General features: G+C 39.7%; 2 protein-coding genes across 3 annotated transcripts; both read left to right on the top strand.

Annotated features, from left to right (window-relative positions):
* The first annotated feature begins 18,237 nt into the window (after positions 1-18,237).
* On the top strand, positions 18,238-23,948 carry LOC133653472 (fez family zinc finger protein 2-like). Its single transcript, XM_062052816.1, has 4 exons — positions 18,238-19,194; positions 20,657-20,791; positions 20,877-21,009; positions 23,543-23,948. Exons 1-4 carry the CDS (start codon positions 18,472-18,474, stop codon positions 23,782-23,784), a joined length of 1,233 nt encoding a protein of 410 aa, XP_061908800.1. The 5' UTR covers positions 18,238-18,471; the 3' UTR covers positions 23,785-23,948.
* A 39,408-nt stretch (positions 23,949-63,356) lies between these two features.
* On the top strand, positions 63,357-121,802 carry LOC133653370 (low-density lipoprotein receptor class A domain-containing protein 2-like). 2 transcript variants are annotated; one of them, XM_062052688.1, is made up of 5 exons: positions 63,357-63,562; positions 90,155-90,643; positions 93,259-93,408; positions 93,507-93,644; positions 121,354-121,802. In XM_062052688.1, exons 1-5 carry the CDS (start codon positions 63,415-63,417, stop codon positions 121,644-121,646), a joined length of 1,218 nt encoding a protein of 405 aa, XP_061908672.1. In that variant the 5' UTR covers positions 63,357-63,414; the 3' UTR covers positions 121,647-121,802. The 2 variants fall into 2 exon arrangements, with proteins under 2 accessions (XP_061908672.1, XP_061908588.1); XM_062052604.1 differs by having other exon boundaries at positions 93,504-93,644.
* The last annotated feature ends 22,377 nt before the right edge of the window (positions 121,803-144,179 follow it).

The raw sequence follows: 144,179 nt of genomic DNA, 5'->3' as shown, positions 1-144,179 counted from the left end.
ATTCAGAGATTAATGCGGATTAAAGCATCCGTCGTCTTGAGAGTTGATATTACCGTCCAGAAGGAGATCAAATCAACAATAAGCAAAATCAAATCAAGGCTCAAGATGGAAGCTGAAAGCAGAGTAAGGGGGATTAGTCATAACATAGTCCCAAATTAAAAGAAGAAAGGATTTTTTTTTTTTTATGATTTTACTCCTGATGGGGGTTGGGTGAGTGTCCTATTTCTTCAATAGATGAGAGAAATAAGAAATGTTGTATAAATGATTACAATAAATGTGAATGTACTTTATTTGGGGCGGCATGGCGTAGTGGGTAGAGCGCCCGTGTCAGAAACCTGAGGGTTGCAGGTTCGCTCCCCGCCTCTTACCATGCCGTTGTGTCCTTGGGCAGGACACTTCACCCTTGCCCCCGGTGCCACTCACACCGGTGAATGAATATTGAATGAATGATAGGTGGTGGTCGGAGGGGCCGTAGGCGTAAATTGGCAGCCACGCTTCCGTCAGTCTACCCCAGGGCAGCTGTGGCTACGAAAGTAGCTTACCACCACCAGGTGTGAATGAATGATGGGTTTTTAACATGTAAAGCGACTTTGGGTACTTAGAAAAGCGCCCAGGTATTATTATTATTATTATAAAGGCTCATTTATGTCCTGGTCAGCACAGCATCCAGGAGACATTTCTAAACAAATATTTATCATGTGACGGCTATTAGTTTATTATCATTTTTTATTTTATTGTCTATAAAAAAGTTAAAGTTAAAGTACCAATGATTGTCACGCACACACTAGGTGTGGCGAAATTATTCTCTGCATTTGACCCATCACCCTTGATCACCCCCTGGGAGGTGAAGGGAGCAGTGGGCGGCAGCGGTGGCCGCGCCCGGGAATCATTTTTGGTGATTTAACCCCCAATTCCAACCCTTGATGCTGAGTGCCAAGCAGGGAGGTAATGGGTCCCATTTTTATAAAGGTCATTAGTTTTGATTTATTATAATGTATTATTTTTATGTATCATCTGAAGTCATTTTTTCTTTTATCATATATTTTTTCTTTTTATTAATAATTGTATTGTATTGATTATAAAATTCCATTAAATATTATTATTACTATTATTATTATTAGTGTGTGAATGTTGTCTGTCTATTTGTGTTGGCCCTGTGATGAGGCGGCGACTTGTCCAGGGTGCACACCGCCTGCCGCCCGGATGCAGCTGGGATAGGCTCCAGCACCCCCGAGAGGGACAAGCGGTAGACAAATGGATGGATGGATTAATATTGTTAATTTTACTTAATAATATTATTTTTTATTTATTTTTCATTGTTTTATTTGTATTCTATTTATATTAAAATTGTATTAATTGTATTTATTATTACTATTACTTATTATTTTTATTTATTTTATCACAGTTTTTATTATATATTTTTTGTTGTTTTTTTGATTTTGTAATATATACTGCATATTATTGTTTAAATTAGTTTTATCATTTCTTTTCTTCATTTATCATGTGACAGCTATCATTTATCTATCATTTCTTATTATGTATTTTTTAAATCATATTTATACTAAAAATGCATGATTTTTTATTCATTATTAGAGTTGTTATTTTCATTGTGACAGTTGAGAATAATATTCCAAAACTTCTTCTCTTTGTAAAGTCCAAATTCAGTAAATATGTTTGTTTTCCTGGGAAATAAAGGACGTTACCACTCGTGTGTGAAGTAGAAAAAAGACAGGAAGTGATCCTTTTCATTTTCAATATACTTTGAGGATTACGAAGTGCGAGCGTCTCACAAACGTTCCCGTGGGATCAGCAGCGAGCACGAGTCAGAATACAATTGCTTTAATATCCGTGCATATCCAGACATGATTGGGCAATTGTGTGCGAGCGACGACACCCGGGAGGATTAATGGGCTCACAGATTTATTCCAGCGCGGGCTGAGCTGCTTTCCTCTTGAATGTCCAATCATGTGGGGGAATGAGAAATGATAACTTTATGAAAATAAAAGGATCTCCAACTGACCAAAGCCAGACAGCCTCGTGGTCTAACGCTAATATTTCACTTCAATGTGCAAACAAGCCGTTAGCACAAATTGACTCCATCTCCTTGCAGATGAGAAGCGTCATGACAACACAAATGGAGTGTGCACACAATCCCAGCGCCAAATAAATTGGTCTTGGTCTTTCGTTCTAGTCTTCACATTTTTCATTTCTTTTGGAACGCAGAAGTGTGAAAATTGGCGGGGGCATTGGAGGGCAGGTAGATGTCAGGCTCTGAAATGAAGCCAAAGCCTCTTAAATTGCAGCAAAACCTTTTTATGAGCGCCGACAACAAGCCCGCTGATTAAATTCAGATCTTTTCTCATGACAAGCGCAGCTTACAGTTTCAATATTCGAGCGCTGTTTAGAGGTCCTTTACAGTAAAAGCCATATGATCATACTTTGTTAATAATGGAGGTCAAAGGTTAATCCCCTTTTCCACATTTCTATAGGAACACATTTATTGTCTTAGTCAAGGATGATGAAAATTGTTCTCTAAAAACAAATGAAATGACATTTTAAAAACTTTTCGTCCTACCTTTTTTTTTATAACCTGCTCAGTGGCCTTGTGGTTAGAGTAGATCGGTAGGTCGTGAGTTCAAACCCCGGCCGAGTCATACCAAAGACTATAAAAACGGGACCCATTACCTCCCTGCTTGACACTCAGCATCAAATGTTGGAATTGGAAGTTACATCACCAAAAATGATTCCCGAGCACAGCCACAGCCACCGCTGCTGCTCACTGCTCCCCTCACCTCCCAGGGGGTGGAACAAGGGGATGGGTCTAATGCAGAGGGTAATTTCACCACACCTAGTGTGTGTGTGACTATCGTTGGGACTTTAACTTTTAACTTTAAATACCAACTAACACGTGGAAACTTTTATACATTTTGTGTATTAAAGACTCTAAAACTTAAAATTGTTTGAAATACACTCATTTACTAAATCAGTACTACCCGTGGGCACTGGAGGAGGTGCGACAGGCAGCAATGCCAAGCAGGAAATACTACCTACCTGTTCATTAACTGAAGTGTACCTCAGTAATAATCAATATATTTATACTTTTACACTATACTGAAAACATGACAGAGAGAGGAAGAAGAGAAGGACAAGAAAAAGAGAAATAAGAAAAAAGTAAGGAGAACAAGACGAGGAGGAAGAAGATGAAGGAGAAAGAAGAAGAAGCAGAAAGGAGAAGAAGAACAAGAAGAAGAGGAAGAAAAAGAATGAGGAGGAGGAGGAGAAGAAGAAGTGGGGTGGGGGGCTCTTTTGCAACATCATTCACACACTAGGGCCAATTTAGTGTTGCCAATCAACCTATCCCCAGGTGCATGTCTTTGGAGGTGGGAGGAAGCCGGGGTACCCGGATGGAACCCACGCAGTCACAAGGAGAACATCAAACCCTGTGCCACCGTCACGAGCGCTAACCCCTTCTCCACCGTGCTGCCCTCCATATGGCTTCTCTGCCCCCAAATACTGCTCAAAGCCTCTTGTCTACCTCACTGACACACACACACACACACACACACACACACACACACACACACACACACACACACACACACACACACACACACACACACACACACCCACACACACACACACACACACACACTCTTGTATTCGTTACCTTCTTGAGACCTCCAAAAAATGCCTACCTCCTTAAGACCACCCTTTCTAGATATATAAAGATTTGTATTTACAACAATACAACAATATATACATACTACGCAAATATAAAAAAGGTAAGCTTTTGGTTATTTTTTTTTATTTAAAATTTTTTGTTTGTAATTGTTTTTTAATCTTCATTATTTACTTCAAGTTATTACAGTATGTCTCTATATACATATTTATTTTTTTAAATTAATTTTGGCTAAAGGGGGCACAACTTAATTTTCTTACACACTCTTGTTATTACATATGTTGGCCAGAGTGGGAGCACTTCACATTTTTACACGTACTTGTTATTTCATATGTTGACCAGAGGGGAAGCACTTTTAAAACAGCCACAGTCAATTTTAAAAATCACTCTAATTTTGATAGATTTCACCACAAATGAGATCTGTATTTTTTGTTTTTGTAATGTGCTTAAGGCCGATGACAAACGAGTCACGGAGCACAGATGGCCCCTGTGCCGCACTTTGGGAAACCCATCTGTAAAAGCTAACTGTTAATGGCCACTATAGTCTTATACCGTAGTGTATTTGTTCATCCTATGTCACATATAGGACGCAGGTTGTCTTACGTCAGCACCAGATGTTGTTAAAATCAGCTGTTTACCTGGCGGGTTTTTTCGGGGATGAATAGGGAAGTCCTTCTTTAGCTGCTGTCTTATTTTTTCATATATTGCTGACTTTGCACCTGACTTTGGAGCAATGTTCACGGACTCTAGTATTTGGCTCTCTATTAGGTGCAATGGTTTTCCGTATTGGGACCATGATTTATGTCATAACATGTTCACGGTGTTGTGTACTAGGCAAAGGGAAGGAGGCGACACCAAATCAGAACTGCAGTTTAGAAGGTTTATTCAAACCTTTGATGAATGTGTGGGGTGTGTATGCTACCACTAGTGAGTGAATGCGGAGGATGTGTAGAATTAACAATGTGGGATTTACCAGAGGATGTTGTCGGTGCGTGTTGAATGTATCTTTTGTCGAACCCAAGGGGGAAGGCAAAGAGGCAGTCAGTAGGGAGGCAAGCAGTCGGGGGCTAGAGAGGGGACGATGTCCGGGTCCAAGCAGTGGTCGAGGATCGGGGAAGGCAAGCAAAGATCCGGGAGGAGGTCGTGAGGCAAGACACGACCACAGGAGACACTGTGGAAGACACAAAGGACATCAAGACGGGAACGAGGAAAAGCACAAAGAAGGCGAGCAAGGAACGAGGGAGGGGTGCCAGACGTGATGCTTACTCAGGGGAGATCGGCTACATTCTGGCGAAGGTCTCATGGCTTTGCTGGCCTTTTATGCCGCTCCCTCTCGTCAGGTTCAGGTGTGCTGATGCGTGATTGCCTGCAGCCTTGTTGCTGCGTGGCCGTGCTGCGCCCAGCGCGAGCAGGGGCGTGTCCGGGCGAGCAAGCAGGGGAGGAATAGTGACACTCAGTTGCAGGAGAAACAAGGGTTCGAGTCCGCGCCGTGACACACCGGTCCTCATATGGAAGGTACTTTTCCTTGTTTATGTCTCAAGAAGGGTAGAAATACAAGAACACACACACACACACACACACACACACACACACACGCCACTGTTATAGTTGATTACCATTGCAACTGACAAATATGAGTTGTTTCTGTCATGTGATGCATGAATAAAAAGTGTGTCATATCCATAAACATGACACAAAATAGCTCTTGGCAGCCATATTCCAAACGGCCACAAAGAAGCAAACACTGAGAATTTGTATTTATTTCATGCCACGCTAGCATTTTCTTGACAGCTGCTGCTCGTTTTACAACGTTTTGTGGTTACAAACATTCATGAAAAACCTAACTTTGGTCCATATTCACGAAAATATTTAAAGAATATGCGACGTCTCTCTTGTTGGGTTTTTCTTAGTAAATGTGATAACGGCTGATGATGATGATGAATGTGATAAGTTACTGATGTACAAAAAACTACAAGCCACTCATGCACACGCACGCACACACGCACACACACACACACACACACACACACACACACACACACACACACACACACACACACACACACACACACACACACACACACACACACCAGTGACGTGCGATGAGGTTCATGGCTGGTGAGGCACTGACTTCATCACAGTCAGATTTACAAACATATGAACCCTAAAGAGTATCTTATTCACCATTTGATTGGCAGCAGTTAACGGGTTATGTTTAAAAGCTCATACCAGCATTCTTCCGTGCTTGGCACTCAGCATCAAGGGTTGAAATTGGGGGTTAAATCACCAAAAATTATTCCCGGGCGCGGCTCCGCTGCTGCCCACTGCTGCCCACTGCTGCCCACTGCTCCCCTCACCTCCCAGGGGGTGATCAAGGGGATGGGTCAAATGCAGAGGACAAATTTCATTACACCTAGTGTGTGTGTGACAATCATTGGTACTTTAACTTAACTTTAACTTTACACATACAAACTGTAGCCCACAAAAAAGCATATTTGATAAAAAAAAAAACGTTATTATGGTCTTACCTTTACTTATAAATGAAGTCCATGTGCTGCTGTTGTGCTGGATTAATGCACCCCGCCGTAGAATGCACCCCCTGACGGGAGTGTTATATCAACTAAAGCCCACACTTAAACTTTCCACGTGCAAGATTGAATCTATTTAAAAAAGTTATTTAATAGTTAAAGTACCAATGATTGTCACACACGCACTAGGTGTGGTGAAATGTGTCCTCTGCATTTGACCCATCCCCTTGATCACCCCGTGGGAGGTGAGGGGAGCAGTGGGCAGCAGGGGTGCTGCGCCCGGGAATAATTTTTGGTGATTTAACCCCCAATTCCAACCCTTGATGCTGAGTGCCAAGCAGGGAGGTAATGGGTCCCATTTTTATAGTCTTTGGTATGACTCGGCCGGGGTTTGAACTCACAACTTACCGATCTCAGGGCGGACACTCTAACCACTAGGCCACTGAGTAGGTAATAAGAAGCCAAAAAGTGCAAAAACAATAATGTTTGTGTTGGAAGAGTTGTGAATGAATGAAATATGATATCTGTGCTGCAGTCTGCAGGTGTACCTAATGTTGTGGCCCTGCAGTCATTCACAACTCCTCCAACACGAACATTATTGTTATTGCACTTTTTGGCTTCTTATTAAATAACTTTTTTAAATAGATTCAATCTTGCAAGTGTGGGCTTTAGTTGATATAACACTCTCGTCAGGGGGTGCATTCTACGGCGGGGGTGCATTCTCTACCACCAGGAGGCGGGATTACTGCGAGCCTCAGTCAGTGTGTCTTTTGTAGCCGTTTTATGATTGCTCAGCACAAGAAATACTTACACACATACAGTTGTTGACAAAATACACTGTACATTATATACCTCAGCTAACTAAACTATGGAAATGTATAATATAGTTCATATAGCAATACGGTCTCACTGCACAGCAGGCCAGCATTTAGCCGAGTCCGCAATCCATGTTGAGGCACAACGCAGTGACGTGCCTCAACTGGCTGCTGATCACCGCACCGTCTCTTCTCAGTATTTGAACGGCAAATGTGAAAATTCAGCGATTTTTAATAAAAAATAATCTAAAACTGGTGAAGTTAAATGGAAAATAACTTTATAGTATAATCACTGGATACATATAACAATTTAATTAATTGTTTTTCTTTTTAAAAAATGTTTCTTTCCATGATGGCACGTGAGGCCCCGCCTCACCTGCCTCCACTGACTGCACGTCACTGAATATTACTTACTTCACTAATTATTGTTTATTTATTCATTTATCTTTATTATTACTAATGGAGTATATTGTGAATAAATTGAGAACAGGAAGTGAAGAAAAGTTTTAGCAACTGTTATGTAAAGGAAAAGGGTTAGGATTAAATAAGTTATGCTTCTTCCTACTCCTTTTTGAACATGTTGAATAGAGAAACTGGAAATTGTGAAGTATCATGTTGTATGCATGCATGTTCCAAATAAACACAAAAACAAACAAACTCACATTGGTGTGACCTGTAAGTGAGTGGTGTTCAAAAACAATGCGTAGCAGGAGCAGTAATTTTTTGCACCTATTTTTTTACATGTGTCACATTCTTTCACACAACTTTCATTCAATGAAACATTGTTAATGGATTATGACAAATATACCTTGTTCATAAAAATCATGTATAGGAAAAAAAGATGCATTGATCATCTCGATAATCGTTTATTAATCGAATCGTGGCATCCCAACTTTTAATCAAGTTAATTCGGGATGATGCAACTCCAACTTGCACTGTACAACAAAACAATATATTTAGGGTAGATTTTTTTTCACGGTAAGACATTTACTGTAAAATTGATGGTGTTTTTTATGCCAAATTACTGAAAATTCAAAATTGCTTAATTTTTATTTTACAGTAAATTTTTGGCAACCGAGCTGCCACCTTTTTCAATGGAAAATCTACAGATTTTGTATTAATTCTTCTTTTTTTTTTTTTACAGTGAATTACTGGAAATGGAAAAACGGTACTAGATTAAGTTTCACAATAAAGTTGTGGCAACTGAGCTGCCAGTTTGTTCCCGTAAAGTCTACAGTTTTTTTTTTACATTACAACAATGTAAATGGAAAACAACGGTACCATTGTTATATTTGCGGTAAAATTCTGGCGACTGAGCTGCCAGGTAGTTTTTGTTTAGTTTTTTTTACCATAAAATCTATGGTCATTATCACAGTGCATTACTATAAATGGAAAAACAATAAAATTCTGGCGACTGACCTGCTAGTGTTTTTTTACCGTAACATCGACTGACTTTTTTCCAATGAGGAATAACATTTGAAACAGCAATACAAATGTGCATGGTCCAGTCGACAGAATTGTTGAGATAAAAAGACAATATTATTCATGAATATCCAATCATTGTCAAATGGTTGGATGTTCAAATAAATATGTGCGTCTTCTGTCATATTCTATCTGCATGTTCCTTCATATCTGCTTTACAATTTGAGCAAAATCAAAAGGTAGAGGAAATGAACGCTCATTGCAAGAAAATTATCTTCTCACTAGCACTTTCTCATTTTCTCTGTTTTCCTTTTTCCTCGGTTTAACGTGAGTGAAAGTTGTCACCAAGGCTCCAAAGTGTGAGCACAGCTGTCTGTCAATTCCTGTGACGAAATTCCTTAGCACCTTGATATCTAACCAGCATGCTTAGACATTTAGTGGACATCCCATATAGATGTAATGTAAGTTATATTTCATAACATGTTATTAATTAATTAGCATGTATAAAGTAACAAGGTGAGTAAATTATTTACCACAGCTACACAAAGTCTACTTACTCTTTGCTGGTGACTTCACAAAACACACTGTGATATGCAGCAATCCCAGTCTCGACAAGTGTAACACTTTTTAGCATACAAATACATGTTTACATTATTTGGTTTACAAATAAATGTTTAACTTCTTTGGTTTACAAATACATGTTTAACTTCATGGTTTACAAATACATGTTGAATTTATTTGGTTTACAAATACATGTTTAACTTCATGGTTTACAAATACATGTTTACATTATTTGGTTTACAAATAAATGTTTAACTTCTTTGGTTTACAAATACATGTTTAACTTCATGGTTTACAAATACATGTTGAATTTATTTGGTTTACAAATACATGTTTAACTTATTTAGTTAACAAATACATGTTTAAGTTTTTTGGTTTACAAATACATATTGCAGTATTTGTTTTACAAACACGTGTTTACATTATTTGCTTTACAAAGACATGTTTAACTTCCTTGGTTTACAAACACATGTTAATAATATTTAGTTTATAAATATAATATTTGGTTTACAAATACATGTTTACATTGTTTGGTTATCAAATACAGGCTTACAGTATTTGTTTTACAAACAGGTGTTTACATTATTTAGTTTACAAATACACATTTACAATATTTGATTTACAAATACATGTTTAAATTATTTAGTTTACAAATACAAGTTTACAGTAGTTGGCTTACAAATATATGTTTATCTTATTTGGTTAACAAATACATGTTTTTATTTTTTGGTTTAGAAATACATTTTTACAATATTTGGTTTACAAATATATGTTTAACTTCCTTGGTTTACAAATACATGTTTACAATATTTGGTTTACAAATACATATTTGAATTATTTGGTTTTCAAATGCATGTTTAGCTTACTTGGTTTTCAAATGCATGTTTAGCTTACTTGTTTTACAAATACACGTTTACATCATTTTGTTTACAAATACATGTTTATAATATTTGGTATACAAATACATGTTTACATTATTTGGTTAACAAATACATGTTTAAGTTATTTGGTTTATAAGTACATGTTTAGAGATACTCCTGCTCCGGTCTGGCTGTGCCAAATAATAATATAAATCCATTTAATAAAGTCAAATACAAATAAGGCAACAAGAGAAGTATCCCATACTTCTCTTTTGTAAAGTAAATCTAATATTGTAAACATGTATTTGTAAACCAAATATGGGCATATACATCAACAATATGATTAGCTGAGTAGCTGGACAGGACAACAACAAAAAAAAACAACAACAACAAAAAAACAGAAAAAAAACTAAGAACAAATGGGTCTATTTAAAGGCCAGGGTGTATAAATGAGTATTAAGATGGGACTTAAATGCTTCTACTGAGGTAGCATCTCTAACTGTTACCGGGAGGTTCTTTAGTTTACAAATACATATTTGTATTTGTAAATGATTAATTTTAAAGATACATATATATATATATATATATATATATATATATATATATATATATATATATATATATATATATATATATATATATATATATATATATATATATATATATATATAGGTTCTTTAGTTTACAAATACATATTTGTATTTGTAAATGATTAATTTTAAAGATACATATATATATATATATATATATATATATATATATATATATATATATATATATATATATATATATATATATATATATATATATATATATATATATAAGATATAAGATACATATATATATATATATATATATATGTATCTTTAAAATTAATCATTTACAAATACAAATATGTATTTGTAAACTAAAGAACCTATATATATATACATATATATATATATATATATATATATATATATATATATATATATATATATATATATATATATATATATATATATATATATATATATATATATACTATTTGCTTTACAAATACAAGTTTACAATATTTTTTTTATATTATTTGGTTAACAAACACATGTTTACAGTATTTGGTTTACAAATACATGTTTACAATATTTGTTTTACAAATACATGTTTAACTTCCTTGGTTTACAAATACATGTTTACAATACTTGGTTTACAAATACCTGTTTACAATATTTGGTTTAAAAATACATGTTTACATTATCCATCCATCCTTCCATTGTCTACCGCTTGTCCCTTTTGGAGTCGCGGGGGATTGTTTACATTATTTGGCTCACAAATACATGTTTATACTATTTGGTTTGCAAATACGCGTTTGTGTTATTTGGTATAAAATTGAATCTTTACATTAATTGATTTACAAACACATGTATACAATATTTGGTTAACAAATACATGTTTATATTATTTGGTGTACAAATACATGTTTACAATATTTGCTTTACAAATATATGTTTAACATCTTTACTTTACAAATACTGTTCCACAAAGCAGGATTTTTGCTTATCCAGGATACGTTTGCAGTTTAAGTCCAGATACGCAGTGCTACGAAGCTGGTTAACATTTAAGCATGATAAATTGCCACGTCCACTTAAACGCTTGCGCTTACGCTGGAGATAACCTGCTTGCTTTTGTGGGTACAAATTTCGAGCAAATAATAGACCAATAAGAGATCAGAGCATAACAAATCATCTGCCCACTGACTTAGTAGTTGTTCCTGAAAACTATGTTGCCTTTCATTGACCGATCTATGTGCAATGTAATAATAAAAAGCAAACATTTTCCAGGATCAGGCAAAAACTTGGTTAAAAGTAAGATAGGAGTTAAACCAAGAAAAGGCTAAGTTTGACATACCAATACGTGTTTTGATACGTTCTAATAGAATGTTATGATTGATGGTATCGAAAGCAGCGCTAAGATCAAGTAGCAGCAACATGGATGACGCATCAGCATCCATAGTTAGCAATAGATCCTTAGTCACTTTTGCGAGGGCTGTCTCCGTGGAGTGATTTGCCCTGAAACCGGACTGAAAGGGTTCACAGAGATTGTTAGACCCTAAGTGTTCATTTAGCTGCTGTGCAACAATTTCTTCTAGGCTTTTCCAGATAAAGGGGAGTTCAGACACTGGCCGGTAGTTTACCATGAGCTCAGGATAGAGGATAGGTCTTTTAAGCAGAGGATGAATAACCGCTGTTTTGAATGCAATGGGAACAGTACCAGAGGAAAGTGATAAGTTAATAATATTTAGCACTGATGGTCCTAATATTACAAACAGCTCTTTGATACGTTTTCCAGGAAGTGAGTCAAGCAAACAAAATGTTTGTTTTGTCCCATTTATGAGTCGCAGGAGTTCCTCTAATGTTATTTTTTCAAAAAGAGAGAGATTATTTTGGAGTGAATTATTTGTCATACATTCATTCGTATCTGCGTTAGTAGAACCCAATTGGAGCTGGGACGCACTATCTTTATTCTCCTTTCTAATGAGTAAAATTTTCCTAGTAAATAATTTCATAAAGTCTTCAGCCGAGTGGGTGGAGCTACTGGGAGAAGTCTCTTGTTGGGTTAGTGCTGCTACTTTATTAAACATATATTTAGGATCGTTTTTATTGAGGCGGATGAGATTGGAGTAAAAAATAGTTTAACTAAGGTAAGAGTGTATTTAAAAACACTAAACTTATTAAACATTTGAACATATATACGCATGTAATTTGTGTTTAATAAGACAATACATGATTCTTGCATGCCTGCAGGCAAGAATCGGGGCTCCCCTCCAATCAATGCAGAGCTAATTGCTGTTGGCGCTGAATAGAGGGTTTGGGTTAAGCAAGAGGATCAATGTTTATTGTGTGGATGAGCTGCCAGTTGTGCCTGAATAAACCTACATTTGAGTATTTTCCCTCATTTCCATAAGAGCAGCCCAGAGACAACAGGCCTTCATTCTTCATGCTGAGCTCAGCTTAAACAGACCACAGTCAGGACGTATTTGAAGGTTATTAGGAGAAAAAACAGTGTTCATGCTGTGTTGCCATTAAGTCCATACGTCCCAACTAAATCTTCACCGTCACTCAGCGCTTTGCTCATTGGCACACAAAATACATGAAGTGTTTCTCAGAACGTGAGTGCAATTTTGAGAGTAAATGAAGCTGAAACACAGTTTGGAAGAAATGAGAATATCTGATATATTTGATGTATTTATTCATACTGCAGTCATCTCATGATGTTTGCAGATAAATATGACAAAAATATTTCATAAACATAAACAGTGTGTAGCTGTCATCAACACCGCCTGAGAGACTTCAACATCTCTCACATGTAAATGCTGCCTCTTTGCAAGGTCAGCATTGCAAATGAAAATATGTTCTTAATTGTCTTACCTTGGATAAATAAAGTTTAAACGAATAAACACATACATGCAAACTAGGTAGTACATGCTTATATACTTCATTAACCAGAAGGCTAGAAAATATTGCAAAGTTTAGTCTTAAAATTGCCAGAAAAGTCTGACCATATTTGACAGTTGCCAATATGCTAACATTATACTAAATACATGTCAAGGATTTTATGTAGTACATGTCAAATATTCAGATATTGTACTGACATAATGGTTTACATATTTTCATTTAAGACCAATTGAGATTTTACAGTTTATTTTTCAATTATATTCTACAATAAGGGTGCCCAAACTTTTTGTCCCCAGGGGCCAAAGTAAAAATGTGCCAATGAGCTGGGGGCGAAAGAAACATATTTTAAGTAAGCCCGTTTTGATACACCTTTTTCACTTCCAATTAGACTGTACTGGTCCGATACTTGTTTTTTCTGCTGATATCACACAGATATCCCATATCAACATAGGATCGGGACACTTTTGCTTTTAAATATAAAACACAAATAACCTAAATGTTAATAAGAAAGTTCTCCCCCTTTGGCAGGCCAAACAAAACTACTCAGTGTGCCAGATGTGGCCCACGGGCCCCACTTTGGGCACCACTGATATATTTTACTCAGGTTGTCATAAGGAGAAAGCTTGATTCATCCAAATAAGAAATAAATAAGTAAATGTTTTAAATATTTCACGGAATTTGACTTTTTAAACTGAATTACCAAAATAAATCAACCTTTCCAAAATATTCAAATTTATTGACTGTACATGTTTGTTCATTGCTTCAATTCAGTGTACATCAAAACATGAATAAAAAATGCATTTAACATGAATATCACATGTTTCATGTATGTCACATTTTTGATGTCAACTCTGACACAAAAAAAAACATCTTCACGTGATGTATACAGGATGTAGGATTATTCCTTATTCCTTATCAAATACTAACCAAATGTTAAATATTGTTAAATTGTGCACATGAATGATAGTGACTTTTTGTCTTGACTTAGTGATTTTTTTTTTACTTATCAAGCACATATAGCTGACAATAGTACTATTTAAATATATAATATATACTTTACATAAAATAAATAATGTTAAACAGTTATTTTCATTTGATATATAATGTGAAAATGACTCACTTTAAAAAAAAAAATGCTGGATTTATAGTAAAAAAAAAAAAAAGGCAACTCAGTCGCCAGAATTTTACTATAAAATGTATGGTGTTTTTAAAGTTTAATATTGTCAATGAAAAAACGTCCCAGTTGTTATTTTTACTGTAAAATTCTACAGACGGAACTATCTTACAGCGCGGTATTTAAAAATAAAACATTTCAAAAGTTGTTTGTTTTCACTTTTGTTGCTTTTATTACAGAGAATGTAAAAATGGTACCACTTTTTTTATCACCATAAAAGTTTGTCAACTGAGCTGGCATTTTGTTTTCCTGAAAAATATAAGGTCTTTGTTTCCACAGTGCGTGACTGTAAAATAAAAAACGGCACCACTTTTAATCTAATTTGACAATTAAATCTACAGTCGTTGTTTTTACAGTGCATTAATGGAAAAACTGTATCACTGTTATTTTTGCGGTAAAATTTTTTGTTGTTGCTGATATCGCTGATAGATTGTTTTAACTGTTAAATCTAGGGCAAAAATAAAATGCAGTAGCGTAGTAGGCCTAAGTATTCATTAAAAACAAGGCAGGGGTTTTATTTAACAAGTAGATTTTATATTTTTGGCCACTAACATTACACACCCTTTATACAGCAGGATTGTGTTTGAATATAAATGGTAAAAAAGTACCACAGTTATTTTAAAGGTAACATTCAGAAGACTCAGCTGGCAGTTTTTTTTTTACCTTAACATCATCAGTTGTTGTTACTGTAAATGGAAAAACAGTAACACTTTATTTATTTATTTTTACCGTGAGCAGACTTTAGATTTGTTTACATACAGTAAGTGTAATATCATTTGAATAAAGTGTATACTTATTTAATAGCAGTATTTGACACTTATTTTACTTTAAAAGGACTGTAATATGTGAGGCATAGGCGCCGATCCCATGGGTGGTTCGGGGTGAGCACCCACGTGGGTTTGATAGCAACTTTCAATCTTTATAATAATTTTTGAAAAATCAATCTTGTTGTTGTTAATTTTGTGGCGAGTTGGGGCCGTTCTACATAAAAACACAGTCACAAATCATATAGTCTATTATTAACAAAGCCTAACAAAATTTAATTGTGCCCTGATACAAACTAATTACATAATTATCTTGACCTTGAAGGCGCTGCACACTCAACAGCCATACATGTCACACTAGGGGTGGCAGTATGAACAATGCCAACACTGTCATAAACATGTGCCATATAGTGAAACCACACTAAACAACAACAACAAACACATTTTGGAAGAATATTTCCACCGCAACACAACATTAACACTACAGAACAAATTCCCAGAATTCCCTGCAGCACCAACTCTTCCGGGACGCTACAATATACACAAACGCCATTGGTGGATCTACACCTAACATCCACTGTAATATCAGCGTATCTAGACGATACTATAATTACGACATAAAAAGTAAGTTTCTTACAAGTATCATCCCTGCAGGACGAGGAATAGCTAAACATGATTCACTACACACCGTAGCTCACCAGCGTCAAAATGTAAACAAACGCCATGGGTGGACCTTTTCCTGACATCCACTGTAATTATATCAAGTACAGGCACGTATCTAGTCGATAGTACTATGATTACGTCGATATTTTTTGGCGTCACAACATCCATCCATCCATTTTCTACCGCTTGTCCCTTTTGAGGTCGCGGGGGGTGCTGGAACCTATCTCAGCTGCATTCGGGCGGAAGGCAGGGTACACCCTGGACAAGTCGCCCCCTCATCGCAGGGCCAACACAGATAGACAGACAACATTCACACTCACATTCACACATCTTTTTTAGTTTTTAAAAATGTATATCATGTTTATAAACTCAGGAAATATGTCCCTGGACACATGAGGACTTTGAATATGACCAATGTATGATCCTGTAACTACTTGGTATGGGATTGATACCCAAATTTGTGGTATCATCCAAAACTAATGTAAAGTATCAAACAACAGAAGAACAAGTGATTATTACATTTTAACAGAAGTGTAGATAGAACATGTTAAAACATAAAATAAGCAGATATTAACAGTAAATGAACAAGTAGATTAATAAGTCATTTTGTACCACTTGTCCTTAATAACGTTGACAAAATAATAGAATGAGAAATGACACAATATGTTACTTCATATGTCAGCAGACTAAATTAGGAGTCTTTGTTTGCTTACTACAGGGGTGTCCAAAGTGCGGCCCGGGGGCCATTTGCGGCCCGCAGCTAATATTTTAGCGGCCTGCCACACATTCTGGAAATGCCATTGCAAAAATAAAAAAAACATTAAAAAAGTGGAATGAGGTGAAATCTAACTAGAAAACGTTGCAATGTTGACACAAAGCTGCCATGCAGGCTGTTTTTTTTAATTTTGTCTATCTTTATTTTCCTTTTTTTGCCATTGCTCAAAAAAAAAAAAAAAAGACAAAAAATCAATAATAATGAATTATTGACATCTTCAAGGCTCAAATTACTTCAAATATTTCACATTAAAATGTTTTATGTGGAAAAATATTGCATACATTGTGTGGTTGCCATATAAAAACATCCAAGTTTTCTTTGACAAAAGAGCATAAAACAAACAAAATAATAGTGTAAAATCGACAGATATACTGTATCTGAAGTTGATCTCGTAACTTAAGTGTTGAAAGTAAAACAAATAATAATAAAAATGTATCACTTTATGAGTGGGGTACCTTTTGGATCCCAAAGATATTTAGTGGGATTGTATTTATCTTTTCACTGTGATTAATCAAAAATAATAATGAAAATAAAATCTATGGTGTCATGCATTATTGATCTTTTCAGGGCTCCAATTACTTCACATCAAACATTGCTTTCTGAAGGTTTTGGGCGGTGGGGGAAATACTGCATATTTCAGTTTTACTATAAAAAACAAAGTTGTCTTTGACAGAAAAGGCATATATAATGATAGGCAATAATAATTTGACTTGTTTTTAACATGTTAATGACTGAGACCCTTTACGGGCCCCAGGAGCCCTAATTGTTAAAAAAAAAAAAAAAATCTATATATTTTGTTTGAAAATGAAAAATATCAAAATGGCCCCCGCATGCTTTAATATTTCCGTGTGCGGCCCTCAGTGGAAAAAGTTTGGACACCCCTGGCTTTCTAGAAGACAAGTTGTCTTGTATGTTCACTATTTTATTTAAGGGCAACATTGCTATAAGAAACATATGTTTAATGTACCCTAAGATTTTTTTGTTCATTTAAAGCCAATAATGACATTTTTTGGTGGTCCCGGGTTATTTAGAAAAGTACCAAAATATTTTTGGTACCGGGACAACACACACCGAGCACCCACTGGCAGAAATGTAGATCGGCCCCTATGATGTGAGGTGTACTCGCAGTACAAAGTTGTCTGCTCAACTTCAAGTGCTCAAATGGCCTTCAAAGAGTGAAAGGCGCTCCTGATTGTCGCACAATTCTTTTCATGTTCCTTCTGCTCCTTTTTCTTTGCTTCAATGCTTCCTCTATGTGTGCGGGGAGAGCAGCTTCAAGCAGCGCTTCAGTGAACCAAAGTGAAAGAAGGTGGGGGGGGGGGGAGCAGGTGGACTTTCTGGAATGTTTATAAAAGTGCGGAATGACGTCACACGGTTATAATAATACATCATATGCATCATTATGTTGGTTCGGAGCAGGTTGATGTGCTCCAGTGTGAGCAGGGGCGGTGCTAATGTCAAGATGACAAGCGGAGCTTTTTTTTTGTTGTGTGTGTGTGTGTGTCACACCCATGAAGCATTAAAGTCCTTCAACTTAAAAAGCGTTTTCTCCACCAGACCTTTGCAGCGTTTAGTCTTCTGCAGGTCCCGGTCCAACTTAGTCCTAGTCCTGGTCCTGCTCCGTGGCCATTAATGAAGCATTAATCCTCCCCCGTGGATGCCATTGTTGTCTTTTTCAATGCAAACGCCTGCGAGGAGTTCCTATTAAACTGATGTGTCCTCCCGTCTGTCCTGCGGGGACTTGGAGACTCTGAAAGAAGTTGGAAGGAGCGAGTCTGGCATCTTTGGGCTGCAAAATGTCCCGTTCCGGACCCGTGGACGCGGTCATGTCCTGCGCTCGCAGCGGCCCCTCCGCGGCCCCCAAGACCCTCGCCTTCTCCATAGACCGGATCATGTCCAAGGGCTCGGAAGGCGCGGAGGAGAAGAAACTGCTCGGGTTCTGCTCTCCGATTCCCTGCATGATCCCGCTGCAGCCTTTCGGCTACGACTTCCAGGCCAAGGCCCTGATGAACTATTCGGAACTGTGGCGGTCCAGTTTCAGGGGCGGCGCGGCGTGCAAGAGCAGCTGCTGCGTGTGCGCAAAAGCGCACGACTCCGGAGCCAAGCAGCCGCTTTTGGCGCCTGGAAGCCGGCTGGTCAAACCGCAGGTCATCCATCAGAGCCTGGCGGTACCGAGCGGCTCTTTCTACTATCTCAACTACCTGGACCCGGCCTACGCCCAGTCGGACCTGCTGGGGGGACACTGGTTGTCCAGCCCGCACGCCCAGGCCTCCATCTCGGCCCAGCACAGACTTTTAGTCCTGGACGGGACCAAGGTGCCCGCGGGTGGCCTGCACGGGGCGGACAAGGCGCCCACAGCCCAGTACCCCCACAAGGAGCATCTCCCCGGGAAACTGGACCACATCGTCAAGGAGAACCAGGCCGACAAGAACTGTTTCAAGAACCCCAACAAAGTTTGCAACAACGGCGGTGCCGGAGACGCAAAACCCAAAAACTTCACTTGCGAAGTCTGCGGAAAGGTAATTCATGATTTGAACATATTACATTTCTGCATGCAAGATGATGCACTTTTTTGTAATAGATGCATAAAATATGTCATACTATTAAAACACCTGCACGCACACCACCATATAAAACACACATGCGACACACATGCATATTACTTAAAAAAATATATAAAATACACATTCATTTAAAACACACATGCATCATTACAACTATACACCCAATTAAAAACATGCATGCAATACAAAATATATACATGAATATTAAAACACACATATAATAAACAGCCTGAACATTAATTAAAAACACAAATGCATGCATGTAAAAAATACATCTATAAACATAAATATTATCAAAAACGCTACGTGTATATCATTTTTTAAAAAGCATTACATAGATATAAAGCAGTACAATATACATTCCAATATCATTAAAAATACATATAATACCCTTGTATATTAATTAAAAAAACAAAAACATGTAGTGCAACAAACATAAGACACGTAATAAAAACAAACATTAATACACATGGGAATTAATCAAAACATACATTGCAATACACGCAAATATATTAAAAACACATGTGGTACACATGTTTGTAATAAAATATATATTATATATTATATATCTTATATATTATATATATTATTAAAACACAGACATGACTGTCATCAGAACACACTTTAGACGTGGCTATTAAACAAACATGAATATTATAAAAGCACATATATAACATGCACAATTTTACAAATGCACATACAATATGATACAAAACGAACATGTGATACACATGGATTGAAACACACACACACACACACGCACACACACACACACACACACATATATATATATATATATATATATATATATATATATATATATATATATATACACACACACACAATACACACTACTATACAATTAAATATACACACATAATAGATGTCAATATAATATAAAACAAACATGTGATGCATATGACTATAATAAATAGCTTATACATATATACTAAAAAATACAACTGTGATGAACATGAATTATATATATATATATATATATATATATATATATATATATATATATATATATATATATATATATATATATATATATATATATATATATATATATATATATATATATATATATAGACACATATATATATATATATACATATATATATATATATATATATATATATATATATATATATATATATATATATATATATATATATATATATATATATATATATATATATATATATATATATATATATATATATATATATATATATATATATATATATATATATATATATATATATATATATATAATTTAAATACAACGAACATCTGCTGCATATAATATAATAAATAACGTATGGAAATTGTTACAAATGTGCAGAAAACATGTACTAATGAAGTGTGATGAAATGTAAGTAAAAGTTGTGTGTGATTGTGTGTAATTGTTCAGGTTTTTAACGCTCACTACAATCTGACCAGACACATGCCGGTACACACCGGAGCGCGGCCGTTCGTGTGTAAAGTGTGCGGGAAAGGATTCCGACAGGCCAGCACTTTGTGTAGACACAAAATCATCCACACACAGGTGACCCACACTCTTTTCTCCACCTGGCGATTGTGTATTTATCATGTGCACATATTTACAGTCGATGTATTATTTTGCGTTGAAGGAGAAACCTCATAAATGCAACCAGTGTGGGAAAGCGTTCAACAGAAGTTCGACTCTCAACACGCACGTGCGAATCCACGCAGGATACAAACCTTTCGTCTGCGAGTTCTGTGGAAAAGGGTTTCATCAGAAAGGTGAATATGATTTTTATTTTTTATTTTTTTCTCCATATACTTTTGTCGCTTTTTGTGAAATCTGGCCTCCAAAAATAATGATATCAATGACAAGAAATAATAATGTAAACGAAATAATGACATAAGGTGAGATAAGGGATATAAGAATGAAATTACATGTTGAAAAAAGTATGTAAAATAATATAACAACGAAATAGCATGTTGTAAAATGATATAATGAAAATAACATGTTGGAAAACATAGGAATGAATAAATAATAATATAACAACGAAATAAGATGTTGTAAAAATATTATATAGGAATGAATTATTAACATGTTGGGAAAATATTATAAATACTGTAAAAAATAAAATAACATGTCTGAAAAAATTATACTATAGGAATAAAATAATATGTTGGAAAATGATATATAATAATATAAGAATGAAATAACATGCTGGAAAAATAATGTAAAATATTATAAGAATACAAATAACATGTTAGAAAATAATCTAAAATAATATACATGTAGCCTCACCTGTTGAAAAAATTATCCAAACGAATCAAAAAGTTAAATCAGCTGTTGAAAAAGATGATCCAAAAATAATATACAAATGAAATAACATGTTGTAAAATTATCCAAAATAATATTAAAATCAAATCAAATGTTTAAAATATTATCTAAAATATGATTTAAATGATTTAGAAATCTCAAAGTGAAATAACTTGTTGAAAGATTATCTGAAGTAATATACAAATAATATTACATGTTGGAGAATGATCTGATTCGAAAAATGAAATAACACAGTATTGGTTTGTTTTCGATGTTTTTTGTATTTTCTCTGCTTCAGAGTTGATTGTTTTTCAAGTATAACTTGAAAAAAGCGAAAAATGTTTTTCATATTTAAAGTTTAAAGCATATGTTCTGCTTCCAATGTGTGCTTACGTACATTGAATATGAATATGACTTTGAATTATGAATATGACAACTTTGAAATATAACTGAAATATAAATATGACGACATTAAAGTATGATTAGTGGCGTTAGTAATGTACTGCATATGCTGAGAGGAAGTATAAGTATTATAACAGGGCACATTAAAATGGTTCATTTCCTTCAACACAACGCTGTGGGTCATCAGTGAGACCAACAAAGTTTGATTTTGACAAAGTTTGACAACTTCTTGAATGCAACACAAAACTAACACCTCAATCAACACAACTCACTTTTACTTTCGCTTTGTCATATTAAACTATTAACACTAATACCACTATGAATATTACACTAATAATACTATAGATATTACACTGACACTGTTTAAATATTACACTAATATTTAAAATATTACACTAATACTATTATAAATATTACATTAATATTACAAATATTACACTAATACCACTATAAATATTACACCGATACAACTATAAATATTACACTTTATTAAAAATATTTAATCATCTCAATGCCTACAATTTTTTTTAATACACCGACACTATGGATAATACATTAATACTAAAAATAGTGCACTAATAATACTATAAATATTACAAATATAAATATATATAAATTACCCTAACATTAAAATGATGACACCAATAATACTTAAAATATTACACTAATATTACAAATATTACACTAATACCACTATAGTTATTACATTAGTACAAAAAAATTATTACACAAATCCTATAAATATTACACTAATACCATCAAAAATACACTAATACTAAAAATAGTACACTAATCCTCACTTTCAAATGTTTTTCTGCATTATGACTTAGAAGCTTTGCTTATTAACATAAATATGTTTTGATTAATGCATGGTTTTTAATGCAATTTTTTAAATCAAAATTGTGTAATAAAATATAGTTACATATTGAGTGACCGATAATGACATTTCTTATTAATATTAGTTTTCATTTCAAATTATTCCACTGTGTTATTATCATGTATGTAAACACACTTACTTTAAATCGAGTTTAAAGTTGACCAGACACACACACACACACACACACACACACACATATATATATATATATATATATATATATATATATATATATATATATATATATATATATATATATATATATATATATATATATATATATATATATATATATATATATATATATATATATATATATATATATATGCTCCAGCGACCCCAAAAGGGACAAGCGGTAGAAAATGGATGGATGGATGGATATGTATATATATTATCATCTTTAAAATAATTAATAAAGATTTCACATTTATGAATACATTAAATTAGTTATGAAAAAAGTTTTCTATGACTAATTTTAAAGTAAGAAGTAAAGTAATTAGTCAAATATAATGAATACTAAGTAAGTTACGATGTTACAGTCTATGATGCATATGATGGTAAAGTAAGGTGCTGCTGATGACGTCAGAGGAGTACAGTAAAAAGTGAAACATGATGATGACTTAATGATGATGAATACCTGGTGATGACATCAAGGGAGTACAACATGTCGACCACTTTGTGATGACGTAGTGTACAGTAAAGATGACGTGTGTGGTTGCTAGGTAACTACAAGAACCACAAGTTGACGCACAGCGGAGAGAAGCAGTACAAATGTTCTATCTGCAACAAAGCGTTCCACCAGATCTACAACCTGACGTTCCACATGCACACGCACAACGACAAGAAGCCCTTCACCTGTCTCACCTGTGGAAAAGGCTTCTGTCGCAACTTCGACCTAAAGAAGCACGTCCGTAAACTCCATGACAACATCTTGTCTTCTTCCAGCAGACAAGAAACATTATAAAAACATTATTATTATTATTATTATTATTATTATTAGTACAGTATCTCACACTCACCCTTTGCTGCCTGCTATTCGTGTACGTCAAATATTTAAGATGTCAATAACGTCTTCATAACTTATCACCATAACTATGAATGTTGGTTGATTCCGAAATAAAACTTGTTTATTACAACAAATGTTTCTGTTTTTTTTTTTTTACTCTCAAACTATCTTCTAATGACAAATCAATGAAATATAATATCAGTACTCTTTTATACTATATAGCTCATTACATGTATACAAATACTGTGTATTATAGTAAGTCGTATTTGTATATATCTTTTTTGTCATCGTGAAAAGTCAAAGTAAAGTGTTGTTGTACACAATATTACAGTGTAGTACTTTAACTGTGTGAAGTATTACACTGTAGTACTTGTTCTGGATGAAGTACTACAGTGTAGTAATTGTACTGTGTGAAGTACCACACTGTAGTACTTTAACTGTATGAAGACTTACACTGTTGTACTTTTACTGTGCGAAGTATCATACTGTAGCGCTTGCACTGTATGCAGTACTACTTACTAGTACTTTTACTGCAAGAAGTATTACACTGTAGTACTTGTTCTGGATGAAGTACTACAGTGTAGTAATTGTACTGTGTGAAAACTTACACTGTAGTTCTTGTACAGGGTGAATTATTAAACTGTAGTACATTTACTGTGCGAAGTATCACACTGTAGCGCTTGCACTGTATGAAGTACTACTTACTAGTACTTTTACTGCATGAAGACTTACACTGTAGTACTTTTACTGTGCAAAGTATCACACTGTAGCGCTTGCACTGTATGCAGTACTACTTACTATCACACTGTATTACTTTACTCTGTGAAGTACTGTATGAAATATTACACAGTAGTACTTGTAGTGTTTAATACAGTGTAGTACATCTGTAGATGTGTGAAGTATTACAGTGTAGTAATTGTACTGTGTGAAGTACCACACTGTAGTACTTTTACTGTATGAAGACTTACACTGTAGTACTTGTACAGTGTGAAGTATTACACTGTAGTACTTTTACTGTGCAAAGTATCACACTGTAGCGCTTGCACCGTATGAAGTACTACTTACTAGTACTTTTACTGGGTGAAGTATTACACTGTCTTACTTTAACTGTGTGAAGTATTACACTGTAGTACTTCACCCTGTAAGTACTGTGTGAAATATTACACTGTAGTACTTGTAGCGTTTAGTAGATGTTTGAAGTATTACATTGTTTTACTTCTGTAGATGTGTGACGTATTACACTGCAGAACTTGTTTTGGAAGAAGTACTACAGTGTACTGTGTGAAGTACACAGTTGTACTGTGTGAAGCACCACACTGTAGTACTTATACTGTATGAAGACTTACACTGTAGTACTTGTACAGTGTGAAGTATTACACTGTAGTACTTTTACTGTGCAAAGCATCACACTGCAGCGCTTGCATCGTATGAAGTACTACTTACTAGTACTTTTACTGTGTGAAGTATTACACTGTAGTACTTGTTCTGGATGAAGTACTACAGTGTAGTAATTGTACTGTATGAAGTACCACACTGTAGTACTTTTACTGTATGAAGACTTACACTGTAGTACTTGTACAGTGTGAAGTATCACAATGTAGTACTTTTACTGTGCGAAGTATCACACTGTAGCGCTTGCACTGTACGAAGTACTATTTAGTAGTACTTTTACTGTGTGAAGTATTAACCTGTAGTACTTTAACTGTGTGAAATATTACACAGGAATTACTAGTTCTGGATGAAGTACTACAGTTAGTAATTGTACTGTGTGAAGTACCACACTGTAGTACTTTTACTGTATGAAGACTTACACTGTAGTACTTGTACAGTGTGAAGTATTACACTGTAGTACTTTTACTGTGCAAAGTATCACACTGCAGCGCTTGCACCGTATGAATTACTACTTACTAGTACTTTTACTGTGTGTTTTATTATACTGTAGTACTTTAACTGTGTGAAATATTACACTGTAGTACTTTTACTGTGTGAAGTATTACACTGTCGTACTTGCACAGTGTGAAGTATTACACTGTATTACTTTACTCTGTCAAGTACTGTGTGAAATTTTACACGGTAGTACTTGTAGCGTTAGTACAGAGTAGTACTTCTGTAGATGTGTGAAGTATTACAGTGCAGTACTTGTAGTTGTGTGAAGTATTACACTGCAGTACATGTACTATATGAAGTATTATAGTGTAGTACCTTTGCTGTGTAAGGTATTACACTGTAGTACTTATGTAGACGTGAAGTATTACAGTGTAGTACTTGCACTGTGTGAAGTATTACAGTGTATTACTTCTGTAGATGCATCAAGTATTAGTACTGGAAGATGTTAATATGACGATTAATAACAGTCAGAGCCCTGTAAAGAAAAATGACCCCCAAAATAACATTTTTATTAAAATCAGATAAACGATCTCTGGAGAAGGCGAATCTCATCTTCATCATTACCTTCATCAACATCTTTATCCACTTCATCTTCATCATCATCCTCTTCATCATAATCGTCCTTCTGCTGCTTGGCTAATGAGCGCTAAGGCAGCAGATCCTCATGTGTACTCAAGTTAAATGAAGCTGAGTTATTCTGTGCACGCCTGCAGGAACAATATTACAATATTATTTCTGCACTCATTCTGCCCAACACTTCATGCGTGCTCCTCAATGGAGATGCTTGCATTAACATGATTATTAATAATCATATCTCAGCACTTACATCTTACACAACCTTCCAAGTTAAATACTTCAAACCTCAAACATGATCAAACTAAATTACATCCACACCGAAAAGAAATGTTACATATACTACAAAATATCCCACTATAGTACTATAAATATTACACTAATACTAAAGTACAAAATATCACACTAATACTATAAATATCACCCTAATACTATAAACATCACACTAATACTAAAGTACAAAATATCACACTAATATTATACTATTAAATATAGTACAAAATATTACACAACTCGTGTGAAAATTACTCTACCACTATAGTAAATAATACAACATATCACTCTAATACTTTGACTGTTACTTAACTACTTTTACGAAAAAGTACAGAATATCACACTAAAACTATATATATTACACTATAGCACAAAATATCCCACTAATACTATACATTTTACGCTAATACTAAAGTACAAAATATCACACTCGTACGATAGATATAACACTAATACTACTGAATACTAAATTGTACAAAATATTACACTAATACTATAAATATAACAGTAATTCTATACTATTGCATGTAGTACAAAATATTACATTAATGGTATACATTGTACACTAATACTATACTAATACATATAGTACAAAATATTACACTTTATAAATATTACACTATTACTATACTATTAATTATGGTTCAACATATTGCACTAATACTATAAGTATTACTCTACCACTATAGTAAATAATACAACATATCATTCTAATACTATAAATGTTACTTGACTACTTTTACGAAAAAGTACAAAATATCACACTAAAACTATATACATTACACTATAGCACAAAATATCCCACCAATACTATAAATATTACACTAATACTAAAGTATAAAATATCACACTCGTACGATAGATATAACACTAATACTACTGAATACTAAATTGTACAAAATATTACACTAATACTATAAATATAACAGTAATTCTATACTATTGCATGTAGTACAAAATATTACATTAATGGTATACATTTTACACTAATACTATACTATTACATATAGTACAAAATATTACACTTTATAAATATTACACTATTACTATACTGTTAATTATGGTTCAACATATTGCACTAATACTATAAATATTACTCTACCACTATAGTAAATAATACAACATATCACTCTGTTACTTTACTACTTTTACGAAAAAGTACAAAATATCACACTAAAACTATATATATTACACTATAGCACAAAATATCCCACCAATACTATAAATATTACGCTAATACTAAAGTACAAAATATCACACTCGTACGATAGATATAACACTAATACTACTGAATACTAAATTGTACAAAATATTACACTAATACTATAAATATAACAGTAATTCTATACTATTGCATGTAGTACAAAATATTACATTAATGGTATACATTTTACACAAATACTATACTATTAAATATAGTACAAAATATTCCACTTTATAAATATTACACTATTACTATACTACTAATTATGGTTCAACATATTGCACTAATACTATAAATATTACTCTACCACTATAGTAAATAATACAACATATCACTCTAATACTATAAATGTTACTTACTTACTTTTATGAAAAAGTACAAAATATCACACTAAAACTATATATATTACACTATAGCACAAAATATCACACTAATACTATAAATATTACGCTAATACTAAAGTACAAAATATCACACTCGTACGATAGATATAATACTAATACTACTGAATACTAAATTGTACAAAATATTACACTAATACTATAAATATAACAGTAATTCTATACTATTGCATGTAGTACACAATATTACATTAATGGTATACATTTTACACTAATACTATACTATTACATATAGTACAAAATATTACACTAATACTATACTATTAATTATGGTTCAACATATTGCACTAATACTATAAATATTACACAACTACTATAGTACAAAATATCACTGATACTATAGTATTACATATATTGCACTAATACTATCAATATCACACTAATATTATACTATTACATATAGTACAAAATATTGCACTAATACTATACATATTACACTAACTATACTATACAGTACAGTACATCACACTAATACTATAACTGTTACACACTAATACCATAAATATTACACTAATACTATAACATTACACTGATACCAAAATATTACACAAATACTATAAATATGAAACTCTTACACTAATACTTATACAAATACTATAAACATTACACTATATGACACTCATTCTAAAATATTAAATATCAAACTGTCATCATCAATATAACACCAATACTATAATATTATACCAATACTATGAATATTACACTATTACACTATCATACTATTAGTAAAAAAATATATACTGACACTAACATATTACACTATTACTAAAATATATTATAAATATTTCCACGTCATTTTTTCTTACTGTAATGACAATCATTATAACGCCATCATTATTATGTTTTAAGAAAATATAAAATAACGACTCGATGAAGACATGATTAAACATGTACAATAAGTAATTATCATAATATCAGTATTGCTATACCTTTTAAAATACTTATATTTATTATAATAAAATGATTCTGTTTTTTTTTTCTTCAGGAGATCAGTATTGAAGTTGGGTTAAAATTGGTATTATTAAAAATAATAATAATATAGATGTCTTGCACTTTTATTAAAAAACGCACGTTCACTCGCACACGAAGTAGCGTGTGTGTGTGTGGGTGTGTGTGCGTTACTGCATGTGTGTGTGTGTGCGTGTGTGCGTGCGTGTGTGTGCGTGTGTTGAAGGCCGCAGGCTGTGTGTGCAGAAGAAAGGCTTGCAGTAAACAAGATGAAGGTTGCAGGTTGTTCTTTTCACTTCCAACATCATCATCGTCATCTTCATCATCATCATCATCATCATCAACACAAACACGTCACTGACCGACCGGCACTTTAATGAGTGCGCGCGCACGCACTGGCGGGGGAGCGCGCGCGCGTTAATCAGCTGTCAACAAGATGAGGACATCTTTGTGAGGATCTCCGGGATCTCCAGGGATTGAAGCCATTGAAGGAGCACAAAGGTTTGCTTTGAGAGGAGGAGAAAGAGATTGAATTGATTGTAAACGAGAGATTAGCTGCAGCTGAGAAAAGCAGCAATTAAATGTTAACTGACATCACTTTCACTTTAGCACACATCAAATTCCAATTCAAGCCTTCTAAAGACCGCTTTGTTCGGGGTGTGCGCGTGCGCGTGCGTGTGTGTGTGTGTGTGCGCGCCTGCGTACGTGCTCGTGAATGTGTGTGTGTGTGTGGGGGGGTGGGGGGGCACTTGTGTCACTACACATTACTACAGGAACACACACAACATGTGCCATTTAAACATATGATTTATTTATTTATATTTGAATGTTCAGTTATAGAGACTTGTAAATCAAGTTAATTTAGTTTGACATTTTTAAACTCGGTAACACTTTAGTATGGGGAACATATTCACCATTAATTAGTTGCTTATTAACATGCAATTAATTAATTAATTAGTCATTATTAAGTACTTATTAATGCTTTATTCTGGATGGCCTTATTATACAACCAGTAAGCCATTAGCTAAGAGTCTTCCCTAAATAACCTCAGAATTATTACTTATTAGTAGGGATGATACTCGAAACCGGTTTTCCCGGTTGTTCGATAAGAAAAGAACCGAGTCCTCCGACTCGAATCCCTTTTTTAAAACCGGTACCCGTTATCGAGACCACTATAGTAAAGAAAAAGAGTTGGTTCTTTATTCGAACCCCTCGGAACGAATCCCGTCCCGACCAGAAATGCTCCGTGGGACATCACAAGAAATCAGTCATGTAGCTCAGTCATTAGGCGCAGATAGCGAAAGCAGGAAAAAAATGGACGGGAAAAAGTGCTCCAAGGTGTAATAAAGTTCAAAACAAAAGGTATAATCCAATTAATAACTTTACTGGGAGATTTGAGCAGGGTACAAACACATGAAGAACACTTCTACGACCCACCGGAAACATAGCAACCAGGCTATCAACGCACCTCCTTTACGGCAGCTGACGCAACGTTCTTATAGCAACCGCAGCACATACATATATGACAATGACATGATCTCCCTTTTTCAACTTTTGGTTTTCTTTCCTTGTAAACAAAACAAAATCACACTGTATATGTGTTGTCTGTCTAATTATAAATAATGCAGACGAGGCGTGTTGGCTGAGTTCTTGACGTTTACTTTCACGGGTGACGACATGCAACACTTTTCGGGGCTACCGCGCATGCTCGTCACTCCCGTTGCATGATGGGTAGTGTAGTTGTTATATTCCCTAGCTCATAACATCTTTCCCCTATAAAGAAATAATGTTAACTCAATAAAGTGTATTTCTTTTTTTAGCTTTAACTTTTCATTTTTTAGCATTGTAACCACATATGCAAACAACTTTTCTCTTCATAGAATTTTCTTTCAATAAAGAAATAAAGTGCAAAAATGTCAAAGCATCATAACAAACAGTTAGTTATGTCAAATAGCAGCAGAAGTGCACTTTTTGGAGAGCTGTATTATTTTCAGTTTTGTGCCCAAGGGACTGATTTTATTTAACACTAGTATTATTTATACACCTATAGTGATCACAGAGACAGGTTGTTTTTGTGTTACCTTATATATTTGTTTTTCTGAAAAATCCCACTTAATATACTTTGGGAAACAACAGTCAATATTTTTTTTTTTTTTTTTTTTCAGGGGGGCAACAGTCAATATTTATTTATTTTTTAGATTAAATTGTTTTCTTTTTTAATAAAAGTGAGCTTTTGTTAAACCAAATATTGTGTGTTTTTTTCCATATACAACAACCTATCTGGACTCGATAAGAGAATCGATAAGGAATCGGTTCGATAAGAGGATTCGATAATAGACTCAAACTCGATAATTTCTTATCAAACATCATCCCTACTTATTAGTAACCCTAACCCTAACCCTAACCCCTTTATGTTCCCCTTGTGTCCAAATAACTCTAAATCAGTGGTTCTTAACCTTGTTTGAGGTACCGAACCCCACCGTTTCATATGCGCATTCACCGAACCCTTCTTTAATGAAAAATAAAATGTTTTTTTTTTCAAATTCAAGACAAAGTTATATGTTTTTGGTAACACTTTAGTATGGGGAACATATTCTAAGTAACAAAGACTTAATTTAGAGTTATTTGGTAAGGGTTAGGGTTAGGGTTAGAGGGTTAGGGCCAGGGTTAGAGGGTTAGGGTTATAATAAGGCCATGCCGAATAAGGTATTAATAAGTACTTAATAATGACTAGTTAAGAGCCAGTATGTTACTAATTTGCATGTTAATAAGCAAGTAATTAATGGTGAATATGTTCCCCATACTAAAGTGTTACCATGTTTTTTCACTGGTGCACAAAATGAACCATGCATGAACATCACATTGTTCAAAGAACAAAACCAACACAGTGCATAAACTCACAACAAATTACACACCAAATCAGTGTGACTTCTGCTGTTGCCGTATCCGTAATACGCCGATAGGGAGAAGTTTTTATTTACACGATGAGTCGGGTGTGTCTTGACCTCCGCCGAACCCCTGAGCCCGACTCACGGATCGAACCCAGGTTAAGAACCACTGCTCTAAATTAAGTCTTTGTTACTAAGAATATGTTCCCCATACTAAAGTGTTACCTCAAACTCTTCTGGGATCATGAAATAAATCCTTCCTTTATTCAATCATTTTTAAATGACTTCTTGTATTTGATGAACTTATTGATTGATTGAAACAGTACATCATTTGTTTCATTCTGATAACATGACTGATTGAGACGCACATTATCAAAGATAATACTGAAATGTAAAACAATGGTCTTTTGCTTTGTCCCAAGCGTCTTCTTCATGTTCTTCAGGACAAAGAGCCTGCAGTACTCTTTGGAGGTTTTATTAACGAGAAAACTCTTCACTCCTAAACTCTAATCCTGCTTTCGGTGATGAGCAAATGAAAGAAGTCAAGGTGCAACAGTTAAATTAAGTACATTTGAAGATGGAAAACTTTTCTTTCTGCTGGTGTAAAGGAAATGACAATAACTAATACAAACCCCGTTTCCATTGGAGTTGGGACATTGTGTTATATGTAAATATAAACGGAATACAATGATTTGCAAATCATTTTCAACCCATATTCAGTTGAATATGCTACAAAGACAACATATTTGATGTTCAAACTGATAAACTTTTTTGCAAATAATCATTAACTTTAGAATTTGATGCCAGCAACATGTGACAAAGAAGTTGGGAAAGGTGGCAATAAATACTGATAACATACAGATGTTGGGACCCGGGACCCCCCCTTCCATGGGCGACTGGTGCAATGGACGTCCAGTGGATCATGAACCATGACTCTTTGTCATGGCATCACAATAAAAAGCACGTAAACAGCTAAGCCCGTGACCTTCGATCCCTCAGGCTGTACTGCATCAACAAGCGACATCAGTGTGTAAAGGATATCACTACATGGGCTCAGGAACACTTCAGAAACACACTGTCAGTAACTACAGTTGGTCGCTACATCTAAGTGCAAGTTAAAACTCTCCTATGCAAGGCGAAAACCGTTTATCAACAACACCCAGAAATTCCGTCGGCTTCGCTGGGCCTGAGCTCATCTAAGATGGACTGATACAAAGTGGAAAAGTGTTCTGTGGTCGGACGAGTCCACATTTCAAATTGTTTTTGGAAACTGTGAACGTCGTGTCCTCTGGACCAAAGAGGAAAAGAACCATCCGGATTGTTATAGGCGCAAAGTTGAAAAGCCAGCATCTGTGATGGTCTGGGGGTGTATTAGTGCCCAAGACATGGGTAACTTACACATCTGTGAAGGCGCCATTAATGCTGAAAGGTACATACAGGTTTTGGAGCAACATATGTTGCCATCCAAGCAACGTTACCATGGACGCCCCTGCTTATTTCAGCAAGACAATGCCAAGCCACGTGTTACATCTACGTGGCTTCATAGTAAAAGAGTGCGGGTACTAGACTGGCCTGCCTGTAGTCCAGACCTGTCTCCCATTGAAAATGTGTGGCGCATTATGAAGCCTAAAATACCACAACGGAGACCCCCGGACTGTTGAACAACTTAAGCTGTACATCAAGCAAGAATAGGAAAGAATTCCACCTGAGAAGCTTAAAAAATGTGTCTCCTCAGTTCCCAAACGTTTACTGAGGGTTGTTAAAAGGAAAGGCCATGTAACACAGTGGTGAACATGCCCTTTCACAACTACTTTGGCACGTGTTGCAGCCATGAAATTCTAAGTTAATTATTATTTGCAAAAAAAAAAAAAAAAGTTTATGAGTTTGAACATCAAATATGTTGTCTTTGTAATGCATTCAATTGAATATGGGTTGAAAAGGATTTGCAAATCATTGTATTCCGTTTATATTTACATCTAACACAATTTCCCAACTCATATGGAAATGGGGTTTGTAATAACAGGAAGAAAATTCCTTACATGTCCAAAATGAACCATTAATTAATTAATTAATTAATTAATTCATTCATTCAGTTAGTCAGGCATTCAGTCATTTGTCACTGTTACTAAGTCAATCATCAAAGTCAATCAATCAAAGTGTATTTATATAGCCCTTAATCACAAGTATCTCAAAGGGCTGCACAAGCCCCTCCAAACCTTGGAGGGGACCACAGATGTGGGGACCGCAGATGTTGGGACCCGGGACCCCCCTTCCATGGGCGACTGGTGCAATGGACGTCCAGTGGATCATGAACCATGACTCTTTGTCATGGCATCATAATAAAAAGCACTTTCTGGTCAAGATCGACCCATTGACAACTGGACAAGTGGACAAAGTACTTTTATCTAAGAACCAACTTAAGAAACAAATCAATCAACAGTCACATTTTGTTCCACCTTCATCTGTCTCTCAGTACAGACTACACACTTTATACGCACCAAGCTACTTGATCATGTAAATGTACATGCACATGATGATGTACATCACCATGTGCATGAAAGTGTTCATGATCATGTACATGAGGCTGTACAAGCTGATGTAAATGATTATGTACACGAGGAGGCACATGATGATGCACAATAAGCTGTGCAAGACGATAAACATGAGGATGCACATGATGATGCACATTAAGCTGTGCAAGATGATAATAACGAGAATACACATGATGATGCACATTAAACTGTGCAAGATGATAAACATGAGGATGCACATGATAATGCACATTAAGCTGTGCAAGATGATAAACATGAGGATGTACATGATTATGTACATGATGATATACATGAGGATGTACGTGATTATGTGCACTAGGTGTGCAAGATGATGTACAAGATGATGCATATGAGGATGTACATGAAGATGTGCATGATGATGTACATTAGAATGTGCATGATGATGTACATTAAAATGCTAATTAATAAATGCACATGGGATGAACTGTAGGATGTACATGAGGATGTACATGATAACGTAAATGGGGATTTACATGATGATGTATATGATGACGCAAATGAGGATTTACATGATGATCTACATTAAGCTGTTCAAGATTATGTACACAATGATATACATGAGGATGTATGTGATTATGTACATTAAGGTGTTCAAGATGATGAACAAGATGATGCATATGAGGATGTACATGAAGATGTGCATTATCCATCCATCCATCCATTTACTACCGCTTATTCCCTTCAGGGTCGCGGGGGGCGCTGGAGCCTATCTCAGCTACAATCGGGCGGAAGGCGGGGTACACCCTGGACAAGTCGCCACCTCATCACAGAATATGTGCATTATGATGTACATTAAGCTGTTCATGATGATGTACATTAAGATGCTCATTAATAAATGTACATGGGATGAATTGTAGGATGTTCATGAGGATGTGCATGATGATGTACATGAGGATTTACATGACGTACATGAGGATGTACATGATGACGTAAATGAGGATTTACATGATGATGTACATGATGATGTACATGAGGATGTACATGAGGATGTATATGATGACGTGAATAGATATTTACTTTATGATGTTCATGATGATGTACATGAGGATGTACAAAATGGCGTACATGATGGTGTACATCAATCAATCAATCAATCAATGTTTATTTATATAGCCCTAAATCACAAGTGTCTCAAAGGGCTGTACAAGCCACAACGACATCCTCGGTACAGAGCCCACATACGGGCAAGGAAAACTCACCCCAGTGGGACGTCAATGTGAATGACTATGAGAAACCTTGGAGAGGACCGCATATGTGGGTAACCCCCCCCCCTCTAGGGGAAACCGAAAGCAATGGATGTCGAGTGGGTCTGACATAATATTGTGAAAGTCCAACACATCAGCGAAAGTCCAGTCCATAGTGGGGCCAGCAGGAACCATCCCGAGCGGAGACGAGTCAGCAGCGTAGAGATGTCCCCATCTGATGAACAGGCTAGCGGTCCACCCCGGGTTTGGAGCAGAGTAGAAAAGAAAAGAAAAGAAACGGCAGATCAACTGGTCTAAAAAGGGAGTCTATTTAAAGGCTAGAGTATACAAATGAGTTTTAAGATGAGACTTAAATGCTTCTACTGAGGTAGCATCTCTAACTTTTACCGGGAGGGCATTCCAGAGTATTGGAGCCCGAATAGAAAACGCTCTATAGCCCGCAGACTTTTTTTGGGCTCTGGGAATCACTAATAAGCCGGAGTTCTTTGAACGCAGATTTCTTGCCGGGACATATGGTACAATACAATCGGCAAGATAGGCTGGAGCTTGACCCTGTAGTATTTTATACGTAAGTAGTAAAACCTTAAAGTCACATCTTAGGTGCACAGGAAGCCAGTGCAAGTGAGCCAGTATAGGCGTAATATGATCAAACGTTCTTGTTTTTGTCAAAAGTCTAGCAGCCGCATTTTGTACCATCTGTAATCTTTTAATGCTAGACATAGGGAGGCCCGAAAATAAAACGTTACAGTAATCGAGACGAGATGTAACGAACGCATGGATAATGATCTCAGCATCGCTTGTGGACAAAATGGGACGAATTTTAGCGATATTACGGAGATGAAAGAAGGCTGTTTTAGTAACACTCTTAATGTGTGACTCAAACGAGAGAGTTGGGTCGAAGATAATACCTAGATTCTTTACCGAGTCGCCTTGTTTAATTGTTTGGTTGTCAAATGTTAAGGTGGTATTATTAATTAGATGTCGGTGTTGAGCAGGACCGATAATCAGCATTTCCGTTTTCTTAGCGTTGAGTTGCAAAAAGTTAGCGGACATCCATTGTTTCATTTCATTAAGACACGCCTCCAGCTGACTACAATCCGGCGTGTTGGTCAGCTTTAGGGGCATGTAGAGTTGGGTGTCATCAGCATAACAGTGAAAGCTAACACCGTATTTGCGTATGATGTCACCTAGCGGCAGCATGTAAATACTAAAGAGTGCAGGGCCAAGAACCGAACCCTGGGGAACTCCGCACGTTACCTTAACATAGTCCGAGGTCACATTGTTATGGGAGACGCACTGCATCCTGTCAGTAAGATAAGAGTTAAACCAAGACAAGGCTAAGTCTGTCATCCCAATACGCGTTTTGATACGCTCTAATAAAATATTATGATCAACAGTATCGAAAGCGGCGCTAAGATCAAGAAGCAGCAACATAGATGAAGCATCAGAATCCATCGTTAGCAATAGATCATTAGTCATTTTTGCGAGGGCTGTCTCCGTAGAGTGATTTGCCCTGAAACCGGACTGAAAAGGTTCACAGAGATTGTTAGACGCTAAGTGTTCATTTAGCTGCTGTGCTACAATTTTTTCGAGGATTTTCGAGATAAACGGAAGGTGGGACACCGGCCGGTAGTTTACCAGGAGATCAGGATCGAGGTTATGTCTTTTGAGTAGAGGATGAATAACCGCTTTTTTGAATGCTAGGGGAACAGTGCCAGAGGAAAGTGATAAGTTTATAATATTTAACACTAATGGACCTAATAATACAAAAAGCTCCTTGATAAGTTTCCCAGGAATTGGGTCAAGTAAACATGTTGTTTGTTTTGTCCCATTTACACAATTTGACAATTCCTCCAATGTTATTTCATCAAAGAGAGAGAAACTATTTTGGAGGGCGGTATCCGTCGTATATACAGTCGTATCTGTGTTAATAGAACCCAGTTGTAGCTGAGATGCATTGTCTTTAATCTCTTTTCTAATGACTTCAATTTTCTTATTAAAGAAATTCATAAAGTCATCTGCTGAGTGGGTGGAGCTACTGGGAGGAGTCCCTTGTTGGGTTAATAATAATAATAATAATAATGGATTAGATTTATATAGCGCTTTTCTAGACACTCAAAGCGCTTCACAGAGAAGTGAGAACCCATCATTCATTTTTTACAACTCATTCATTCATCATTCATTCTCCGGTGTGAGCGGCACCGGGGGCAAGGGTGAAGTGTCCTGCCCAAGGACACAACGGCAGCGATTTTTGGATGGTAAGAGGCGGGGAGCGAACCTGCAACCCTCAGGTTTCTGGCAAGGCCGCTCTACCCACTACGCCATGCCGCCCAGTAGCGATGCTACTGTACTAAACAGAAATTTAGGATCATTTTTGTTGAGGTGGATGAGATTTGAGTAATATTTAGCTTTAGCTGAGGTAAGCATGCGTTTATAAGTTATTAAACTATCACACCATGCTTGATGGAAAACCAAGTTTAGTCGCACGCCATTTGCGTTCCAGCTTTCTACATGATAATTTCTGGGCTTTAGTTTCTTCTGTAAACCATGGGGTACGCCTTTTAGGGGCCCTTTTTAGCTTTAGCGGTGCTACAATATCAATGGTGTCGCGCAGGGCGTCATTAAAGTTGTTAGTGAGGTTATCAATAGAGCCCACATAATTTGGGAATGGTGCCATTACCGAAGGCAGTAGGTCAGTAAGAGTCGTCGTTGTAGCAGCATTAATGTTGCGGCTGCTATAGTAGTTATTATTATTATTATTATTAGTTTGTTGACAATGAGTCAGAACGTCGAATTTTATAAGGTAATGATCGGACATTACTTTAGTGTACGGGAGTATTGTAACTTTAGAGGTGGTGACACCCCTGACAAGCACTAGATCTATCGTATTACCGTTGCGATGCGTGGGTTCATTTATTATTTGTGTAAGACCACAGCTATCAATTATAGTCTGGAGCGCCACGCATGGAGGGTCCGATGGGGTTTTCATATGGATATTAAAGTCCCCCATTATGATTATATTGTCGGCGTGCGTCACTAGATCAGCAACAAACTCTGAGAATTCACTGATGAAGTCCGAATAGGGCCCAGGGGGGCGGTAGATAACAGCCAGGTGGAGAGGCAGCGATGTGACAAACCTCAAAGTGAGCACCTCAAACGAGTTATATTTATTATTTAGGTTAGGTGTAAGATTATAGTTTTCATTGTATATTAGTGCGACACCCCCTCCCCTTTTAAGAGGTCGGGCAACATGTGTATTGGTATAGCCAGGAGGAGATGCCTCATTTAGCGCAAAAAAATCGTCTGGTTTGAGCCAGGTCTCGGCGAGACCAACGACGTCAAGTTTGTTGTCTCTAATGACTTCATTAACTAATAGCGTTTTGGAAGATAATGATCTTATGTTTAAAAAGCCCATATTACAGGTAGTGGGCTGTTTTGAGGATTGTTTGTTGAAATTATCCGAAGTAGCAATATTAATAATGTTGCGTTTATTATGCGTATTGCACTTTAAATAGTTTCGACCATATCTAGGAATTGATACGACGGGGATATTCAGATTGTTTGAAGATGTGATGTACATTAAGCTGTTCAAGATGATGTACATGGATTAATGGTGATTTATACTTGTATAGCGCTTTTCTACCGTCAAGGTACTCAAAGCGCTTTGACACTATTTCCACATTCACCCATTCACACACACATTCACACACTGATGGCGGGAGCTGACAAGGGTGAAGGGTCTTGCCCAAGGACACAACGGACGTGACGAGGATGGCGGAAGCTGGGATGGAACTTGAAACCCTCAAGTTGCTGGCACGGTCTCTCTACCAACCGAGCCACGTTGTCCCCGTACATGAGAATTCTACATGATGATGTAAATGAGGATGTACATGATGATGTACATGAGGATTCTACATGATGATGTAAATGAGGATGTACTGTACATGATGATGTACAAAAAGATATGCATGAGAATGTACAATATACGGTACACGAGGATGTACATGATGACATACACAAGGATGCACACTAGGAAATACATATTGTACATGAGGATAAACATGAGGATAATGTACAAAATGATGTACGTGATGATATAAATGATGATTTACATGAGGATAAGCATGAGGATAATGTACAAAATGATGTACGTGATGATATAAATGATGATTTACATGAGGATAAACATGAAAATGACTTGAATAAGAGCAAGTATTGTTTATTGAATAAGAACAAATATTGTTTGTTGAAGTATAATGAGTATTGTTACTTGAATGACAAGTATTGTTGATTAATAATTAGTATTGTTGATTAATAATGAGTATTGTTGAATAATAGTAAATATTATTGAATAAAAACATGTACTGTTGAATATTAACAAGTATTATTAACTAATCATACATTTTGTTTGTAGAATAATAAGTAATATGGAATAATAACAAGTATTATTGAATAGTATATATTGAATAATTATATTCAACCGAGTATTCTTGGTTGAATATAAGCATTACTGAATAATAGAAAGTATTTTTTGTTTAATAATAAATATTATTGAATTATGTATGAATAATACCGAGTATTGTTTGTTGAATAATAAGTATTATGGAATTATTTATGAATAATAGCAAGTATTGTTAGTTGAATAATATGCATTATTGAATAATAATAATTGTTATTAAATAATGTAAATTATTATTGAATAATTACAAGTATTGCTTGTTGAATAATAAGTATTATTGAATAAGAAGAATGATGTACGCTATGATATACATGATGATTTACATGAGGATATACATGAAAATAACTTGAATAACAGCAAGTATTGCTTATTGAATAAGAACAAATATTGTTTGTTGAAGTAAAATGAGTATTGTTACTTGAATGACAAGTATTGTTGATTAAAATTAGTATTGTTGAAAAATAGTAAGTAAAATTGAATCAGAACATGTATTGTTGAATATTAACAAGTATTATTAAAAAATAATACATATTGTTTGTAGAATGATAAGTAATATGGAATAATAACAAGTATTATTGAATAGTATATATTGAATAATTATATTCACCCGAGTATTCTTACTTTTACTGAATAATAGAAAGTATTGTTTGTTTAATTATAAGGATTATTGAATTATTTATGAATAATACCATGTACTGTTTGTTGAATGATAAGTATTATTAAATAATAATACTTGTTATTAAATAATAGAAAGTGTTATTGAATAATAACATGTATTATTTTTTAAATAATAAGTATTATTGAATAATAAGTGTTATTGAATAATAAGAAGTAGTGCACAAGAGCATGGGGAAGTGTGTAATTACAGCAGCACCAGCCAAGAACAAGTGTCCCACTTGAGAGTGTGTACCTTAAGGCCAGTGTTGCTTCCTCTTAGTGCGACATGAAGCTTTATTTCATGTGAAGCAGCAGTGGAGGTCTGCGCAGGGAAGACGAGGCTGTTAGCGAGGCTCCTAAGTAGAGTTGACATGATCACACACTGGACTTTCATGCAACGCAAGAAGCCCCAAACTGCGCCACCAGGCATGACGTTCAGCTGCCGCACTGACCTGCGAACTTTCAAACGCTTGAACTGAGAAAGACAAGCAGAAATAAAGAACCAATGTCATTTGCAATTGAAATACATCTGACAGCCAAAATGCCGCACACTCCAAAAAAAAAAAAAAAAACAGGCGGCAAAAATGCTATGTGCCAAAATATTTTCCCTCTTCCATTCTTCCACTTGCCCCCGCTACCCAGCAGCGTATCACTGAATGAAATGCAGCGTGCAATTAGCCATTATCCAATCAACTCCAAGCCACACTTAAGCATTTACAAGCTTGTGCTCAGCCAATTATCTGTCTGCGTCTCAGTGGACGCCACACAAAGCGCTTTGTGTGGTGTTCGGGACTTGAGCCGTGGAGGAGGGCTGGAGGACAGTCGAGGGGCTGTGTGGGGTCTCTGAGGCGGGGTCTCTGCCACCCCCAGGCCCCAACAATGAGCTCATCGTTTGGAAGTGCGCTTCAAAACGTTTTTTTCGATCATTTGCTACATTGCGTCTTCCTCCCTTTCCAACTCACCCTGTCACCGTTTCCTCATATCCTGCCGTGACCTCACGACTTAACTTAAAGTGCTCCCTTCGCCCGAGTGGCGCCCTCCACCAGCCCCTCCCAGCACGCACAAGACATAGAAACAACGTTGACAACTTGTTGAATTAGGTCCTGACTAGTGTTGTAACGATAAACAACATTTTGGTACCGGTATCGGTACTAAAATTATTTCCGTACTTTTCTAAATAAAGGGGACCACAAAAAAATTGCAATATTGGCTTTATTTTAACAAAAAATCTTAGGGTACATGAAACATATGTTTCTTATTGCAGTTAAGTCCTTAAATAAAATAGTGAACATATTACACAACTTGTCTTTTAGTAGTAAGTAAGCAAACAAAGGCTCCTAATTAGTCTGCTGACATATGCAGTAACATATCGTATCATTTATCATTCTATTATTTTGTTAACATTATTAAGGACAAGTGGTAGAAAAATAATTATTAATATATTTGTTCATTTATTGTTAATATCGGCTTAATTTCTCTTTTAACATGTTCTATCTACACTTCTGTTAAAATGTAATAATCACTTATTCTTCTCTTATTTGTTACTTTACATTAGTTTTTGATGATACCACACATTTGGGTATCAATCTGATACCAAGTCGTTACAGGATCATACATTGGTCATATTCAACGTCCTCATGTGTCCAGGGACATATTTCCTGAGATAAATAAACATAATATAAATTTTAAAAAAAAACGAAAGAAGATGTTGTGATGCCAAAAAATATTGACGTAATCATAGTAGTGTCGACTAGATACGTGCCTGTACTTGATATCATTACAGTGGATGTCAGGTATAGATCCACCCATGGCGTTTGTTTACATTTTGACGGCGTTGAGCTATGGCGTGTAGTGAAATATAAGAAGCTATTCCTCGTCCTGCAGGGATGATACTTGTAAGAAACTTACTTTATTTGTCGCCATGGAGGCGAGGATTAGTGATTTAGAAGTCGCTAAAACACTGCCGACGGCGGCTGGACGTTAGCCGCTAGCTAGCTAGCCATGTCTTACAGCACCTCTTCCTGAGGGCGTTTCAGTGTTATAACTTCACCTTATCTTTAGTTTTTAGACTAAAATGCATCCGTTCTCCCTTTTCTGTCTACACACTGTGTCGGCTTGAAAGTACTCTACATGCTCGTCTGCTCGTAAACCAGCAATGTCAAGACGTGACTTTAACACGGGTGCGGGACCGGTACGTTTCAGAGACGGTATCGTACCGAAAATGATGAATTAATATCGCGGTACTATACTAATACCGGTATACCGTACAACCCTAGTCCTGACGTCTGACGTTGAGCAACTCAAACTGAATGTTGAGACAACATGCTTTTTGACGACGTTTATTCAATGTCAGGTTGTGACCTTGATTTGACCTTTGAAATCTGCTCATTTCCCAACCAACAACATGGATCCAATGTTAGACATCAACATTGTCTCAATTTACAAACAACTATTTTGCAACCCTGTTTGCATGTCAGTTTTAAATGACATCTACGCATAATCAACGTTGTATCAATGTCTTGTGCCTGCTGGGCTATCAGTCCAGACTGGTCCAGTCACTCGTGACCCCCAGGGGCCTGCAGCGCGGAGGCCCCAGCTGAGGAGCCGAGGAGCTGCCAAAGCACCAGCCACTTCAACACGGCCTGTCCGGATGATTGCGTTTGTCAAGCCGCCACTCCGCGTCAGCCCGTCACAGGCCTGATCAGCGCCAATTAGCGGGTAAAGCTAGCGAAGGGGGCACACTGGTGGGGTACAGCATGGGCTTAATAATCTAGTCTGGCAGTAAAGAAACACTTAGCATGTTTTCCGCATCTGCTGACAAATTGGCAGGATGTTCCTCTCATCTCACCTCCGTCACTGACCCGGCGCAAGCGCATGCACACCACATGCACGGTGTCAGAGCCATCATCTTCAACGCCCAACTCGCATTTGGAAATACATGAGTCATATTTGTTTATATTACAATGTCAATGGCAATAAAAGACTTCCCCCTTTGTCAGGGGTGTGTTTAAAGCCTCAGAACAGTGGAAAAATTCACACTTTGCGCGTGGACACATTTTGCGCGCCTGGCTGCTTTTTTGCTTACGCGCGGATCGTCGGTGGTCATGGTGTGTTTTTCTGCGTGCAAAACGTTCCACACTTTTGGCACTTCGGAGCGGGCATTGAATAGAACTGCAGCAACTCCCCTCCTTTCTGATTGGTCACTTAAAACGCCTTCTGTCTCCTGGTCAGAGCCAATCTGAGGGAACATGTTGTGTGTCCCTTCTGAAGAAGATTAGTCTTTAGAGGCTAAAGTTTAGACCGGGGATTCTCAAACAGTGGCCCTGTGGCTCCATCTAGTGATACGGCAAAGCATCACTTAATTAAATATTCAAATACAATGTTACTGTTTAAACCAGGGGCGTCAAACTAATTTTAGATTGGGGCCCACATGGAGAAAAATCTACTCCCAAGTGGGCCGGACTGGTAAAATCACGGCACGATAACTTAAAAATAAAGACAACTTTAGATTGTTTTCTTTGTTTAAAAATAGAACAAGCACATTCTAAAATTGTACAAATCATAATGTTGTTGGGGTTTTTTTACACTTACATGTTGCGGTTAATAGTATTCTATCTTTATTAAGTTAAAGTTAAAGTACCAATGATAGTCACACACACACTAGGTGTGGTGAAATTTGTCCTCTGCATTTGACCCATCCCCATTGTTCACCCCCTGAGAGATGAGGGGAGCAGTGAGCAGCAGCGGTGACCGTGCCCAGAAATCATTTTTGGTGATTTAACTCCCAATTCCAACCCTTGATGCTGAGTGCCAAGCAGGGAGGCAATGGGTCCCATTTTTATAGTCTTTGGTATGACTTGGTTTGAACTCACAACCTACCGATCTCGGGGCGGACACTCTAACAACTAGGCCACTGAGTAGGTGCTTGTAGTAGGTATTTGTCATTATTTATATATTTTTTGTATTTTTAATTTTTTTTGTATTTATTTTTTTAATTTTTATGAATTTATTAATCAATCCAACAAAACAATACACACCAATACCATAACAATACAACCCAATTCCAAAACCAAACCCGACCCAGCAACATTCAGAATAGCAATAAACAGAGCAATTGAGAGCACTTGAGGACACACAAACATGACACGGAACAATCCAAAAGTAGTGAAACAAAAATGAATATTATCAACAACAGTATCAATATTAGTAACAATTTTTATATTTTCTGAATAAATTATGTGATAATGTTCATCGGTCAACTCATTGGTGTTAATTTTCAATCTATCAAGATAAAAAAATAATATCAAAATCAAATTACAGTATGTTATTTATGTAGTTTGATCATTTTCCTTAACTGATGTACAAACATCATGTGGTTTATTTTGTACATATGTAGCATCATCTACAAATATACAAAGAATTGCTATTGCGACATCCAGTGGACACATTTAGAACAGCTGTTTCTTTCATTCAAAAATTTCAGGTTAATTTTTATGCTTCGCAAACTCATCACTTGGGCCGGATAAAATCTGATCTGGCCCGAGGACCGTACGTTTGACACCCCTGGTTTAAACTCTGTATAATGTTACAGTGGCCAAAAATATTAAATTGTATAAAACTTCTGCCGTGTTTTAAATGAATATTTAGGCCTGCTACGCTATTGTATTCTAATGTTGGTCATTATGGTAGTACTTGGTAAAAAAAAAAAGTTTGAGAATCACTGGTTTAAACGAATAAAGTAAAGTGCTTGAGATAAAAACAATAAAACAAAAATGTGAAAATGTGAGATAGGAGGAAACCGGAGTATCCGGAGAGAACCTATTTACCTTTTGTCGTATACAGTATGTCTAAATGATGCAACATCATACATTTATCTGGGGAGTGTAGTGGATTGTCCGAAGCTTAAACAGGCAACAAAAGTAGTTTAGTACAACAAATTTATTTACCCATTATCAGAAGTGCAGGTTGAATTAAGTTGGCCGTGCAGACAGACCACATGTTACTCCGGAGCCAACAAGACACACACAAGCCAAAATCACCCTCGAGTTCCGGTCTTCTGCCATTTTTATATGTCTCTTGTGCGTCATTGTTTGTTATCTAAATGCGTCATTGTTCCTTATCGAGTGCGTCAATGTCTTGTTGTTTTTCCTATCTGTTCCATAACAACTCGAATCCTTTAGACAGTCAACACATTCTGTAGACAGGTTGGCACGACTTAATATTCACTTTTGTCCCACAACTGGTCCATTCAATGGCACAAAATACAAGAGAATTGAAAATGAGCGGACATTCTTAAAAGACACGAAATATAGGTCAAAAGGTCAGAAATTCTACGACAGGAGCATTTATCCATAAAAACATGTTGTCAGTCAAAATACTTTGTTCATTAATACATTGTAATGTCATCATTTAAAAGGTTCTAGTGTAAAAGATGAATATCACATGACAAAACACAATAATAATAATGGCTTATTTTGTCTGACCAGGAGACAGCAGGTGCAAAAAAACAAAATAGCATGTACTATTAGTTAGCGTGTTGCCTGTGATTTACCAACACCGCGTGTGCAATTGAAAAGGGCTGCAGACCGCCTCATTTTAATGAGTATTTTTTGTGCATACGGGGCTTTTGCCGCAGGGACGATCATTTTGTGCACATTCATGTTAGCATGCTCCTATCTGTGTGTGATATATTAAAACATCTATAATCTGTAACACTTTTTCTGAATCGCAATCCAGACAGCAGAAACAGATGCACACTGACACTTAATTCAGTGCGTGAGGCTGTGGATCGCACTACTAGCAAATGCAAGGAAAATGCACAAATATAAATCTTTCCATCTATAGTAATATATTTCCTAAACATAAAGAAGTAATTATATTCAAAAAGTACCAGCAGACACCAAAACACATCAATTTAATTCATTTTAATCAGCCCATGAAGTTATGCAGCAGCAATAAAATTATAAAGGGAAATTGCTGAATAGACGATATGTGTAATATTTTTTATTTCTGACTGTCCAAAATGTTGACACAAACACATAGGATGGAGGATTCTTGTCCATCGTCTGTCCGTGCAGGGCGAACGCTGGTCCTGCAGCCGTGTAGAACTGTCAGTTTGCGCGTCCTTCTGACACGTGCTGAATAAAACACTAAATAGTGCTCGCAAAACAGGGATGAGCGTTGACAAATCACATTGCGCGTGCTAAATAATTATTTTTTTCGTTTTCTTCTCCCAGTATTGTGGGCATGTTGATTGATCAGCAAATAGTCTGCATATTAATGAAGACCGAGAGACAAAAGGGATTGAACGTCTTATTCTGGTCACTATGATGTTTTGACATCATTCGTACTCACAGCGGATCCGAAAAGTAACACAACGCTTCACTTTTTCCACAATTTGGTAGGTTGCAGCCATATTCCAAAATAGTAGGGATGTCCGATAATGGCTTTTTTGCCGATATCCGATATTCCGATATTGTCCAACTCTTAATTACCGATACCGATATCAACTGATACCGATATATACAGTCGTGGAATTAACACATTGTTATGCCTAATTTGGACAACAAAGTATGGTGAAGATTAGATCCTTTTTTTTAAAAATGTATAAAATAAAATAAGATAAATAAATTGAAAACATTTTCTTGAATAAAAAAGAAAGTAAAACAATATAAAAACAGTTACATAGAAACTAGTAATTAATGAAAGTGAGTAAAATTAACTGTTAAAGGTTAGTACTATTAGTGGACCAGCAGCACGCACAATCATGTGTTTAGGGACTGTATCCCTTGCAGACTGTATTGATATATATTGATATATAATGTAGGAACCAGAATATTAATAACAGAAAGAAACAACCCTTTTGTGTGAGTGTAAATGGGGGAGGGAGGTTTTTTGGGTTGGTGCACTAATTGTAAGTGTATCTTGTGTTTTTTATGTTGATTTAATAAAAAAAATAAAAATGAAATTTAAAAAAAACCCGGTACCGATAATAAAAAACCGATACCGATAATTTCCGATATTATTTTTTAAGCATTTATAGGCCGATAATATCAGGCCGATATTATCGGACATCTCTACAAAATAGTATAAATTAATTATTGTCCTCAACATTCTGCACACAATTCCCCATAAAGACAATGTGTAAAAAATGTTTTTATTACATTTAATAACACTAAAAAAACCACATGTACATAAGTATTCACAGCCTTTGCTCCATACTTTGTTGATGCACTTTGGCAGCAATTACAGCCTCAAGTATTTTTGAATACAATGCCACCAGCTTAGCTCATCTATCTTTGGGCAGTTTCGCCCAGTCCTCTTGGCAGCACCTCTCAAGCTCCATCAGGTTGGATGGGAAGCGTCGGTGCTCAGCCACTTTCAGATCTCTGCAGAGATGTTCAATGGGATTTAAGTCTAGGCTCTGGCTGGGCCACTCAAGGACATTTACAGAGTTGTCCTGGAGCCATTCCCTTGACATCTTGGCTTTGTGCTTAGGGAGAAAGTCCAGCGCTCTGGAGCAAGTTCTTATCCAGGATGTCTCTGTATGTTGCAGCATTCATCTTTCCCTAAATCCTGACTAGTCTCCCAGTTCTTGCCGCTGAAAAACATCCCCACAGCATGATGCTGCCACCACTATGCTTCACTGGTGATGAGCTGTGCCTGGTTTCTTCCGAACACTATACGCCTGGCATTCACGCCAAAGAGTTCAATCTTTGTCTCATCAGACCAGAGAATGTTGTTTCTCATGGTTTAAGAGTCTTTCAGGTGCATGATAGCAAACATTTACGAAGGAATGGCTTTTGTCTACTGGCCACTCTAGCATACAGGCCTGATTATCGGATCGCTGCAGAGATGGTTGTCCTTCTGGAAGGTTTTCCTCTCTCCCCAGAGGAATGCCAACTCTGACAGAGTGACCAAAGGGTTCTTGGTCACCTCCCTGACTAGAGCCCCTCTCCCCCGATCGCTCAGTTTAGGCGGCCAGCTAGCTCTAGGAAGACTCCTGCTGGTTCCAAACTTCTTCCATTTATGGATGATGGAGGCCACACTTACCCAGATTTGTGCCTCGAGACAATCCTGTTTCGGAGGCTGACAGACAATTCCTTCGACTTCATTCTTGGTTTGTGCTCTGCCACTCACTGTCAAGTGTCTGACCTTTTACTGTATATAGACAGGTGTGCGCCTTTACAAATCATGTCTAACCAACTGAATTTACCACAGGTGGACACCTGCAAAGTTGTAGGAACATCTCAAGGATAGTCAGCTGAGACAGGATTCCCCTGAGCTCACTTTTGAGCTTCATGGCAAAGGCTTTGAATACCTGCAGTATGTACATGTGGTTTCTTAGTATTTTATTTTTTATACATTTACAAAAATGTTCCTAAAAATCATTGTCATTATAGGGTATCGCGTGTAGAATTCTGAGGACAAAAATGTATTTATGCCATTTAAGAAAAAGGCTGTGACATGACAAAATGTGGAAAAAGTGAAGCGCTGTGAATACTTTCCAAATGCACCGTAGTCATTTGGGGGCCCAAAGCAAACCTATTCATAGGGGCCCTTCACATGACAAAAAACAACATGGTCATTTGGCATGTTGTTAGAACCTAGCACGATACAGCTGGCAAGCCATGCAATGAGCATCCCAGATCCTCTGTAATGGATAGGAAGTTAAGAACATAATGAACATTTACTCAAATGTGAGCCATTTTCCAAATCTCATTATTTGCTGGACGGGATGTGAAGCATAGTGCTTGTAGGAGCCTAAATGCTGTTTAAGTTAATTTACATTTTATGGAAGGTGCTTTATGTCAGCCAAAAGGGGACTATTTACTTTATTTAAATAATACGAAAATGTATATATTACATGCTTAGAATAATTATAAGGTACACTTTATTTGTAATTATTATATTTGTCTGAATAATTTGATGATGTACTATTTTATACTGCTTTCATACAGTGAAGATTACGTAACTGTTTAATTGCATATATGGCGGAAGGATCTGTGTGGTAATATGGTTTGGACACAATGTATTGTGGGTAATGGCATTCAGGTATGGGGGAATCGAGCCAAACAGTTTTTTGACCTTACTCTTACTTTTTCTAACTCTTTCTTGCTGTAACAAACTCGCTTTATTTTTCCATTCCTTTGTTCCCACATTGTTATCGTTTCCCGTTTTTGAATGATTAAGTTCACAAGTAAACGATACAAAACGAAGAGGAATGTCTGGAGTTTTGTTTGTTGTTGCCGCAGCAAGCAGAGCAGGAGAAAGTAGAGGAGCGTCAAGCTAAGGCTTCATTAGGAATCTACAGTGCTATTATTGTAAAAACCAGAAGGGTGTGACTGGTGGGAAAAAGAGAGCTTGGTGGCTGTGTTAGAAGTTGACTTAAACAAAAGTACCTCTCAAGTTCCTGCCTACCAAAATTGCACTATACAGCACATCTTACCAGAACCTCGGTTACAATAGTTTACCATTTGTACCCTACAATCAGTCCCTCCAGGATTTTGCGGGCATTTTAAATGCCTGAATTTGTAGCAGCTTTTTGAGAAAGTTGCGGCAAACGTTGCGATGTTTTAGAATTCGTTGTTGTTGTTTGGATTTGCAATTTTTTTAAAAATGTTTTTAATGTTCCTTGTAACCTTAAACCTAAATAAGCACAATCTGAAAACAAGAACTCCATCCATCCATCCATTTTCTACCGCTTATTCCCTTCGGGGTCGCGGGGGGCGCTGGAGCCTATCTCAGCTACAATCGGGCGGAAGGCGGGGTACACCCTGGACAAGTCGCCACCTCATCGCAGGGCGAAAACAAGAACTATGTTGATGTTTTATTTGTATTTTACAACCCAGACTTAAAAGTACAAACTGGATGGCAGTAAAAGCACATACTTAAAGCGCATTGTCAAATGACTGAACTGTTTTAATTTATTACGACTAACAGCACGGTGGAAGAGGGGTTAGTGCGTCTGCCTCACAATACGAAGGTCCTGAGTAGTCGTGAGTTCAATCCCGGGCTCGGGATCTTTCTGTGTGGAGTTTGCATGTCCTCCCCGTGACTGCATGGGTTCCCACCGTGTACTCCGGCTTTCTCCCACCTCCAAAGACATGCACCTGGGGATAGGTTGATTGGCAACACTAAAATTGGCCCTAGTGTGTGAATGTGAGTGTGAATGTTGTCTGTCTATCTGTGTCGGCCCTGTGATGAAGTGGCGACTTGTCCAGGGTGTACCCCGCCTTCCGCCCGATTGTAGCTGAGATAGGCTCCAGCACCCCCCGCGACCTCGAAGGGAATAAGCGGTAGGAAATGGATGGATGGATGGATGGATGGATGGACGACTAACAATAATAACAATAACCGATTATAATTACAACAAGAAACTACCATTTTTGTAGGTAAATGAGAAATTATGAGATTTTCATCAGACGTCAACATCCCTGGCATGTAAATGCTGTTTATTTACTAAGTCAGCATTGCAAATGAAAATGTGTCCTTAATTGTCTCACCCTGGATAATCAAAGCTTGTATAAATACATGTAAACTAGGAATTTATGACATTAGTGTGCTGCTAAATGTTTATATAGTCAAGCATTGTAATTTCAAATAAAGAAAAAAGTAGTGTACTAACGCTGGTAAAGACAGAATAAACATTGCATACATTGAAGTTAAATAAACATATTAATATTAGCAAAGCAAAACATGTAACAAGAGTATTGTGTAGTAAGATGATTGTGTTTAAAGATGATATGAAATATAAATACATTATTTTTAGTTGCTAAGCAATACTTGTTAATGTAACCATTGTATGTGTCAGTAATAATCTCAGATAAATACACTGAATTTACCTTGTACGTTTCTACACTTCCGGTCTTTGGAAATCAGTTTTTCTTGAGCCAAAGGTATAATAGAGATGTCCCCATTTATTGTTGTGATTTTATATTTGGCATATTTATAGTAGATAGCAACCTAGAAATGGTTATTAATAATATTCGGTGGCTAGGAAAAATGTTTCATACACAATAGTAGATTTGTTAAAAAAGTAAAACCCACATTTTCTTATCAAATTAATTATTTTAATATGTTAGGTAAAACTTTGAAAATTACAAATGGTCGGAAATCCTTCAAGTTATTGTCTTTATTGGATTATTGTAATTTATTTTATATAAGCCCAATGTGTTATGCTGTCTCTATTGTTTTTACTTTGATTTTCTTCAACAGTTTTTGTTGATATGTGGATTGTGTTCTGGTTGTTTTGTTTTGTATTTAAGTGAATTGTTCAGCCTGATGTGAATTGTTTATTTGCATTGAAAGTGCCGAATTTTGTTTATATTTTAATTGTTGTTTGATCAAAAAATAAATAAAATTTAAAAAAGTGTTTTTTTAAACATAATTTTTGAGTTGCTTCCACCCTCTAGTGGTGTTCATGCAGTACTGCATGTTTCTTTAAAAAATGTAGACATGCGACCCTAAAAACTGTTTTTATTCCTCATTAGTTTTTTAAAGGAAAACAATACAATTAATAATGTTTAGTTGTTCTTATTTTACAAATATTAATTAAATCAAATGTGAAATACAAACCGGAAGTAGATTGACGTGCATTTGGATTCGCAGGTAAACAAACCTAGAAGAGGACCAAAAAGGAATTTTACCTTTGCAACCTCATTATACTATTGGCTAAGATTTATATTCATAAATGTAAGTTTCTCAATACCCGACCTGTTTTTTTTGCCTTTAAAAAATAATTAGAACTCTACTTTAAAACGCTCTCTACCTCTAGAGATTATGGGTTATGGGTTTTTTTTGTTTTTTTTGTCATAAAGAAATGCAATCATGTGTGCTTATGGACTGTATCCCTGCAGACTGTATTGATTTATATTGATATATAATGTGTATATTGTGTTTTTTATGTTGATTTAATAAAAATAAAAATAAATAAAAAAATAAATTATTATTTTTTAATTTTGTATTTCTTGTGCGGCCGCGGCCCGGTACCAATCGGTCCACGGACCGGTACCGGGCCACGGCCCGGTGGTTGGGGACCACTGGTGTACAGCACATATTTTTACACGTCTTTATCAAAATATAAATGTAAACATTGTGAATGTGCTGTGATTGTTGCCTTTGGTAAAAGCTTACCTCTTTCTTTTATTTAGACTCGCTAAATTGGTGTGTAGAGGTCGTTCCCTACCCGTTCCCCTGATATTACGTCAGGAGTCAGTTGTGCCGTTTCACCAAGCCTTTAATCACCATGTGTTTCAATTTATAATTTTCGGTACAATCTTTTCAGATCGGTCTCTCTCCTCCCTTCTCCTCCGCTGGCCGCTCACTGTTGAAGACAACAGATGATCAGATTAACACGTACCACCTGCGAAATCTAATCACCTGCCAGCTGCGTCTCGCGTCCCGCACATGCCCCGCCCCTAGTCGACGGCGCTCCGCCCTCAACACCATTGACTGAGGCGGTGACCTTTTGCTCCTGCAGTGCGCTGATCACAACCTCCCCCCACATACCTCCACCGCCAGACTTAGGCCGGGACATCATCCGCCCGCGCCAACTCCCCCCCCACCCCCGCCTGAGAGCGGGAGAGGAAGTCTGCCACGGCCATCTGCGCCCCCGGCCTATGGATCACTCTGAAATTGTAGGGTTGTAAAGCGAGATACCACCGGGTGATCCGCGCGTTTGCATCCTTCATGCGGTGGAGCCACTGGAGGGGCTTGTGGTCCGAGCAGAGGCTGAACGGGCGTCTCAGCAGATAGTACCGGAGGGCACCGACCGCCCACCGGATGCCGAGGCACTCCCTTTCCACAGTGCTGTATCTGGCCTCCCTTTCCGATAACTTTCTGCTGATGTACAGGACCGGGTGGTCGGTGCCCCCCCCGCTGCTGGGATAAAACGGCTCCCAGTCCTCTGCCCGACGCGTCCGCCTGCAAACAAAATGGGATAGAAAAATCAGGCATGCGCAGTACCGGCTCCTCGCAAAGTGCTTTCCTCACCTTCTTGAATGCCTGCTGGCACTGCCCCGTCCACTGGACCAGATCTGGAGCACCTTTTCGGGTGAGGTCAGTTAGTGGGCTGGTCAGGTCCGCAAACCGGGGAATGAACCTCCGGTAGTAGCCCACCAACCCTAAAAACTGCCTCACCTCCTTTTTCGTCTTCGGGGTCGGGTAGGCCGCAACTGCTGCGGTTTTTTCTACCTGAGGCCGCACCTGACCTTCCCCCAAGTGGTACCCCAGATACTGTACCTCCCTCCGGCCAACCGCGCACTTCCCCGGGTTGGCGGTGAGCCCTGCCCGCCTCAGGGACTCGAGCACCGCCCCCACCCTCTGCACATGCTCCGCCCAGCTGTTCCCCTGGATGATGACATCATCCAGATAGGCGGAAGCATATGCAGCGTGGGGCCGCAGCTCCCGGTCCATGAGTCTCTGAAATGTGGCGGGCGCACCGAACAAGCCGAACGGAAGGGTCACGAATTGGTATAAACCTTCCGAAGTGGAGAATGCCGTTTTTTCCTTCGACTCTGGAGACAAGGGAATCTGCCTGTAGCCCTTAGTCAAATCCAGTGTCGTAAAAAACCGAGCAGTGCCCAACCGGTCCAGGAGCTCGTCGACCCGGGGCATTGGATAGGCGTCAAAACGTGACACATCATTTACCTTGCGGTAGTCCACACAGAACCGCACAGACACATCTTTCTTCCCCACCAGAACTATGGGGCTGCACCACGCACTGTGTGACTCTTCTATCACTCCCAATTCCAGCATGGCTTTTAATTCTTCCCGAACTACTTTGCGCTTGTGTTCGGGCAGCCTATAGGGCCGAGACCTCACCGTCACGCCTGGGCTGGTCTCTATGTGATGCTGGGTGAGAGTCGTGCGGCCTGGCAGGGGGGAGAACACGTCAGCAAAATGCTGCTGCAATTTGGCCACGTCTGCTGTCTGTGACGGCGTCAGATGATTATCACAGCGGAGAGGAAAGGGCCGGGGGGGATGGGGAACCTCCGGCCCCAGCTCCTCGCCCTCCGCTATCGCCGTCACCATGGAGACAGGCTCCGCTTCCCTCCAACCTTTTAGTAGGTTGAGGTGGTATATTTGTGTTGCCCCACCCCGGTCAGACCGCCTGACCTCGTAATCCACGTCACCTACTCGTCGTGTGACCACAAAGGGTCCCTGCCACCTGGCAAGTAATTTGGAGCTGGATGTTGGGAGTAATACAAGTACTTTCTCTCCCGGTGAAAATTGTCTGAGTTTCGTCCCCTTGTTATACAGGCGCTGCTGACGTTCTTGGGCTTGGAGCAAATTCTCATGTGACAAGTGCCCCAAAGTGTGGAGTTTTGCTCTCAAGTCCATGACGTACTGAATTTCATTTTTACTGGGGCTTGGACCTTCCTCCCAGCTTTCTTTAACTAGGTCCAGTGCCCCGCGCGGCTTCCTGCCGAACAACAGTTCAAATGGAGAAAATCCTGTTGAGGCCTGAGGAACCTCCCGCACTGCAAATAACAGGGGATCCAACCATTTATGCCAATTTGGTTTGTCTTCATGTACGAACTTCCGGATCATGGATTTCAAGGTTCTATTCAACCGCTCTACCAGCCCATCCGTCTGCGGGTGGTAAATGCTGGTCCGAATAGATTTGATCCCCAATAATCCGTACAGCTCCTTTAACGTGCGTGACATAAAGGACGTACCCTGGTCAGTTAGAATCTCTTTTGGGATTCCAACTCGGGAGATAACTTGAAATAGTGCCTGCGCGACACTCTTTGCAGAGATGGAGCGCAGCGGCACTGCTTCGGGATAGCGCGTTGCATAATCCACCAGGACTAGTGCAAAGCGATATCCCTGGGTGCTCGGGTGAAATGGTCCGACGAGGTCCATGCCAATTCGCTCAAACGGGACCTCTATGAGTGGTAATGGCCGCAAAGGTGCTCTAGGAGTGGCCGCGGGATTAACTAGTTGACAGTCCGGGCAGGCCGCGCACCAGCGGCGCACGTCTGCCCGAATACCTGGCCAATAGAACCGGACCATTATCCGATTGAGTGTTTTATCATAACCCATGTGACCGGCCATCAGGTTAAAATGCGCCGCCTGGAAAATCATTTCCCGACGGCTTTTTGGCACCGACAATTGGGTGATTTCCTCCCCTGTCTGAGTGTCACGACTCACTCTGTATAATCTGTCCCTAATCAATGCAAAGTGAGGGAAATCCCGCGCTATCCCCGGGCGAACCTGCTGCCCATCAATTGAAATCACTTGGTCCCAGGTCGCGCGCAGAGTGTCATCTCGAGACTGCTCGAGTGGAAAATCATCCATGGGGCGCCATTGGGGAACCGGGGAAACCTCCTGCGAAGCCCCCGCCGGCTCCCCTTCCCCCTCCCCCCCGGCAGCGTTGGATAATCTTGCGTCGCCGATGAGAACAGCGGGGACTTTCCCTTTTCCTACCGGTCGTGAACGCACCCCTGCGCACTGCTTTATTAACCCGTTAAATCCCGCCCAATTTGTTCCCAAGATTAAGGGGTGCGCCAGGCGTGAATTTACAGCCACCTTAACACTATGTTTTTCCTCTTTAAAAAAAATGTCCACCGGCACGATAGGGTACTCGTGAATATCCCCATGCACACATTTAACCCGCACCCGTGTAGCCTTTCTCAACGCCCCAGGTCGAACCAGGTTTTGGTGAATCATGGACTGCTCGCAGCCCGAATCCACCATCGCCCGGTGTATACTCCCTTGTATCCTTACCGGTACATAGTATGTCTCTCCTGGCCCGGGGGAGGGTGCTGGAGGGTCGCCAACCCGGATCACCTGCCCCACTTCCATCGCTGGACACTCCCGCTGCAGGTGTCCTAGCCGCCCACACCTCCAGCACACCTGCCCCGGCATTCGAGGCGCCGTTTGCGGGGGAAACGCAGTGTCCACAGCGGCCTGGCCCTGAGGAGGAGAAAGCAGACTTGGGTTGTGTCGTGGCCGTGACCACGGCTGGGCTCCTTCTGCTGGCAGCGCCCGCATCCTGCGCGGCGCCGGGACTGGCCGCTCCGCTCCTCCTGCAGCCTTCTCATACTTCCCCTTCTCCCGGTGTACGGCCAGGTGGTCCTCCGCCAAGGCTACCGCCGCTGCTACGCCTTGTGGCCGATGGTAGTGGACCCACGCTGACGTCCGCGCCGGGATTGCCTCCAGGAATTGTTCCAGGATGATCTGCTCGATCACCTCCTCTATTCCTCCGGGTTGTAGCCATCTGGTCGCCGCGTCTCTCAACTGTTGGCCCAGGGCGAAAGGCCGCTCCTCCTGTCCGAGTCTCATGGTCCGGAACCGGCGTCTGTGGTCCTCTTTGGATCCTCCTGTCCGGTCCAACACCGCCCTCCTCATGTCCCGGTAGCTCACGCGGGACGCTGGTGGCAGGCTGAGCGCCGCTCGCTGCGCCTCTCCCACCAGTAACGGTAGCAGCCGCACCGCCCACTCTTCCTCCGGCCATGCGCATGCCTTCGCTGTCGCCTCAAACATGTCCATGAAACTTTGAGCGTCTTCTGTCTCTGCCATCCTGTGCATCCCCACCGTCGTCAATGTCGGCCTCGCTGCTGGGGTTGTCCCCGCTCCGGACCTTTCCGTGAGCGCTCGCAGGATCTGGCTCTGCTCTGCAATTTGGGCCTGCATCGCCTCATTCTGCCGGTGGTTCGCCGTCGACACCTCCGCCAGGAGCTGTCCCAGCGCCTCTATGGGGCTTGGTGACGACATCGCAGCCTTTCTTCTTTTACGTTGGACGCCAGATGTAGGAGAGGTCGTTCCCTACCCGTTCCCCTGATATTACGTCAGGAGTCAGTTGTGCCGTTTCACCAAGCCTTTAATCACCTAGTGTTTCAATTTATAATTTTCAGTACAATCTTTTCAGATCGGTCACTCTCCTCCCTTCTCCTCTGCTGGCCGCTCACTGATAAAGACAACAGATGATCAGATTAACACGTACCACCTGCGAAATCTAATCACCTGCCAGCTGCGTCTCGCGTCACGCACATGCCCCGCCCCTAGTCGACGGCGCTCCGCCCTCAACACCATCGACTGAGGCGGTGACCTTTTGCTCCTGCCGTGCGCTGATCACAACCTCCCCCCACATGGTGCTTTCCTAAACGTGTTTAAGAAATACAAATAATATCAAGAAAATACATAAATGGGAAATAATATTCGTTAAAAGTATATCAAACAAACCTTTAACGAAGTGATCAATGCAAACTCTTGCATTCTTCAACTGTGCTCCCTTGGACTGGAGTGTGAGCTTCATGCTTTTCTTGTTGTTGTTTCATAAAATTTTGCACTGTTCCGCCCTTTTTGATTACCTCTTGAGAAACTCTAAAGAAACGTTTATCCTTTTCGCAATTTGAACGATTCATACAGCCGAAAACAACACAAGCATACAGCATTTTTTCTTCAAGAAATGCTAAATGGCGCCAAGTACCCATTGAGAACAGAGCTGGGTTTCAATCACGTGACCTAGGCACACTTCCGGGTTTCAGGTGATGGTTTAGACCAGGGGTCCCCAGGGGGCTGCATTGGGTTAAAAATTAAAAAAAACTTGGGACTTGCCGCGGGCCGTAGTTTGGGGACCCCTGGTCTAGACTCCCTTTAGGCTACTGTTTATTTATCTGCATCAGTTCAGATTTGGTCATATTTTGAAAGGTTTAGAGGCAAATATATAAGCGTTCATGAAAAAATATTTAAATGGGATGGAATGGATTCATACATTCTTTCTTTTAAACCATTTATCATTACCAAGACTTTATTGCTCGATACGACCTCACTTCATTTGACACTCCTGGTATTTTGAAAAGAACAGATTGAAGGCACAACATGTCTTGTCCTTTGAGGGGTCCACAAATCAAGCATTAATCTGTGAAAGACAATGTATGACTTTTTTGTGCATCGCCAAGTAACGTATTTGATTGACATGACGAGTGTCGTGTTGCTGTGATCGTGACGCTAATAACAAAAAATATGTTTGTTTGCAGTTAATTTCCTGCTACAAATTCTAGTCTGTCATCTACAATTCATGACTGCTGTTATTTTTATGGTGTTCATATTTTTTCTCATTATTTAGCAATAGATGTACCTGTTGTTCAGCAATTATGTTTGCTAGCGATATAAAAAATCAGTATATGCTGTTGAGCCTACAAGATATTGAATCATTTTGTTTAATACTGTTAAGGATATTTTATTGATGCTAACGAATAGCATCAAAGACGCTATAATGTGGTCATTTGTGTCGAATAAAGCAATTGGCTTTCCTGCACAACTAAGCTTTTCGTTTCTGTTATGAAAGTTGACAATGAAAATTGACAATGAAAATACGGTGGATTGGACCAACAATTACAATATTTATTACCAGGACTTAACATGACGTTAGTTTATTTGCACAACCAGGTCTACGTAATTATATTTAGGCAGAACAACCAAAAAAAGAACACAAACTAATGCGATATCTTGTCCTTTTCTTACGTTTAGTTCTGCTCTCAAACTCTACTAATATAGTAGAGAATAAACTCAATTGCGTCACAAAACAGTTTCTCAAACAAATCAAATGTTCAAACAAACATTTTACAAAGTGATCCCTGCAGACACAAGTTGTCCAATTGTATTCCACAAGATGATGAAAGTGATGTTTTCAAGAGACATTTCCTTCGAGGCACTTTTGTTTTTGTTCTTGCCCTGATGTGGGATCTGAGCCGAGTCGTTGTCGATTCAGGGCTATATAAGTAAACTTTGATTGATTGATTGTTTTTTTATGGCAACCAACTACAATTTGTCACGTAATCTCTCATTAGCTGCATTTTTACATTAAAAGCACAGTTGCCAGTAATTTACGGTAAAGTTGAATGTTGCAATAAAAAAAAAAATCTACTCCACAGTTGTACTATGTTTATCACTGATCAGATTTACAGTTTATTTTTAATAGGAATTATTGTAAATGGAATTTTACCATAGGCAAAAACAGTTCTTTATTGTAAAATTAACGGACTCTACAATAACGCACTGTAATGTTTTGTACATAGTGACAATATTTTTTACTGTGAATTTCTGGAAACCACAGCTGCCACTATTTTACTGTAATTTCCATGGGTTTTATTTATAAAAGGTTTTATAAAAGGTTGACGATATATCTGTTTTTTGTCGTAATTTGCCATGAGCAAAAACAGTTATCAACTGTAAAATTACCGGATTCAACATTAACATACTGTAATGTCCTATTGTCGTATCGTGACTGTAATTTTTACAGTGATTTCCTGGCAACCACAGCTGCAAGTATTTTACCGTAAAATCTACTGATTTTTTTTTTTTTTACACTGCACTTGTGTACAGTATGAAAATGCAAAGTAGTGTATTGCATACTTATACTTGTGTACAGTATGAACATGCAAAGTAGTGTATTGTATAATTATACTTGTGTACAGTATGAACATGCAAAGTAGTGTATTGTATACCTATACTTGTGTACAATATGAACATGCAAAGTAGTGTATTGTATACCTATACTTGTGTACAATATGAACATGCAATGTAGTGTATTGTATACTTGCACATGTGAAGGTTTGTATATCCGTTTTTGAAAAAAATTAACTTCTGGTAAAAGTACTGCAACAAGTTTTTTGTTTTTTTACCCTCCATGTCTTTAAGCTGACTGGTTGTCGTTGCTATGGACATGACAGGACACGTGTGTGTGCGTGTGTGCGTGTGTGTGTGTGTGTGTGTGTGTGTGTGTGTGTGTGTGTGTGTGTGTGTGTGTGTGTGTGTGTGTGTGTGTGTGTGTGTGTGTGTGTGTGTGTGTGTGTGTGTGTGAGTGTGTTTGTGCGTGCGTGCGTGCGTGCGTGCGTGTTTGTGTATGTGTGTGTTCTTGTATTTCTACCCTTCTTGAGACATCAACAAGGAAAAGTGCCTTCCATATGAGGTTAGGACATAAATCATGGTCCCAATACGGAAAACCATTGCATCTAATAGAGAATGTCTCATTTGCACCCCTGGTGGTGAAATCTATCAAAATTAGGGTGGTCCCAAAAAGGAGGGATTTTTCAAATTGACTGTGTGTCGCTTTTAAAAATGCTCCCCCTCTGGTCAACATAGGAAATAACAAGTGTGTGTAAAAATTTGAAGTGCTCCCCCTCTGGCCAGCATATGTAATAACAAGTGTGTGTAAGAAATGGAAATGCGCCCCCTTTGGTCAAAATTAATTAAAAAAATAAAATAAATATGTATATAGAGAAATACTTTAATAACTTCAATCAATCAATCAATCAATGTTTATTTATATAGCCCTAAATCACAAGTGTCTCAAAGGGCTGTACAAGCCACAACGACATCCTCGGTACAGAGCCCACATACGGGCAAGGAAAACTCACCCCAGTGGGACGTCAATGTGAATGACTATGAGAAACCTTGGAGAGGACCGCATATGTGGGTAACCCCCCCCCCCCTCTAGGGGAGACCGAAAGCAATGGATGTCGAGTGGGTCTGACATAATATTGTGAAAGTCCAACACATCAGCGAAAGTCCAGTCCATAGTGGGGCCAGCAGGAACCATCCCGAGCGGAGACGGGTCAGCAGCGTAGAGATGTCCCCATCCGATGAACAGGCTAGCGGTCCACCCCGGAGCAGAGTAGAAAAGAAAAGAAAAGAAACGGCAGATCAACTGGTCTAAAAAGGGAGTCTATTTAAAGGCTAGAGTATACAAATGAGTTTTCAGATGAGACTTAAATGCTTCTACTGAGGTAGCATCTCTAACTTTTACTGGGAGGGCATTCCATAATATTGGAGCCCGAATAGAAAACGCTCTATAGCCCGCAGACTTTTTTTGGGCTCTGGGAATCACTAATAAGCCGGAGTTCTTTGAACGCAGATTTCTTGCCGGGACATATGGTACAATACAATCGGCAAGATAGGCAGGAGCTTGACCGTGTAGTATTTTATACGTAAGTAGTAAAACCTTAAAGTCGCATCTTAGGTGCACAGGAAGCCAGTGCAAGTGAGCCAGTATAGGCGTAATATGATCAAACTTTCTTGTTTTTGTCAAAAGTCTAGCAGCCGCATTTTGTACCATCTGTAATCTTTTAATGCTAGACATAGGGAGGCCCGAAAATAAAACGTTACAGTAATCGAGACGAGATGTAACGAACGCATGGATAATGATCTCAGCATCGCTTGTGGACAAAATGGAACGAATTTTAGCGATATTACGGAGATGAAAGAAGACCGTTTTAGTAACACTCTTAATGTGTGACTCAAACGAGAGAGTTGGGTCGAAGATAATACCCAGATTCTTTACCGAGTCGCCTTGTTTAATTGTTTGGTTGTCAAATGTTAAGGTGGTATTATTAAATAGATGTCGGTGTTGAGCAGGACCGATAATCAGCATTTCCGTTTTCTTAGCGTTGAGTTGCAAAAAGTTAGCGGACATCCATTGTTTGATTTCATTAAGACACGCCTCCAGCTGACTACAATAATGAAGATTAGAAATGTACTAAAAGCAGTCTTTTTCTCACAATGTGTCGACTTTTTTCTTATACAATTGGGAACAATTTCTCATATTATTTCTGTTTCTGTAATATTGCAATATTTTCTTGTAAAATTATGTAAAATTATTACTTTTTAAAGCAAAATGGTGACATTTGTCAGATAAAATTCTGACTTTTATTACAATATTGCCAAGTTTTGTGTTGTTCTTGTTAAATAGTAAAACTAATAAAACTATGACTTTTGTCATAATTTTGCCAAGTAAAATTTCGATTTTTATTATGATATTGCAAACATTTTTAAGTTTTCTTATAAAATTGTGACTTTTGTCGAGTAAAATTACGACTCTTCATAAAATTGCCAAAATGTTAAGCTTTTCTTGGAAACATTTGACTGTTATTGAGTTGAGTTGAGTTGAGTTTGAGTTTATTTCGAACATGCAAGCATACAACATGATACATCACAATTTCCAGTTTCTCTTTTCATGAGTAATATTCCAACTTTTATCATAATATCGCACACATTTTGAGTTTTTCTTGTCAAATTTTGACTTGGTTTGTGTAAAATTACGACTTTTTTTATGATACTGCCAAAATTCTACGTTTTTCTTGTGAAATTGTGACCTTTTTCTTGTGAAATTCCAACTCGTTTTTCCCGACAAGCTTTTTTATGTTTGCATAGTATGTATATATTATTAATGTTGTAAATACCAATCTTTATATATCTAGAAAGGGTCGTCCTAAAGAGGCAAGCATTTTTCTCAGGTCTCAAGAAGGTGACAAACACAAGAATGTGTGTGTGTGTGTGTGTGTGTGTGTGTGTGTGTGTGTGTGTGTGTGTGTGTGTGTGTGTGTGTGTGTGTGTGTGTGTGTGTGTGTGTGTGTGTGTGTGTGTGTGTGTGTGTGTGTGTGTGTGTGTGTGTGCGGGCGGGTGTCTGTGCGTGTGTGTTTGTTAAAAGGCTTGAAGTTTTGAGGATGTTGAAGGAGAAGCTCCGTCCCCAACATTTTGGATACATTTATCCTGCAGAAGAATTGAGTTGAATGGAGAAGAATGTGGCGGACATGTTTTCTCTTTCTTCTCTGACTTTGTCTTCTTTCGCGCGTCCATCCAGGATGATAAAGCTTGGCGTGCTCAAACTGTTACTTCCTCTCTGCTTCTTCATTCTCCGCAGCTCAGCTATCGACACAGGTAAGACCAGACAGTTGTTTGTCTTGCAAAAACAATTTTCTTTTTTTTTGATGGCCTTGCTCATAATAATGGTGGAAATAAGTGTATATTATGACTGCTTTGGGCAAAAATACTTTAGTCACCCTACATGGCCTCCATTGCAGCACTCGTGTAATGTGTAAAATTAAAATAATGTTGATGTAAAAAATAAAAGTTAGGTATAAAAATGTAAAAAAAAAAGTTTGGTTTTAAAAAATTAAATTAATGTTTGGTGAAAATATTTTCTGTGTGGTTGAAAATCCTATGGTGTAAAAAATTTATAAAAGTTTAAAATGTGAATGAATGTTTGAGAAGGTATTTAGGCGCGAATTGGCAGGCATGTTTCCATTTGTCTACCCTAGGGCAGCTGTGGCTACACATCAATATGTGAATGTGGACTGAATGAATAATTAGTTCACACTGTGAAGCGCTTTGGTCTCTGAAAAAGGCACTATATAAATCTCATCGATTACAGTATTTTCATCATAATATTATTATAATTTGTATTATAATGTTTTAAATGAATTGAGTATCCAAGCCCTGTATTGTCTAGTGCAGTGGTTCTCAAACTTTTTCCCACCAAGAACCACCTCAGAAAACATTTGACTCACCAAGTACCACCATAATGACCAACAATAAAATACAATAGCGTAATAGGCCTAAATATTCATTAAAAACCAGGCAGAGGTTTTAATTAACAAGTATATTTAATATTTTTGGCCACTGTAACATTACACACATTTTGAACAGTAACACTGTGTTTGAATATACAGTCCGCTAGGGCAGTGTTTTTCAACCACTGTGCCGCGGCACACTAGTGTACCGTGAGATATTGTCTTGTGTGCCGTGGGAGATTATGTAATTTCACCTAATTGGGTTAAAAATATTTGTATTAATTATTGTCTGTGCTGTCAAGAGCTCGGCAAAGTAACTGTGTAATACTCTTCCATATCAGTAGGTGGCAGTAGGTAGCTAATTTCTTTGTGACTTGTCGTGATCACAATATGCAGACAACAGCGGGAGGCAGCGTGCAGGTAAAAGGGTATCTAAAGCTTAAACCAAAAATAAACAAAAGGCATTGAAGCTCAGGAATGGCTATGCAAAACAAAACTAAAACTGAACTGGCTGCAAAGTAAACAAAAACAGAATGCTGGACGACAGCAAAGACTTACAGTACGTCAAGCAGACGGCGTCCACAAAGTACATCCGTACATGACATGACAATCAACAACAAAATAGGAGCACAAAACAGGAACTAAAGCACTACACACAGGAAAACACCAAAAAACTCCAAATAAGTCACGGCGTAATGTAAAAGGTTGTGACAGTACACCTACTTTGAGACAAGAGCTATAGTGATGCATGGTTGGTTATGGTTTTAATTTATATCCAACAATTGCGAGAACAACTTTTTACTGTCAATGTCGGCTGCTGAGTTTAATTTCTGTACCATTTTCAACAAGTGGTCACAACAGGTGAAACAATGAGACGTTTTAAGGAGGAGAAGAAGGTGGGCTGCATCAACAACAATTCTATCGAGCATTAATGTCGGCTATAACCACACCAAAACGTCAGCACAAAACTACTATCCAACAAAAAATGGTCTCCTTCTGTTCTAATCACACCGAAACAAACAAACTGTATGTCGTATTGACAGCAAACTCTCACTTTCATTTGCACCAGAAGACGCACACACTCGGCTCGGCCAGTGATGCGTTCATGGCCACAAAAGCAGTCGGACAACTCCAACACCACACATACACTCTGTTTACTTGTTACAGTTACACTGTGATATGGTTCACTATAGGGTGCCGAATGTAAAAGTTTAGTCACACTTTTCTAGCAGATACATTTCTCAGATTTAACTCAGTTTTCTGAGATTTAACTCACTTTTCCCAAATGTTGCTTATTTTCATCACATTTGAGTTTAAATTAAACAGTGACTCTAAATATCATATCTAAATGTAAATCTAAATGATACATCTAAATATTAAATGTAAAAGTTATATTTAAATCTAAATCTTAAACATAAATCTATATGTTAAATCTAAATGTAAATGTTAAATCTAAACCTAAATATTAAATCTAAATCTAAATAATAAATCTAAATCTAAATCTTAGGTCTGAATGTAAATGTTACATCTAAATCTAGATGTTAATTTCAAACCTGAATGTTAAATCTAAACCTAAATTTGAAATCTAAACCTAAATGTTGAATCTAAATCTTAAATGTAAATCTAAGTGTCAAATCTACATCTAAATATTAAATCGAAACTTTTCCCAAATTGAGCTCATTTTCATCACATTAGAGGTCAAAATAAAAAGTTGACTCTAAATATCATATCTAAATGTAAATGTAAATCTAAATGATAAATGTAAATCTTAAATCTAAATGTTATATTCAAACCTAAATCTTAAACATAAATCTAGATGTTAAACCTAAATCTAAATGTTAAATCTAAACATAAATGTTCAATCTAAATATTAAATCTAAATCTAAAGTTTAGGTCTAAATGTAAATGTTAAATCTAAATCAAAATGTTGATTTCAAACCTGAATGTTAAATCTAAACCTAAATGTTAAATCTAAACCTAAATGTTGAATGCAAATCTTAAATGAAAATCTAAATGTTAAATCTAAACCTAAATGTTGAATCTAAATCTTAATTTCTAAATCTGAACCTAAATGTGAGCACTATATTTTAAATCTAAACCTAAATGTTAAATGTAAATCTAAATCTTAACTCAAAATATACATCTTAAATCTAAATCTAACTGTGAGCGAGAAATGTTAAATCCAAACCTAAATGTTAAAAATAAAGCCTAAATCTAAATGTAAGATCTAAACCTAAATATAAATATCTTTGTCAATGACATTATCAATGAGAATGGTAAAATTATGAAATATGATGAATTTACAACTTTGTATGGTGATGCTTGTTCAAGCTTTTCATTTAATCAACTAACTGGAGTCATTGGGAAAAGATGGAAACTAATTAATTATGGAACTACTAAATTATTAGTTTGTAAACCCTTAATAAGAAATTGTAGTTGGCAAAAAGGAACTAAAATAAATAGAAAAATATATAAGTTTTATTTAATAAAGATCTCTTTGAGGGCTGCTCCATACAACACAAATGGAAAGTGGGAGGACTTTTTTGACTGCCCGTTGCCATGGGATGCCATATTCAAACTAATCTATAAAACCACTATCGATGTGCAAAATCGTTATTTTCAAATTAAAATTATTTATAACTTCCTACCCACGGGAAAAATGTTAAAAATATGGAATATGACAGAGTCAGATGATTGACGATTTTGTTGTCAGGAGCCTGAATCCACCCTACATTTGTTTTGGTATTGTCATATTGTGTCTTTGTTTTGGGTGGAAGTTGAAAAAATGTGTTTAAAGATTGGTTTGTTTATGAAGCTTGATGTGGTTTCTGTTATTTTAGGAGAGTTCATTGACAATCATGATTTAGTCAATTTAATTATAGTACTCGGTAAAAGGTTTATTTTTAAGGCCAAAAACAGATATTCACTTAGTATTTCTTTCTTTAAAACATTTATTCAGTATTTTTTAACTTTAGAAAATTATATGGTTGAAAACAATAATGATGCCAAAAAACATAAAAAAAAGATGGGAAGTCCTCAAAGGCTTATTTTGAAAATGTAATTTTGTTTATATATGATATGCAATCTGTTGTTGCATTCCCTATTTTAAGTGTACATAAATGAAGGTGTGTGTTGCTGAGTTCGACTTGGATGTGATCTGGACTGTACATGGGTGCTTAATTTGAAAATGTATTTTTGTATGTGGATTGTATGCAACCTGTTGTGTTCCCTGGTTTTTGGTGTACATGGGTGAAGGTGTGTGTTGCTGAGCCCGATCTGGACGTTATCTGAACTGGACCTGGTTTTAAGAACCATTTTGAACAATCTGATTTCATTGACAACCCGGTCTGGTGAAGTTAAGATCCTTTGTTTGTTTTGTTTGAAAGTAAAGCAATATAAAAACAATTACATAAAAGATAGTAATTAATGAAAAATGTTAATGGACCAGCACCACACACAATCATGTGTGCTCTAGAGACTGTATCCCTTGCAGACTGTATTATTCTATATTGTAGGAACCAGAAGATTTTTTTTTTTTTATAACAGAAAGAGACAGCCCCTTTTGTTTAAATGAGTGTGGATGAGTGTGAATGGGGGAGGGAGGATTTTCTTGGGTTGATGCACTAATGGTAAGTGTATCTTGTGTCTTTTTTTTATGTTGTTTAAAATAAAATAAAAATTTAAAAAAATTAAAAATTAAAAAACCTACATATTAAATCTAAATTTAAATCTTAAATCTAGATGTGAGCATTAAATGTAAGATCTGAACCTAAATGTTAAATCTAAATCTAAATCTAAATCAAAAGCTTAAATCTAAATCTTAATGTGACCGCTAAATCTCTCGCCAAGTGTAAAGATGAATGTTTATATAACAATATAATATATAACACCAATCTGAGGCCTCTTAGTGCACGGCACTCCTACATCTGCATGACTGCGGAAGAAGGAAATATGACAGAAATAATGCCAATAAAGTTGCATATATTTAAAAGTGTTAGCTTCAAACGTGTGAATTTGCATGATGTGTTGAAACAATTAGACACTCAAACACCTGACGCTGCACTTCCGCGTTTGACAATGGATGGAATTGCTTCTTACACCGAGATATGCAGTGTGCATGAATACACATATTTCTATTTTTCCTGATGAAGATGAAGGAAAGATGACTTTAATTCACATCCACTTAGGGTTGTACGGTATACCGCGATACTAATGAATCATATTCTGTACTATACCGCCTCTAAAAAGTACCGGTCCCCCACCCCACGTTGTGTCATTGCTAGTTTACGAACAGACGAGCATGTTCGGCAGCGCACAATCACGGAGTACTTACAAGCAGACACAGTGTGTAGACAGAAAAGGGAGAACGGACGCATTTTGGCTTAAAAACTAACGATAAAGGTGAAGTTATAACACTTATACGCCCATCGGAACAGGTGTTTTAAGACATGACTAGCTAGCTAGCGGCTAAAGTCCATCCCCTGTCTGCAGTGTTTTAGCTACTTCTAAATAATTAATGCTCGCCTCCGTGGCAACAAATAAAGTAAGTTTCTTACAAGTATCATCCCTGCAGGACGAGGAATAGCTAAACATGCTTCACTACACACTGTAGCTCACCGGCATCAAAATGTAAACAAACGCCATTGGTGGATCTATACCTGGCATCCACTGTAATGATACCAAGTACAGTACCGTATCTAGTCGATACTACTATGATTACATCAATATTTTTTAGCATCACAACATCTTTTTTCGTTTAAAAAAAATTCATATTATGTTTATAAACTCAGGAAATATGTCCCTGGACACATGAGGACTTTGAATATGACCAATGTATGATCCTGTAATGATAATAGTGATATCATCCAAAACTCATGTAAAGTATCCAAACAAGAGAAGAATAAGTGATTATTACATTTTAACAGAAGTGTAGATAGAACATGTTAAAAGAGAAAGTAAGCAGATATTAACAGTAAATGAACAAGTAGATTAATAATTCATTTTCTACCACTTGTCCTTAATAATTTTGACAAAATAATAGAATGGAAAATGACACAATATGTTACTGCATATGTCAGCAGCTAAATTAGGAGCCTATATTTGTTTATTTACTTGTATGTTCACTATTTTATTTAAGGACAAACTTGCAATAAGAAACATATGTTTAATGTACCGTAAGATTTTTTGTTAAAATAAAGCCAAAAATGCAATTTTTTGTGGTCCCCTTTATTCATAAAAAAGTATCAAAGAGTACCGAAAAGTATTGAAATATATTTTGGTACCGGTACCAAAATATCGGTATCGGGACAACACTACACCCACTACAATCAGACAGTGCTCCAGTGTGCGCCCATCAGAGGCTGCATTGAATCGTATTATGACACAGTTACTCAGTAATGAATAATTACTGAGTAATCATTAAACATTATTATTAATAATTACTGAGTAACTGAATAATGATCTCTCATTACGAGCATCTGACGAAGGTCAGTTATATTGTCATGATGTGTTCAATGTGGTCTTGTAAAATATGTTAGTGGGAAATTTGAATAGCCTAAATACAAAAAAGTTAAAGGACAACTAATAATACATAATTGACATAATAATACTCTGACTTGTTAAGTGGTTAATCGTAAAAAAAGGAAACATGGTGGGTGTTTTACACCAGACACCGTCAAGAACATTAAAGAACAAGAACATTGAAGGTGGCAATGAATGGGATAGAGGGGCCCACACGATACTTTTTCAGGGTAATACAATTCCTAGCAACGTACCATTACATATAATTACTAGTGGTACACGAGCCACAGTTTGACAATCCCTGGTCTAGTGTATGTAATAATATAAATGTGTATTGTTTTTTGTGGAACTTCGCTGTTTGTTTTTATTTTATTTCTAATCAGCAGGATTGACAATCCTGTGAGTATGAAAGTGAAAGAATAAGCCGTGCTCACTTAAACGTTCATAACAATAATGTTGTAGAAAGTGATGAATTTTCAGGTCATGTTGTTAGCACAGAGGTTAGTTTTCTGAGGCGAAAGTGTTTCCCACCAATACTTTGGGACATTCCTGGAGGTCAGAGCAGGATGAGCTACTTGTCTCCCTTGGAAACACAGCTAATAAACTCCATGGTGATTGTAAATCTCCTCATTATTTGGCCTGCAGCCCAGAGGCAGGGGGTGACGGCGACTGAGATCTTGCCGTCATCCATCCTGCTCTGCTTGCGGATGAGCAATAAGCTGCCCTGAATAACAACACTGCTGATTTACATGCTTGAGGGACTTCCATCTGATGTTTGGAAACTAGTGCAAACATTGAATAGCAGCAAAACTTCACGTTACCAGTCCTTATTCAAACATTAAAGCTTAGTTTTGAGTTCTTAATGGGTGTCAAACTTATTTTAGATCGGGGGCCACATGGAGAAAAATCTGCTCCCAAGTGGGCCGAATTGGTAAAATCAAGGCACGATAACTTAAAAATAAAGACAACTTCAGATTGTTTTCTTTGTTTATAAATAGAACAAGCACATTCTGAAAATTTACAAATCATAATGTTGTTGTTGTTTTTTTTACACTTACATGTTGCGGTTAATAGTATTCTATCTTTATTTGTCGTTATTTATACTTTCTGAATAAATATGTGATCATGTTAATCAGTCAACACATTGGTGTTAATTTTCAATCTATTAAGATATAAAAATTATATCAAAATCTAATTACAGGATGTTATTTATGTAGTTTGCTCATTTTCCTCGACTGGTGCACTAACATGTGGTTTATAATTTTTTTTTACATAAGTAGCATCATCTACAAAGATACAAAGAATTGCTATTGTGACATCTAGTGGATAATAAATAAATGATAAATGGGTTATACTTGTATAGCGCTTTTCTACCTTCAAGGTACTCAAAGCGCTTTGACAGTATTTCCACATTCACCCATTCACACACACATTCACACACTGATGGCGGGAGCTGCCATGTAAGGCGCTAACCAGCAGCCATCAGGAGCAAGGGTGAAGTGTCTTGCCGAAGGACACAACGGACGTGACTAGGATGGTAGAAGGTGGGGATTGAACCCCAGTAACCAGCAACCCTCCGATTGCTGGCACGGCCACTCTACCAACTTCGCCACGCCGCACACATTTAGAACAGGATTTTCTTTCATTCCAAAATTTTGGCAAATTTTTATACTAAGCAAACTCATCCCACGGGCTGGATAAAACATTTTCGCCCGCGGGCCGTACGTTTGACACCCCTGCATTAGACCAACAATGTGTTATACATTTCACTAGTATCTTTACTGGGGGTGTACCGAGCCGATATTTATTTCTGATACACTTTCAAATTGTCTTGTAATCAGACAATATTTTGGTATATTTAGATGGAATCTTTACCTGACCTCACAGTGGTCAGGTGGCCCTTCTGAAGAAGACTGCAGATGACAGTCGAAACGTGTCAGGTAAAGATTCCATCTAAATATACTAAAATATTGTCTGATTACAAGACAATTTAAAAGAGTATATGAATAAGAAGATATAATGAACCTTTTTGAGCAATTTATTCCTGATAATGGTCCGATAGCATTTAAAAACGTATCGGATGTTATCGCATACTTGCCAACCTTGAGACCTCCAATATCGGGAGGTGGGGGGGGCCTTGGTCGGGGTGGGTGGCGTGGTTGGGGCGGGGGCGTGGTTAGGGGCGTGGTTAAGAGGAGAGTATATTTACAGCTAGAATTCACCAACTCAAGTATTTCATATATATATATATATATATAAATACTTGACTTTCAGTTAATTCTAGCTATATATATATATATATATATATATATATATATATATATATATATATATATATATATATATATATATATATATATATATATATATATATATATATATATATATATATATATATATATATATATATATTTTATTATATATATAAATAAAAGAAATACTTGAATTTTAGTGTTCATTTATTTACACATATACACACACACACACAACACTCATCTACTCATTGTTGTACTTGAAAGTACAGGGTTGAATTGTCCATCCTCTTTATATTCTCTGTCACTATTTTTCTAACTATGCTGAACACCCTCTCTGACAGTGGCGTGCGGTGAGGTTAATGTCTGGTGAGGCACGACTGCATCATCACAGTCAAATTTAAAAACATACGAACCTGCAATGCAGGTGTACCTAATGGTGTGTCCCTGCGGTCGTTCGCGGCTCCTGCAGCGCGAGCATTGTTGTTTTTGCACTTTTTGGCTTCTTGTTAAGTGACTTTTTTTGGGTGGATTCGGTCTTGCACGTGGAGGGTGTGGGTGTGGGCTTTGGTTGGTGTGGCCGCGGTGCTCCCGTCGGGCGGTGCATTCTGCGGCGGAGGTGCTTGGCACCAGGAGGCGGGGTTATGAGACGAGCCTCACACAGTGTGTCTCCGCAGCAGATTTATGATCGCTCAGCACTAAAAATACGTTACACACATACAGTTGTTGACAAAATACACTGTACATTATATACCTCAGCTAACTAAACTATGGAAATGTATAATATAATTCATATAGCAATACGGTCTCACTGCACAGCAGGCCAGCAGTTAGCCGAGTCGCAATCCATGGTGAGGCACAAGTGCCTCAACTGGCTGCTGATCACCGCACCGTCTCTTTTCAGTATTTGAACGGCAAATGTGAAAATAAAAATAAAAATAATCTAAAACTGGTGAAGTTAAATGGAAAATAACTTTAATATAATCACTGGATACATATAACAATTTAATTAATTTTTTTTTCTTTTTCTTTTTTTTTTCTTTCCATGATGGCAGGTGAGGCCCCGCCTCCCCTGCCTCTAGTGACTGCACGCCACTGCTCTCTGATGATGCATTGCTGTGTGGCACGCACAAAAGTGCTTTCATCAAATGCACGAGAGTGTGGAATCTTCCATCTCTCCCTAGCATGGCCCAAAACCGGTCAACCCTTGCTTCCTGGGGAAGATCTTCCCTGGCAAGCAATTGGTACTCCAGTACTTGTACCCGGAGGCTGGTCAGGTCCAATCGCAGCTGCGGCAGACTTTTTTTTGGGGGGGCGTGGCCTCCAGCTCCGGCTGAATACCGGGAGTTTGTCGGGAGAAAATCTCTGTCGGGAGGTTTTCGGGAGAGGCGCTGAATATCGGGATTCTCCCGCTAAAAACGGGAGGGTTGGCAAGTATGTGTTATCGGCTTGCATCTACAATCTCCATATATAAGCAGTCCGGCAGTGCGTTTACTTGTGCTGGACAGCCAATTAACATCTACATATCCTCCAATCAGCACAAAAAGTTGGTATTTCCTTGTATTTTAGTTAAGTCACTTGCAAAACATAACCATGATAGGCTGCAGGCTACTATCAATATGTAACGCTAGCATGGGCTAGGTGGGTTAAGAATGTAAACCGTGTAACAGAAGATGGTTCGTCTAGGAGTATGAAAGATGACGACAACTAGTTATTTTGGTTTCGACTGCATTAAATGTATTGAACAAGAATATAAATGCCACAAATGACACAATAGGAAAAAAATACAATTAAAAAAAATGCCCAAAACAAAAATACAAAATGCAGTCCTGCTGCTTTCTCAGAACCAGTTCACAGTTCAGTTCAAAAGGTATGCAAATGCTTTCGCGTCAGTCCAAAAGTTCAGTTCAAAAACAAAAGTAATCCAAAAGGTTTGCCACGGAGGAGGAAAAAAATGCTTGTCCTACCGCATAGTTGTTTAGCTCGCCATTTGTTGAGTTGAGTTTGAAAGTGGATAGGGAGCTCAGGTTGTTTGGGTCAACGGGTATTCCTTCCCGGAAAAAAAACCTGACCTGAGTAATCGAGGGCAAAAACAACACACCATGTCCGGCCCGATAGTTAATCGAACACGGTGGCTCTATGGAAGAATGGCAGCGGTTAGCGCCTATGCTAAAACAGATGCTAACATAATATTGGCGACATGGCACATGATTGTGATTGTGGAAATCCGTTGATTATGCCATGGCAAAAGACTCACCTAATTATGAAGTTTACAAAGTGGGAGAATGAGAAGATATTGCAAGTTTCTTCTCAAGCGCTTCTCGCAGCACCGCAGCCACAGCAGGTACGGGAGGGGGTGGTGAAGTGAGCAGCACTTCCTTAAAAGGAAGTGAGCGGCAGGAAGTAACCCTCCACAATAAAAGTATTTGCACTGTATGCATGTTTTCAATGGGAATTTTAAATATGGGTTACAGGTTCCCCCCCTATACTCATGTACGGCCTCGTACATGGAGGTGGCTGGCGGCAAACAATTCCTTCCTGGGGAGTGATTGTCGATCCAGACTTCTCTACTTGCAGTGTAGAATCAAAGACATTACTCAATCCTTGGAACAAAGTCTGGATACTGCGCAAAACTGGATGTCCAAGCTTTGCATATTGAAGGCGACTGGGAGGTTTGCGGGTTCGAGTAGGCCGTGGAGCTGGCGATACAGATTCTGGACTGAATGTTTCGGTTCCAGTGGGTGACTCAGGCTCACTCAAGATAGGTGCTGCTTGCGGAGAGCCTGACGTAGAGGAAGTGCTGTCCTCTGGCTGCCCCAAAGCATCACCATCCACTTCTGGCACGGACTCTGTGTCCTGCAATTCAACCACTTGCCCAGGGTCGGCAGGTGTTTCCTGATCCATCTCTACACTGTGCACCACACCAACAGGATCCCCTTCTGTAGCACGTTGTGAGGGCTGGCCAGGCGAACTCACGGGCACTGCAACTGGGACAACTGAAGGTATAGGAACAGGTAAGTCAATCACTCTTGTGAATTTTGCAGGAGCGGAGCAGGTTTCAGGTAAGTTGGGTAAATACACATCTGGGGGGTAGTATTCTGGTTCATAGAGCTCCAGAATTGCTGGGTCCACTGGTGGAATCACTTTGCCTGACATTATTGGTTGCTTTGGCAAGTCTGCTTTGGGGGTTGTTGACAAATAGCCACAAGGCAGCAGCAAGTCTCGGTGGAGGGTCCTTACAGGTCGATTTTTCCCTTCAGGCTTGATGGTATATACCGGAAGAGTGCCGGCTCTCTTCTCGACGATATACACATCCGCCTCCCACCTATCTGCTATCTTATGCTTGCCTCTCAACTTGACATTCCTAACCAAGACTCTGTCCCCTACCGATAATTCGGAGGGTGTAATTCTCTTGTCAAATCGAGACTTGTTCCTTCCCATGACCTTTTCTGCATTTTTAGTCGCAATGCGGTAGCTGTCTTCAAGATGGGACTTACGCTTTTCAACGTACTGTGAATGGGATGTTTGAGGATTTCCAGACACAGGCAGACCAAAAACCAAATCGATAGGCAACCGGGGTTGTCGACCAAACATCAATTCGTAGGGGGAGTAGCCGGTGACGTCATTGCGGGTGCAATTGTAAGCATGCACCAGAGGCTTGACAAAATCCCTCCAATGAGTTTTGTCTTGGTCTTGCAGGGTGCCCAACATGTTCAGGAGCGTACGGTTGAACCTTTCCACAGGGTTGCCACGAGGGTGGTAAGGCGTGGTTCTGATCTTGTGGATTCCCATAATCTGACAGAGCTCCTTGATGGTGTGCGATTCAAAATCAGGCCCTTGGTCACTGTGGAGCCTTTCGGGTATTCCATAATGAACCAGGAAATTGTCCCACAGGGCTTTGGCTACTGTCGTGGCTTTCTGATTCGGGGTTGGGACCGCTACAGCGTACTTAGTAAAATGGTCAGTGATGACAAGTACATTCTTCGTGCTACTCCGATCTGGCTCGATTGAAAGAAAGTCCATACAAACAAGTTCGAGCGGTCTTGCTGTTTGGATATTTACTAACGGTGCAGCTCTCTCTGGCAGTGCTTTCCTACGAACGCACCTCTCACAGGTCTTTACTTTATTAGCAATGTCGATGGACATGCGTGGCCAGTAGAAGCATGCTCTAATGAGGTCAAGTGTCCTCTCTGTTCCAAGATGGCCCATCTGGTCATGCAACTGGTAGAGGACCTCTGCTCGACACTCCTCTGGTAGGACAAGTTGGTAGCTGGGCTCACCATTGATGTTTCTTTTCCTAACGAGGACGTTATTGAAGATCTCCAGTCGTGGCAACTCTCGCAGGAGCAGCAGCAGATCTGGAACTTGTTCCCTCAGAGAAGGCGGCGGGCTGCATCCGTGTTCCAACTGGGCGACAACATGCTGAATAACCGGATCTGCTCTTTGTTTGTCTGCAATCTCAGTGACAGACAAAAAGGAAGTGACTGGAAAAGAGAAATGTTGATCATCCACAAAGCTGTCCGGTAGGCCGTCAACGCTGATTGAGAGAGCTTGCACAAGAGCTGCCACTTGCAGTTTGTCTGGTGAGCTGTACACAAGGTGCCTGTCACATACTGCCTGTACTGAGTGATCGTCAATAGAGATGCAGGAAGGGTCGTCCAAATGGTGTTGTGCGAACCTCAGGATTCTCTTTCGTTCCTTCTGGGAACGGGCGTCCTCTGGGTGTTCCACATGAGGCCGCCGAGAGAGCCCATCCGCATCTGCGTTCAGCTTCCCTGCTCTGTAAATAATTTTGAAGGTGTATGTGGAGAGCGACGAGAGTCACCGGTAGCTCGTCGCGTCCAGTTTGGCAGATGTCAGCAGGTAGGTGAGCGGATTGCTGTCAGTGACTACAGTGAAGGTGGAGCCATACAGGTAGTCACTGAATTTTTCTGTCACTGCCCATTTCAGAGCCAAAAACTCTAGTTTGTGGGCAGAGTAACGGGCTTCGCTGCGTGATACGCCCCTGCTGGCAAATGCAACAGCTCTTTTGCGTCCATCATGCTCCTGATATAACACCGCCCCTAGCCCGGTTGAACAAGCATCTGTATGCAGGACGTAAGGCTTGCTTGGATCCGCAAAAGCGAGGACGGGGGCTGTGGTGAGCTTCTGGATTATGGCCTCGAAAGAGTCCTGGCAAGCAGGTGTCCAACGTCCGCCAAAGTTCTCTTTTGGGTCGAGATAGTGTTGGGATTTGACCGCTTGCTTTGTTCTCTTTTGGCTAGGAGGGTAACCGGCAGTCAACTCATTGAGGGGTCTTGTGATAAAAGCGTACCCCTGAACGAACCTACGGTAATATCCCGCAAAGCCGAGGAATGATCGAAGCTCTTTAAGGTTCTTCGGGACTGGCCAAGTTATTAATGCGGAAACCTTGCTGGGGTCTGTCTCCACTCCGTTACTGGAAACCACATGCCCAAGATAGCGGACAGATGTCTGAAAGAACATGCACTTCTCTACTGATAGCTTTAACATATATTCCTTCAAACGCTGAAGTACATTCTGGAGTCTCTGCTCGTGTTCTTCTAGCGTTGGGGCAAATACTATCAAGTCATCAATGAATACTAGTGTCTGCTTCAGATTTAAGTCCCCCACGCAACGCTCCATGAGCCTCTGGAATGTGCTCGGCGCATTGGTGATAGCTTGGGGCATGCGGTTAAATTCGTAAAACCCTAGCGGGCAGACGAAAGCGGTCTTGGCCTTGTCCCTTTCCTCCATCTCGATCTGGTAATACCCAGATTTTAAATCCAACACCGAGAACCAGACAGAACCAGACAAAGCTGAAAATGTGTCCTCAAGTTTAGGCAGGGCATAGGCATCTTTAATGGTTTGTGCATTCAACTTCCTGTAGTCGATGCAGAGTCTTACTGTGCCATTTTTCTTCCTCACCACAACTATCGGGGAAGCGAAAGGTGAGCTTGATTCACGTATGACGCCGGACTTCAACAATTCCTGAAGGTGCTTGCGAACAGCATCCACGTCCTGAGGATGAAGCGGCCTAGGCCGTTGTTTAAAGGTGGCTGGATCAGACAAGTTGATTTCATGCTTTACTTTGTTTGTTCGACCGAAATCAAGGTCGTGTTTCGCAAAGACCTCCGGAACGCTGTTCAGCATAGCTGTCACACGGAGCTTCCATTCAGGGGAGAGAGGAGAGTCACCAAAATTGTATGTTAACTGGGATGGCTCTACACTTTGCTCTTTATGGAAAACAGACTAGATGGCACTGATTTCGGCAATGCGTGCTCTGACGGGGATCACAATGTCGTTAGCTGATTTGTTCGTGGCTACCACAGGCAGCCTGACAGGTTGGACAGAAGGTAGATCAACCAGGCAGGACTGTATAATCAGACCACCTGGGAGGGTAAACGAAGCTGGGTGTTGAATCACAACTTCTTTCTCGCCTTGCAGGAATGGACACACAGCAAACGCATCCAGCACTACAGTTCGCCCAGCAGGGATGGTCAGGGGCTCGGTGGAATGCATTCTCAACACTCCCTGGTGGTCATCGGATGCCAGCTTGTGTCTTATTTCCAGAATCTTCAGCACCGCTCTGTAACCAAAGGGAACCGGATGGAATTTGGGTCGTTTATGACTATGAAGGTCATACACAGTGTCCAAAGTGTTTGTGCCAATGAGAACAGGCGGCTGTGAAGATCGCAGGTCAGGGACAACAAGGGCAAGAGTGTTAATGCCCATCTCTTCACCGACAAACTCTGCCGGGAATGTTATGCCAAGCTCTATATATCCAATATAAGGCACACTCTGTCCGTTGGCGCCCTCTACCTCAAGGAGATTGTTCAAAGGTTTTACTTCATGATCTGCGAGGTAGGTGTTGTAAAACGAGTGCGAAACTGTTGTGACCTGAGATCCTGTGTCAAAGAGGCAATGGAATTTGGCTCCCCGGATTTTGGTCACTCCAGTGCTTCTGGTGCCAACCAAGACTTTTGGTATTGAGGCTTGAAAAGTTGAGTGCCTGCTGTGGGGACAACAATCGGTGGCAGCTCCCACTTGTCCCCCCGAGGAAGCTGCATGCAGTTTAACGGCTTACGGCTCTCCCCGGATTGTTGCTTGAGCTTGACCGGTCTCCTCTTGTTCTCCACTAAAGCGGGGTTTGGATTGTTTGGACAGTTTGGAGAAATGTGTCCATCTTGCCCGCATTTGAAACAAAACCAAGGTTTTGGCGCATTGCTATTTCTTGGTTTCTGCTTGTTCTGTTTGTGATCTGTTCTGTCAGTGTTCTGTGTTTTTCTAGACAACAGAGCGGACATCTGCTCTTGAAGCTTAACCATTTGCTTTCTCAAATCATCAATGGCACTTGCATCTGCAGAATGGCCACACGAACATTGAGTAGCCCTCTGAGTCTGTAGATTGACACGATGTTTAACTGAGGGAATGTGTCTTTTCATGAGAGTATCCTTGGTGTACTGTCTGTCTTCTTCAGTTCTGAGCATGATCCTTTTTCTGTTCCAATTGCAACTTGTTTATCACAGTATTGTCCCAGCAGCCCCTGCAAAACTGCTTCAACAGGTGTTTGTCTGCGTCGCCTGCCGGAATGCCACCTCGTTTTATCACACCACTGATTGTTAATTGGAGTCTCTGCAAATATGAAGATGGTTTTTCTCCATGGTCTTGGAACGTATTTAAGAACTTGGCAAATAGTTCCTCTCCATCCTCAACAGTAGCGTACGCGGAGTGAAGAATCCGCAGGAATGTGGCAGGCAGGGCGTTTGGTTCCAAATGTTTGACTAAATCAGCGGCAGGGGAAACGAGACTTTCGATTATGCGTCTGGTTATGTGCAAAGGAGCAAAACTAGGATCAGCACTTAACAACTCCATCTGTGTTTTCCAGGCTTCATAGCCTGCTTCATGGGGGGGTTTCGGGACTTTTCCTGAGAACGTGCGCAGCCGTAATGGAGACAGTAACTGAGTGTTAACATCATCCCTGTGCACAATTTTCTCGACTACAAGTCTTTGGACTTCGGGGGGGGGGGGTCAGCTCATGACCAGACAGTGAAATCCTTGGCGCTGTCGGTGGGTTAGAAGGGCCTTGAACACGGAGCACGTCACCGCTAGCCACTCTGACCTCGGTGTCATCCGCCTCCATATCTTCATCATCGCCTTCATCCTCTTCTCCCCCAAGAGCTCCAAGATGAGAGCTAATTTGGTCCATAGCTACTTTTAAAACATGCTCGAATGGACGACCACTCTCCCGGGAAAGGCGTCTCAGAACTTGGAGATTGGTGTTGGGACTGGGGATGCTCTGCTGTAGCTGCGGCACCCTCGACCAAAAGTAAGTTAACAACAACTTCACCGGTTGCTGTGTGCGTCGTATATGGCAAAAACGGTTTAAGCTTTTCTAATGCCGCAACATCTACAAACTCAACGGCCAGGTTTTTGTAATAAGGGTTTTGACTATCGTAAACAATAATCGCTTTCTTAACATCACCATACCCGCTTAAATTATCAATAATTTCTTTCTCTGCTTCAGTGTTTGTTGCACCACTAACAATGACCATATGAGCAATGTCCATACCACTTTCTACAAAGTAATCCATCTTTCAACTCAACAAAAAAAAGATACATATATATGCTAAAGGTCGTATCAAAAATCGTTCATACTGACAGGCTCCTGGCTAGCTCGCCAATTGTAACGCTAGCATGGGCTAGGCGGGTTAAGAATGTAAACCGTGTAACAGAAGATGGTTCGTCTAGGAGCCTGTGGTATGAAAGATGACGACAACTAGTTATTTTGGTTTTGACTGCATTAAATGTATTGAACAAGAATATAAATGCCACAAATGACACAATAGGAAAAAAATAAAAAATAAAAAAATGCCCAAAACAAAAACACAAGATGCAGTCCTGATGCTTTCTCGGAACCAGTTCACAGTTCAGTTCAAAAGGTATGCAAACGCTTTCGCGTCAGTCCAAAAGTTCAGTTCAAAAACAAAAGTAATCCAAAGGGTTTGCCACGGAGGAGGAAAAAAATGCTTGTCCTACCGCGTAGTTGTTTAGCTCGCCATTTGTTGAGTTGAGTTTGAAAGTGGATAGGGAGCTCAGGTTGTTTTGGTCAACGGGTATTCCTTCCCGGAAAAAAAACCTGACCTGAGTAATCGAGGGCAAAAATAACACACCATGCCTGGCCCGATAGTTAATCGAACACGGTGGCTCTATGGAAGAATGGCAGCGGTTAGCGCCTATGCTAAAACAGATGCTAACATAATATTGGCGACATGGCACATGATTGTGATTGTGGAAATCTGTTGATTATGCCATGGCAAAAGACTCACCTAATTATGAAGTTTACAAAGTGGGAGAATGAGAAGATATTGCAAGTTTCTTCTCAAGCGCTTCTCGCAGCACCGCAGCCACAGCAGGTACGGGAGGGGGTGGTGAAGTGAGCAGCACTTCCTTAAAAGGAAGTGAGCGGCAGGAAGTAACCCTCCACAATAAAAGTATTTGCACTGTATGCATGTTTTCAATGGGAATTTTATATAGGGGTTACAAATAGCAAAGCACGCAATAGCTTGAGTTTCCTTAATTTAACAATATTGCAGTTTAAAGGCCTACTGAAATGAAATTTGTTTATTTAAACGGGGATAGCAGATCCATTCTATGTGTCATACTTGATCATTTCGCGATATTGCCATATTTTTGCTGAAAGGATTTAGTAGAGAACATCGACGATAAAGTTTTGGTCGCTGATAAAAAAGCCTTGCCTGTACCGGAAGTAGCGTGACGTCACAGGTTGAAGGGCTCCTCACATTTCCCCATTGTTTACAATGCAGCGAGAGCGATTCGGACCGAGAAAGCGATGATTACCCCATTAATTTGAGCGAGGATGAAAGATTTGTGGATGAAGAACGTGAGAGTGAAGGACTAGAGTGCAGTGCAGGACGTATCTTTTTTCGCTCTGACCGTAACTTAGGTACAAGGGTTCATTGGATTCCACACTTTCTCCTTTTTCTATTGTGGATCACGGATTTGTATTTTAAACCACCTCGGATACTATATCCTCTTGAAAATGAGAGTCGAAAATGCGAAATGGACATTCACAGTGACTTTTATCTCCACGGCAATACATTGGCGAAGCTCTTTAGCTACGGAGTTAACGTGATAGCATCGTGCTTAAATGCAGATAAAAACAAAAGAAATAAACCCCTGACTGGAAGGATAGACAGAAAATCAACAATACTATTAAACCATGGACATGTAACTACACGGTTAATGCTTTCCAGCCTGGCGAAGCTTAACAATGCTGTTGCTAACGACGCCATTGAAGCTAACTTAGCTACGGGACCTCGTCAGAGCTACGATAAAAACATTAGCGCTCCACCTACGCCAGCCCTCATCTGCTCATCAACACCCGTGCTCACATGCGTTCCAGCGATCGACGGAGCGACGAAGGACTTCACCCGATCATAGATGCGGTCGGCGCCTAGCATCGGATAGCGCGTCTGCTATCCATCTCAAAGTCCTCCTGGTTGTGTTGCTGTAGTCCGCCGCTAATACACCGATCCCACCTACAGCTTTCTTCTTTGCAGTCTTCATTGTTCATTAAACAAATTGCAAAAGACTCACCAACACAGATGTCCAGAATACTGTGGAATTTTGCGATGAAATCAGAGCTTTTTGTATTGGATCCAATGGGGTCCGAATACTTCCATTTCAACCATTGACGTCACGCGCATACGTCGTCATACATAGACGTTTTCAACCGGAAGTTTCGCGGGAAATTTAAAATTGCACTTTATAAGTTAACCCGGACGTATTGGCATGTGTTGCAAAGTCAAGATTTCATCATTGATGTATAAACTATCAGACTGCGTGGTCGGTAGTAGTGGGTTTCAGTAGGCCTTTAAAACATGACATTTGTGAATACAAACAAATATAAAATAATTATATTGGTCACGTCCGGTTTTCGACACAAGCACTTGGCACTTATCTACTATATAATACTTGCAAATGAAACTCAAAAGTGTAAGAAAACAAGAATTATCAACTAGACAGCACAGTTATAATTATCGTCTCAATGTTAATTGTTAAATATAATTTTTTTTGTATTTTTATAAAAAAAATTATATTTAATAACACACAAATACAGACAATTGATACCATTGCATACTGTATTAATTCCCAGGTACCGGGAATTAGTACCGTATTAATAAAAAATTCAAATGATGTACCCATCCCTAATTGACAGTATTAAAACTTGAAAATAGTCTCTCTAAGGTACACTTATTAAAAATAAAAAGCTTTTATCTATTGGCGATTATTTGTGATTAATTACAAGTTAACTACGGACAAAATTGTGGATAAATATTTTAATAATTTCATAGCCCGAGCTGACACCTAATGTCAGTTATAGAAAACATACAACCCCTTTTTTTTTTTTTTTTAATTAAAAAAGACATGATAAATATTACCCCTGATAAAAAAAAAATACTTTCAAAATAATTCAATGCTCGCACAAGCCTTTTATTCTTGTCACGCTTGCGGGGCCGCATGTTGACATGATTTCGAGATGCAACTGGAATGCATGAATGCAGCTGGCCGGTAGTCAAACTCGACATAAACACTGTCGTGTGGTTAGAAGTGCACAAAAAGACTATACAAAAAACTTAAAACCAGACTACACATACGGTGAGGCGTAAAAAGAAAGAACAGCGTGCCACGGCAGTCAATTCTGGAGCGCTGACTTAAATAGGCTGCTGATTATTAACTAAACTCAGGTGACCCTAACAGCGCTTTGAGGCAGGAGTCAAGTCACTTCAAGAAGGACAAACTAAAACAGGAAACCAAAATAAGAGTGCTAGACCGGAACTAATCAAACACAGGAAAATGCTAACAAACTCAAAATAAGGCACGGCGTGGTGTGACAAGCCGTAAGAACTCTATCAATATGTGGAATAAAACATAGAACGCAGCGATTAAAGAAGTCAAACAATGTACTAATATAAGCCAGTTTAACTAAATACAGTGCAAATATGTTTTTTACAAGGTATACAGAATAAGAATGCTGAGACTCTTACTTACTGCTAACTTATCCTGAATTGAATTAATCCAACACTCATAAACAAACACGCTGTTACTAAAACTACAACTTGAGGTATTAGCGTATGAACATATTTCTTTATTACGAAAACACGGCAGAAAAAGTTGATATGACCTGTATGACCTCAGTCTGTCTTCCAGCAACTTGATCCTCAGTCTCTGCAGCAGCAAGATGAAAAATGCACCGCATAAACAGAGATTTATAGAGCCATTAAGTTAAACAGACTTGCTAATAACGTCGCTTGCTCAGTTGGCTAGCTTAACCGTCTAATTTATTACCAGCTTTTACGGTGTGTGTGTGTGTCAGAGGTTCGGGGGCGCCACGTTGGGCTCGCCTGCAGAGGTCATGGTGAATTTTGACTTCAATCTGGTTTTTCGCCGAGGGCTTGATGTATCTAACCTTTTTGTGAGTAGTGCATTTTAGCACAGGAAGTGAACCAATCTAGTAAATGCTGTGATATTCAAGGATCCAAGGATGAAGAATGGGTAGGAGTCAATATTTTCTTTTTCGCACTTCCTTTCGAACATGTTAAATTGTGAGCAAGATACAGAGGGCCTGATAAGATCATAATACTGAGTGCTAAACAGCGTGTGCAAAGTAAAAATTTGTGTGTACTACTAGTGGGTGTGTTGCGTGTGTGCTACTAAGACTGTGTGTGCAATTGATAACAAGTGCAAAAGTGTTGCAGAATGCCATATTTAAATCACCATGGAGCCACTAATTTCCCTCCACACTTATGGTATCATGCTCTCCAAAGTGTTGGGTTTTGTAATGTTAATAAACAAACACAACACGTCTATAATCTGTAAAAAAAAAAAAAAAAAATCAATATTGAATCGCAATCTATACAACAGAAGCTATTTTAAGCACACTCCCCGTGCTCTCTTCATGCGTTTGATATGATCCAACTGCAAGAAAATGCATATTGCAAGAGTTTTTTTTAATATAGGAGATATATACATAGGAGAATAATATATTTCCTAAATTAAAAAACAAACACCATAAAAATTAAAAAAAAAACACGCAGACACCAAAACACATCAATTGAATTTGTTCTTATCAGCCCCTTAAGTCATCCAGCAGCTATGAAATTATAAAATAGTATTGCTAAATTGATGAAATTTCTATTAGGTTTTCTTAATGACAGTTCAAATATGTAGACACAACACATAGGACCAATTTTCTGTCCATCTGTCTTTGCAATGCGATCCCTTACTTTTTTACAGCTATGTACTGTATGTGTGTATGTATGTGTCAGTTTGCACATAGATTTTAGACATGCTAAATACATATGCAAAATAGAGCCAGCAGAACAGCTTCAGCATTTATTAATCACATTGCGTGTGTTGAGAGATTATATTTGCATCTTCTCCTCCCATTAGTGTGTGTTCTGATGATCAGCATATATTCTGCACACTCATGAAGACAGACATGCAAAATAGATTGCGATTGTTATTTTGCTCACTTAAGAGACACAATGGTCGCACACCATTACAGTGGATGGGCATTGCATGTGCTATCAAGTTTGCACATGTTTTAGTACACGTAAACCTTTAGTAGGTCCTGTGTGTATTCTGATGTAACTCATTAAGCATGTTTGAAATTAACTACTACTACTGCTACTATCTATTTTCTCATTTCTCCTGACTACTTCTTTATCTCTGCTTTGAGCGACCAATTTTCTGTATCCAGCTACAGTATCCATTCATCCTTTTTCTACCGCTTGTCCCTCTTGGGGTCGAGTCACGCGGTAATGTTTCAAGACATAATTTGGGTAAAGGGAAAGGGAAAGCTACACGTGTGAAGTTAAATTACTATGGCGGATGCAACACATTAACAACTGTCATAAATACTGCCAGTATTTGCAATTTCCAGTTTGTCTCAATACTGGGGCACAGCTCATTTATACTCAGGCCCCGTTTACACTATCCTAGGTAAATCCCACCTAACCTTATCCTTGTCCACACACACACAATGGTCGTTTAAAACCACTTGCTCCCTTCCGTCTGCCGGCGCCACGCGACCTAGTACGCATGTGCAGAAAATGCGCACGTTATAGTCACCTCAAGTGTTGCTTTGTGTGCAAGTTCTTAAATTAAATTTAACTTATCTGAACAATATCCAATGTTGTGGCATTTCAATTAACTGGAATCCAGTGTGCTGTGGGGCCCTATTGTAGTGAATCACACCCGAGACATCATAAATTATTCAAATCTTTATTAGACACGTAAACAATGTGATAAAGAACATTTTACAACAATCAATCTAGGGATGTAGATATCTGGTCAGGACACTCCTCACTCTTTTGCCTTCACCTTCATTGTCCATTCGTTTTTGGTGACTTTATATACTCTGGACCTAGATGTTGAGTCTGCGACATACACTACCGTTCAAAAGTTTGGGGTCACATTGAAATGTCCTTATTTTTGAAGGCAAAGCACAGTACTTTTCAATGAAGATAACTTTAAACTAGTCTTAACTTTAAAGAAATACACTCTATACATTGCTAATGTGGTAAATGACTATTCTAGCTGCAAATGTCTGGTTTTTGGTGCAATATCTACATAGGTGTATAGAGGCCCATTTCCAGCAACTATCACTCCAGTGTTCTAATGGTACAATGTGTTTGCTCATTGGCTCAGAAGGCTAATTGATTATTAGAAAAAACTTGTGCAATCATGTTCACACATCTGAAAACAGTTTAGCTCGTTACAGAAGCTACAAAACTGACCTTCCTTTGAGCAGATTGAGTTTCTGGAGCATCACATTTGTGGGGTCAATTAAACGCTCAAAATGGCCAGAAAAAGAGAACTTTCATCTGAAACTCGACAGTCTATTCTTGTTCCTAGAAATGAAGGCTATTCCACAAAATTGTTTGGGTGACCGCAAACTTTTGAACGGTAGTGTACATGGCGGACAATAACTCCCACCTAACCTTATCTGCTTTGCCAGTCCAAATGCATTCAATGTTTTCCGTAGTCTTCTCTCGACGGCCAGGTGATACAAAGCACACGCTACCTTTTTTATCACATCCACGGGAGCCCACACTTTCGTTGTCTCTCCTTGGACAAATGGACGAAGTGTTTCGGTAAGTAGAATCACAGCTGACCCGGACATTCGAAAGCTCTCTTGCCGTCTGAGATGTGTTCTATCAGAAATAGTTGCAATTGCGCGTTTTCTTCTCTTAAGGTATTCATGTGTGATTTCCACAAGCGTCTGTACATGTAGAAGAATGAGAAACACGGGCATTGGTTAGCGGTTGTTATGAAGCTGGCTGTGGCACGTTCTTTCTGACATCACTTCCTGTGTGGGGTGCGGTCTTTCTGATTTCACTTCCTCTCCGAACTCAGTTTGTAAACGATCAATGAGTCCGTACAGAGCTAAGAGCCGGAGATTCAAGAAATACACGGCGCACTTAACCTGTGTAAAAAATTATCCAAGGAGGGTTTCCTTAAACGATGGTTTAGTGTGGCTGAAATGGGGCTTAAGCTAAATAATTATCCGTTTAAGGGGTTATATGGCTTAGTGTAGACACAGCCTCAGTAAAGGGAGTCTGTCAACATCCATGCTGGTCAAACAGTAAAGCAGAAAAAAAGAGCCTTTGAAGAGATTTCAATGGCTTTTAATATAAAGTATGTGACAAGATGAAACAGCTTAGTAAGCAGGATATGTTATACAATTTTTTAAAAAACTTTATGAAAGAACAGAAAACTGTGATGATAATGGAACAAAAAGGACACCTGAAAAAGTAGCAAATAGGAAAAGAACCGCAAAAAGCAACTTGGCAAGGCTGATTCTTGGACAGAGGCAACCCAGGAAAATTAGTAGCAAATGAAATAAAAGAGGGAAAAGGTACCACATAGAGCCGATAAAAAACAGGACTCCCTCTGGTATTGAAGATATGTTTGATCTTGAATGTGGAGTCTTACCTGGACATCAGATTCCTGTCCCCCTTGACCAAGGGTAGGTCCTTTGTATTCTTCTTACGTATAACATATGCACAGTAAGAGAGGCAAGTCCAGGCTGCTGAGCCAAGCAAAGGCATCATCTTTTGTGATGATGCACTTTCCACACAGCTGGCAAGTTAGTCCAGAACAATAGCAACCTTATTCTGGATATTAGTCGGGGCACGAACGTTCTTTTCATTCGAATTTAAAACTCCTTCCATCAATCCACAGAGCCTTTTGGATGAACTTCAAAACATTCAAAAGTTTTGTTTCCATGATTTTTGTCCAAATATTGATTCGAAAAACTCTTCTACCGGTCTTTCATTGCGTCCGACCTGCATTCGCCCCGATACATTCTTGGTAGTAACGTCATGTTCGTAGTGCTATCCAAGATCATTTGTCAATCGTAGAAGGAATTTATTTAACCGCGATAAAAAGGAACTAGCGTCCCCCAGTGTACAGGAGGCACATGGCATATGACCAATAGTCGCATTAGAGCAAGTGCATGGACACTTGGACTTACACTTGTAGGTGTGGAAATACAAAAAAACAAACTATTTGAGAAATCAGACTAATTTAGTGCATGGAAACGTAGTGGGTGGGCAGTTTTCCACAGCATGCAGCACTGGGGTGTCTTTCAGCTTCCACCTCAGTATCAGGTATGTCGACCAGGATAGTCGCTATGGATGGCCCACTGCAGGTTTTAATTAGTTTCCTGTCCGGTCATTTGTCTGGAGGTTAAAGGCAGAAAATATTACAGGCCCTTGCAGAAGGCCTTACAGACCGCAGAATCGAGGTTAGGGCATTATGTGAAGTCAAAGAAACTTGCCAAAAAATGCAGCTGTAGATATACGTGGAAAACAATTACTTGGAGTCACAGCAGGCCCCCCAAGTACCTTGACGTAGGGCTAGAAAGAACACTGTCTATCAAAGCCACTGCAAGGGTCTCACTCATGCGCCGTGTCGCTGGTATGACCTGGGGTGCCTCCACCAATGTACTCAGTTTCTCCACGAAGGGCCTTGTTCTTTTTGTGGCTGAATACTGTGCCCCAGTCAGGGGCAGAAGCCCACAGGATTGTGACTGGCTGTCTGTGGGCAACCCATATGTTCTACCTACCAACTCTTGCAGGAATTGTTTACGGCAGAAGGCAGATACTCTGACTATGGCAAAGAAAGCCAAACAACATCACTGGCACATCCTGCATGCCATGACTACAGACCCCCTCCTTCCCCCCGAGCAGGTTTAAGTCCTGCCATTCTTTCAAGATGGCAGCCAAATAGCTGCTTATTTCCATTCCAAAGGACCCATCAGTGAAGGCATGGCTGGCGGCAGCATTGAAGCGGGAGTGGGAGTCGGCAGTATGGATACGATCACATCAGTACATCCAGGACGTTGAGAGCGTACAGCTACCTCGACAACAATAGACCCTCCTTACCACCTCCACACTGGGGTTGGGTGCTTCGGGTCTTACAGGATTAAGTCGGGTCTGACATCACCACCTGCCCACTCACACAAACCACCTTCTGAGGAGGGCCTCTTCAGAGTGGGACTTGGCTCATTGGTATGGCTAAACGACACAGAGCTGGATGTTTTAAGAACAATACACAAAATAAAGAATAAGGTAAACAAGTTCAGCAATCTCCAATGAAGATGACAGCTTAGCAAAGAGGACAAAATTAGCCGTCTTAGAGAAACGATCCACCCTGCTGATAATAACAGAGTATTGCATAGTACAACTGTTCCTCCATCCACTTTTGGCTCTGAGCTGAGGAGGTATCTTCATTTCAAGGATAATCGGTTCTTACATTTTCTTTGCACACTAACTCTCAAAACATTTTGATTTTGAAAGCAGACCTACAGCAAGGAAAAGATAGTCTAAGTTACACAAAGTGTGCCATCTAAAACAAAATAAAAATGCTGCAGCTCGTAGGGTTTTGTTAAGGAATACTGAATGCCACAGTAAGGTTGGAAAGTGTTCAGACAGCAGATGTAATGTTCCTGATCAATATTTTTCGATTTATCGATTAAAATACATTTCTTACATCCATTTTCTACCGCTTGTCCCTTTTGGGGTTGCAGGGGGTGCTGGAGCCTATCTCAGCTGCATTTGGGCGGAAAGGATAGACTTTATTTTCTTTTGTCTTTTCAGTAAACGTGGTGGACTTCTGTGGCCAGACCATCCGGGGTGACGGCATGATCATCAACTCTCACCAGGAATCTAAAAAGTACTACTTTGTAACCATGGGGACCGACTGCCACCTCACAATGCAGGCCAGCTCCCCGCAGGACAAGGTCCAGTTCCACTTTCGCTTCTTCCTTGTCTACAGTTTGCTGCGAGTGGCCCCTTTAAGCCCATCCCCTCTGCTGCCAGAGTCCCCACGAGGATCTGCTTCCCTCAACCCCAAATTGGAACCCACCTCTGAAAAAAGCTCAGGGGACGACCCCTGTCACGCTGGGTCATATGTTCAGTTTTATGATGGATTGGACAGAACTTCTCCTCCCCTCGGGCCTCCTCTTTGTGGAAAGAGCCCTCCTCGACCAGTGCTGTCTACAGGAAATTACCTGACCCTTCGGCTCGTCACCCGGGGTACACAGCCTAGGGTGGACTTCGTGGGAGACTTCACATCTTTCAGACTTGGTAAGCGCACACACACACACACACACACACACACACACACACACACACACACACACACACACACACACACACACACACACACACACACACACACACACACACTTACATTTTTGCTCACACTTAATATAAGAAACTTCAGAGCAGTGTTGTTGTTCACAGTCCTCTTGATTCTAGTCTTAATCTTTTGGACGAAAATCAATCAATCAAATCAAATGATAACAATCAAAATGTATACATAATGGGGAAACCCAAAAATATTATGTTACAATAATTAGGACGGGACGTAACAAATGTATGTATAATGATCTCTGTGTTAATAGTGGACACAATAAGAAAAAATGTTGTACTTACTCGTAGGGGTGTCAAAAAAAAATTTGATTTTCGAATGAATTGCGATTATTATTTGCAACAATTCCTAATCAAATAAAAAACTTTTCTTTTTAAATTGATTTATCAAAAAAAATGTGTATATATATATATATATATATATATATATATATATATATATATATATATATATATATATATATATATATATATATATATATATATATTTTTTTTTTTTTTTTTTTATCTGTCCTGTCTAGCCACTCGGGCAAATCATATTGAAAAGAGAAGTGTGTGATACTTTTGTTACCTTAATTGTATTTGACTTTATTAAATGTGAGGGTAGAATTTTATTAAACAAAACCAGTTTTATTTTATGTAATATAGCATTTTTTCCACAGCTTTTTATATGTTTTATGGAGGAATGTAGTTAATCATAGAACTGACACTCAATGTTATTAATCGATATTGATTTTGAATTGAGAATTGTTTTGAATCGAGCATTGATTCTGAATCGAATCGTTACCCCCAAGAATCGAATTGAATCGAATCTTGTGAACCCCAAAGTTCCACAGACCTTAGTTACATTTTAGTCATTTCTATGTGTGATAGATTTAGTCCTCACTGTAAAAAAAGTTTACCATAATTTTATGGTAAAATACTGGCAGCTCAGTCGCCAGAATTTTACCGTAAAAATAAGGTTGCACCATTTTTTCATTTACAGCAATGCACTGTAAAAACAGCTGTCATGTATAACTGAACTAAAACTATTTTTGGAGTTTTCATTTACTAAAACTATACTGTAAAAAAATAAAACCTTGATTTTAGGGTAAAAAACTAAAGCTCAGTTGACAAAATTTTACCATACCATTTATGGTGGGGTTTTTTACACCAAATTATTGTAAATTGAAAAAAATGGTAAGACTAATATTTTTACTGTAAAATTCTAATTTTTTATCATAAAATCTTGTCGCCGGAAAGTTAACAAGGTTTTAGTATACTGTAGTTTTAGATAACATCTTGAAAACAGTATTAGTGTTAGTCTTTTAAAATATTTTTAATTTGGTCAGAAGGTGTTGAAAATTGAGATAAAGGTTGACAAGTTGAATCAAGTGTTGCAATTCATAGAACAACAATTTAATGTGTTAGAATAACAACCAGATTCACGACCAGATTGATAGCTATAGCCTAGACTTTCCCACAGATGGAAATACAATGCTGCCGTGCTGTTGAGCAGAAACCCTTTATCTCCATATTTCATCATATATTTTTTCATGATTTGATGCACTACTTCATCAAACAGTGTCACACAATTGTTGTGAAAACAACAGATTCACAAGTTTAACACAAAATGTTGACAAAATACTACCATGTTAAGAAAACTTTTAAATAAGCAAGATAAAAGGAGGTTTTGATAAGATATTAATCCTATGCCCGGCACCCACTCTGTACTTAAAAGGGCTGTTTGCAACTTGCTCACAGTTTCATTTTTCAAACCAAAAAAAAACACAGCTGGCTATCTTAGTAGTCTTATGTTAGAATTAGTAATTTAAAAGAACATAATTAAAGCCCTCTAAACATGAAATAACAGCCTTTACACTTGTTTCACTTTTTAAGACTATAAAATGGAACCCATTACCTCCCTGCTTGGCACTCAGCATCAAGGGTTGGAATTGGAGGTTAAATCACCAAATGATTCCCGAGCGCGGCCACTGCTGCTGCTCACTGCTCCCCTCACCTCCCAGGGGGTGAACACGGGCATGGGTCAAATGCAGAGGATAATTTCACCACACCATCTTTGGGACTTCAGTGTGTTCTGCTGCAGATTCCAGTACTCACTGGCACTGGTAGTCCGGAGGGTCCTACAAGCGTCATTGCTATGCCAGTCACCCGGCCACTACAACATGACTACTACGTGGAAATACTTTATCACATTGTGGGTAATTCCTCTAAGTTATAACTGGGCTTTCATGTGCTCAAACCACAGGTGTAAGTTGTTCTGCAAGAACATGGTCAACTTGATAGTCGCAACTGCGACCATTAGCCGTGTTGTTAGCATTCAATGTTGTTAGCACTGCGTGTCCCGAGTTATCATTTCATATCGCTCACGTCAAAGGCTCACCAATGTCACATGGAGCTGATGATGTTGTAGATGAATAGGAGGTCTGTGATTTGTAAATCGTTCAATGAGGGGTTCGTAAACTCAGGGTCCACTGTAACCTCCAGTAAAAGCTTGAGTTTGTTGCCTTTGATTAGACATCACCCATGACGTCACTCTTTCTGCTTAGGATTCAACCAATCGTTGTGCAGCAGTGAGCCGTACTTCACTTGCAGAAATGGGAAGTGCATTCCACTGAGCCTGGTGTGTGACGACAAGGACATTGACAACTGCGGGGATGGAAGTGATCTGGAACAAAATCTGACGACGAGGTGCAAAGGTCAGTGAGGCGATGTGTTGGCACCTTTTTATCTTATTTATCCTGCAAGAACAACATTTCGGATTATGTACTTGACAATATATGCCCTCCATCAGCAGGTCGGCTTCTACCTCCAGAGCCAGCAACGCCAATAGCAACCCCACCGCCATCTTTGGTAAATCCCCCCACAGCGCCATCGCCCACACAGTTGAACTGTGGCATGGCAGACAGCCCTCCGAGTTCTGCGTCAGTGCCAGGTAGGTCATTTTTTTTTCACCATTTATTTTATCCTTCTGTGTGATGCAATCATAGTCACATATATTGTAAGTAATAGTAGTAATAGTGTCAATGTATTTTAAGTAATGTAATAGTAGTCATATTGTACAGTATTGGAAGTATGTAGATATTGTGCAAGTCTTCTAAGTAATAGTTGTATAGATTTTGTATTGTATTGTAAGTAATGATAATAGTAGTGATATTGTACAGTATTTGAAGTATATAGTGGTGATATTGTACAGGTCTTGCAAGTAATAGTAATATTAGCGATATTATAAAGTGTTGTAAGTAGTGTTGTCCCGATACCAATATTTTGGTACCGGTACCAAAATTATTTCGATACTTTTTGGTACTTTTCTGTACTTTTCTAAATAAAGGGGACCACGAAATATTGCATTATTGGCTTTATTTTAACAGAAAATCTTACGGTACATTAAACATGTTTCTTATTGCAAGTTTATCCTTAAATAAAATAGTGAACATACAAGACAACTTGTCTTTTATTAGTACGTAAGCAAACAAACGCTCCTAATTTAGCTGCTGACATATGCAGTAACATATTGTGTCATTTTCTATTATATTATTTTGTCAAAATTATTAAAGACAAGCGGTATAAAATTAATTATTAATCTACTTGTTCATTTACTGTTAATATCTGCTTACTTTCTCTTTTAACACTTCTGTTAAAACGTAATAATCACTTATTCTTCTGTTGTTTGGATACTTTACATTAGTTTTGGATGATACCACAAATTTGGGTATCAATCCGATACCAAGTCGTTACAGGATCAGACATTGGTCATATTCAAAGTCCTCATGTGTCCAGGGACATATTTACTGAGTTTATAAACATAATATACATTTTAAAAAACGAAAGAAGATGTTGTGATGCCAAAAAATATTGACGCAATCATAGTAGTATCGACTAGATATGCTACTGTACTTGGTATCATTACAGTGGATGTCAGGTCCTGCAGGGATGATACTTGTAAGAAACTTCATTATTTGTTGCCATGGAGGTGAGGATTAGTAATTTAGAAGTAGCTAAAACACTGCAGACTGCGGCTGGACTTTAGCCGCTAGCTAGCTAGCCATGTCTTAAAGCACCTCTTCCTGAGAGCGTTTCAGTGTTATAACTTCAACTTTATCTTTAGTTTTTAAGCCAAAATGCTTCCGTTCTCCCTTTTCTGTCTATACACTGTGTCTGCTTGTAAGTACTCCGTGGTTGTGCACTACCGAACACGCTCGTCTGCTCGTAAACCAGCAATGACACGACGTGACGACGACGGAGCGCGGGGTGGGGAGTGGCGGACCCGTACTTTTCAGAGGCGGTATAGTACCGAATATGAATCATTAGTATTGCGGTACTATACAAATACCGGTATACCGTACAACCTTAGTTATATGTAATGTAGTAGTAGTGAATTATATTGTGCAAGTCTTCTAAGTGGTAGTAGTGATATTGTACAAGTAACGTCTCATAAGAAATAGTTGTAGTAGTGGTAATATTGTTGAAGTAGTTTTGTCATCAAATAGTAGTACAGCAGTTATACTGTACATTGTTTTCTATTCTTTTTGGTTTTACTGCAATAATTATGTCAATCAGTTGTGGATTTTAGTTCCTATTTTTGAATATATTACTTCGTTATTGTTTGATTTATAATATTGTATAATTATTAATATCAGTATTTATAACTATTTAAATTACTGGTCTGTTAAACTTGAATGTCACAAAATTCAGTAAAAATAAATGGGCATTGGTTCATTTTTAACACAAATTATTATGTTTTCTATTTATTAAGTACTGTTTCAAAAGTGCTGATTTAGTACCAAAACATTACCAATCTCTAGTAAATGTGTGGGTATTGTTAACTTGGGGTATTCTTAAATATCAGTTAAAAAAAAAAAGATTACTAATGTCCGGTGTACAGTATAGTCAATAAAAAGTATATCGTATTTTTCGGACTATAAGTCGCTCCGGAGTATAAGTCGCACCGGCCGAAAATGCATAATAAAGAAGGGAAAAAAACATATATAAGTCGCACTGGACTATAAGTCGCATTTTTGGGGGAAATTTATTTGGTAAAACCCAACAGCAAGAATAGACATTTGAAAGGCAATTTGAAATAGATAAAGAATAGTGAACAACAGGCTGAATAAGTGTACGTTATATGACGCATAAATAACCAACTGAGAACGTGCCTGGTATGTTAACGTAACATATTATGGTAAGAGTCATTTAAATAACTATAACATATAGAACATGCTATACGTTTACCAAACAATCTGTCACTCCTGATCGCTAAATCCCATGAAATGTTATACGTCTAGTCTCTTACGTGAATGAGCTAAATAATATTATTTGATATTTTACGGTAATGTGTTAATAATTTCACACATAAGTCGCTCCTGAGTATAAGTCGCACCCCTGGCCAAACTATGAAAAAACTGTGACTTATAGTCCGAAAAATACGGTACATAAAATGCACGATGGGATACAGAACAGTATGGTCATGTACAACTGTGTATTTTTGACTTATTGTTTCCTCTTAATAAAACAAATGAGCACCTGTGAATGGTTACATGTTTGCCTAGCAGCTGTCGGCTTTGTGGACAAATGAACAAAAGTTCTCATTGTGCTGAAAAGTTGTTTGATGACGGGACATAAAAGCAATGGAGGTGGCCATTGAGCTGTTAATTTATCTGTAAAGACTCGTAAAGCAATAAAAAGGCTTCCAGCAACAAAGAGTAGCCTTTCAGTGCTCTGTCTGTATTCCAAAATGAGAGAGCAAATAGAAACAGTCTGAGTCGTCCTTTCAGCCCACTAGAAGAGTCACGGCCAGGTTGCGAGTAAGAAAAAACAATCTATTCCTCCTGCCTGGCGACTAAACCAAGAGAGGAAATATCAGCAGTATTGTTACAATGCTCACTCTAAAGACAAGCACATGTGAAATGATTTTTAATGAATGACATGGCGCTTGATATGAAATATCATCGCAAACTTATCCCTAGCCCCTTCCTTTTCTGTGACTGATAAGAATATAATGGCAAAATCCCCTTGACATTTTCTCTGTCACCCGTGGCAAGCAGCATTAGTGCTGGTCTTGTAAGCAATTGCCCTGTCTTCCCTAGTTGGAGACGTGTCAGGAAGATTTGCAAATGTATCTTTGAAATTATGTTTAAACTGTTATTTTGCAGTATAATAAAATATTGAAAAATGTATATCTCATTGTGAAAGTCTCTCTATGCGGGTAGGGTTCTCCTGAGGCAATTGGATCTTCTCGAGCCCGGGTAGCAGCTTTGAACAAGTCTTTTCATATACATTCGTGTGCAGGACTTTTCAGTCTTGTGTGCTCGTGGTCTGCTCTCATCCGCCCTTCTCGCTCATGGCCGCGGCCCCTGCTGATAAAGGGGACAGGTGATTAGATAATTAGCCCCAGCTGGGCAATCTACTCACCTGTCAGCTGGGCTTCGAAGCCAGGCAATACACACTCCATTCCCGCAGGAGGCGCGCCGACCACGCCCCCCTCCACACTCATGAATTTGTTTAATTTACAACAAAAGCATAAAATATTTTGTAGTGTTGGGGGTTCAAAAAAAATTCAGCTTAGTTCAGTCACACTTTTCTAGCAGATCTATTTCTCAGATTTAACACACTTTTCTTAGATTTCAATTTTTTATCTCAGATTTAACTCACTTTTCTCAGATTTCACAAATTTTCTGTAACGACCGGGTCGCATCGTGGTGCGAGGTGTTCTCCCAAGGATGCAGACGGCTCGGACACAGCTTGCAGGTAGGAAAATTATTTATTCAGGAACTAAATCAGACAGGAAAAAACAAAAACGACTAGCGTGGGAGCTAGCAAGCAAAATAATATAGCATGAAAGCTAGCAGGAATCGAAGAAGTCGTTACTTGTTGCATATAAGCAAATTAGGCAGCCAGGCAGAGTGCTGCCCGGGCGAAGACTAAATAGCCCTCTGATTAGCGCTCGGGCAACAGGTGCGCGTCCCAAACGCTAACCAGAGGCAGGTGAGCAAAATCTGCCGTCATGGCAACAGAAACAAACACACGTGACACTAAAATGTAAACAAGCTGTGATCCGAGCAGCGGATCCTAACAGTACCCCCCCCTAAAAGGACAGATTCCAGATGTCCCTTGAAAACAAAAAAAACAACTGGAACCCAAAAAAAACAAGCAATAGTTCACGAGTCAAGGGCGGGCGGGGGGAGGACTTGGTGGTGGGTCGCCAGGCCATGTGTCCCCGAATCCACCGGGGACGAGTCAAGTGGCGGCGGCGAATGGAACGCCGAGGCGGGCGACCACGGAAAGGCCACATTCGTGGCCGCTGAGAAGGTGGGCGTGAGTGGCGCCAGAAGTTCAGCAGCCTCTGAGTCCTGCAACAAAGTCTTGGATGTCGCTGCTGTTTGCGCCACTGGCGTCCATTACCTGACCTCTGAGAGAGCTGCTTGCGCAGCCGGACCACTCGAGGTCGCTGAGACGTCGCCGTGGAAGCGGTAGGTGTCGACGTCGCCGTGGCAGCCGGAGGAGTCGACGTCGCCGTGGCAGCCGGAGGAGTCGACGTCGCTGTCGTGGCAGCCGGAGTCGCCGCTGTCGTGGCAGCAGGAGTCGCTGTCGTGGCAGCCGGAGTCGCTGTCGTGGCAGCCGGAGTCGCTGTCGTGGCAGCCGGAGTCGCTGTCGTGGCAGCCGGAGTCGCTGCCTTGGCAGCCGGAGTCGCTGTCGTGGCAGCCGGAGTCGCTGTCGTGGCAGCAGGAGTCGCTGTCGTGGCAGCAGGAGTCGCTGTCGTGGCAGCAGGAGTCGCTGTCGTGGCAGCCGGAGTCGCTGTCGTGGCAGCCGGAGTCGCTGTCGTGGCAGCCGGAGTCGCTGTCGTGGCAGCCGGAGTCGCTGTCGTGGCAGCCGGAGTCGCTGTCGTGGCAGCCGGAGTCGCTGTCGTGGCAGCCGGAGTCGCTGTCGTGGCAGCAGGAGTCGCTGTCGTGGCAGCAGGAGTCGCTGTCGTGGCAGCCGGAGTCGCTGTCGTGGCAGCCGGAGTCGCTGTCGTGGCAGCCGGTGCTGGTGCGAGAACCAGTCGTGGTACAGGTGCTGGTGCGAGAACCAGCCGTGGTGCAGGTGCTGGTGCGAGAACCAGTCGTGGTGCAGGTACTGGTGCGAGAACCAGTCGTGGTGCAGGTACTGGTGCGAGAACCAGTCGTGGTGCAGGTACTGGTGCGAGAACCAGTCGTGGTGCAGGTACTGGTGCGAGAACCAGTCGTGGTGCAGGTACTGGTGCGGGAACCAGCCGTGGAGCAGGTACTGGTGTGGGAACCAGCCGAGGTGCAGGTACTGGTGTGGGAACCAGCCGAGGTGCAGGTACTGGAACCTGTGGTGGAGCTGGTGCTAGCCTTAGCCTTGGCGCTAGCTTAGGTGCAGGTGGCCTAGCTGGCGGTTGCGGCTTAGCAGGCCGAAAAACCGGTGGTGGCGGCCGGGCAGGAGGTTGTTGCTTGGCCCGCCGAAGGACAGGTGGCGGTGGCCGAGCAGGAGGTTGCGGCTTAGCACGCCGTTGTGCCACCCCACTCGCACAGCTCCCAGTACTAGCCCCCCCCTCAAAAAGCGGATCCCAGACGCGCTCCTTGCGGATTGGAACCGTCTTCAAGGGTGGGTGGAGGGAGGTCAGGGGGAGGGCAGAATCCTCTCCTCTAAATTGTCCAAAATGTCTATTGTCACCCCCCACTTGAGACTGGGACTGACTAGATTTAGTCCTTAAAAAAATGTCCTGATAATGTTTAATTGCAGAATTAAAGTCACTTGAAAATGGCTGGCAGGAAGAATTGACATAATGTCTAAAAAAGTCTTTGTCTATGACGTCATCCAAAATGGACGGGACAACATCATCAAGCGGCGTGTCATCAGGGGGTGCCGACAGAATGACGTCATAGCTGCAGTCCCAGTGATTAACAGACCTTAGAAGAGGGGAATCTTGGGCTGAACGTAGCTTGCTGTGTACCGGTGGAGGAGTTTGAGGGAGTGGCGCGTCTTGGCAGCGAAGTGAAGACCTCTTGGGTGGCTTCCGTCTTCGCTGACGCGTCCGGTGGTGCGGAGGTGTGGCGATGTCCTCGGGCCAAACGGAGTGGATTGGGACCTACTTTCCGTTAGGACCCCAGATCAGGTCCTGGCGCTCCGAGGGGGAATAGCGGAGAGTCTCCGCCTCCATTGCTCGCAACACCATCCACGCACCTTCGTCCATCTCCTCCGACGTGCTCGTTGCGGGAGAACTTCTTGCTGGCTGCCTACTGTAACGACCGGGTCGCATCGTGGTGCGAGGTGTTCTCCCAAGGATACAGACGGCTCGGACACAGCTTGCAGGTAGGAAAATTATTTATTCAGGAACTAAATCAGACAGGAAAAAACAAAAACGACTAGCGTGGGAGCTAGCAAGCAAAATAATATAGCATGAAAGCTAGCAGGAATCGAAGAAGTCGTTACTTGTTGCATATAAGCAAATTAGGCAGCCAGGCAGAGTGCTGCCCGGGCGAAGACTAAATAGCCCTCTGATTAGCGCTCGGGCAACAGGTGCGCGTCCCAAACGCTAACCAGAGGCAGGTGAGCAAAATCTGCCGTCATGGCAACAGAAACAAACACACGTGACACTAAAATGTAAACAAGCTGTGATCTGAGCAGCGGATCCTAACATTTTCCTCAGATTTAGATCATTTTCATCACATTTAATTTGAAATTAAATGTTGATTCTAAATGTTATATTTAAATGTTGAATCTAAACCTAAATCTTAAACAGAAATCTAATTAAATGTAAATTTAAATGTGAGCTCTAAATGTTAAATGTGAGTGCTATATGTTGAATCTAAACCTAAATCTTAAATGTAAATCTAAATGTGATCGCTAAATGTTAAATCTAAACCTAAATGTTAAACCTAAACCTAAAGCTTGAATCTAAACCTTATTGTTAAATTTAAACCTACATTTTTACGTTCAACGGGGGAAGGAGACGTAGGTAAAGTAAGTATAGCACAAGGCATATTTATTAACCTTGATGAGACAGTGGAGTGTGTATGCTATTATGTGTTTGGTGCAGGACTATGTGAAGCGTTTTACTAGGAAATGTTACCAGCAAGTGTTGTAGGTGCGTGTTGATCAGAATCAGGAAGTCCAATAGGGCGAGGCTGGTTGGGAAATCCGTGAGACATACGAAAGGTCCGGGGGCAGGAGAGCGGCGTCAGAGTCCGTGTCCAAGCGAGAGGTCGAGATCCGGGAAGGCAGTCAAGATCCAGGGGGGAGTCCAGGGAAGCGAGACGCACAGCTGGAATCCAGGGAGGCGGAGGAGATACTGCGGGACAAGGAAGATGAAAAGAGACAAATGAGCACAAGGGCGGAAGGATATGAGGGGCCGTTAGGGACATTATTCAGAATTACCTCTTACATACATTACTGAAATGCTCTCACATAAACAACTGAAATCTTTTTCTTTTATACACACTACTGAAACACTCTTATAAACACTACTGAAATGCTCTTACATACACTACTGAAATGCTCTCACATAAACAACTGAAATCTTTTTCTCTCACACACCCTACTGAAACACTCTTATAAACACTACTGAAATGCTCTTACATATACTACTGAAACACTCTTATAAACACTACTGAAACACTCTTATAAACACTACTGAAATACTCTTACATACACTACTGAAACACTCTTATAAACACTACTGAAATACTCTTACATACACTACTGAAACACTCTTACATACACTACTGAAACACTCTTATAAACACTACTGAAATACTCTTACATACACTACTGAAACACTCTTATAAACACTACTGAAACACTCTTATAAACACTACTGAAACATTCTTACATACACTACTGAAACACTCTTATAAACACTACTGAAATACTCTTACATACACTACTGAAACACTCTTATAAACACTACTGAAACACTCTTATAAACACTACTGAAACACTCTTATAAACACTACTGAAACATTCTTACATACACTACTGAAACACTCTTATAAACACTACTGAAATACTCTTACATACACTACTGAAACACTCTTATAAACACTACTGAAACACTCTTATAAACACTATTGAAACACTCTTATAAACACTACTGAAACATTCTTACATACACTACTGGAACACTCTTATAAACACTACTGAAATGTTTTTGTCTCACGCACACACACACCTGGAATTATTTTTCACTAGTATGTATAAACGGATTTCACCTGCGTGTGTGTGTACTTTTTACACGTGTGTGTAAGGGACAACAATTTCAGTAGTATGTGTGCAAAGATTTCAGTTATGTGTATGAGCGCATCTTACCATTGTGTATACGAGCATTTTACCACTAGGTGTAAGAGCATCTAACTAGTGTGTGTGAGCGATGTTGCATTCCGGTTCCGGTATAATCCCCGCCCCTTTTCAGACAAGTTTATTTTTATTTTTTAAAAGCCAAGTTGTGGACAAAATGTCTGCCGACAAGTAGCTTAACCGAGGTGGGAGCTCCACTTCATAATTTGAGGGCTTCAGCGGAGAATATAATAACACTTTCAATGCAACAAGGGTCGGACTGCCGCCATGGGTCTCTCCCGCAGGACGCGGCACCTGAGCGGCCACACAGCGGTGCCTTTCTCCTCCCGACAGCCGCAGCCTGGAGCACTCGTTCCATTGCGAGTTTGCACCGCACACATGCAACGTTTCAGTTCATGGACATCGGGGCAAAAGGAGGAAAAGGTAATTAGACATTATTTATTTCTAAATGATTTGTTGAATCACACGAAATGTAAGACAATATGGCATTGTAGTGAGCTACAATGGTAACATGTCGAAATGTGAGTCACGTCGTGTTACGTCAGTAGCTAATCATATACTAATGATAATGGATTGCATTTATTTAGCGCTTATCATCGACTAGATAAGGGGTCCCCAAACTACGGCCCGCGGGCCGGTTACGGCCCTCCAAAGTCCAACATCCGGCCCGCTGGGAAAAAATTTTTTTTTGTATTATTATTTTCAATCTGTCTTTTCTAATCTAATCCATTTTTTGGTGTTCCCTAGCCGCTCAGGCAAATCATATTGTCTACAAATGCATTTCCTTGTATGACGTATATTGTCTTAGCTGTTTTCATGTGATCTGATTGTTACATTCTTATTTCAGAGTAACCACACAGCTGCATGACCATTTCAACAAGGACGGAATAAACAACCTCTGGATTCATGGAACTTCTCAGCACACAAATATATTAAATAAATAAATAAATGATAAATGGGTTATACTTGTATAGCGCTTTTCTACCTTCAAGGTACTCAAAGCGCTTTGACAGTATTTCCACATTCACCCATTCACACACACATTCACACACTGATGGCGGGAGCTGCCCTGCAAGGCGCTAACCAGCACCCATCAGGAGCAAGGGTGAAGTGTCTTGCCCAAGGACACAACAGACGTGACTAGGATGGTAGAAGGTGGGGATTGAACCCCAGTAACCAGCAACACTCCGATTGCTGACACGGCCACTCTATGAATATTCAATACATTTCTCATAAACATATTAAATATCTTTTCTCAAAAAAGGTTCCCTATGCCTTATTATTTATATACTTTTCAATGCTTCTTGTAGTCAGACAATAGATATTGTTTGTCTAAAATTATAGTTTAAGTTAATGTGTTAATATTTACACCTAGCCCCTAACCTAAATACAATAATCATAAGACAAAAAAATTGTGTATCACAAGCGTTTGGGACAAGTTTGGGGAGATTTTGACAAAGTGTGTGTGGTGGTGGGGGCTGGATGACATTACTAGTCAGAACATAAAATAACTTAAAAACATCAACCGTAGAAACATAAATGTTCACAGCACAAACGTATTGCGGTGTTATTCTGATATTTGCAATAATAAAGTGGGCAACTTCATACAGGTCTGTATAACAGGTTCCTTATTTATTTATTTTTTACAAAATGTTTAAACAAAATGTTAATTTGCAGAATACACTGCACAAGTGAAGAAAACATTTTAACAAACCTTATTATTCCCATGTTGTCCACTGAATAAAGTGCAGAATTGAAGTGAAAATGTCTATTCCATAGTTGCCATCATTTTCAAGTGGGTTCACTTGTTGAAAAATGTTCATTGTTGTCTCATTAATGTTTACATCTATGTCTGGAATTACACACCGACAAGTATTGAAAGGATATGAATAATGAGACATAAGGAACCTTTCTGAGCCAAAAAAAGGTTGTTTTCAACACACTGTTGAAAATAATATTCACAATGTTTCTATGTGAAATTTATTGAATATTCCAATTAATATATTTGTGTACAAAGAAGTTCCATGAATCCAGAGGTTGTTTATTCCGTCCTTGTTGAAATGGTCATGCAGCTGTGTGGTGACTCTGAAATAAGAATGTAACAATCAGATCACATGAAAACAGCTAAGACAATATACGTCATACAGGGAAATGCATTTGTAGACAATATGATTTGCCTGAGCGGCTAGGGAACACCAAAAAATGGATTAGATTAGAAAAGACAGATTGAAAATAATAATACAAAACATTTTTTTTTCCCAGCGGGCCGGATGTTGGACTTTGGAGGGCCGTAACCGGCCCGCGGGCCGTAGTTTGGGGACCCCTTATCTAGTCGATGATAAGCGCTAAATAAATGCAATCCATTATCATTAGTATATGATTAGCTACTGACGTAACACGACGTGACTCACATTTCGACATGTTACCATTGTAGCTCACTACAATGCCATGTTGTCTTACATTTCGTGTGATTCAACAAATCATTTAGAAATAAATAATGTCTAATTACCTTTTCCTCCTTTTGCCCCGATGTCCATGAACTGAAACGTTTCATGTGTGCGGTGCAAACTCGCAATGGAACGAGTGCTCCAGGCTGCGGCTGTCGGGAGGAGAAAGGCACCGCTGTGTGGCCGCTCAGGTGCCGCGTCCTGCGGGAGAGACCCATGGCGGCAGTCCGACCCTTGTTGCATTGAAAGTGTTATTATATTCTCCGCTGAAGCCCTCAAATTATGAAGTGGAGCTCCCACCTCGGTTAAGCTACTTGTCGGCAGACATTTTGTCCACAACTTGGCTTTTAAAAAAATAAAAATAAACTTGTCTGAAAAGGGGCGGGGATTATACCGGAACCGGAATTCAACATCGCTCACACACACTAGTAAGATGCTCTTACACATAGTGGTAAAATGCTCGTATACACAATGGTAAGATGCGCTCATACACATAACTGAAATCTTTGCACACATACTACTGAAATTGTTGTCCCTTACACACACGTGTAAAAAGCACACACACACACAGGTGAAATCCGTTTATACATACTAGTGAAAAATAATTCCAGGTGTGTGTGTGTGTGTGTGTGTGTGCGTAAGACAAAAACATTTCAGTAGTGTTTATAAGAGTGTTCCAGTAGTGTATGTAAGAATGTTTCAGTAGTGTTTCTAAGAGTGTTTCAGTAGTATATGTAAGAGTATTTCAGTAGTATATGTAAGAGTGTTCCAGTAGTGTTTATAAGAGTGTTTCAGTAGTGTTTATAAGAGTGTTTCAGTAGTGTTTATAAGAGTATTTCAGTAGTGTATGTAAGAGTATTTCAGTAGTGTTTATAAGAGTGTTTCAGTAGTGTATGTAAGAGTGTTTCAGTAGTGTATGTAAGAGTGTTTCAGTAGTGTATGTAAGAGTATTTCAGTAGTGTTTATAAGAGTGTTTCAGTAGTGTTTATAAGAGTGTTTCAGTAGTGTATGTAAGAGTATTTCAGTAGTGTTTATAAGAGTGTTTCAGTAGTGTTTATAAGAGTGTTTCAGTAGTATATGTAAGAGCATTTCAGTAGTGTTTATAAGAGTGTTTCAGTAGGGTGTGTGAGAGAAAAAGATTTCAGTTGTTTATGTGAGAGCATTTCAGTAGTGTATGTAAGAGCATTTCAGTAGTGTTTATAAGAGTGTTTCAGTAGTGTGTATAAAAGAAAAAGATTTCAGTTGTTTATGTGAGAGCATTTCAGTAGTGTATGTAAGAGCATTTCAGTAGTGTTTATAAGAGTGTTTCAGTAGTGTGTATAAAAGAAAAAGATTTCAGTTGTTTATGTGAGAGCATTTCAGTAGTGTATGTAAGAGGTAATTCTGAATAATGTCCCTAACGGCCCCTCATAGAAGGACACTGACAGCAAGTACACAAGGAGAGGAGCCAGAGACGTGATAGCTTACTGTAAACAGAGAACTACGTTCTAGCACTGGATCTTAGGGCACGCTGGCTATTATGGCGTGGAGTCTCATCAAAGGCAGGTGTGTTGATCACTGATTGCACACAGCCGTGCAGGGGCGTGCTCAGCGGTGCGCTCAGCGGCGCGTGCTGAGGAATGAACGGCGGCATGCGCATGCGCCGTAACATAAATGTTGAATATAAATCTTAAATCTAAATGTGAGCGCAAAATGTTAAATCTAAACCTAAATGTTAAATCTAAATCTAAATGTGAGTGCTAAATGTTAAATTTAAACCTAAATGTTGAATCTAAACCTAAATCTTAAATCTAAATGTGAGCGCTAAATCTGTGTAAAGATAAATATTTATAGGATGTCAATATTCCACTATTTGACGCCTCTCAGCCGCAAAGCCGCGCTCGCATATCTGCCTCTCAGTGGAGACACTCCTACCCCTTTCTTACTGCGCAAGAAGGAAACACGACCAATGCTTACTGACAAAAAAATGCCAATAAAGTTGCTTACTTTTTAAAACATGTTAGCTCCAATTGGGCAGCACGGTGATACAGGGGTTAGTGCCTGTGCCTCACAATACGAAGGTCCTGGGTTCGATCCTAGGCTGGGGCTCTTTCTGTGTGGAGTTTGCATGTTCTTCCCGTGACTGCGTGGGTTCCCTCCGGGTACTCCGGCTTCCTCCCACCTCCAAAGACATGCACCTGGGGATAGGCTGATTGACAACACTAAATTGGCCCTAGTGTGTGAATGTGAGTGTGAATGTTGTCTGTCTATCTGTGTTGGACCTGTGATGAGGTGGCAACTTGTCCCGCCTTCCGCCCGAATGCAGCTGAGATAGGCTCCAGCACCCCCGCGACCCCAAAAAGGACAATTAAGCGGTAGAAAATGAATGGATGGAGTTCCAATCGTGTTAGTGTGCATGGTGTGTTGAGACAATTAGACGCTCAAACACTATTACGCTGCACTTCCGCGTTTAACAAATAATGGGATTTCTTCTAAATTACACTGAGACATGCAGTCTGTTGGAATACACTTATTTCTATTCTATTATTATATTGTATTTCATCATTTTGCTGCGACAGACAAGAGTGTTCACTCTGCTTCGGCCCCCATTTGGTGTTCTTATAGTTTTTGGTGGGAAAAAATGTGTCATCTTGAGCTTGTTAATTCAACATTTTTTAAGGAAATATCTGTCCTGGACAATTATGCTTTGGTTATTATTTATTTAAATTCCACACATCAATACATATTTGTTATAATATGTTATATGACTCCTTAAGAACATCTCACAGTGATTCCCTCACCTCCATTCTTTGCAACCACAATGCAGCACAATTGTGTCTATAGACACTCTTACTGCCTATTTGCTCTAGTCGAGCTGGTTGTGTTTGTGTTTACACCATTCATTTAGTGGCTGCTTAGCGTTAGTGGTGGTTCGTAAAATAAACCTTGTTTAATTCTATTGACTTGCTCATCCGAGTAAACATAGGTTGGACTACTACTACATCACCACAAACACCACTACTACAAAGCTGAGCTGGTCTAAAACAGCATACAGACAAAAATCGAAATTAGATATTTACCATGTTCTACTGGTAATCTTCCAGGATGAGTGTGTTTCTCGTTTTAAGACAAAGCACTGCGTCCAGAAAAAAGATGTCAGTCCAAAGTCACTAATCACTTTTTGTGGACTTCCTGTCACCATGTTTTATGTTGTATAGAAAAAGATAACTTGTGTGTTGAGTATACGTCTTTTTGCATGAATCACTGTCACAATTCTCTGCTGTATGTGTATAAGTTTAATACGTTAATTATTGTTATACTCTCGTGCTTTAATCCTGAATCTTTAGGCATTTCAGTGTTTAAAAGTACAGAACATTGTTTATTTGATGAGATAAGAAGTTACATTAAACATTATGAACCTGATCTACTAAAATCCAAATACCAAGTGCTAAACAGCATGTACAAACTATAAAATTGTGTGTACTATTAGTGGGGGTGTTTTGTGTGATTTACTAAGACTGTGTGTACAATTGATAGCAAGTGCAAAAGTGGTGCAGAGCGCCCTACTTAAATGAGGTTTTTTTGTGTGTACTACTGGCATTATGTGCTCATGGAAACACTCATTTGCTGCACTTTACCAGCCTGCGGGTTTTCCAATGTTGAACAAGCAGCACGAATCCATGTATAATCTGTAACACCTTTTTTATAATTTCGAATTGCAATATGGACTATTTTAAGCACACTGGCGGTGTGCTCTGCAGGGAGGCAGTGGACCGTCTAAACACTGCAGTGCATTCATGCATCTCGAAAGAGCCAAATGCAAGAAAATGCATATAGCAATACTTTTTTTATATAGGACAAATATTATAATAATATATTATTATTTAAATGAAAAAAACAACGCCTTAAAAAAAGGTCAGCAGACAACAAAACCAATCAATTGAATTTGTTTTAATCAGCCCTTTTAAGTCATCCACCAGCTATAAATTCCCAAAATGATAGTGCTAAATAGACGATATGTTTAATACTTTGCATTTCTGACTGTCCGTATATGTTAAATGGTAAATGGGTTATACATGTATGGCGCTTTTCTACCTTTTTAAGGAACTCAAAGCGCTTTGACACTATTTCCACATTCACCCATTCACACACACATTCACACACTGATGGCGGGAGCTGCCATGTAAGGCCCTAACCAAGACCCATCAGGAGCAAGGGTGAAGTGTCTTGCTCAAGGACACAACGGACGTGACTAGGATGGTAGAAGGTGGGGATTGAACCAGTAACCCTCAGATTGCTGGCAAGGCCACTCTCCCAATTTCGCCACGCCGTCCCATGTTGACACACACACACGTAGCTGTTTTTTGCTATGCAATCCCTTTCTTTCTTACAGCCATGTGCATAACTGTCATTTTGCACGTATATTTCAGTTGCAATTCCAAAACATTTGATGGAAGTTGTGTATAGACTACAATGTGTTGCCATAGTCAGGAAGTAGTCTTTGCCATTAAGTTGAATGTCAAGGTCTTATTTTTTGTTGAGCCCTACAAAGTGTTTATACTGTAGGTATTGTACTTTTTACACACCGGCTGTTTGATTGTAATGTGCATCTTTGTTGTAGGTATTTTAGTTGTATTTTAATTTAAATACATTTTCAAGTGTTGAAATCTATGCATCCATTTTCTACTGCTGAGGGTGGGGCAGGGGTTAGGGGGGGCCTTAGCCTATCCCAGCTGCACTCGAGCGGAATGTAGTGTACACCCTGGACAAGTCGCCACCTCATCGCAGGGCCAACACAGATAATGAAAAAATTCTAAGGCTAATCAGTAGCATGTTGGTGAAATGGAGTCAAACGTCACTCGAAGTCTGTAACGATCCAAATGAATACGTCTTTGCGAGCAGATTATAGATAGATATGATATGATGGATATATTAGATGATATAAGTAATGTAGCGAGTGGAATGAAAGTTATTGTAACGGGGTAACAATTGCATTGTTATTCACAAAAAATAGTCAAGTAAAATAAAAAAAATGGCAATACAATTTATCCCAAAACTTATTTAAAGCTAGAGAACTTGAATCTTGTGTCACCAGGCAGAATTCAAATAGTAATTCCCACCCCCCACTCTGCACACCTCTGTGGAAGTGTATGAAATTGCGCACTTGTACAACCAAAGTTAGTTCAAGGCTGGCCCGCGATGCCTTCCATTTTGAATACTACGGACCAATATTTATTCGAGTTTTTGCTCTTCTTTGTTTTTTTAAACGTACAGCATCTTTCTTTTCTTCCTCTGATTTCCTCTTGTGGGGTTTTTTAGCTGAACATCACCCAAATAGGTTTGATGAAACCATTCAAACTAGGGTTGATCATGTATGCAGTACTCCCGCCATCCCGCTGGGGGCAACAGTGAGGTGTATGTGTCATAATAAAGCAGCAGTGGGGTGAGTAGAAGAAGACTACTCTTTGAACCCTGAAAAAAAATCCAAATAAATAGCAAAAATCAGACTTTCAACAACGACTAGACAGCAAAGTATGAATGTTCTGCCCCGAGCAAGTGCTCCAGTCATTGTTTCCTGTCGGACCTTTTAAGCGACGGACACATTGATCCAGACAAGCAGCAACAATGGTAGCATGTAAACTTCATCATGTAACTTGGTCACATCTTTTTAAGTCGATATTGTGCATAAAGATATTTTGTACGTTTTGTATTTAAATTGTATTCGTGGTCATGTTGGTATTTGTCTGAGTGTGACTCTGCCGATCAAACTCATTTAATAAATGTAGCGCTAAATTTGACCAGTAGAGGGTGAACACACTACATTTTAGGTTTAACTATGATAAATCACATAAAGTGTGTACAATGTTTGGTGTGTGCAATGTTGTGTAATTTCTATATGTGTAAACATTTGTAGATTATGGTGTGAATATATTAACACTAAACCTTCTATTTTATTTATGTAAAACACACAATGAACATTATTTATGTAAAATACACAATGGACGTTATACTTTTGTTATGTTTATTTTATGTTTATATTTTCAGTCTTACAAATCTAAATGAAGGAAAAAGTGTAAAGAAATAAAACTGAGGAAGGAAAAGAATGCAAAAGAAGGAATATCAATCCTTAACAAAACTTCAAGAGCTTCTGCTGGAAACAATTAGCAAAGGCAGAATAATTTATTGACAGTGCAGTGTGAAAGCCGATGTGTTTACTTTGCAATTAAGTAAACACAGTCTAAAAGAAATATAACCGAAGGAGGCACTTTCTGACACAAGTTGGGGCGGATTAAGAAATTTTGGCCCCCTGGGCCTGACATGGTCTTGGCCCCTCAACCCCCCGCGCGTGTGGGCGCACACACACGCACGCACTATGCAAGAAATACTGTATACTGTGAACAGACATGCACACTGTACTGTACAGAAGAGTGCACATACTGCACACACACTATTAGGTATACCACACAGACACTGACAAGCACAGGTTTCACACAGACACAGGGGGAGGGGATAAATGGCCTAAAAATAAACATTTTGGAAAATGATTACGCCCACTTCAGTGATGGTGCATTGGGTCATTTGAGAGATATTATGTATTGGAAGTTGGTAGCTATCATGAAATAAACCCCCCACCCCACCCAAAAAACTAAATCGGACATGATTTTTGCCCCCTTTTCCTCCCTTCTATCATTAAAAATAAAATAATATCTTAGGAAAACACTTTGGCATAACGGCAGCTGTGCAGCAAATTGAGGCTCAAAGTCTGTATCTATTTGTGGTTAAGCTTGAGGAGAAGGAGAAAGGTAAAATGATAACATGCATCGGAGAGCACCACAAAGAAAGGTGTAGGCCAGTTCATGGTACAAGGGCTGCATGCAGGTCAAGATAGCCCATTTCCAAGAATGCTATAGTGGCTGGACAGGCACTGGACATGTCCTGAACTCAGTGTCAGACGTGGCTGCCGAATACTTGGATGAAGTGAAGCAGCTGACAGATCTCATGCTGCCCCATCTGAAGACTGTCCTGGCCAGGCAGAGGATGGATGAGGAGACCTTCCCAATGGACCCTGTCAGTGAACAGGCTAGTAACATTGATGGCACCCCTGTGCACAACATTGGGATGGAGAGACAATGTGGCAAGGTGGACTACAAACTGAAGAAGTTGGGCACACTGAACGCAGTCAATAGGTCAATAATTTTACAGAAGAGCCAGGAGCTTCAGAGGTTTCAAGGCAGCAGCACAAGCAAAAAGGGAGGTTGAACTCAACTGGAGTAAATTCATGAAGGCAAAATTCGAGAGTAGGGCAGATGAGAAACAAGAGATGGCTCAAAGAAAGGAGACTAGACATGCTGGACACACTGAAATCTTTTGATGGCCCCTTCACGATAGTGGGGAAGTTGAAAAGTTCCTTGTGGATGAAAGTCTGCACAAGAATGCAAAGCTGCAGAGAATGAAGCTTGAGGTTCAGTTTGCCAGAGAAAGCACCAAGCTTCTGCCTAAAGTCAATCCTATCTTCACAATCCAGGTGACACTTCCCAGAAATGGCAAAAGTGCAATTCTCCAAGTCATAATGGATACTTAGAATTTTATGGTGGTGGTAAGTATTCATGAAAACAGGTAGCCTAACATTAGTGAATGGGTGAATTCTGGAAATAACCTAAAAATCTTACACAGTGCACCTTTAAGCAAGGGGTTTCTTTCGTGCTTTCAATTTTGCAAAATCATCCACCACATCATTGAAGTCCAACTCTCTTGTCAGCTCACTCTCAATTGCCATTAGAGATAACGCATTTAATCTTTTCTGAGTCATTCTTGTGCGCAGCTCATTTTTTACTCTTGACAAAAGAGAGAATGAGCGTTCTCCCTCACAGTTACTGACCGGTAGAGTGAGAAAAATCTGTAGCGCAATGTATGTATTAGGAAACGTAGGCTGTAGTCCAAAATGTATTATTGTTTTGAGCAGTCCTGAAGGGGTCCTCTCCTCATCAGTGTTGTTGAGCTGTATAAAAGATTTGAACTGTATAAGCTCCTGTCCAAGACTTTCATTGAGGTCAGATGGGTATGATTCAGTGAGAATCTTGTCCTTGTGAAGGACTGAAGCATTGGACTCTGTATCCAAAGAGAAAAGGACACTGAACAAATTGTTCAGATGTTTGTAGGCCTCCAGACGGTGATTAAGGCTTGAACTCAGTTGATCAATAGAGGCAATAAATGTCTCTATTTGAAACAGTTGCCTTCCCTCAAGCACAACATCTGGGGATGCTGATTCATCAGCAAACTTTTTACGTTTCCTCGTCCGTTCAGCCCTGTAAGATGGGGTGCCACCCAACATGTTTAAGGCTTTCTGCTCAAAATGATCAAATAGATCTCTTTGGGAGAGAACAAAGGTGCGCAGAGATTCCAGCAATCTAACTGCTGTACCAAGGTCCATGTCTGCTTTTTGAAGTTGCAGACTTGTGGCCTGAAATCTGGACAGAACAGTGTCCCAAAAGCCTGCCATGAAGGCCATCTCAAGTGAATCCAGCTTCCGCACTAGACTGTCAGCTTCAGTTCGTGTGTCTCGTTTCTCTGTGTCATCAGTGGAAATAACCTGTAGTGCTGCTTTTATTTTACTGTAGTTCTGCCACAGTGCTTTGGTAGATTCTGCACGGCAACTCCAACGCGTGTTGGATAAAGCTTTAAGTGTGAGATCTATGTTGGAATTGCCAAATACCCTGTCCCATCGGTGTGTGGATGCAGTTGTGAAGTTGTAAATAGACTGAATCAAGTCAAAATACTTAGAGACTTCATTTCCACATCTGTCAATGCTGTTGACTCCCACCAAATTCAAAGAGTGAGCTGCACATGGAATATAGTGTATTAATGGGTTGCTTTTCTTTAAGTGAGCCTGCAACCCATTATACCTCCCTGACATGTTGCTGGCATTATCATAAGCCTGCCCCCTGCAATTTGACAGCTCTAACCCTAGATTTTCCAACACAGACATGACACAGTTAGCCAAACTTTCACCTGTATGGCTAGTAATGGGCTCAAAACCCACAAAGCGTTCAACAACACTGCCCTCTTTGCTAACAAAACGGAATATGAATGTCAATTGGTCCACATGAGATAAATCTGGGGTTGAATCCACAATGATAGAGTAGTATTTGCTTGCTTGCAGTTCATCTGCTATAGCCTGTTTGGTTTTTGCACCCATCAATTCAATGAATTCCTCACAAATGGTGGAGGACAGATATGAGGTATTACCTCGACCCATCTGCCCAAACTTTCTGATGTGATCCTTTAGAAAGGGATCAAATTCAGCCAGGACCTCCAGAATACCAAGGTAGTTCCCATTGAGAGGAGACCCTAACGATTCATTTTTACCCCTAAATGCAAGGCCCCTTTCTGCAAGGAATTTAATGACTGCAACAACTCTTTGTAACACCTGCCTCCAATAGCTGCTCTCTGCCTGAAACTCTTTGAACAGGTCTGCATCAACTGTGGCACCTTTGGCGCGGTTCAAGACTGCTTGCATGCAGGTTATGTGCTCAGCACTTCGCTCATGTTCACCAAATCTTTCTGAGTGTTTCCAATCACAATAGTCTGTCACAAAAGAATGCGTTTTTGGGGAAAACAGTTTGCATGCAAAGCAGTAAACATTACCAGTAGAGGGAGAGTACATCAGCCACTCTCTTTGTACTCGTTGTCCATTGGGCAAGTGTGAAGTAAAATGTTCATTGTTTAGGCATCGGGTTTTGCCTCCTAGCCCACTGTTCCTCACAGAAGCTGGATAATGGCTGTGACGGTTGTGAAATGATTTTGCACCTCTTTGAATAAGAACTTCCTTCATTGACTCAGTGAGGGTCTCAGCCCATTTAGCGGGATCACTAGGTAGAGTTGTCACTGTAGATGGTGTTGAAGAAAGATTCAGCTCATTTTCTATGCTGTCCAGAGGTGCAGTGACCTCACATTCATCCGAGCAACTGGCTACTGCTGAATTGGTTGAATCATAAGCATCAGAAGCATTTGGTTCAGTGTCTACACTTGTAGTGGTCTCAGGATCTTGGGAGCTACATGCTAGCTCAGGTGCATTGCTAACCTTAGCTGAATTTGCAGTAGCATTTATAGAATTGCTTTCAGCAGATGTCTTTGTACTGAAGAAGCTGGAGATATTTGGAACACTCTCAAGTAAAACTGATTCCTTTTTTTTCTTTTCTTGCTGAATTTTTTTTCTAGCTCCTCCACTTAAACGTTTATGATCCATATTTCCCTTCTTTCTTTGCACATTGGCTCTTTGCCTATCACAACAGATAAACCAACTATGTGTGTGTGTGTGTGTGTGTGTGTGTGTGTGAGTTTGTTTGTGTGTTTATGATCGGTGCTGCTTCCTTCAAGTGTGTGAGGTGATTTAGAAAACTAGCAACCCAGCATCAACACTCCAAAGCAGAGAATAACAGCTTACTAGCATAGACAATTGAGAGCAGAGAATCAACTGATTCGTCTGATAGACAGCAGGAGAGCAGAGTGGTCAGTGATGATCGAATCAAGAAAATGTCTAAATGGCAAGGGAACAGACTGATTTGTACTGAGGAGAAAGAGAGAGAGAGCCAATTACAGTGAAATATATTCCAAAAGAGCCAAGTGACTAGCTGAAGGCAGGGACAAATGCCTTGGAGTGACCAACAAGAGTGCAAAGTACCAAATGGCAAAATGTGGAAAGACCAACAGGCAGATCTGCTTTTACCTCTTATCTTTACAACCAAAAAGTTGCTAAATGATGTTTTCAGTCGCTAGCCAGGTATGGCCAAAAGACGCGAAATCTAGCGGCAAAGTCGGTCAATCACACTGACAGTGAAACAAATATTTTGAAAAGATAATAATTGTACACCTTTGTGCACTTTAGTCTTCTATCTAAATATTTTCACAAAGGACACCAAGGCAGCTTGCTAGCTATGATGGGAGCAACAATGTCTGATAGACAGCAGGAGAGCAGAGTGGTCAGTGATGATCCAATCAAGAAAATGTCTAAATGGCAAGGGAACAGACTGATTTGTACTGAGGAGAAAGAGAGAGCCAAGTACAGTTAAATATATTCCAGAGCCAAGTGACTAACTGAAGGCAAAGACAACAGCCAGATACCTTAGCAGAGACCAACAAGAATTCAAAGTACCTAATAGCAAGATGGCGAGACCAACACAATAAATTGTATTAGGATTTAATTTATTAACGTTAATCTTAACAGCCAAAAAGTTGCTGAATAATGTTTGTAGTCGCTAGCCAGGTATGCCCAAAACAAGAGTCGCTAAACCTAGCAGCAAAGTTGCTTAATTGCAACACACTCTAGGATTCAGGGGAATTAAGGATAATAAAGATATTAATTGTACAACTTTTTGTACTTTTTTTCTAGTTTTTTGAGTCGCCAGCCATGTATGGCCAAAAGTCGCTAATTGAATGCCAACGTTGCTTAATCGCCAACACACTGGGACTCACTGAAGGACTGACTGAATAAAAAAGATAATTAAGATAATTGTGTACTTTTCTCTTCTGATATTTTCTCTAAGGACCCCAAGCTATCTGCAAGCAGCAATAATGTCTGACAGACAGGAGAGCAGAGTGGTCAGTGATGAATGGCAAGGGAACAGGCTGATTTGTACTGAGGAGAAAGAGAGAGAGAGCGCCAATTACAGTGAAATATATTCCAAAAGAGCCAAGTGACTAGCTGAAGGCAGGGACAAATGCCTTGGAGTGACCAAGAAGAGTGCAAAGTACCAAATGGCAAAATGTGGGAAGACCAACAGGAAGATCTGCTTTTACCACTTATCTTCACAACCAAAAAGTCGCTAAATGATGTTTTTAGTCGCTAGCCAGGTATGGCCAAAAGACGCGAAATCTAGCGGCAAAGTCGGTCAATCACACAGTGAAACAAATAATTTTAAAAAGATAGTAATCGTACAATGTCTTGTACTTTTGTCTTCTTTCTTAATATTTCTCAAAGGACACCAAAATGTCGCTATCTGCAGGCAGCTTGCTAGCTATGATGGCAGCAACAATGTACCTTAGAGTGACTGACCAACAAGAGCTCAAAGTACCTAATGGCAAAATGTGGAGAGACAGACACAATAAATTGCATTAAGATGAAGAGAACTGTTGCTATTATTAATCTTAACATCAACCAGAAAGTCGCTAAATGTCACCAGCCAGGTATGGCCAAAAGTCGCTTAATTGGCCACACACAGTAACAGAGAAACTAACAAAAAAAAGATCATAAAGATAATAGTTGTACAACTGTGTGTACTTTTGTCTTCTTTCTAAATATTTTCCCAAAGGACACCAAAATGTTGCTATCTGCAGGCGGGAGCGTGCCTATGTTCCCCGGGTCCTATGTTCCCCGGGTCCTATGTTCCCCGGTTGTTCCTGGGTCTTTGTATGCGACCGGGGAACTTAGGACCCTTTTTCTAAAAAAGGGTCCTATGTTCCCTGCATTGTATCTGGCGAAATTGCGAAATTGTGCCCTGACCAAAACCATCCCTAAACCTAACCTGTCACAGGGCGTTGTGGAGCACTTTTTTTTGGCGAAATTGTGCCCTGACCAAAACTATCCCTAAACCTAACCTGTCACAGGGCGTTGTGGAGCACTTTTTTGGCGAAATTGTGCCCTGACCAAAACCATCCCTAAACCTAACCTGTCACAGGGCGTGCGGCAGCAGATAGAGCAACTCAAACGCGAACTTCCTTCCTTCGACAACTTAAACGCGTCTCTGTCATGAGTGTCTGCGTGCGTCTTACTTAGTCGCGCATTGGAAGCAGCGGGGAACATAGAACCCTTTTCTGAAAAAAGTGTTGTACGTTCCCCGCAGCGGGGAACATACAACACTTTTTTTTAAAAAGGGTCCTTAGTTCCCCGGTAGAGGGGAACATAGGACCCGGGTAACATAGGGACGGGGAACATAGGGATGACCCGCTGCAGGCAGCTTGCTAGCTATGATGGCAGCAACGATGTCTGCCAGACAGGAGAGAGTGGTCAGTGACGATCGAATCGAGAAAATGACAAAATGGGTCAAAGACCAAAAAGTTATTAACTGACAGCAGTGACAAATGTCAGACTGTAAACTTTCTCGAAAGAAAAGGACAAAATGGGAAGATGCTGATAATAACAGCAAAATGGAAAATATAAGAATTTCCAAGTAATGCTCAACTCAAGTGTGTGTGTGTGTGTGTGTGCGCGCGTTAAACTTCTTGTTGAATGATTTCAAATTATCTCTGAGTCTGAACTGAGGGAAAGGAAACCAAATTTTGAGCAGTCTCTCACGAGTTCAAAATACCAAATGAGGAGATTCTAAAAGAACAGACCGGTTTATGAAAGACTCGATGGGGGAGGGGCACAGCTAAGAATACTTGAGTGAGATTCTGTGATCCAAATTCGAGATAGAGCTTTTTGATAATGATAATTTGTCAGAGTAAGGTTGTGTAATCAAAATTTGAGAATGAGCTTTGTCAATCAATCAAGAATATTTGCATTAAGTTCTGTGATCAAAATTCAGAAACAACCTTTAATAATTGATAAAGAATATGTGAGTGAGGTTGTGTGATCCATCCAATTTGAGAATTAGCTTTGATAATAATGATTGAGAGCCTCTGGCCCTCTGTGGATCATGGCCGCGGGGCCAATTTTGCCTGGCCCCTTGGGGCCTCTGTGGGTCGTGGCCGCGGGGCCAAGTTGGCCTGGCCCCTTGGGGCCTCTGACCCTCTATGGATCGGGGCCAAGTTGGCCTGACCCCTCGGGGCCTCTGGCCCTCTATGGATCATGGCCGCGGGGCCAAGTTGGCCTGACCCCTTAGGACCTCAGGCCCTCTGTGGGTCGCGGCCGCAGGGCCAAGTTGACCTGGCCCCTTGGGGCCTCTTACCCTCTATGGATCGTGGCCGCGGGGCCAAGTTGACCTGGCCCCTTGGGGCCTCTGGCCTTCTGTGGCTCGCGGCCGCGGGGCCAAGTTGGCCTGGCCCTTTGGGGCCTCTGGCCTTCTGTGGGTCGTGGCCGCGGGGCCAAGTTGGCCTGGCCCCTTGGGGCCTCTGACCGTCTATGGATCGTGGCCGCGGGGCCAAGTTGACCTGGCCCCCTGGGGCCTCTGACCCTCTATGGATCGTGGCCGCGGGGCCAAGTTGGCCTGGCCCCTTGGGGCCTCTGACCGTCTATGGATCATGGCCGCGGGGCCATGTTGGCCTGGCCCCTTGGGGCCTCTGGCCCTCTGTGGGTCGCGGCCGCGGGGCCAAGTTGACCTGGCCCCTTGGGGCCTCTTACCCTCTATGGATCATGGCCGCGGGGCCAAGTTGGCCTGGCCCCTTGGGGCTTAAGATTATTATTTTTGCAAAAGTAGTTTTGCTTGGGTCGCGGCCGCGGGGCCAAGTTGGCCTGGCCCCTTGGGGCCTCTGGCCCCCTGGGCCTGGGCCCGGTAGGCCCGGTCATTAATCCACCTATGGACACAACATCCACATTTTGATGTGCAGCCCCTGAGCCCTTGTGCGCTTGAAACTGCGGCCCTCTCCATTATGTAGTTGAATAGCCCTGCTATATGCTGTAACAGCAAGCGCAGGTATTGCAATTTTTCCAGGTGGGTGTTCAGCAGGCGTGCTTTACTGAAAACAAGTTTGCACCGTGCATACGCTTCACTATATATCGTGTCAGCCAATGAGGAGGCTCCTTCATGGGCTCTGCTCACCCCTCCTTTCTCTAAATCCTGTGATTGGATCTGGAGGGGTTGACCGCCACAAAGACAAATGATTCTGTCCCCAGGGGTTTTATTCACTAAAATACCTATTTTATAAGTCACAGACAGCACGCAGACGTCCATTTTTTTCAGAAATGATTACTGTTATGACGTTATGTTATGTTATGTTATGATGTATGATGCTAATATGATTTTTTTTAGTTAAAGAATATAACTTAGATACCCCAGCTTTAAGTAAATGTAACAGAATAAATGTAACGTGTTACTACCCACCTCTGTATTTATTGCAGTGCTATTCAACAAAATTGTTTTAGGGGCCACGTTTCCAGAAAGCTTATGACCGAGGGCCGAACCAGCGTCATTTGCAGTGCACATTTGTTTTTGGTCAATTTGTTTTATGGTGTTACATATTTCTGCAGAAACTAGCCCTTTAAGGCAAACTACACGTGTCTGCTGTAGTGGATGCTGGCCTTATTTATAGTCCCCCGTTTATAGCTGTTAATCAGTTCTAGACATGACCGCGATAAATTCATTCCCGCGAAGGAATCATTTATTATGTATTAAATATTTTCATAGCTAGAGCATAAAAAGCCGCTGCCTGACCAGGGCTCAGAAAATCTGTAGAGACTCCTCCCACCCCCACCAAGGACTTTTTTCGCTACTGGACTCTGGAAAGAGGTTCCGCAGCCGCCGTAGCAGAACCTCCAGGTTCTGTAACAGCTTCTTCCCTCAGGCCATAAGACTCTTGAAGTCATCATAATAATCCCCTCAATTTCCCCAAAAAACTGATTAACTCGCTGGACTATAAAGACAATATAACATACATCTGTAAACGTGGATGCATATGCAAAAGTGCAATATAACTATCTGTACACTAATCTATTTATTTATATCTGCACCTTGTTGCTCTTTTATCCTGCACTACAACAAGGTAATGCAACGGAATTTCGTTCTTATCTGTACTGTAAAGTTCAAATTTGAAAGAAAATAAAAGAAGTCTAAGTCTAAAAACTGTTTTTACGATATTCTAAATATTTTTGTAACATTATTAGAGTCTTCTAATTATGAAATAACACTCTTTTTTCACTTTTACACTCTTTTATTTCAATATAGTGATGCTGCCTGAGGCTGAGCATATTGTTTGCCACGATACTGAACAGCACGCTCTGATTCGTTTGGTCCCCTCTCGTGGCCAATACTACTGCAATATTTGTTTTGTTAGTTTGTTGAACCATTTTCATGCTTGAAAATGCTTTATGTAGGACCAAACAATTGTAGAATGTGCTTTAAAAAAATATTGAAAATCCATCCATCCATCCATGTTCTACCGCTTGTCCCTTACGAGGTCGCGGGGGGCGCTGGAGCCTATCTCAGCTGCATTCTGGCCGAAGGTGGGGTACACCCTGGACAAGTCGCCACCTCATCGCAAGGCACAACATACACAGACAGACAACATTCACACTCACCTCCAAAGACATGCACCTGGAGATAGGCTGATTGGCAACACTAAATTGGCCCTAGTGTGTGAATGTCTGAATATTAAAAATATTTTTTGAAAATAAAAATAGTGCAACGTGGCGATGGACGACTGTAGCTTTCACCGTGTTTACACCAGTCCAAGTTTCAGTCTACAACAGGAACCCTTTTGTGTTTATAGGAAATTGCTGCAAAAATGTTTGCCTGGCCCTTGCAAGTATTGAACTGAACTCGGGGGCCGGTATGGTGTCATTCCAGTTCAATAGCCCTGTTTTATGGAAACCAAATTGCATTGGATGGATAGGGTTATGTCCACTGTTTAGGTGTGGTAACTCACTTCTCTGCTATACTGAGATCGGTAGGTTGTGAGTTCAAACCCCGGCTGAGTCATACCAAAGACTATAAAAATGGGACCCATTACCTCCCTGCTTGGCACTCAGCATCAAGGGTTGGAATCTCACCTCCCAGGGGGTGAACAAGGGTGATGGGTCAAATGCAGAGAATAATTTCGCCACACCTCGTGTGTGTGTGACAATCATTGGTACTTTAACTTTAACTTTATTTATAATACGACTGGTAGAATACTCGACCCGAATTTTAAGAGTCAAATGTATTTACTGCTTTTTCACTTCCTTTTGTATGATTTTTTTTGGAGTGATGTTTACAAGTCAACATATTTCTGGAATTTAAAGTGAATTGTGGTTGCTGTAAAAATGACATAATTTTACTGTGTTCTTTGCAGACTCTGGCGTGTCTGTTTCCTTGTTGGTTGTCTTCATCATCCTGGGTGTGTTGGCAGGGTGTGCCATGTCCTGCTGGTGCTGCTGGTCCCCCGGGTGGTTTCTGTGGCGTATGAGTATTTTACGCTTTCTGCCCTGCTGCAACACATTCTGCACCTCCTGCCAACTCTGCACTGGCAGCTGCGCCCACGGTAAGGAGCTCCGCTTGGCAAAAGTCACCCCTCAGTCACCAGTGAACAGGACACCGGCGGCAACGGTTGCCACAACCAACGCTGACGAAGCAGCCGCTCTTTAGACTGCTGGACCGCAAACGACATCTTGTGTGGCGAAGCTCTAAAGGACTGCAAACTTTGTAGTGAGAAGCTGTGATGTCATGAGATCGATGCATTAAACTAATTGTGTGCTTCAAATGAAAGGAGCAGGCTGCACCCTACAAAACGATTGTACTGCATCACACATTTCATTCAATGACCTCTCATTAAACGTATGGTTATGATACAGCAGTGTGATATACATTCATTATATGGCTGGAAGAGAAGCACATTCTAGCGTTGTAAGATTACCCAATTGAAATATTTCATGTTTTGTGCAATTAGAAAAGTACTTGCAGTGTTGTAAAATTCAAAAGTAGTAAATGTTAGAGGCGTGTGAACTTGTACGCAGTGAACAGAAGAGTTTTGTCGCTCCTAATGTTTTACTGAGATTGATGCTCCATGTGAGGAGCAGCCACTTCTTCTTAGTGCTGGGCTCCACATGGAGTAGTTGTGTAACCTTTGCTCCGGCAGACACTTTTGTGTGACAACATTCACCGAGTCCACAGTGTGTGTCGGGATTTGGAATTGTGTTCCCAGTAAGACACACGACCCGAGGCTTCAAACGGAATACCTCCGTGTTGCCAGGTGAGGTTGATGTACGCACATTTCTTTATCTGCCGAAGTGTAGGTAAAAGCGGGTGTGTAGGTACACCCACCGGACAGCACACACGGAACAGAATATACATCTCGCGCACAGAAGGTTGTGTGTCACTCAAGATAAGGTCAACACTCCCGCTGAATGTCTGCCAGGAAGTTGTGTTCAACACTTCACAGGAAGCACTTTGGTATATTACACTTTAAGTAACAAGGTCAGCTTTGTGTTGTGGGAAATGCACTAGATCAGGGGTGCTCATTACGTCGATCGCGAGCTACCGGTCGATCGCGGAGGGTGTGTCAGTCGATCGCCAGCCAGGCATTAAAAAAATAGTCCTAAAAATGAGCGATTATAAATCTTCACTATGACGTCACTTTCGTCACTTGATTGACATTCACGGCACCCGAGGATCTTCTGAGATGACGCTGGCTGCTGCCAGCTCATTATTAAGAAAAAATTACCGACAGGAAGGCGAGAAACACTTTTTATTTCAACAGACTATGGCGCCGTACCTGTCGTCAAAACTCCAAAGACCGACTGCACAGTTGCACAATAAAAGCGCTGCTTCATCCTGCCTGCACTAACAAAATAAGAGTCTCAGAAAGCTGGCGTGCACAAGCTAGCAAGCTACGGAGTTTGCTGTCAATGTATTTCTTGTAAAGTGTATACAAAGGAGTACGGAAGCTGGACAAATAAGATGCCAAAAACCAACCACTTTCATGTGGTATTGGACAGAAAGGAGGACTTTTTTTCTCCTCCATTTGAAAATGCGGACGTTATCAGCATCACTGTCTGATTCCAATCAATGCAAGTCATCAGAATCAGGTAATACACCAACTTATATTCTTGCCTTTAGGAAAGAAAGGAATCTATATGTGTTAAACATGCTTGTATTATCTTTAAACACCTTTAACTTGTTAACAATATTAACTATATGTGTTAAACATGCTTGTATTATCTTTAAACACCTTTAACTTGTTAACAATATTAACTATATGTGTTAAACATGCTTGTATTATCTTTAAACACCTTTAACTTATTAACAATATTAACTATATGTGTTAAACATGCTTGTATTATCATTAAACACCTTTAACTTGTTAACAATATTAACTATATGTGTTAAACATGCTAGCATTATCTTTAAACACCTTTAACTTGTTAACAATATTAACTATATGTATTAAACATTCTTGTATTATCATTAAACACTTTTATTTTATTAACAATATTAAATATATGTGTTAAACATGCTTGTATTATCTTTAAACACCTTTAACGTGTTAACAATATTAACTATATGTGTTAAACATGTTTGTATTATCTTTAAACACCTTTAACTTGTTAACAATATCAACTATGTGTTAAACATGCTTGCATTATCTTTAAACACCTTTAATTTATTAACAATATTAACTATATGTGTTAAACATGCTCGCATTATCATTAAACACCTTTAACTTGTTAACAAAAACATATATTTCATAAATAATTAAATATAAATTATATATATGATTGAGGTAGATCCCCGCGACTTGATCAATTGAAAAGTAGCTCGCTGCAGAAAAAGTGTGAGCACCCCTGCGCTAGATCAATCTGGTTGATATTTGTTTACTTTATTCATTTATTTAAGGGCGTCGTGGCTTAGATGGACGAGTGAATTTTCACTTTTGCAATTTTGCTTATGGTTCACAATCATTATGAAAGACATGACGACGGATAGTTTTATTTTTTCATGCATTCTAACTCGTAAATAAATGTCAACTTGGAATGGAGCCAATGGGAGGTCCACTATTCCGCCCATAAAACCCAATAGACAACCATTCAAAAACCGCCAACAAAATTAATTTTACATTTTGCGACTTGAACATTAACCAAGTATTAGTGATATTGTTATTATAAGCACTAACAGACACAAACTATTTATAGCATGGCGGTGATCACAAGCTTGTGTGACTATGTTAATAATATACAAGTTTATTGTAGATCATAAATTATGCCTCTCACCTTGATAGTCGAAAGATGAGGATGTAATCCGACACTTTGACAGCCAATTTATGTGGCAAAAACGACACGAGGATTCGAGTCATTCTTCATCTGAACGGGAATATAACAAGATTCTATCAGTCGGCATCCTAATGACAGCAGATATTGTACAGTAAGTGATGTTTTATTATGTTTGTTGGCTCTCATGAAGTTTGCAGTGAGTAGTAATCAGTGATGAAGAAAAAAAAACAGCTAACGTTGTGATGCATTTTTTAAATTAATTTGCCACGTATTCCTAAAATTAACAAAATACGTAAATATTACATGTTATTATGAATGTGCCCGTTACTACCTTACATATATACTTACATTGTGTATATAAAACCTTAATAGAGGTGTTTGGAAGTTTTTTAAGGGCTTGTATGAGCAGAATGGAGCGGCTCCAATAGGCTCCATTGTAAGCTGACTTTTGATCGAGTTTAATTAGTATTTAGAATGCATAAAAAAGGAAACTATATGTGTTCTTGTTTTACATAAGGATTGTGAATGATAGGCAAAATTCCAAATAAAAGTGCAATTACCCTTTAAGGGGCTCCTGGTATGATTGTGAATGAATGTTTGGTGTTGGCTGTAGAGTCCGTGGGCCCAAATTGGCAGCCACGTTTCTGTTAGTCTACCCCATGGCAGCTGTTGCTACAAATGTAGCTTACCACCATCAACGTGTGAATGTGGAGTGAATGAATTATGGGTTTTCAATATCACCTGATTTGAGTCACTAGAAAAAAGCATTATATAAATCTAATCTATTATTATTTAAATATACCTAATTCAAAACTAATGTAAAAGATGCATCGATAATTTTGATCATCATTATCGTGTACTCATCGGATTGTAATCGATTGGAATCATTAGGTGCCCAAAATGGCTCCTTAGTATAGTGGCATTTACCCAATTCTGAAGGTGAAGTCATAAACCTAAAGGTCTTATTTTTACTTGGTGCTATTTTTCTATCAATCAATCAATCAAATTGTATTTATATTGCCTTTAATCAAAAGTGTCTCAAAGGGCTTCACACACTCACAACAACATCCCCTGATGTAAATCCACATTTAGGCAAGGAAAACTCAAAAACCTCCAGATGGGGGGTAAAAAAAGGCAATAGATGTCAAGTAGGTACAGTTATCGATTTGTTAAATTATTAATGTGAAATCATTTTTAATCAATGGATAAAGTGGCAGTTCAGGTCATTGGGGAATCAGTTATGAAGATTGTATCTTCTTCTGGGCTCATCCAGTCCGTTATGCAGAGATCTCTATGATGGAAGAGTGGTCTATTGAGTGGGGTCAATTTGGGTCAGCTAACACCTCCTCCAGACGAGTACCTCTCCAGAAATTAACCTTGACCACCTACTATCCTCTCCTTCCAGAAGAGGGGGGATAGAGAAGAATAGTGGCAGACACTGGTCTGAAAAGGAGTCTATTTAATGGCTAGAGTAAGTTTTAAGGCGGGAATTGAATGCTTCTACTAAGGTAGCATCTCTAACTGTTGCTGGTAAAGCAACACTCGAGTGGAAAACGCTCTAGAGCCTGCAGACATTTTTTTCTGGGGGTCATTAATCAGCCGCCGTTTTTGAAATATATATTTTGGGACAAAACATAGGTTACAAAAACTGTTAGCATGCTAGCATGTAAGTACATTTGTTTGAGATAGAATAGAATAGTATAGAATAGAATGCCTTTTATTGTCACGATACACAGGTACAATGAGATTAAAAGCAACTCCAGTATCAGTGCGACAGTCCACAAAATGTGTGTTGTTTGGGAAGAGTTGATAATAGTTATTATGTGCAGTAAAACCTTGAACTCAATTCACCTTAATGTGTGTTCTTAAATGTGTGTTCCACGTCTTCCATGTCGAGAGCAGTTCTGATTTGGGTTTACAAGGTAAACAACTAAAATTTATGTTTTGGGCATTGTTTTATCCAGACGCATACATTTGTCCAAATGTGGTTAAGTAGCCGCATATTGTGGGTTCCTGGACAAAGTCTAAATCGCTAAAAGAAAAATCGAAGGAACAAAATCCCTCTGCCATCTTCCACAAGGTTTTTTTTTCTTTAAAATGGCCCGCTTGAATATTCCCTCTTCTCTTTTCCGACTCCCTCGTCATCATTTGGGATGTGCATGTCTGTTGTGATTTCCCTTCCTGGTTCGATGACCCGCCCTATCTTGCCTCTGATTGGCCTGTCTGTAATGTTTTTCCACAAATCTTAACCAATCGTGACTCATCATAGTAAACCAACCAATCATCATGGATTTTTCCCGTATATTTTTGTCCCCTGCCTATGGAGTTGCACTAGACAATTTCTCTCTTTTTTTTCTTTCTTTTCTCCCTATATCTTCTTTTGTAGCCTGTAGCTTTGTAGCTAAGCTACCCGCTACAAAATAAAAAATAAAAATAGCTAAGCCACGGAAATCGCTACTCGTTTAAAAAGTAGCAAAGCTACTGCCAAGCTACTGGGAAATGTTGTTAAGCTACGTAGCTTTGCTACATGTAACAAGATACAGCCCAACATGTTCCATTTACTGGAAGTGTTGCAGTCCATATGTCTTTATTGCCAGAGTATGTTCAGTGTTCCTTATGCTGCTTGGTTTATTTTTATTGTCACATGACACCACGCCCGCAAAGAATGTTTCCTCAACTCGCTGTATGGACGCTTTTAGCAGCCTTCACCTTGGCGCTAGGGCTGTAGCGATTTTTTTCAACAACGATTCAATTCGATCCGATTTGATATTTATGGTCGTCAATACGATTCAGGGCCGATAATAATTTTTTTTACAACGATACAATCAATTCAGTGAGTTGAAATCGATTCAGTAACTTTTTATCAAAAAATGCAAACAAGCAAGTAAACCACAATTAATGGCCAATGCATTCAGATCTTATTTGAATAAAGTGAAACCAACATTTAGGTTGAATTAAATTTATATAGCGCTTTACATAGTGAAACCCATTATCTAAGTTACATTAAACCAGTGTGGGTGGCACTGGGAGCAGGTGGGTAAAGTATCTTGCCCAAGAACACAACCGCGGTGACTAGGATGGAAGCGGGGATATAACCTGCAACCTTCAAGTTGCTCGCACGGCCACTCTACCAACTGGGCCACGCAGCCCCATTAAAGAAACAAACAGAAACTTTTCCTGCTCTTCTTTTCATTCAAAGTTGTGTTGCAGCTTTTTGTCATTTGTATTTGTCGTGGCTTTTGCAATTGTGCTGTAGCTGAAAGTTATGATATTGAAAAGCCCGGCAGTGGAGAAGGAGAGATACAGTCGGATATACACTCTCAGACGCTTTCTTAACAAGCGGTAGCAAACTCAGGGAGTCAAAGCACACATATGTGATACAACAGCTGTTGTTTGCCACAACTCTCAACACACAGACACCCAAACTCGCAGGACTCCGTTCACTCGGCCGCTGTCGCACACGTCACACACAACAGCAACACGTCTTAAAGGCACACACATACACACGTCACAGATATTACACTATTGTCTTGTGGGGTTTGCGTTTGTTATGACCTTTCTCGACCACCGTAGATGTTCGCCATTTTTGTTTTAATGATGTCGCAGACGGGAGAATAGACTTAAAGTCTGACGTCTTTATCATTAAAAGTGCTAAACTTCATATGAAGGCTACCGTTCTTATATCCAATGTTTTCCTTTTTCTATTGATAAAATCGATTGAATACCTTTTAAAACAATCTTGGATCGATACCTATCTCTTGGAAGGCAAACGTGCCGAGCACAAATCTTTATACTTGAAATTTAAGAAAATAAATCGATGTATCAATGTATCAATTTAACGTTACACCCCTACTTACCGCCAAACTCACATGACTGGGCTTTTAGCTTCAAGTGAGTCACAAAGCTGTCAAAAACCTCATCACTTGGTCATATTTTTGTTAGTCAAAAGCTCCTTCGAATTAAAACATGTTGAAGACTTTATTGGCTTCGAGTCCAGCTATTGTAAGCAGCAGCGCTATTTTCCTGGCGTTGGATTTTGAGTCCAATCCCACTGCAGCCATGTATTGCTGCTTAAATAATTACCAGTTGTTGTCCACATTACCAGCCAGCTTTAGTCCCTTTGGTGTTCTCAACGTCTCCATTTTACTTTTAATCAAACTGATGCATAATTAAAGTTTTTAGGTTTTTTTCACTCTTGGCACCATGTGGTGGTCATCATTAAACAACAAGATTGAGTCTTGTTGTCATGTCTGTGATCATGTTTTGTTCAAGTTATGTCCTGTTTGGTTTTTGGACTCTTTTTAGATCCTGTTTTCACTCCATTGTTTTTGTCACCATAGCAACTATTAGTTTCACCTGGTTCACATTTTCACTCACGCACCTGTTGTCAATCATGTCACTGTTATTTAAGCCTTTCTTTTTCTGTTGGTCATCCTGGCGACATTACCTCTGCTCACTTCATGCCAAGATTACCCTCTACTACCCATGCTACCCATGCTACCTTTAATATCCATGCCATAGTTCCATGCTTTCCAATAAGTTTTTGTTTATGACCATAGTTCAGTTTATGTGTTGACGTTCTTTTGTTTCATAGCAAAGTTTGTTCTCCGCCTTGTGTGCGCCTTTTGTTTGTACCCTTTTTGTAGTTTATAATAATAATAAAACATGTATTTACCTTCACGCCATGTCCGGTCCAGTTCTGTTGCATCTCGGGAAAACAAACCCCACCATAGTCCAAGCCGTGACACTTGTGAACAATGAGGTTATGCTCCAACATTTATTCCTCCTCCACTAAATGCATCCAAACATCTATAAATAGCTAGTGTCTTCTTTGGTTACGTTTACCTGAACATCATTATTGAGTACCTCTGCTGGTCACAAGTCAACGCTAAAGAGACTTCAGACTGTACAAAATGCAGCTGCCATACTTTTGACCGGTGCACCCAGAACAGCCCATATCACCCCCGTTTTATCCAGTCTTCATTGGCTTCCAGTTAAATTCCGCATTGAGTTTAAGATTTTAGCCCTGACATTCCTTGCATTGCATGGTGGGTCCCCTCAGTACATCACTGACTTGTTATGCCCCCCCTCTTCAGGGCGCAGCTTCCGGTCTTCAGGCTAGGATCTTCTAAAGATCCCAAAAACTTGTTTTAAAAGCCTTGGAGACCTGGCATTCCAAGCTATAGCTCCCAGACACTGGAACAATTTGCATCAGTCCCTTCGTGATCTTGACTGTGTTGAACTTTTTAAGAAACATTTGAAAACTTCTTTTTTTAGTAAAGCTTTTAGTTAATGCACCATTTAACTATCATTTTTAATCCACTTTGTGTCCTTTTTATGATGTTGCCCCTGTTGTTTTAAATTGAATTGTTGTTTTACTTCACCTATGTTTTGTACAGCGCTTTGTGATTTTATCTGTGAAAAGCGCTTCATAAATAAAATGTACTTACTTACTTACTTTCTTACATTAAGTATCACAGTCAATTTAGCTGCATATCTTAACAGCTATGCTGTGCATATTAAAAAAGTCCACAAAAATAAGATTTTGAAAATAGAAGGAAATTATTAAAAAACACCAAGGACTTAAAAGACATTAAAAGAGTACAAAGCTGATGCAACCAGCTGCCATTTCTGCATACAGCAACAAAATCAAGACCAAAAACGAGTAATGAATAATGCATATTGCACGCATACGATTGCACCATGACAACCATAGACAAACAACAAAACAAAAACATCCATTTCACACCCACATTCCGCGGTGCTCAACACCATCATCTGCTGGGAGGGGGGCAGCAAAGACAGGACCAGACCCAACAAAACTACCAAGAAAGCCGGCACCGTCCTGTCCATTCTGCAGGGAAGAGCGAGAATTTGTCCACAGAGACCCAAGTGTCCGATACATGCTCATCTAGCCAGTACTCTGTGAAGCTTGTCCATCCCGCCGGACAGAGAGCGAACATTGCCCATGACAATCGATGGCAAACACGGCACAAACCTCCACCCTCTCTCCCGGTCCTCAATGCCAGCTCCTGAAGGGAGAATAACTTTTTCTCCTACGCGAGTTTTGTTTATTCTCTAATAAAGCTCACCAAGTCGTTGTCAATTTTGAGATTCACCATCTTAAATTTATTTTACAGCGTGATTGTTTGAAGCAAAGAAATACAATTCTCTCATGGCCACAAGCAGGGAAAGGATGACATCTTGCTTCCTCTGGCTCTTTGCAATAATGTCTGTCTACTCCTTCTTCCCAAGGACATGATATTATTTTCCAAAGGGGGTTTGCGTTGTTTTTGTCCCATCTGACTCCAGTTTCCATGTTAACTGCCCCTTAGACTTAGACTTAGACTTAGACAAACTTTAATGATCCACAAGGGAAATTGTTCAACACAGTAGCTCAGTTACAATGATGGAAAGGACAATGCAGGTATAAATAGACTAATATAGCTATACAAAAATCAAACATATATACGAATATATACATAATATGTGTACAGAGTAATTTATATACAGATATATTATATTATGTATATAACATATATACAATATAAACCAATGACCATGTACAATATTACAGTATATACAGTCTATATGACAGCAGCAGCATAAAATGGAGAGTAGGTCCAGCAGGAAATAGAAAATAGACATTATAAACAAAGAGAAGTAGCTAACATGTCAGGTGTCAGGTAATAGGCAGATGTCATCTATTGCTGTATGGCGAGTGATTATACAGCTGGATGGAGTGTGGAATGAAGGAGTTCTTGAATCGCACAGTGCGGGAAGGAAGTTGAAGGAGCCTGTTGGAGTATGAACTCCGCTGTCCCTTAATTGTCAGGTGGAGTGGGTGGGCAGGATTGTCCATGATGGCCAGCAGTTTGTCCAGTGACCTCCTGTCCCTCACTGACACAAACGCCTCCAATTGCGTGCCAATAGTTTGGCCGGCTTTCCGGATCAGATTATCAATCCGGTTTGAGTCCCTTTTGCTAGTGCTGCTCCCCCAACAAACCACTGCAAAGTACAGTGCACTGGCCACAACAGACTGATAAAATATCTCCAACAGCTTGCTGCACACATTGAATGACCTAAGCTTCCTCAGAAAAAAGAGTCTGCTCATGCCCTTCTTGTAAACAGCTTTGCAGTTGTCCTTCCAGTCCAGTCTGCTGTTCAAGTGGACTCCCAGGTACTTGTACTGCTCCACTACTGCCACCTCCCGGCCCTGGATCTTGATGGGCTCCAGCGGGGTCACTCTCTTCCTGAAGTCGATGACCAGCTCCTTGGTCTTGTCCACATTAAGGACGAGATGGTTCGCCTGAGACCACTCCACAAAGTCAGCGATGAGTGTCCTGTACTCCAACTCCCGTCCCTCTCCGATACACCCGACCACAGCAGAGTCGTCAGAGTATTTCTGCAGGTGGCAGGACCTGGAACTATACTGGAAGTCTGAGGTGTACAGGGTGAACAGGAAAGGAGACAGGACGGTCCCCTGTGGAGCACCTACACCACTGACCACAGTATCCGACACGGAGCTCCCCAGTCGCACAAACTGGGGCCTGTCAGACAAATAATCAGTGATCCAGGAGACAATGGATGAACTGACACCCATCCTGAGCAACTTGTCACTCATCATAATTGGCTGAATGGTGTTAAAGGCACTGGAGAAATCAAAAAACATGATCCTCACAGTGCCCTTCCCACCATCCAGGTGAGAGTGAGCATGATGCAGCAGGTAGATAACAGCATCGTCCACTCCTACATGGGGCTGATATGCAAACTGTAGAGGATCCAGGGAAGGAGCCACCAGTGGCCTCAGCTGATCCAGCACAAGTCTCTCGAGGACCTTCATGACCTGGGACGTCAGGGCAACAGGTCTGAAGTCATTTGAGCTCGATGGGATGGGCTTCTTGGGCACCGGCACTATGCAGGATGTTTTCCATAGCACTGGTATCCGTTCTAGCTTCAGACTCAGGTTGAAGATGAAGTGCAGGATCCCAGTTAGCTGAGCAGCGCAAGTCTTCAGGACCCAGGGGTTGACTCGGTCAGGGCCTGCTGACTTAGCTGGATTTACTTTCTCCAGCTGCCGTCTTACAAGTCCAGGTGTCAGACACACCGGGCTGGCTTTCTCAGTGGGGGTGGAAGTGGGGGAGGGGAGAGGGGAGAGGGGGGGAAAAACGGCTGTGGCAGGTAAAAGAGAAGGAGGGGGAGGTGGAGGTGTGAGAACAGGAGTAGTGGGGGGAGGGCCAGTAAGGGGTGCGTTGCTAAATCTGTTGAAAAAAAAATTCAGCTTGTTGGCTCTATCTGCACCCCCATCCAGCAGTTTGGCTTTATTGTTGAAGCCTGTGATGGCCTTCATACCTTTCCAAACCTCACGAGTGTTGTTTTGTTGGAGTTTAGCTTCAAGCTTCCTTCTATAGGCATCTTTCCCTTCTTGAAGATTAACTCTGAGCTGCCACTGAATCCTCTTCAACTCGTCCCGATCACCGGATCTGAAGGCTCGCTTCTTTTTATTTAGCAGCACCTTTAGCTGGCTGGTGATCCAGGGCTTGTTATTTGGGTAACAGTGGACAGTTTTTGTCGGGATGATGGAGTCCTCACAGAAATTTATGTAGTCAGTGATGCAGTCTGTGATTTTGTTGACATCTGTCCCGTGAGGCTTACAGAGTACTTCCCAGTCTGTAGTCTCAAAGCAGTCTTGTAAGGCTATGCCTGCCTCAATGCTTCTCATTTGCACTGATTTAGTTGAGATGGGCTGCCTCCTCACAGCAGGAACGTAATGAGGTGTTAAAAGCACCAGATTATGATCAGACCGTCCCAAGGGGGGCAGGGCAGTGGCGCTGTATGCATCTTTTGAATTAGCATACAGTAGGTCCAGAGTTTTATTTTCCCGTGTTGCACAGTGTACATATTGATGGAAAGTGGGTAAAATAGAGTACAGAGAAACATGATTAAAGTCACCCGAAATGAGAATGAGGGCATCGGGATGTTTGGTCTGTTGCTTAGCAACAGCGGCGTGAATGGTGTCACAAGCAGCAGTTTCGTCAGCAGAAGGAGGAACATACACTCCGATGAAGATTACAGAAGTAAATTCCCTTGGCAAATAATACGGCCGAATTCCAACAGCCAGAAGTTCAATGTCCGGCGTACAAACACACTCCTTTACAGTAATATGAGCAGGATTACACCACCTCTCGTTCAAGATGGCAATCCCTCCGCCTTTTTTCTTACCGCTCAGGAGTGTGCTTCTATCTGCCCGTGAGGTTGTGAAGCCGGGTAGAGACGCGCTGTGGTCCGGGAAGTCCGCGTGTAGCCAAGTCTCCGTAAAGCACATGATGCTGCACACGGCGTACTCCTTTTGAGTTCGGACGAGCCCAAACAATTCGTCCATTTTGTTCGCCAAAGACCGCACGTTCCCCATGAGGACAGAGGGGATTGCAGGCTTAAATTTCCTTCTGCGCTCCTTCATCTTTATGCCGGCACGGCGTCCCTCTGCGCTTTTTCCGTACTTCCACGGGAAGGTCCGGCCGCATTCCCCATAGCGCTGGTAAGGAGAGCGCAAACAGCTCCTCGCGGGTGTAAACAAAAGGTCTGCTGCTCCGCTGATCAAAGCCAAGCACCAAACGGCCCGAAAAGAAAAAGAAAAGTAACGAAAACACACAAAAGCGCCCAAGAACCATAATTAGTGGTTTATGGAAGGTAAGAGATTAAAAAAGGCAAGAAAAGTTAAGAATAATACCAAAAATAAAGTAAAATGAAAGGAATTCAAAGGAGCTACTGTGATGTGCTGCCACTCTTCCAGGCGCACTCAAGCATTAGCTGGCTTATCTTGATGATTACTGCCACTCGCAAATACCAGGCGCCCTCACTCATGCCAGGGCTCTTTTGTGTGTGTCTTTGTATTTGTTACTTTAGAACTAACCATTTTTGATACCTAATAATTTACTATAATAACCATATGATAGTTGGCATGCAGAAATATGATGGCAAGATATACAGTCGTGGTCAAAAGTTTACATACACTTGTAAAGAACATAATGTCATGGCTGTCTTGAGTTTCCAATTATTTCTACAACTCTATATTTTTTGTGATAGAGTGATTGGAGCACATAATTGTTGGTCACAAAAACATTAATGAAGTTTGGTTCTTTTATGACTTTATTATGGGTCTACTGAAAATGTGACCAAATCTGCTGGGTCAAAAGTATACATACAGCAATGTTAATATTTGGTTACATGTCCCTTGGCAAGTTTCACTGCAATAAGGCGCTTTTGGTTAACCTGACTCGCGCCAGATCCTTGTAGTTCGCTGAGCTCCACACAGGGATCTGGGACTTCTCAATAGGAGTTGTATTTCAGAAGGCGGGGCATTGTAAAAAAAAAATCATTGTATGTGATTTGAGAAACCACTTGTCCGTCATCTTGAATGACGTGCTACTTGAACCACTCACATCAAAATCAACCCGTGACGCTGATGACAGCGACGCTGGGAAATCCAAAACAGAACAGCCAACATATTGGATAACGACAGAGCGAAAAGTTAGAGAACTTTTACTGAAACAATGCAGCAATGTCAGTAGACAATCGATGTCACAAAACAGTTGCAAAAGCACAGGGGTCGGCAACCTTTACCACTCAAAGAGCCATTTTGACCAGTATCACAAATTAAAGAAAACAATGGGAGCCACAAAACTCTTTTGAAATTTAAAATGAAATAACACTACATACAAAGTTTTTTTTTGCTTTGTGCTTTGTATAAACCAGGGGTCTCAAACACGCAGCCTGCATCTTAATATGAAAATGTAATGTTAGTGCGGACCACAAGTTTTATATAAATGGCGCTTGACAGCGTCATACTTGCCAACCCTCCCGATTTTACCGGGAGATCCCCGAAATTTAAGTCAACTTTTCTGTCGAATGTCTGCTGATTTTCAACCTAACAACAATAATAGCACCCTCTACAACAAGCATTGACAACGTGCCAGTCCAGGTACATGTTGTATGCAGCTTCTGCTAGCACACGTATGTGACAGCAAGGCATACTTGGTCCACAGCCATACAGGTTACACTGACGGTGACAATATAAACAACTTTAACACTCTTACTAATATGCGCCACACTGTGAACCCACACCAAACAAGAATGACAAACACATTTCGGGAGAACATCCGCACTGTAACACAACATAAACACAACAGAACAAATACCCAGAATCCCATGCATCCCTAACTCTTCCGGGCTACATTATACAACACGTCACTTCCTGTCAATGAGAAAGGACGCAAAAGAGAAAGGCTCCGCTCCTGCTACCGGAGTTTTTTGTTAAATCTGAAGATTTTGACCACTGATTTGCGATCACAGCCACAGGAGAGTACTCTGGCATCTTCAATCTGATTTCGGTCAGTTGAGAGGCACTGGTACGCTGAAAGAAGGCGAGTTGAGAGAGCCGTTAGACTCAAGCCAAAGGCGCCTTGCCGCAGTTCAGAGCGGTTGCCTAGCAACCAAAAGCTACGGAGAGTTTACAGCTGTTTTAAAGTGATCCCGACGTCGCAGAGTGATATAAGTTGACAGGCTGAAACCTCAAATTGATCTCTGAACGGCGCAAGATACGAAATTGTTGGAAAAAACAAGTTAAAGTGCCGCAAGTCGCTAAAGAAGCAACTGCCCTTAAGACACAAGCAAGAGGCAGTGACGTCAGTGACTGCCGCGATGCGAAAAGGTAAAGGAAAGATTGAAATCCCGAAACCTTCGGGGTCAGCTGTTACAGAACACAACTGGGAACAAGATTTGAGGTTGGACACAAGACATGATGGGAATCAAGAAGTGATAATACAAATACTTGAAGAAATGAAAGAAGAAATGAAAGAAATGAAAGAAATGAAAGAAGAAATTAAAGAAATGAAAGAAGAAATTAAAGAATTGAAAGAAATGAAAGAAGAAATGAAAGAATTGAAAGAATATCTGAGAAAAGTAACAACAGAACACCAACAAGATGTGAAAAGTCTGCAGGAAAATATACAAAATCTGCAATCTCAGAACAACAGAAGAAATAATGAAGCCACTGAAATGAGCAAACAAATGAAGATCCTTCAAGAAGACAACAACATGCTGAGGAATATCATAGATGAAATGGATCAGGACAAACGAATGAATGATATCATCGTGACTGGGCACCGAATTAAACCAAGATCCTATGCGAAAGCTGTGAATAATGAAGGTGAACCAGATGAAATGGATATGATCTCAGCAGAACAGAAAGTGGTCAACTTTCTGCAATCAAAGGAAATTGAAATTGACATTAATACCATCGAAACATGCATCCCACTGAACGGAAGAAACAACAACGCCACTCCAGTCGTGCTCGTGAAACTCGTAAACAGAAAATCTAAAATGGCATTGCTGAGACAGGGAAAGAAGCTGAAGGGAACAAATGTGTACATGAATGAGCATCTCACAAAACGCAATGCTGGAATCGCCAAGAAAGCACGCGACTTGAGAAGGCAGGGAAAAATCCAGGGAACTTGGAGCACCAACTGTAAAATCTACATCAAGCTGAATGGAGGTCCAGAAGCAAGAGTAATTGTTGTCCATGACATCAAGGACCTGGACAATTTTTAAAGTTTACACAGCTACCAAAACAACGATGATAATGGACTCTGACAGAAAACAAACACCCAAATTCAACATCGACACTACTATGTTCCAAGGGACGACTAAACAAGAGGACCTACATTCAGGATTGCATTCACCTACACTTATTGAGATTATTGAAACAACATCAAAGATTGTTGAACAAGAAAATATGGAACTAAAAAATTTCTGCAACAAAGATTACAAAAACCAGGATTTGGAAAATGATATAGATCCAGATACAAATTTTTTCTCCCACATCAGTAATAATTGTTTTTATTATACAGATGATCAATATAATAGCAACATTACTTGCGATAACAAATTGTCAATTATTCATTTTAATAGCAGAAGCTTGTATGCAAACTACAGCAACATTAAGAACTTTTTGGAACACATCAACGAACCATTCAAAGTGATTGCTGTTACAGAAACATGGATTGATGATAAAAAAGGAATAGATTTTGATCTGGAGGGATATGAACTAAACTACATCAACAGAACCAACAAAAATGGAGGAGGAGTAGCTGTGTACGTGATGAAGAACCTGAACTACAAAGTGGTAAAAAACATGTCATTTGCTATAGATAATATCTTAGAATGTATAACCATTGAAATATGTCAGGAAAAAAGCAAAAACATTTTCATCAGTTGTATATATAGATCACCTAAGTCAAGTATAGAAACATTTGAAGAATGGATCAAGGCTACTTACATGGATAATGGTGAAAGAATAATGTTCTTATGTGGTGACTTTAATATTGACTTATTGAACCCTAACAAGCAAAAGTCTATTGATGACTTCATTGATACAATGTACAGCATCAGTTTATATCCAAAAATCACAAAGCCAAGTAGAATCACAGCACACTGTGCCACGCTTATTGATAATATTTTTACCAATGAGTTTGACAATAACACTACAAGTGGTCTACTTATTACCGACGTTAGTGATCATCTGCCAGTTTTTACAATATATGATGGACACTACAAGAAGAACATGGAAGACAAAGGGACATTTCGAAGACTGTGCACAGAGAAGAGGATGACTGCTTTCAAAATTGAGCTACAAAAGCAAGATTGGGACAATGTGTACAATGAAAAAGAGGTTGATGAAGCATATGAACATTTCTTAAACAAGTTCATAATACTTTATGACAAACATTGTCCATGGATACAACTTAGTAATAAACAGAGAACGAATAACCAACCATGGATGACAAAAGGATTAAAAAATGCTTGTAAGAAGAAGAATACACTATATAGAGAATTTATAGCACAAAGAACTATAGAGGCAGAAATTAAGTACAAAAAGTATAAAAACAAGTTAACAAAAATACTACGATCATGTAGAAAAGAATATTACAGTGAATTATTGGACAGGAACAAAAATAATATGAGAGCAACATGGGGCATCCTCAATAGCATTATTAAAAAAGGCACAAAGAGGGACTACCCTCAATACTTTTTAGACGGAAATAAAAACAATGACAACATAAAGGAAGTAGTTGAGAGCTTCAATAATTATTTTGTAAATATTGGACCAAAATTGGAAGAAAGGATTCCAGACCCAGTTCCAATTGAGGACTATAATGATACCATAGAGCGAAATCCCAACTCCATGTTCCTCAGTAATGTGACACAGGAGGAAATAGTTATAATCGTGAAAAAATGTAAATCTAAGACTTCAACTGATTGTAATGGAATTGATATGGATACGATAAAAAAGGTTATAGAAGAGATATCAGGACCGTTAATGTATATTAGTAATCTATCATTTCAAACAGGTACATTCCCAAACAAAATGAAAATAGCTAAAGTTGCACCAATTTATAAGACTGGAGATAAACATCAATTTACAAATTATAGACCTGTTTCTTTACTTCCACAATTTTCTAAAATCATTGAAAAACTGTTTAATAACAGATTAGAGAGTTTCATAAATAAAAATAGAATACTCGAAGAGAACCAATATGGATACAGAGCTAATGTCTCAACTTCAATGGCTTTAATTGAAATTACAGAAGAAATTACCAATGCAATAGACAGTAAAAAATGTGCAGCAGCAGTTTTTATGGATCTAACTAAAGCATTTGACACAATTAATCACAATATTTTAATCAAAAAACTAGAACGATATGGCATCAGAGGGTTAGTCTTAAACTGGATAAGAAGTTATCTAACGAACAGGAAACAATACGTGAAGCTAGGCGAACACATGTCTACAACGCTAAATATATCCTGTGGTGTACCTCAGGGATCAATATTAGGACCTAAATTATTCAATCTCTATATAAATGACATTTGTAAAGTTACAAAAGATTTAAAGTTAGTATTATTTGCGGATGATACAACAGCGTTTTGTTCAGGAGAGAACACACAGGAGATAATACAAATAATAGCAGAAGAAATTTACAAATTAAAAAGATGGTTTGACAAAAACAGACTATCGTTGAATCTTAGTAAAACTAAAATAATGCTATTTGGTAATAGTAGAAGAGAAAGTCAAACACAAATACAAATAGACGGAATAGAAATTGAAAGAGTAAATGAAACCAAATTTCTAGGTATAATGATTGATGATAAATTGAACTGGAAATCTCACGTAAAAAATATACAACATAAAGTAGCAAGAAACACGTCAATAATGAATAAAGCAAAACATGTTCTAGACAAAAAATCACTTCATAGTCTATACTGCTCACTAGTGTTACCATATCTGAGCTACTGTGTAGAAATATGGGGAAATAATTACAAAAGTACACTTCATTCATTAACGGTGTTACAAAAAAGATCAGTTAGAATAATACATAATGTTGGATATAGAGAACATACAAATCCTTTATTTATTGAATCAAAGATACTGAAATTCCACGACATAGTGAATTTGCAAACAGCTAAAATTATGCACAAAGCAAACTATAACCTGCTACCCAAGAATATACAACAATTCTTCTCAACAAAAGAGGAGAAATATAATCTTAGAGAAAAATGTAATTTAAAACATTTGTACGCACGTACAACACTTAAGACCTTCAGTATATCAGTATGTGGAATTAAATTATGGAATGGATTAAGCAAAGCAATCAAACAATGTACTAATATGATCCACTTCAAGAAACTCTTCAAACTTAAAGTGTTTACAAAGTACAAAGAAGAAGAACCATGACAAACATTTTCAATTTATTTCATCCATTCATTCATTCATTCTTAAAGTAATCTTACTTATCTCATCATATGAAATATGACTTTCTTGACCAATTATTATTATTAAATTCTTACTATTATTTATTTATTTATTTTTATTGTGATTACATATGGAGTTTATTGTGAAAAAATTGAGAACAGGAAGTGAATAAAAAAAAGTTTCAGCAACTGTTATGTAAAGAAAAGGGGTAGGATTAAATAAGCTCTGCTTCTTCCTACTCCTTTTCGAACATGTTGAAAAGAGAAACTGGAAATTGTGATGTATCATGTTGTATGCTTGCATGTTCGAAATAAACTCAAACTCAAACACCTCCGCTACCACCAAACCCCGCCCACCTCAACCGACGCACGGAGGGAGGGAAGGGGGGGGGGGGTTGATGTGTGGGGGGCAGGGTTGGGGGGGCGGGTTTGGTGGTAGCGGGGTGTATAGCCCGGAAGAGTTAGGGATGCATGGGATTCTGGGTATTTGTTCTGTTGTGTTTATGTTGTGTTACAGTGCGGATGTTCTCCCGAAATGTGTTTGTCATTCTTGTTTTGTGTGGGTTCACAGTGTGGCGCATATTAGTAAGAGTGTTAAAGTTGTTTATATCCCCACCGTCAGTGTAACCTGTATGGCTGTGGACCAAGTATGCCTTGCTGTCACATACCTGTGCAAACAGAAGCTGCATACAACGTGTACCTGGACTGGCACGTTGAAACCGTTGACTGTAGAGGCCGCTTAATGCTTTGTCATCGCAGCATCCCCTTATTATAGTTGACAGGATGAAAATCGGAGAATAATTGCCCCGGGAAAATACAGGGAAAGGCACTGAAATCCGGCAGTCTCCCGGGTAAATCGGGAGGGTTAGGAAGTATGCAGTTGAGCCGCATCAGAGTGGTCAAAGAGCCGCATATTATCAAGGCCACCGGCCTTGATAATATTCCCTCCAGATTCCTCACGGACCCTGCCTCCATCATTGCCCCAATCATCACGCACATAATAAACCTATCAATTACACAAGGCCAAGTACCAAAAGATTTTAAGATAGCAAGAGTAACTCCCCTCTTTAAAAAAGGAAGCAAATTGGAACCTGGCAACTACCGACCTGTTTCTATTCTCAGTTCCATTTCGAAAGTAATGGAGAAAATACTTTATGAACAGGTCGATAGTTACCTTGCCACTAATAAACTCATGTACAAATTCCAATCCGGCTTCAGAACTAACCACTCCACTGACACATGCCTTCTCTATCTGACCGACCACATCAAACATGAGGTGGACGCGGGCAAATACTGCGGCATGGTCATGCTGGACCTTCAGAAGGCCTTTGACACCGTTAACCACGCTATACTGTTGGATAATCTCAGAGCAATCGGATTTAACAAAACCTCATGGAGCTGGATGCAATCTTACTTGGAGGGGAGGGAGCAGGTGGTAGAGGTGAACGGCACCGTGTCCCCACCCCCCTCGGTGAGCTATGGAGTCCCCCAAGGCAGTATATTGGGACCTTTACTGTTCCTAATATACGTAAATGACATGTCATCTGCATGCGACTGTGAATTGTTTTTGTTTGCGGATGACTCTGCCTTGCTGGTATCCGGCAAGGACAAGTCACAGGTGGAGAAAATCCTCAGTGCTGAGCTCTGTAGAACTTGCACCTGGCTCGCTGACAACAAGCTATCCATACACTTGGGTAAAACAGAATCCATCCTGTTTGGGTCCCACATCAACCTTAAGAAAGTCAATGACTTCACCATAAAAGTAGGTGACATAGTTATCACCAGGAAAGATGAGGTCACCTACCTAGGTTCCATTCTAGAGGCTAACCTTTCCTGTGATAAAATGGCAACCAAGGTCATCAGAAAGGTTAACCAACGAACGAGATTTCTCTACAGAATCTCCTCTCTGGTCAACAAAAGCACCTTGAGGATTCTGGCGGGAATTCTCGTTCAACCCTTTTTCGATTACGCATGCACCTCCTGGTACCCTAGCACCTCCAAAACCCTCAAATCTAAACTCCAAACATCTCAGAACAAGCTAGTCAGGTTACTTCTAGACCTCCACCCCAGATCCCACCTCACTCCTACCCACTTCTCTAAAGTGGGCTGGCTCAAGGTGGAGGACAGAGTTAAACAACTTGCACTGAGCCTAGTCTATAAAATCCGCTACACCTCCCTGATACCGAAGTACATGTAAAACTACTTCCTTAAAGGCCTACTGAAATGATTTTTTTTTTATTTAAACGGGAATAGCAGATCCATTCTACGTGTCATACTTGATCATTTCGCGATATTGCCATATTTTTGCTGAAAGGATTTAGTAGAGAAAATCGACGATAAAGTTAGCAACTTTTGCTCGCTGATAAAAAAAAGCCTTGCCTGTACCGAAAGTAGCGTGACGTCACAGGAGCTAGTATTCCTCACAATTCCCCATTGTTTACAATGGAGCGAGAGAGATTCGGACAGAGAAAGTGATGATTACCCCATTAATTTGAGCGAGGATGACCGATTCGTAGATGAGGAACGTTACAGTGAAGGACTTGAGAGACAGTGATGGACGTATCTTTTTTCGCTCTGACCGTAACTTAGGTACAAGCTGGCTCATTGGATTCCACACTCTCCTTTTTTTATTGTGGATCACGGATTTGTATTTTAAACCACCTCGGATACTATATCCTCTTGAAAATGAGAGTCGAGAACGCGAAATGGACATTCAGTGCCTTTTATCTCCACGACAATACATCGTCGAAATGCTTTAGCTATGAGCTAACGTGATAGCATCGTGCTTTAACTGCATATAGAAACAAAAAAATAAACCCCTGACTGGAAGGATAGATAGAAAATCAACAATACTATTAAACCGTGGACATGTAAATACACGGTTAATGCTTTCCAGGCTGGCGAAGGTTAACAATGCTGTGCTAACGACGCCATTGAAGCTAACTTAGCAACGGGACCTCACAGAGCTATGCTAAAAACATTAGCTCTCCACCTACGCCAGCCAGCCCTCATCTACTCATCAACACCCGTGCTCACCTGCGTTCCAGCGATCGGCAGAAGGACGAAGGACTTCACCCGATGCGTTTGGCGGCCCGGAGACGTAGGAAGTCAAGGTGAGGTCGCCGGCTAGCGCGGCTAGCGCGGCTAGCGCGGCTAGCGCGGCTAGCGCGGCTAGCGCGGCTAGCGCGGCTAGCGCGGCTAGCGCTCCAACAAAGTCCTCCTGGTTGTGTTGCTGTAGTCCGCTGCTAATACACCGATCCCACCTACAACTGTCTTCTTTGCAGCCTTCATTGTTCATTAAACAAATTGCAAAAGATGTCCAGAATACTGTGGAATTATGAAATGAAAACAGAGCTTTTTGTATAGGATTCTACGGGTACCATAACGTCCGTTACTCTGACTTCGTCACGCGCATACGTCATCATACCGCGACGTTTCAGCCGGATATTTCCCGGGAAGTTTTAAATGTCACTTTATAAGTTAACCCGGCCGTATTGGCATGTGTTGCAATGTTAAGATTTCATCATTGATATATAAACTATCAGACTGCGTGGTCGCTAGTAGTGGGTTTCAGTAGGCCTTTAACGTAAATGACCGCCATAACCACAACACCAGGGGGAGCTCCACTAACCACGTTAAACCCAGATTCCGAACTAACAAAGGTCTTAACTCATTCTCTTTCTATGCCACATCAATGTGGAATGCGCTTCCAACAGGTATAAAAGAAAGGGCATCTCTATCCTCCTTCAAAACCGCAATAAAAGTTCACCTCCAGGCAGCTACAACCCTAAACTAACACCTTCCCCGGATTGCTAATAATCAAATGTAAACAATCAAATGCAGATGCTTCTTCTTATGCCTTCTGATCTCTCTCTCTCTCTCTCTCTCTCTCTCTCTCCTCTCTCTCTCTATGTCCACTACTTGATGTCCATATCCTACCCCCCCCCCCGCCCCCCCCTCCACACCCCTGATTGTAAATAATGTAAATAATTCAATGTGATTATCTTGTCAGCAGCGTAGAGATGTCCCCATCCGATGAACAGGCTAGCGGTCCACCCCGGAGCAGAGTAGAAAAGAAAAGAAAAGAAACGGCAGATCAACTGGT

Source organism: Entelurus aequoreus, linkage group LG01, assembly GCF_033978785.1.
Source record: "Entelurus aequoreus isolate RoL-2023_Sb linkage group LG01, RoL_Eaeq_v1.1, whole genome shotgun sequence".
NCBI classification, from domain to species: domain Eukaryota; kingdom Metazoa; phylum Chordata; class Actinopteri; order Syngnathiformes; family Syngnathidae; genus Entelurus; species Entelurus aequoreus.
This window is presented reverse-complemented; position numbering and strand designations above follow the sequence as displayed.

What these genes read in the sequence shown, in the direction of transcription:
- LOC133653370 (XM_062052604.1), top strand. Translation starts at nt 63,415, where the DNA reads ATGGAGAAGAATGTGGCGGACATGTTTTCTCTTTCTTCTCTGACTTTG. An exon ending in CAGCTCAGCTATCGACACAG is followed by an intron (nt 63,563 to 90,154) that starts GTAAGACCAGAC and finishes TTGTCTTTTCAG; the next exon opens with TAAACGTGGTGGACTTCTGT. An exon ending in GAGTTCTGCGTCAGTGCCAG is followed by an intron (nt 93,645 to 121,353) that starts GTAGGTCATTTT and finishes TGTTCTTTGCAG; the next exon opens with ACTCTGGCGTGTCTGTTTCC.
- LOC133653472 (XM_062052816.1), top strand. Translation starts at nt 18,472, where the DNA reads ATGTCCCGTTCCGGACCCGTGGACGCGGTCATGTCCTGCGCTCGCAGC. An exon ending in CTTGCGAAGTCTGCGGAAAG is followed by an intron (nt 19,195 to 20,656) that starts GTAATTCATGAT and finishes GTAATTGTTCAG; the next exon opens with GTTTTTAACGCTCACTACAA. An exon ending in ACAAAATCATCCACACACAG is followed by an intron (nt 20,792 to 20,876) that starts GTGACCCACACT and finishes TTTGCGTTGAAG; the next exon opens with GAGAAACCTCATAAATGCAA.